Below are 144,179 nucleotides of genomic sequence, written 5' to 3' on the forward strand. Positions count from 1 at the left end.
CCATCCGTACCTCCTCATAAAATAGCCAGTGTTAAAACGGATAAAATAAGACCAGTAGTGTTCCTTAAAAACAGTATTAAGACACAGTGTAAAAAAATGGATTAAAAGAAATGCTTTTATATTTGGAAAATCTTTACCACCCATTAGCTTTGGTAACATCACTTTTTCTCTCCTGAGCTTCTCCATCCTAGAATTCCATAAAAATGTAAAACATGCCTTGGTAATCTTTTTTAATAAAATATCAGGGGGAGGGAAAACCATACTTAGATATAATAAAATTGGTAAAATCACCATTTTTGTGATTAAAATTTTTCCCTCCATTGTCAGTTTTCTAAGATTCCATAAACAAATTTTCTTATTAACTTTTTGTGCCACCAAGTCCCAACTGATAAAACCATTGTTTGACTCATTGAAGGAGACCCCTAAAATCTGTACAGACTCCGACACAGGGACTGGAATGTCCTGTAAAATCATATTGCCAATATTTAAAATATTACTTTTATTAAAATTGACTTTAAAACCGGAGGAGCAGCAAAATTGGTATATCTGTTGTAATGCTTTTTGCAGTGACGGGGCGTCCCTGCACAGGACCGCGACATCATCCATGTACCCCACTACTTTTGCCTCTAGTCCCCCCCCGCCCGGCAGGGGGACTCCACATATCTGCCTGTCATTCCTCAATCTGCAGAGTAGAGGCTCGATCGCACATATAAAAAGTAGTGGGGACAAGGGACACCCCTGCTTCACTCCGGAGTTTAAAAGGACATCCTGTGTCTTAAAACCCTTTACTAAAATCTTGCTCGTACAATTTTCATAAAAGGCCTTCAGAGACTGTAAAAAGCCTTCTGGTATACCCATCTTTTCTAAAACCTTAAAAAGATAAAAATGTGATACTCTATCAAAGGCTTTCTCGAAATCTATGGATAAAACCGCCAATCTGCCTTTTCTCTCCTTCGTATCACCAATAGCATCTTTTAAAAGGTTTAAATTGTCCCATATGCTCCTCCCAGGTATCCCACAGACTTGGTTGGAGTGGACGATTTTCTCTATAACAGCCTTTAGCCTATTCGCGCAAATCTTGGCCATTATTTTGTAGTCTGCGTTTAGTAAGGTGATAGGCCTCCAGTTTTTAATATCTGTTTTGTCCCCCTTTTTATAAAGCAGGGACACCTCACCTTTCTTCCAGGACCCCGGGAGGGCTTTTGTTCTAAAAACTTGAGTAAAAAGGGAATAGAGATCCTCTTTTAAAACTCCATAAAATGTGACATAAAACTCTATGGGTATACCATCAGGGCCAGGGACTTTACCTGTTTTAAAACTCTTGATGGTATCTAAAATCTCCTGTTCCGTAATATCCTGTAATAAAAAATCTTTGGAGACAGGATTTAAAACAGCGTCAACCTCCTTCAATGAGTCATTCATCAAATCAACATTAACAAGCTTTATATTAAAAAGATCCACATAAAATCTGTGTACCTTTTTTAAAATATTGTCAGTGTTTGTATCTCCATCAACATTGTCTAACAGGGTATGCTTATTGTTAATTTTCTTAAAAAAGTACCTGGAGCAGGTCTCATTTTCCTCGAGGTGTTTCATTTTTGAACGAAAGACAATTTCCTTACCTCTCTGCTCCAGGCACTGGGAGATCTCCTTCCTAATCTCCATAATCTCCTCCTCCACCTGCATACCCTGTTCTCTGAACTTGTATTGGGTCTGCAGACGGGTATTCAAATTAGCAAAAAAATCCTGTTTTTCTTTTGCTTTTCTCCTTCCGATTTTTATGAAAAAGTCTCTTATTTTTATTTTTATTTTCTCCCACCATGAGACTATGGACATATTTGGATGTCTTACCCGTCTGCAGCCCTTATAAAAGGTAATAAAATCAGATAAAATTTGCGGATCATCTAAAAGGGAAACGTTCATTTTCCAGGCTTTTTTGACAGTATTTTTCCCAATATCATTTTTAACTTTAAAATACAATAATTTATGATCAGATAAAACATTGGGATTAAGATCACATTTAAAAGGCAGTACTTGATAAGAGCAGAATATAAAATCGATCCTGGAGCTACAGTTCACATTGCTCCAGGTGACGCCGGCCTCTGCAGATAAATTGCTGTTACATTTCTTAAAAACATCAGTAAGTTTAAAATCAGTAACTATATCTTTTAATAATGAGGAGGTTTTGTCATAATTCCTGCTTACTGAGTTAGAGAACCGGCGTTCCCCCTTTAAAATACAATTAAAATCACCCGCTAAAACAAGTGGCTCTGAATCGTTTAAAAAAAGGGGTAAAATCTCTAGCATTCTAGCTCTTTCATTCTTGTCCGAGGACCCATAAAAATTTAAAAACTGCCATCTAATACCGTCTATAAAAGCTTTGACCAATAAAATTCTACCTGGTAAAATTTCATTAAAACTGTCAATTAAAACGTTCCCTTTAAATAAAATGGCGACACCTGCGGCTCTGGAATCGTTAGACCCGGACCACACTGAAGGTCCGAGTCTCCAGTCTTCCTTATATTTGTTGTAGTTCGTGCGATGTGGGATACAGCATTCCTGTAGGAAAAAAACGGTGGCGGAAAAAATAGAAAGATAGTCAAACAGGGCAGCTCTTCTCGTCTTAGAATGCACGCTCCTAACATTTAAGGAAATGCCACCTAACTCTGCCATGAGGAAAAGGGAAAAGAGACAGTCTTATGTAATCTTACCCGAGGTGGCCTCAGCAGTCCTCGGCGTTACCAGAGACCTCACTCGAACTCTCATCGCCCTCCGACTTCAAACCGACTGTATAAGTTGAGGAGATTGGAGAGGAACTCATGTCAGACAGCTGACCCCCCGCCATACCTGAGGCACTTATCGCAAATGGGTCCCAGATGGACTCCACGGGCAAGGTTTCTGGAGCATATTGTATGGCAGCCTCCTCCCCTACGATAGGGGCAGGAAACGCACTCGCGGCCGTTTCCGGGACTTCTGTCACCTCAGAGGTAGCTATGTTTGTCTCCCCCAACTGGCGAGAAGGGGGGAGACCTTCAGCTGGTGCTTCCGGGGGCGCGTCAACTGGTTTCCCTGCTTTCGCTCTAGCAGGTACTCCCATCGGCACCCCCGCTGCCACCTCTGAGTACGCCCTACGCCTTTTAGTCCTTGCTGCCGCTCCGCCCGGGTCCTCTGCCTCAGGTACAGGCTGACCCAGCACCTCCTGCGGCCCAGGCGGATCAGCTTCATCCGAACTACCCATCTCCTCCGTTTCCTGAGGGGGCTTTTTCGTCCGCTGATCACTGGCTCTTCTCTTAAACCGCCTTTGCTCCTTTGGGTCACCTGTTTGGGGGGGTCTGCTGGAGGTGTCCATGTCATCTGCCTCTTCACCTCTTGGTTCCTCTCCTTGTGCGGGGGCGATCTGGCCTGCTGGCTGCTCTGGACGCCTCGGCCGGACCTCGGGTTGTTCCGATCTGTGGGGACAAGTAGCATATAGATGACCAACTCGGCTGCAAAAACGACACCTTTTCCCCAGAGGGCAAGTTTTGGCCTTGTGCTCAGAGCTGCCACAGTTCCTACAGGTGCTTTCGCAGAACTCTTTGGTGTGACCGTACTTTTGACATTTTCTACAGAATGGAGGCATTCCTGTATAAAAAAGATCTCCTGCCATATCACCTAATTTAAAGCGTGCTGGCGGCAACATTATCCCCCCTGCTGTATTGGCATCTCTATAACAAGTTACTAAAAATCTCCACTTTGACGTCCAAACTCCAACTTCGTTCATTATTTTGCCAATACATTTTACACTTTTGAAATAGGGGGATAAAAAGGACATCACATCTTTTAAATCAGCAAACGGGCAGTACATTTTTATCACAATCATCTTAGTGATGTCCAACACATGTTCGTAAAATTCAATACCGTCCAGTCTCGGATCGTTTTTTACCATGTATGCCGCCAGCAGATCTTGGAACACTCCATTCTGTACAAAAGTTATGTCGTATGTTCTTCTCCTAGGATAGTCTTGTACCGCCAATATCTCCCGCTTCTGAATGTTGAAAATGCCAACAAGCACGGTCTCCACCAAGAACTTCAGGCCGCAGGTCGTCGCCTTCTCTTCTGATACAATTACACGGATTGTATTCTTTATCCGGGCATACGCCGGTATCTCACCAGGACTTTCGTCCATGGTGAGGGGTTTTCAAGGAAAGTTACGCCACCCTTTGGTGACGTAACGTCTACGCAGCTTTTCCCCTTTTCGGCCGAAGCCTAGACGGGGGATATGTGGATCGCAACTCGTTGCTCAGGACTAAGCCTCTCTCCCAAATAGCAGCACGGGGGTGAAGTCCAGGCGAACCTGGACGATCCCCCGAGGCCGAGAGAGAGGGTACCTGAGCACCTCCCAACTAAGACCAGGCAGCACTGACTACAAGTAACCAGCACTACACTTGATCTCAGCCAGAAGGCCGAGAAGCGATAACCCGAACGGGCCGCGCGTTGCCCGAGCCTGCCCGATACTGCTGTTCAGCCCTTGCAGCGATTCAGCCTACTTCTAGGCAATTCCATGGGGCCCTGCAGGCTCACACACTCACAGCTACACGGGAGGTGAATAAAGGCCGGAGAGGAAGCCAGACAGGATTTGCTTCTTTTGCTTGCACCACAATGCAGTGCTGAAAGAGGAGGAATCTACATAAAAACGCCTTCCTGGCAACGCCCAAATGCCCTGCTGCCATGCAGATAAACACTGGCAGCGGCAGCAAGTGCATGCCCACAGCCACCCCTTGTTCCTTCACACCTTGTATCAGCTGTAATCCAGTCCAGTCCAGTGCTGCCTGCTGAGCAGCACTGACCAACACTGCCTGGGCCCAGGCTTTTATCTCTGAGGCCCCATTATGATGTCAGAAAGCGGGCTCTGGCTCCTCAGGGCTCCACTATGACACGTGCAAAGTTCCGTCTGAACTTTATATAAGACGGTGCGGCTCAGTCAGTCACTCAGTGTTGCCTGAGAGGGCAACACTGCAACAGCCGGCCGCCAGGCTGTCTTTTTTTGCACAGCTAGTTGCCTCCAGGAGGCCACAAGAGGGAGACAAGGGACTGCAAAATGGAAAATAAGCATCCACCAACTTTACAGACAACTTCTCCTTGCTCCTACAACCTCCATCCTTGCACAGTTTGTTATTCTTCTAGGTAACATAGTAACAAATCCAAATTGCTGCTCTCTTTGTAGGCAAGCAAGGCTTTGTTGCAACTGCAATTCTTACTCCTTCTTGAAATGTAGGGACGACAGTACATTCCATCACATCCATCTAGTGTACACAGGTAGGTCCATTGTGGCGGGCGGGCGGGCGGGCGGGCGGCTTTAATGGCTGTTTGCTGTTCCCCTACTCCACTCCACTATTTGACTGTGGTGCTGCATCAATCAGTGGCTGGCTCAGGTGCAGCTCTTTAACTTACCTAAAAGGGAGGGCGGAGAGAAGACAAGGAAGGTGAATGAGCTGTTCCAATGTGAAATGCCGGAAACACAGACACACAGACGACACAAAACAAGAGGTGGCAATGTATTCATTAATTGCATTTAATCAATTAGCTCATTATCACTCATGCATTGTCCAACAGGTGTTGAAATAATGGGATTAAAAGGGGAGATCCCTTCAGAAAGACAGAAACAATGGCAAACACAAAAAACACTTTTGGAATCTGATTTTAGTCAACACATAAGGAAAGGGTGCACCGGTCCTGGAAATACTGCAATACCAGGTCAATGCGTGGAGTGGACAGAGCAAGCTCTATTTCCATCTCCCTGTTCTAAAAATCCATTTAATATATGGTCCCCAGATAGGGGACGTATCAGATATTAAACTGATAAGAACAGATTTTTTTTTTTTTTTTTTTTTTTAACCATTCAGTTTAACTTAAAGCAACAGTACACAAACCATTTTGCATTTTAAGGCATAAGTTGCCTTAGTCGTACATCATCATGGCTATTTTATTCCAAACAATAATAATCAAGACACAGAAAGGATCATGAAGGACAAAAATAAAACAGGAATAAATCTTATCAATTAGCTATATTTCACCAACCTTCTCCACTTCTTAAATTTCCATACCCCCTCTGCGTCTATACCACCACCGCACTGACTATCCCAACGATAAACTACGTATAGTCTTGACAAAACCATCCTCACACACTCACCAATGGGTACCCACTTATGTTTGAAAACACCTAAATTACGTACATCCCATAAGCTTTCCATTATACACGCCATAATCAACCATAAGATCCTATCACTTACTCTGTTACAAGCCCCTATAGCAAACATCGCAACCTTCCAATCCACAAACTTCACCCCAGCCAACTCCTTACAGACGCCACCCATCCTCCTCCATACCTCATACAAATAATTGCAGTCCCAAAAAAGATGCCTAACAGTCTCCCGTGAATTACACCCAACCCTTGGACACACCTCAAATCTAACTAGCATTCTCCTCCTCTGCACATCTCTAACAGGCAATATATCATGCAACGCCATCCACACTATGTCCTTTTGTCTATTGGACATACCTCTCACGCCTAACTTCTTCCAAGTATCCACGACATCCTCTCCTCGCAAACCCACAATATTACACACAACCTCATTCACACACAACCTTTTTAGCACAGCCTTCTTATCCAGAAACCCACCCATAGGCACTGCAATCAAATCATATTTCCTAATGAACCTTTCAATCACAACATACCATACCGGACATACATAAGCAACAGGCACAGTAGCATCTCTCTTAAACCAATTTAACCCATAAAGCATCCAACCGGCCATATACCTTACCATATACGCACTCTTATTTCCTTTCCCCAAGAGCCCCACCACTATTTTAATATAATTTAACCCAAGAAAGACCTCCACATTCGGAAAACCCAAACCTCCATTCTCACAAGACTTATAAACATACTCACGCTTCAACTTTTCCATTTGACTTCCCCACAGAAAAGTAAAAAACATTTTCTCTGACTTTTTGATTTTCCTACTAGCGGAGGGAAAAATACTAGCCACAAAAACCAAAATAGGCAAAATCACTGCCTTAATTATCAACACCTTCCCTGATAAAGTCAGGTCTCTAAGTCTCCAAAAATTCAATTTCTTCTCAATCCTCTTGCCACATTCATCCCAACTCTCATTCCCTCTCAAGTCCTCATTAAACTGTATCCCCAACACTTTTACTGCACCCACTTCATTCCTCACTCCCTCCATACTTACCCTCCTATCCCCAAAGCACTTAAAGACACACTTATCCCAATTCACCTTAAAAGCTGATGCCCCACAAAAAAAATCCAACCATAATTTTGCTCTATTCAACCCAACCATACAATCACTCATAACCACAACATCATCCATATAACCCAGAATTTTAACGTATTTACCTCCACTCCCTGGGATCAAAAGACCTTTCACCACTTTATCTTTTCTTACCAAACACATCAAACTTTCGATCACACAAATAAACAAAACTGGGGACATAGGACACCCCTGTCTTACCCCAGATCTCACACATACTTTTGAACTTAAATTACCGTTCACCAACACTTCACTTGACACATCCCTATACAAACACTTCACACCTTCCAAAAACCTCACTGGGAAGCCCATCCTAACAAGTACAGCAAACATAAACACATGCGACACTCTATCAAACGCCTTTTCGAAATCTAACGTAAGCATCATACACTTCTGTTTCCTACTCATACAGTCACCAATCAAATCTCTCAGCAAAACCAAATTATCAGACATACTCCTACCTGGCACAGCACAGACTTGATCTTCACCCACAACCTTTCCTACCACCTCACGCATACGGTTAGCCAAAATTTTGCTAAAACATTTATAATCCACATTCAGCAATGAAATCGGTCTCCAATTACCCAAACACTTCTTATCCCCTTTCTTATAAATCAAAACAATCACACCCTCTTTCATAGACTCACACAAAACCCCCTTATCCCATATAAACTTACATACTTCCACCAAATCCAACCCTACTATCTCCCAGGCCTTCACATAAAATTCCACAGGAATACCATCTTTACCAGGTGTTTTATTTTTCCCGGCACTCATTATCACTTTCTTCACTTCTTCAGACGTTACATCCTCATTCAACCCCACACAATCCTCCTCTCTAAGAACATTTTCCAAACCATTCAAAACCTCATCCATCAACCCGATATCAATCCACTTTTTGCCATATAGCTCTGAATAAAACGATTCCACCACTTTTAACACATCCATACCCACTATACGCTCCCCCTTCGCATTAACAATTTCATCCATATCATCTTTCTTACCACACATTTTCTTGAAAAAAAACCTTGTGCATTTTTCATTTTTATCTAAGTACTCCACTTTAGACCTGAAAATAATCTCCTTTCCCTTTCTTTCCAAAACTTGCTTTAACTCGTTCCTTGCCTGCTCTAGCAAATCACTCATATCAATTCCCTTCTCACCCATCTTCCGCAACCATTCTATCCTAATATTCAATTCCTTATACTGGTTACGTTTCCTAGCAGCCTGCTTATATCCCCATCTCACAAAAAAAATTTTAATCTGCCCTTTCATCCAATCCCACCATTTAAGCACATCCACAAAACTATCTTTTTCTCCCTTCCACAAATCATACTTTCGTTTGAACTCATCCATCACTTCAACATCCTCCAATAATCTAATATTCAACTTCCACACCCCTTTCCCAAAACAAAGTTTACTACTTACCTCCACCCATACCCGTAAACATACATGGTCTGAAAAAGGTACCTCATTCTAAACCATCTTATTACACACTAAACCCTTAGATATGCAAATACGATAAATTCTTGACTCAATACCCCCTCTATCTGATTTATATGTTGGCGGTGGTGGTTTACCCAATGACAATTCGGCTGCATCTATAAAAGAAAAATCAGATATAAGTTGGTTAAGCTTTTTCCCAGTTACATCCAGACCATCCCCATCAAAAGAACAATTAAAGTCTCCCAAAAAAAAGGTAGGAATCCTTCCAGGTAAGAACAGACTTAGCTTTTCCAACAGCGCCAGCCTTTTTGCTCTATCTATAGGACAATAAGTATTCACCACCCTAACCCTAACTCCCCTACAACATACCACTGCAATTACACATCTACCTGTTTCCACCACTGTATAACTCTCCAGATCCATACCCATATTTCCTAATAGGATCCCCACCCCATCATTCTTATTGGAAGTAGATCCTGACCAGACATACTGCCCATATGGCCAATCCCCCTCCCCCAGTGACTCAGATATACCACACTCTTGCAGGCATATGATCTCTGCCCCAAGATTCCTAATATAGTCCAGCACAACAGCACGTCTAGGCTTTGATGTAATTTGCCTGACATTCAAGGATAAGACATTAAGTGTAATTTTGGGGTCCATATTTTGATCTTTTTCCGTAGATATCCACCAATACCCCACTGTTTAATCAGCCTACACCTCCTGGTGGCTGACAACCGGACACAAAGATAGCTTTGTCCACGTCTTCTCCTAAAAAAGGAAAGTCCTCAGGAAAATGAGAAATGGGGTAGACTCCCCTATCCGGGCTCACTCCATCTTCACTCAGAGGAGACAACATGGTGCAAAGTCTCTTAGAAGATGAACCTCCTTCCTCCTCCTCAGAAGGCCTCACAAGTGCAGTTGAAAAGTCCCCTTGACCACCTTCACCTTGTTGGTCCACCAGAATTCCTTCCCAGGAAAAGACAGGTGATTTGGACAAAGAACCATCCACCTCCCCATCACCTCTTAACCCAGCCAGGTCATCAGAGGGGTGAGGCAGGTCTTTCTCAACAGGTGCTACCTCCATTTCATCAGCCAGCGTATTTCCAGACCGATTTAACTCAGGGAGAGTCCCATCAGACACCTGGGCAGGCACCGACTCCTCAGTTCCCTGGGCAGCTGGGCCCTGAATCACATTAGACCTCATACTGCCAGGTTCACCTGCAACTACTTCCGCCAGAGTCCTAACCCTTCTGTTTTTAGCACGCTCTGGACAGTCTTTAAAGGCATGACCCACAATGCTGCACATGTTACACACAATTGGGTTTTTGCAATCCTTGGCCAGGTGACCGTCCTGATTACATTTGTTACATGTAACACCTTCTTGCGTACAATCTTCGTGAACATGGCCATATCTTTTACATTTCCTGCAAAACACAGGAGGCTGGGGAAAAAATAAGTAGCCTTTGTCCCGGCCGATGGCAAAATTCCTAGGAGGGTATTTCACACCCAGAGGCCCTGAAGGATCCTCCTCAAATCTCACAAAGAATTTATGCTTCCCTGTCCAGAGGGATTCAGCATTTAACACCTGGTGAGAATAGCTGACGTAAGAGCAGTACTTCTTTAAGAAGGAAGTAATATCATCCACCATCACATAAGGATTGTACATCAAAACAACCAGTGGAACATCGTTGTTATATAAAACGGTGAAGATAAGTCCATCCAACCCAGGGTTTTGCAAGTTAGCATTAATTGCGGCATACAAGTTGTAACAAGCATTCAAACTTTTAAGAACCAAAGTGAAGCGATTACCTCTGGGATCTTGAAGACAAAGGATGTCGTTCCTACTCACGTTGAGGGTCTTGAAAATGACTTCATTCACCAGGTGTTTCAATGAAAAAAGGTCCTTCTTGTTCAAGGGTACGTCAATGCCAAATCCATTCTTGATCCGGGTTTCCCCGATCCCAGCGTATCGAAGCCTAGCTCCCATGATCGCTCGACAGTTGATCACCCAGCCTACCCCCTTATAGCAGCAGTTGGCTTAAGCCACCGAAGTGGCGATGCCAAAAGGCCAAGGGCATGACATGCTGACCTCCTCTTGACACGGGATCGTGCCAAAAGGCCGAGAAGCGATAACCCGAACGGGCCGCGCGTTGCCCGAGCCTGCCCGATACTGCTGTTCAGCCCTTGCAGCGATTCAGCCTACTTCTAGGCAATTCCATGGGGCCCTGCAGGCTCACACACTCACAGCTACACGGGAGGTGAATAAAGGCCGGAGAGGAAGCCAGACAGGATTTGCTTCTTTTGCTTGCACCACAATGCAGTGCTGAAAGAGGAGGAATCTACATAAAAACGCCTTCCTGGCAACGCCCAAATGCCCTGCTGCCATGCAGATAAACACTGGCAGCGGCAGCAAGTGCATGCCCACAGCCACCCCTTGTTCCATCACACCTTGTATCAGCTGTAATCCAGTCCAGTCCAGTGCTGCCTGCTGAGCAGCACTGACCAACACTGCCTGGGCCCAGGCTTTTATCTCTGAGGCCCCATTATGATGTCAGAAAGCTGGCTCTGGCTCCTCAGGGCTCCACTATGACACGTGCAAAGTTCCGTCTGAACTTTATATAAGACGGTGCGGCTCAGTCAGTCACTCAGTGTTGCCTGAGAGGGCAACACTGCAACAGCCGGCCGCCAGGCTGTCTTTTTTTGCACAGCTAGTTGCCTCCAGGAGGCCACAAGAGGGAGACAAGGGACTGCAAAATGGAAAATAAGCATCCACCAACTTTACAGACAACTTCTCCTTGCTCCTACAACCTCCATCCTTGCACAGTTTGTTATTCTTCTAGGTAACATAGTAACAAATCCAAATTGCTGCTCTCTTTGTAGGCAAGCAAGGCTTTGTTGCAACTGCAATTCTTACTCCTTCTTGAAATGTAGGGACGACAGTACATTCCATCACATCCATCTAGTGTACACAGGTAGGTCCATTGTGGCGGGCGGGCGGGCGGCTTTAATGGCTGTTTGCTGTTCCCCTACTCCACTCCACTATTTGACTGTGGTGCTGCATCAATCAGTGGCTGGCTCAGGTGCAGCTCTTTAACTTACCTAAAAGGGAGGGCGGAGAGAAGACAAGGAAGGTGAATGAGCTGTTCCAATGTGAAATGCCGGAAACACAGACACACAGACGACACAAAACAAGAGGTGGCAATGTATTCATTAATTGCATTTAATCAATTAGCTCATTATCACTCATGCATTGTCCAACAGGTGTTGAAATAATGGGATTAAAAGGGGAGATCCCTTCAGAAAGACAGAAACAATGGCAAACACAAAAAACACTTTTGGAATCTGATTTTAGTCAACACATAAGGAAAGGGTGCACCGGTCCTGGAAATACTGCAATACCAGGTCAATGCGTGGAGTGGACAGAGCAAGCTCTATTTCCATCTCCCTGTTCTAAAAATCCATTTAATATATGGTCCCCAGATAGGGGACGTATCAGATATTAAACTGATAAGAACAGATTTTTACATTTTTATTTTTTTAGTTCTTATTCAGCTATTTCTTATAAAATCTGCGAAACAGAAAAAAGCTTCAGTTCAAACATCTTCCAACAGGACGTTCCAACTTCTTAAATTCCACCAGCTTGAGGCTTTTGGACCCACTCTCTTCCTGTCCAACAAATAGAAGACGTAAATTTCACTTAGGGCCAGCTTTATACAGTCTTTCTCGGAAATGGTGTCTCTTCTGAACAGTAAGATGTTGCGCACCTTCCATAGGGCATTTTTTAAACAGTTCAAGATAATCCACAACACTCTCTTCTTCTCTCCCACAGGATGCTTGAAGTCTCCATACAGCACCACTTCATGGTTCAGGAACCTTAATTCACAGGTAAATTTCAGTAGAATGCCAACAGTTTTCCATACCTTCTGAGCATAGGCACAGTTCCACATTAAGTGCATGACGCTTTCTTCTCCAGGACACCCAGCTCTTGGGCATCTTGGAGTGGAGACGAGCCCTCTTCTATACTGAAATGCCCTGGTAGGGAGACTTTCGTGTAGAATCATCCAAGACAAGTCTTTAAGAACATTGGATAGGTAAGGAGCATTGGTGTTTCTCCATAGCTCCATAGACTTTGATGTAGTGAAGTTACTCACATTTGTTGTCTCTTGGTGACTGTCCAGCAACATTCTCAGCTTTCTGGCATTCTTAAGATGTTCCTGTTCCATACCTTCCAGTTGGTAGACACGGATGGTTCTTTCCAAACATACATACTGCACAGGTGGTAGCAGCAGGGTAGGCTTTGTAAGGGGCAGCTCTATCCACTTTCTCTTTCTGAACACGTGTCCAGCAGCATACCTTAGAAAATAGGCCCAGGTTTTATTCGTCTTGATGTTCTTGAAACACAAGGAGAAATACTGCAGATATAGAAAGCGTTTAAAGAAGATAATCTCCTTTCCTCCATTCTTCTTCTGCTTGTACATTATCTCTCGTCTAACTTTCTCCATTTTTGAATTCCAGATGAAATGGAAACATATCCTTTGGAGTTCCTTAAGACGATTTTCGCTTGGTAGAAAAACCTGGCTCAAGTACAACAGCAGAGGTAGTACTAGTGCCTTGATGACCAAGTTCTTCCCTTCAATTGTTAGCTGTCTGAGTTTCCAAAACTCAATCTTCTTCTTCACCTTTTCACTTATCAGCTCCCAGCTTTCTTTTCCATCATTCTGGGGCGTGAATATGACACCAAGAATTTTAATTCTGTCGCACTGGGTATTGACCTCAGGTAAGTCGAAATCCCTCCATTCCTTCAGTGTGAAGCAGTCGCACTTATTCTTATTCAATCTGAATCCTGATGCTTGACAGAAGAAGTCTGTTAGCAGTAGCGCCCTCCTCACAGATTGTTTATTGGAGCATAGAATATTGACATCGTCCATATAGGCACTTACTTTCACTGACTGCCCACCTCCTCCTGGAATCGGCACCCCTCTAATGATCTTATCTTTCCTCAACAGCGTGAGCAGGGGTTCGAGGACACAGATGAAGAGGATGGGCGACAGGGGGCATCCTTGTTTTACCCCAGACATCAGATCCACTTTTCCAGACAAGAAGCCATTAATGGTAACTTGGCTATAGGATTCTTTGTACAGTAATGCGACTTGTTTGATCACTGTCTCAGGAAAATTCATTTTCTTCAGCACAAGCCACAGGAAATCGTGCGAGACTCGGTCATAGGCCTTCTGAAAGTCCAGTGACAATACGGCCAAATCTTGCTTTCTGTCTTTGGAGTACCAGATGCAGTCCCTGATGGTATTTAGGTTATCTGCAATACTTCTACCCGGTACCCCACAAACTTGGTCTTGGTGGATGACCTTGTCGATGTGTTTCTTAATTCTATTAACCAAGATTTTGGATAACACCTTGTAATCGACATTGAGGAGGGTTATTGGCCTCCAATTTTCAAGACTGGTCTTGTCTCCTTTCTTGAACAGCAAAGTAACTATTCCTCTCCTCCATGACTCAGGTAACAGCTCGCTCTTCATTGCTGCTTTGAAGATCTCCAGCAGGTCTTCCTTCAGAGTGTTCCAGAATGTTGAAAAGAACTCCACTGATAGACCATCTGATCCTGGAGCCTTCCCTCTTGCGAAACTCTTGATTACACTCAGGAGTTCTCCCAAGGTAAGTTCCTTGCATAAGTCTTCTTTCTCAGCTTGGCCAAGCTTAAGTTCTAGCGCTTCTAGGGCGTGTGAGACAAAAGACATATCTATCTTCTTTTTGTCAAAGAGAGACTGATAGAATTTCTTGGCCTCTTGAAGCATACCTTCTTTGCTGGTTTGACCAGCGATATTGGTCATGATATTTTTCTGTTCCATACTTTTCTTGAAAAAGAAGCGTGAACATTTCTCGTTATTTTCCAACTGTTGCACTTTAGTATTAAAGATCACTTCTTGTCCTTTTTGATGGATGACCTCTTTAATTTCTTTCTTAATTTTTCCCACCAGGTCAGCGATATCAACACCAGCGTTCTTCAAACTCAGGTAAGTCTGTAATTTTGTGTTGAGTCTCTTGTACCACCTTTTCTTCTCTCGGGCTCTTTTAATCCCATAATCTAAGAAGAAGTTCTTGATCTTCTCTTTAGTATTGTCCCACCATTCTAGGATTGATGGAAATTTTCCTTTAGCAGTTGCCCATTTTTTATAGGCTACAATGAATTCCTCCTGCATCACTTTGTCTTCCAGAAAGCTGGTATTTAATCTCCATACTCCTCTTCCTCTTTCATTTGCAGGGATATGAATAGTTGCACTGAGCATTTTATGGTCAGAGAAGATATTGTCTTCAATCTTAATATCCACTGGCTTCATATTTTTGGATGTGAGTACATAATCCAGTCTGGACTTGACTGTAACGTTCTCCCAGGTATAACCTGGTTCAGACCTCTTCAGACTCCTCCATACATCAGACAATTCAAAATCGCAAATGAAATTTTTCCACTGTTGGACGGTTTTATCTTCTCTTCTTGCAGCACCTCCAGTTCGATCTTCAATTTCGAGTGCACAATTGAGATCACCTGCTACTACAAGCGATGTTGAGCCGGCAATAAATGGCTGGATATCTTCAATCAATTCTGACCTTTCATTAGTATCAGGTGAGGCATACACATTGAGGAGTTTCACTTCACTCCCATTATAGTCAACAATAACTAAAAGCGCCCTCCCGGGGATAAGTTCAACAAAGGAAATAATTCGGCAATTCTGCCCTTTCAATAAAACGCCTACTCCTGTTGACTTATTTGAATTTTCGCCTGACCAAACTGATTGTCCGTGAGGCCAACTGTCTCTCAGCTCTTTATAGTCCATACTGTGATCTATATCACATTCTTGCAGAAAAACAATATCAAAGTTCAATGTGCTCAAAAACGAAAAAAAGGCAGCCCTTCTGGCAGAGCTCCTCACACTCCTCACATTCAGCGAGAGCAACTTCAGACAGGACATCATTCAGACTTCATGATGACCCATCAGAATCAGAAAGTTCAGGAAGTATATCCCCCAGGCTTGGAGTTGCGAACTCCTGGATATCCATGGTGGGCTGGATAGGTTGGGACATTTCAATTGCCGATACTGGCTGCGGTGTCTCCATTGCCAGCACTGGCTGTACGTCTTTTAATTTTGCCTTCATAGCCTTTTTCGACTTGACACTACTAGACTCAGCCGACTCAACCTTTTTCCTTTTTCTTTTCTCCTCCAGCTCCATCACTTCACCCCAGTCATCCTCTTGGCCATCAGGAAGACTGGGAGAGCGGACATCAGTCACACGAGAACCGCTAGATGGCAGACCCTCGGCCTCGGATGGGACATCGGACTCTGTAACTGCTACAGGACCGGCCACCATTACGGAAGGACTCAGGATAATGGATAGGTTCTTTTTTCCCTCTGATACTGGGGCCACCTTCCGTATGAGGCCAGCAACAGATGGCCCAGCAGCAGGCTCCTTGGATAGAATAGTCAGTCCAGGTTGTTGTTGAGCTGACGCTGCAACCTGCGCCCAAGTCTTTACCCTATCTGGGCAATCTTTGAATGTGTGTCTCTTCCCACCACACAGATTACATGTGATCTCCTCCTGACACTCGTCTCTATTGTGGCCAAGCTTCCCACAGTGACTGCAGAAGCGTGTGTCAGCCGCCTCTGCTTTACATCCATCTGGCTTGTGCCCAAACTTCCTACATTTCCTACAATAGGAGGGCATATTGTTGTAGAACAGATAGCCTCTGTCACGGCCAATGGTGAAATTGGAAGGCGGGTGGTGAACTCCCCCAATCCCATCTGGGTCTGCTCCAAACTTCACCAAAAATTTGTATTTGCCTGTCCATAGGCCAACTTCGTCCATCACCTTCTGGCCATTTTTAATGTCCGTACAATACCGCAGCAGGAACCGAGCAATATTGTCCATGGTGACATACGGATTGTACATGAAGACAGTCACATACGCTTCACCATAGGAGTAGAGCAACGTGAATTTAAGTCCCTCCAGCTCTGGACTCCCCTCTTTCAATTTCAGAGTCTGGTAGAAGTTCTGGCAGGCAGCTGTTGTCTCCAAGACCAGGATGTAATAGTCTTTTGCCGGATGTTGTAGGCAGAGAATGTCATTCTTTTCCACCAGAAGAAGTCCAAACAGGATCTCTGTAGCCAGATGTTTCAATCCGAACTCCTCCCGATAATTTTCTCCAATATCAATTCGGATGCCGTTCTTCACAAAATTTTGTCCACGCTCCAGGAATCGGATTCGGCCATAAGAAGCCATATTATCTGTATCCCTGTCTGGGAACTCAGTCGATCGCCTTCTTGTTCTCCGTGGTCTTCCCCTTATAGCAGCATAGAGCTTCAGACAGTAAACTGCCAATGCTCTAAGGCCAAGGGTATGACAGGCTAGGAGACCCTCTGACAAGCCACTTGAGCTTAGCCAAAAGGCCGAGAAGCGATAACCCGAACGGGCTGCGCGTTGCCCGAGCCTGCCCGATACTGCTGTTCAGCCCTTGCAGCGATTCAGCCTACTTCTAGGCAATTCCATGGGGCCCTGCAGGCTCACACACTCACAGCTACACGGGAGGTGAATAAAGGCCGGAGAGGAAGCCAGACAGGATTTGCTTCTTTTGCTTGCACCACAATGCAGTGCTGAAAGAGGAGGAATCTACATAAAAACGCCTTCCTGGCAACGCCCAAATGCCCTGCTGCCATGCAGATAAACACTGGCAGCGGCAGCAAGTGCATGCCCACAGCCACCCCTTGTTCCTTCACACCTTGTATCAGCTGTAATCCAGTCCAGTCCAGTGCTGCCTGCTGAGCAGCACTGACCAACACTGCCTGGGCCCAGGCTTTTATCTCTGAGGCCCCATTATGATGTCAGAAAGCTGGCTCTGGCTCCTCAGGGCTCCACTATGACACGTGCAAAGTTCCGTCTGAACTTTATATAAGACGGTGCGGCTCAGTCAGTCACTCAGTGTTGCCTGAGAGGGCAACACTGCAACAGCCGGCCACCAGGCTGTCTTTTTTTGCACAGCTAGTTGCCTCCAGGAGGCCACAAGAGGGAGACAAGGGACTGCAAAATGGAAAATAAGCATCCACCAACTTTACAGACAACTTCTCCTTGCTCCTACAACCTCCATCCTTGCACAGTTTGTTATTCTTCTAGGTAACATAGTAACAAATCCAAATTGCTGCTCTCTTTGTAGGCAAGCAAGGCTTTGTTGCAACTGCAATTCTTACTCCTTCTTGAAATGTAGGGACGACAGTACATTCCATCACATCCATCTAGTGTACACAGGTAGGTCCATTGTGGCGGGCGGGCGGGCGGGCGGCTTTAATGGCTGTTTGCTGTTCCCCTACTCCACTCCACTATTTGACTGTGGTGCTGCATCAATCAGTGGCTGGCTCAGGTGCAGCTCTTTAACTTACCTAAAAGGGAGGGCGGAGAGAAGACAAGGAAGGTGAATGAGCTGTTCCAATGTGAAATGCCGGAAACACAGACACACAGACGACACAAAACAAGAGGTGGCAATGTATTCATTAATTGCATTTAATCAATTAGCTCATTATCACTCATGCATTGTCCAACAGGTGTTGAAATAATGGGATTAAAAGGGGAGATCCCTTCAGAAAGACAGAAACAATGGCAAACACAAAAAACACTTTTGGAATCTGATTTTAGTCAACACATAAGGAAAGGGTGCACCGGTCCTGGAAATACTGCAATACCAGGTCAATGCGTGGAGTGGACAGAGCAAGCTCTATTTCCATCTCCCTGTTCTAAAAATCCATTTAATATATGGTCCCCAGATAGGGGACGTATCAGATATTAAACTGATAAGAACAGATAAGGTTTCAACAAAGATTTTATTGATTCACAAGTTCGTCATACAATAAAATACAATATGTACATTAATATAAAACTGTTTTCCATAATTGTACATTCCAAGCACTATTTGCATCTCTTGTTCCATAGTTTTTCCTGTCCCTTAAAAAATATATGTACATTTCACTAAAAGCAAGTTTAATACATTCGTCCACAGAAATAAAATCACGTTTAAAAAGTAAAATATTTCTGACTTTCCAAATGGCGTTTTTAAGACAATTTATCATACTCCAACAAACCATGTACTGTTTAAAAGTTGGGCAATTAAATAGTCCGTAAATTATATATTCTTATGTTAGATCTTTTAATCCACAAGTCCATTTTAAAAGCACGCCGACTTTCCTCCAAACTTCTTGTGCGTAAGGACAGTTCCAAAATAAATGTAGCACAGATTCATCATTCGCACAAGAGTCTCTTGGGCATTTTGCCCTTGCCACCAGGCCTCTCCTGTGCTGAAAGTCTCTTGTTGGGAGGCACTGGTGGACCATCATCCAGGCAAGGTCTATATGTCCATTTGCGAGAAATTTCCCAAAGACGTTCCGCCATACTTGTCTAGACCTCGTCTGGGAATAGTTTGCCATAGGGATAACCTCCTCATTCCCCCTTAGAATTGCAGACAGTTTCCTCTGGTCCTTTAAAACGTCGCTTTCTTGGTCCTTTAAATGAAATGTTCGTATAGTCTTTTCTAAAATCACATAATGCTTTGGGGGGCATAAAAGAACAGGGGAATTCAACGGAGGCATACACCATTTTTTAAAAACCATACCGGCAGCGTACTTTAAAAAACAACTAAAAACGCCATTGGAATTAAAACATTTAAAACAGAAGCAGAAAAATTTGACATAAAAGAAAATATGCAAATTAGGGACATCTTTTCCACCATTCAACTTGCTTTTGTACATATGATCTCTTTTTAATCTTTCCATCTTTGAACCCCATAAAAACATAAATATAATTCTGGTTAGTTTTTTAATCAAAACATCCGATGGAGGGAAAACCATTCCCACATATAACATTAGCGGCAGTAAGATCATTTTTATTATTAATACCTTGCCCTCCATCGTCAATTCTCTAAGGTTCCAGAAAGAGATATTTTTTTCCATTTTGCATAAAATCTCATCTCAATTGTCAATCCCATCATTTGTTTCTTTGAAAATGATACCAAGAATTTTTATTTTATCTTGTTTTATGCTAATTTCCGGAGTCTGGGAGGCGTCCCAAGCTCCAACGCTCAGACATTCACTTTTTGCAACGTTTAATTTAAAACCTGAAGCCTGGCTAAAAAACTCTGTGCACCTTAAGGTTCTTTTGAGCGAAGCAGGGTCTGTACATGCTACTGTCACATCATCCTTATAGCTCAACACTTTTACCTGGTTGCCACCTCCTCCAGGGATAGGAACCCCTCTGATGACTTTGTCCTTGCGTATCTGACACAATAGGGGCTCCATTGCACATATAAATAAAATCGGGGAGAGCGGACACCCCTGCTTCACTCCAGATTTTAAAACCACATTTTCGGTTAAAAACCCATTAATAGAAATTTGGCTAAAACAAGACTTATATAGAACCTTAATACGACTTAAAATCATCTCAGGGATTGACATTTTCTTTAAAACATTAAAAAGGTACAAATGTGAAACTCTGTCAAAAGCCTTCTCAAAATCTAGCGCTAGGAGGGCTAAACCTTGACTCCGGTCTCTTGAATACCATATGACATCACGGATTATATTTAAAGTCTCAGTAATACTGCTCCCAGGAACCCCACAAACCTGGTCCGGATGTATAATTTTGCTGATCACTATTTTTAACCGGTTTGCAATTATCTTGGCCATTACTTTGTATTCCATATTTAGGAGGGTGATAGGTCTCCAGTTCCCCAGCAGAGTCCGATCTCCTTTTTTAAAAATCAAAGACACTACCCCCTTCCTCCATGAAACCGGCAACATATTTACAGTAAAAGCATCTTTAAATAACACAAAAAGGTCGTCCTTTAAAATGTCCCAAAACGTTAGATAAAATTCGATGGGAAGTCCATCTGAACCAGGAGCTTTCCCATAAGAAAAACTTTTAAAAACAGTAAAAAGTTCTTCTAAGTTGATATCACGTGATAAAACCTCCTGGTCTAAAACATCTAACTTAAGATCAAGGACATTAAGAGCATCTGTTAAAAAGGACATATCAATACACTTTTCATTAAAAAGGAGCTGGTAAAAATCATGAGCAGACTTTAAAATACCTTCCCTAGAGGTTTGACCCTCCAAGTTTAAAATCACATCTCTTTTATCCATAACTTTTTTGAAGAAAAATCGGGAACATTTTTCTCCTTCCTCCAGATGTTGAACTCGGGATCTGAAAATAATTTGTTTACCTCTTTGTTCTAAACATTTCTTAATTTCTGCTTTCATACTTTCTATATCTTCTTTCACATCTATCCCCAGCTCCTTGAATTTAAAAAGTGTTTGCAACCTTGTGTTAAAATTATAAAACCATTGTTTCTTTTCTTTTGCTTTCCTCTTACCTGCTTTAATAAAAAATAACTTAATTTTTGTTTTTATTTCTTCCCACCAGGTCAGCATTGGTATGTCGGGGTTTTTCTGCTGCTGCCAACACTGGTAGGATTGGCCAAATTCCAGCTGAGTCAGAGGATCCTCCAGCAGGTGCGTACTCAACCTCCAGAGGCCCTTGTTTACCTTCAGTTCACCACTAAACTCTATCTTAGCCTGCAAGAGTTTGTGGTCAGAAAATATATTAGATATTAAAACAAATTTCACTGGGTTAAAATCCTCTGATAAAAATATAAAATCGATCCTAGAAGCCACTCTCCCATTGGACCATGTGTGGCCTAGGTCTGCCGGCAAGAGCAACTTCCAGGCATCCCTCAGCTTAAAATCGCATAAAAAATTCTTAAGCAGGTAAGAGGTCTTATCTAGTTTGCGGAGAGGGTCACCCCCCTGCCGGCATTCTCCTTCACATATACAATTGAAATCTCCTCCTACTAATAAGGGGGATGACCCAACACAAAACAATGGTAAAATTTGCATTAACTCCGCCCTCTCCTGCTTATCAGGAGAGGCATATACATTTAAAATACGAAGCCATTAAAATTCAGGTGGACTACTATTGCTCTGCCAGGTAAAATCTCAGTCACAGAATGTATAATAGTAGAAAAGCCACGGCAGAGCAGTCCTACCCCAGCAGATCTATTTTCATTGGAGCCGGACCACACGGAAGGACCCAGCTTCCAATCTTTTTTAATGTCCGAATAGTCTATTGCGTGTTGAAATCCACACTCCTGTAACAAGCAGAAATCAAAGTCCTCAGTCTCTAGGAAGGAAAACAAAGCAGCCCTACGAGCGGGGCTCTTTAATAGTCTCACGTTCAGTGAGACGACATTGACGAGAGGCATTACACATATTATGGTGGCGGATCGTCCATGCTCGAGCCACAACTAAACTCCTGGATGTCTAGCCCACCAAAGATCTCCTGCTCAGGAGACCCAGGCGACTGGATGTTCTGGGGGTTGGAAGCAGACAACTGATAGGTCATCGGCCAAGCAGATATCCGGGGAGTCAAGTTCCACTCCCCTCCGCCACTTCCTTACTGGTTCATTCTCCCTCTCATCGCTGTCATCTCCTCCCCGCTCACTGGAGGCTGCTCTCTTCTCACCCTCTGGAATGCTTGACTCCATCTCCTCCACGATGTTTTGGTGGTCCTCAGAGCGGTCGTCAAGGGTCTTCAGCGAAGTCTCCTTCCTAGGCTGGCTCTTCTCACGTTGGGACTTTGAGGTCATTTGCATAGATCCTCCCTCTGGTGTTGAAAGGGATTTCTGCTCGGACTTGCGGCTGGTATTTGGGGTCGTCATTGCAGGGCTCTCCACTGAAGTTATGGAGACCCTCTGCTCTGACCCACTGATGGCAACACCACGGGACTTACAAGCAGAGGCCTGACCAGGAACTGTGTCAGGCTCCCGCTCTGTCCCAACCGCACTCCTGCTACAGGAGGCGCCCTTGACCTTCATCGCCTTGTCCACTGATAGAGATTCAGCAGACATTGGCTCCGGTCTTGAAATCACAGTCTCTTGTCTGGCGCCCTGGGTCATCATCACCCGATCCTCAGCAGACGTTACTGAAGATCGCTTTGGCTCTGACCCAGGTGTGGATTTCACAAAACTCTTCACCGTGTCAGCGTAGGTACGATTCCTGGCTCTGCTGGGGCAATCCCTGAACATGTGGCCCTTGCCCCCACATAAATTGCACAGTCTCTCTTTGGGGCAACTCTTCATTTGATGTCCGTATTGGCCACAATTATTGCACCTATCCAACTTCTCATCTTTGCAGGAAACCTGGGTATGTCCAAAGCGTCCACACTGCCGGCAATATGTGGGCATACCCGGGTAAAATATATAACCTCTGCTTTTCCCAATAACTACGGTAGAGGGTGGGTGCTGCATGCCTCCGATTCCCTCTGGGTCTTTTTTTAAGCGGACCAAAAATTTTTGCTTGCCTCCCCAAAATCCAACAGCATTATTAATTTTGTTCATAAATTTTACGTCATCACAATATCTCTGAAGGTAAGTGGTTATATCATCAGTCTCTACATGGGGATTGTAGAGATAGACTACCAGAGGGATCTCATCATAGGCAAAAAGTAATACGAACTCTAGTCCATCAAACTTTTCATCATACATTAGTTCGTTTACCTTCTTTACGACGTTCTGGCAGCACCCGAGATCCTGGAAGGTGATGGTGTGGGTTCCTTTGGCTTCGTTGTCCTGGAAGCAAAAAATATCCCTGTGATGTAGTCCAAGCGAACCCAAAAGCACTTCTCTGGCGATAAATTCCAAGTTCTTCTTTGGTCTGTGTCTTTCCTCCACTTCAATACGAATAGTATTCTTCATCCGGGCCTCACCCGATGCGTACGAAATCCTGGCTGGCATCTCTCCCGTCTGGCAGGAAACAGGCCGATTGCCTGGGGATCCCTTCCCGTTGCTCCCGGACTAGGCCTTTCTCCCAATAGCGACAGGGGGGTGAAGTCTGGGCTATGAACCCAGACGATCCCCCCAGGCCGAGAGAAAGGGTACCGGAAGCACCTCCTGACAAGTCTCCTGGATAAATCCAATTGATCTTAGCCAGAAGGCCGAGAAGCGATAACCCGAACGGGCCGCGCGTTGCCCGAGCCTGCCCGATACTGCTGTTCAGCCCTTGCAGCGATTCAGCCTACTTCTAGGCAATTCCATGGGGCCCTGCAGGCTCACACACTCACAGCTACACGGGAGGTGAATAAAGGCCGGAGAGGAAGCCAGACAGGATTTGCTTCTTTTGCTTGCACCACAATGCAGTGCTGAAAGAGGAGGAATCTACATAAAAACGCCTTCCTGGCAACGCCCAAATGCCCTGCTGCCATGCAGATAAACACTGGCAGCGGCAGCAAGTGCATGCCCACAGCCACCCCTTGTTCCTTCACACCTTGTATCAGCTGTAATCCAGTCCAGTCCAGTGCTGCCTGCTGAGCAGCACTGACCAACACTGCCTGGGCCCAGGCTTTTATCTCTGAGGCCCCATTATGATGTCAGAAAGCTGGCTCTGGCTCCTCAGGGCTCCACTATGACACGTGCAAAGTTCCGTCTGAACTTTATATAAGACGGTGCGGCTCAGTCAGTCACTCAGTGTTGCCTGAGAGGGCAACACTGCAACAGCCGGCCGCCAGGCTGTCTTTTTTTGCACAGCTAGTTGCCTCCAGGAGGCCACAAGAGGGAGACAAGGGACTGCAAAATGGAAAATAAGCATCCACCAACTTTACAGACAACGTCTCCTTGCTCCTACAACCTCCATCCTTGCACAGTTTGTTATTCTTCTAGGTAACATAGTAACAAATCCAAATTGCTGCTCTCTTTGTAGGCAAGCAAGGCTTTGTTGCAACTGCAATTCTTACTCCTTCTTGAAATGTAGGGACAACAGTACATTCCATCACATCCATCTAGTGTACACAGGTAGGTCCATTGTGGCGGGCGGGCGGGCGGCTTTAATGGCTGTTTGCTGTTCCCCTACTCCACTCCACTATTTGACTGTGGTGCTGCATCAATCAGTGGCTGGCTCAGGTGCAGCTCTTTAACTTACCTAAAAGGGAGGGCGGAGAGAAGACAAGGAAGGTGAATGAGCTGTTCCAATGTGAAATGCCGGAAACACAGACACACAGACGACACAAAACAAGAGGTGGCAATGTATTCATTAATTGCATTTAATCAATTAGCTCATTATCACTCATGCATTGTCCAACATGTGTTGAAATAATGGGATTAAAAGGGGAGATCCCTTCAGAAAGACAGAAACAATGGCAAACACAAAAAACACTTTTGGAATCTGATTTTAGTCAACACATAAGGAAATACTGCAATACCAGGTCAATGCGTGGAGTGGACAGAGCAAGCTCTATTTCCATCTCCCTGTTCTAAAAATCCATTTAATATATGGTCCCCAGATAGGGGACGTATCAGATATTAAACTGATAAGAACAGATTTTTTTTTTTTTTTTTTTTTTTTTAAACCCTCAGATAGGGTTGAGAGTACATACATCTATACTCTCTGTGATACTGGTACTCGTATACCTCATCACCCTGTCATCACCAGGCTTTATTACATATTCATTAATTACATAACATTTATAACATACATAATACAGGCATGAAAAAATCAATACAGGTCAACAACATCTAGCCATTTTTTGACCTTCCAGATTCCCTCCGCATCCATCCCACCCTTTTTTTTATCCCACAAAAAACAAACATAAAGTTTACCTAACACCATCCTAACACTGTCATTCACACTCAATTCCTTTCTCCTATACACATAGACATTCCTCACATCCCACAAAACTTCTTTAATACACGCCAAGAACAGCCACAGTACTCTCTCCTTCACACCACCACATACACTCAACCCAAACATCAAACACTCGAATGTCATGAAATTAACCCCTGTTAGTTCTTTACATAAAGGCCCCAACCTCTTAATAACATCTCTCGCAAACTTACAGTTCCAAAACAAATGGACAATATTTTCACACCCATTACAACTCTCTCTTGGACATCTTTCTTCTCTCACAAGACCCCTATTTCTCTGAAATTCACGCACAGGCAACACACCATGCAAACTCTGCCATACTATTTCTCTCTGTTTGTTTGACATACCATCCATTCTAATTTTCTTCCACACCCTTTGCACATCACCACCTCTCACAGTATTTATCCCGCTCACTACTTCCTTACTCTCAATCATTCTCAAAACCACCCGTTTATTTTTCAACACATTCTTTTCAACTTCTCGCAACTCAAACTTCTCCAAGAACTTCACTACCCACTCATACCACTTGGGAATTTCACCCGACACAGGTTTATTCAAACCAGGCTGATACCATTTCAGCCTAACAAAAATTCTTCCGCCCAAATATTTAGACATACAAGACACCTTCCGATCCCTATCAATTATTACCAATAAAAATACCAACATATTAACTCCAAAATATACTTCTAAATTTGGAAAACTCATCCCACCATTTTTCCAACTTTTCACCACTACCTCTCTTCTCAACCGTTCCATTTTGGAACCCCAGAAAAAAATAAATAAAACCCTATTTACTCTCCTCAAGCACATATTATCTGGTGGAAAAATCATTGCAATGTACAAAAAAATAGGCAATACCACACTTTTGATCACCACAATTTTCCCTATGAAAGAAAGGCTTCTCAACTTCCAAAAATTTAGCCTGACCTCTACTTTCTTTTTTGCATCCTCCCAACTTTCCCTCCCATCTAATTTATCATCAAATTTAACCCCCAAGATCTTAATAGGACCAGTCACTTTATTTACTCCCACATCATCTGACATCTCCCTGCTACCAAAACATTTACATTCACTCTTCAACCAATTGACCTTAAAGGCAGATGCTCCACAAAAAATAGACACTAACAACTTAACTCTCTTCACCGAACATTCAGAATCACACACCACACACACATCATCCATATAACCACTCACCTTTACTTGTCTTCCATCACTACCGGGCAAAAAAACTCCCCTTACTACTTTGTCACGCCTAATAAGACAAAGCAACGGCTCTATTGCGCAAATAAAGACAACAGGTGACAGTGGACATCCCTGTCTAACACCAGAACAAACATTCACTCTCCTTCCTAATCTTCCATTTACAAGCACACTACTATATATTCCCTGATACAAACTTCTCACTCTTCCAACAAAATCACTCGGAAACCCCATACGTAACAATACTCTGAACAAAAAATTATGTGCCAACCTATCGTATGCCTTCTCAAAATCTAGAGACAGCACAAACACATCCTTCTTTCTACTCTTACAATCCCACAGACAATCTCTCAACAAACACAGACACTCTTGGATACGACGCCCAGGCACAGCACAGAACTGATCATCCCCCACTACACTCTCAACAACACTCTTCATCCTATTTGCAATCATTTTTGCATATATTTTATAGTCACAATTAAGTAGACTTATTGGACGCCAATTTTTCAAGTTTCTTATATCCCCTTTCTTTGGGATCAAGACCACCACACCACTCTTCATACCCTTTGCAATTTCCATATGCTCCCACATATATTCACACACTCTCACAACATCCTTCCCTATGACCTTCCACATCACACGATAAAATTCTATTGGCAAACCATCCTCTCCAGGCGTCTTATTTGCTGCCATTCTCTCCACCACTTCCCATACTTCCTCACTAGACACCTTACGCATAATCATCTCTTTCTCACTCTCCCCAAGCTTATTTTCTAACACACTCAAAACTTCACTCTCCAAATTCTCATCCCTCCATTTCACCGCATACAAATCTTCATAAAACTTTGCAATCTCCTCACTCACCTCATCACCGCACACTTCACTTCCATCTTCTTTCAAAACAACCTCAATTGCTGGTTTCTTTGAAAAAACTTTCTTAAAGAAGAAACGCGAACACTTCTCATCCTGTTCCATTTTATCCAACTTTGCTCTGAAAATAATGTTCCTCCCCTTTTCAGACAAAAAATTTTTAATTTCCCTTCTCACACCCACAATTTCATCCTCAACATCCATTCCTTCCTCTCTCAATCTATACAAAAACCTCAATCTTGAATTCAGTCTGACATAATTTCTCCTTCTAATTGTACCTGCTTTATATCCAACAGTTTTGAAAAAGGACTTTGTTTTACATTTCACCCACTCCCACCACAAAAGTATATCTCCAAATTCACTTTGTTTTTCACTCCACACTGCATACAACCGTTCATACTGCTCCCTCACATCCACACTATCTAGATGACTTATGTTGAGCTTCCACAATCCTCTCCCATACGTACCACTCATCCCAACATCAACCCCACAGAACAATGCATCATGGTCCGAATACATTACAGGCTTCTGTCTATAACTTACTGACTTCACATTTTCGGACAGTAAACAATAATCTAATTTGGAGTGGATACCCCCTCTATCAGAATGGTATGTTTTTAATTCTGGGTCAATTTTACACAGATTCTGAATATCCCCCAACCTAAAATCACAAATTAAATCAGACAAAATTTTCCCAGACACATCAAAAGAACGTTTAGACAGATCACAATTCATATCCCCAATAATGATAACAGGCATTCTACCCTGAACATAAAATTTCATTTTTTCAAATAATGCTGCCCTTTCATTTTTATTTGCGGACGCGTAAACATTAATTAATTTAAAATTCACATTATTATATTTTAATATTGCGGATACACACCTCCCCTCCTCTACTACAATGTAACTATCTAGAGTAATTTCTTTAGATTTTATCAAAATTCCCACCCCATCATTTTTATTACTCACACTTCCAGACCACACCGCACTCCCACACTGCCATTCGTCAGGACTTATCGCACATTCAATGCCACACTCCTGCAAACAAAAAATAGACGCATTTTCCTGCCTAAGAAAACTTAAAATTGCAGTTCTCCTAGCCTTGTTCTTAAAGACCCTCACATTCTGTGAACAAATAATAAAACCCATTGCACCAAAAAGTCAGCAGTTCCCAGTTATTGCCTTACCATACCCAGGCTCTGACATTCCTCACTTCCTGCAAGACTCTGAGGAAAAATAAACTTTACAGGCATATTAAACACCAAAACTTAAACATAACAAAAAGCTTATACAGTTGCATAACTTTTAGCCACTTTAATCAGAATCTGGGTCCTGTGCCTGTAACGCATCAAACGGGTTTTTGTCAGTTTCAGAGACCGTCTCCGAACTCGTCTCACCACCATTTTTTTTGGCGGATCTTTTTCTTCTTTTGGTCTCCACTTGTACAAACTCATCACTGTCTTCGTTCTCATTTTTTTGTTTCCCACCACCCTCCCTGTGACACAAACTAGTCTCATTGCTTGATGAGAACATCTCAATGTTTGCCGGATCCGAGGGGTGAACTGGACTCACAACTCCGTCAATTACCTCCTCCAGTTGGCGGATAACGTCCTCCATTTGTGTTTCCTCCACAATATTGGGCACTACAGGTTCTACTGCTGCTGCTGCAACATCCTGGGCTGCATTTTCCTCTCTGGACACTTCCCTCTGGACTCTCTCCATTTCTCTTTCCACTTCAGCCTCACTCTGTCTGGAGGCCGCCTCCCTTCCAATTTGCATACTTCTGCTCCACGCCTCCTCCCTCCTTTGTATGACAGCTGGGCAATCTCTGTACAGGTGGGTGTCGGCTCCACACAAATCACACACTCTGCCTTGGGTGCAACTTCCAGCATGGTGTCCAACTTTCTTGCAGTTTCTGCACACCTGGCCCTTCTCACAACTATCTTTTGTGTGGCCAAACTGAAAGCAATTGCGGCAAAAGGTTGGCTGTCCAGCATAGGTGATATAGCCCCTGAACCCTGCAACAGAGAAATTTGCAGGAGGGTGCTTGAAGCCTCCCACACAGGTAGAGTCCATTTTGACGCGGACAAAATATCTGAGCTTGCAATTATAAATGCCCAACACATTGGTGAGTTTGTCCCCACCACGCACATGTTCACAATACTGCTTTAAAAAGTTCTCTATCAGGTCCACACTTGTGTAGGGGTTGTACACATGGACAACAACCATTTTCTCTTGTAGCCCAAACAACGGTGTTACTTTGATTCCTTCCAGCAGTGAGTCATTTGCATATGTTCTCATCCACTCAAAGACATGCAGACACCTTCCCCCATTCTCAAAAGTAACTTCATAGATACCTCTGCGTGGGAACTCGTTCACACTAAAGATTTCCTCCTTCTGGACTCCGATTTTCCTCATCATAATGTCCCGAACCAGGAACACAACATTATTCTTTAGCATGTCCGTGGGACTCACCTCCAAACGAATGGTATTTTTTCCAGCCATGACGCACCTGTCAGTCCTTGGACCACAGAAATAGAGATTCCTCCTGCTCCGGAAGTCGCCCAAGTACTCGCACCCTCAGCTACGTCAGGACGAACCTTGATCGTAGCCAAAAGGCCGAGAAGCGATAGCCCGAACGGGACGCGCGTTGCCCGAGCCTGCCCGATACTGCTGTTCAGCCCTTGCAGCGATTCAGCCTACTTCTAGGCAATTCCATGGGGCCCTGCAGGCTCACACACTCACAGCTACACGGGAGGTGAATAAAGGCCGGAGAGGAAGCCAGACAGGATTTGCTTCTTTTGCTTGCACCACAATGCAGTGCTGAATGAGGAGGAATCTACATAAAAACGCCTTCCTGGCAACGCCCAAATGCCCTGCTGCCATGCAGATAAACACTGGCAGCGGCAGCAAGTGCATGCCCACAGCCACCCCTTGTTCCTTCACACCTTGTATCAGCTGTAATCCAGTCCAGTCCAGTGCTGCCTGCTGAGCAGCACTGACCAACACTGCCTGGGCCCAGGCTTTTATCTCTGAGGCCCCATTATGATGTCAGAAAGCTGGCTCTGGCTCCTCAGGGCTCCACTATGACACGTGCAAAGTTCCGTCTGAACTTTATATAAGACGGTGCGGCTCAGTCAGTCACTCAGTGTTGCCTGAGAGGGCAACACTGCAACAGCCGGCCGCCAGGCTGTCTTTTTTTGCACAGCTAGTTGCCTCCAGGAGGCCACAAGAGGGAGACAAGGGACTGCAAAATGGAAAATAAGCATCCACCAACTTTACAGACAACTTCTCCTTGCTCCTACAACCTCCATCCTTGCACAGTTTGTTATTCTTCTAGGTAACATAGTAACAAATCCAAATTGCTGCTCTCTTTGTAGGCAAGCAAGGCTTTGTTGCAACTGCAATTCTTACTCCTTCTTGAAATGTAGGGACGACAGTACATTCCATCACATCCATCTAGTGTACACAGGTAGGTCCATTGTGGCGGGCGGGCGGCTTTAATGGCTGTTTGCTGTTCCCCTACTCCACTCCACTATTTGACTGTGGTGCTGCATCAATCAGTGGCTGGCTCAGGTGCAGCTCTTTAACTTACCTAAAAGGGAGGGCGGAGAGAAGACAAGGAAGGTGAATGAGCTGTTCCAATGTGAAATGCCGGAAACACAGACACACAGACGACACAAAACAAGAGGTGGCAATGTATTCATTAATTGCATTTAATCAATTAGCTCATTATCACTCATGCATTGTCCAACAGGTGTTGAAATAATGGGATTAAAAGGGGAGATCCCTTCAGAAAGACAGAAACAATGGCAAACACAAAAAACACTTTTGGAATCTGATTTTAGTCAACACATAAGGAAAGGGTGCACCGGTCCTGGAAATACTGCAATACCAGGTCAATGCGTGGAGTGGACAGAGCAAGCTCTATTTCCATCTCCCTGTTCTAAAAATCCATTTAATATATGGTCCCCAGATAGGGGACGTATCAGATATTAAACAGATAAGGACAGATTTTTTTTTTTTTTTTTTTTTTTTTAACCCTCAGAGGTAAAAATATAAGTTCATTATATTTTTTGCACCTCAAACACTTTCACCAAACTTACACTCTGTATTTAGTGCGTTTCTTTAAGCTCATCATCGGGTCAATGATTTTTCTTTTTTTAAACATATTTATTTACATTTACAATTAAACAAAAAAGGCATACAATTCACTCCAACCCTTCACTCCACCCACCATTTATACTTTAACTACATACCTCCACTTCAAAAATTTCCAAATACCCTCTGCATCTGCTTCCCCAAACCTTTTCTTGTCCGACAAATATACCACATACATTCTATCCAAAATCATCCTCAAACACCCTTCTACCGTCACTTCCTTTCTTCTAAAGACATACAAATTCCTTACATCCCACAAAACTTCTTTAATGATTGCTAACATAATACACCACACCCTCTGTTTTTTCCTATCTAACATTCCCAACCCAAACATTATTACCTCAAACGTCAGTTTTTTAACCCCAACCACCTCTTTACACAAAGGACTCACACCCTTCAACACTTCCTGAGCCACATCACAATTCCAGAATAAATGTAAAATACTTTCACACCCTCCACACCCCACTCTTGGACATGCTTCACTCCTCCCAATCCCACGATTTCTTTGAAACTCTCTCACAGGCAACGCTCCATGCATACTTTGCCATACAATCTCTTTCTGTCTATTTGTTATCCCATCCGTTTCCAAACTCTTCCATACTCTCCCTACATTCACCCTTCTCACCATATTTATAGGACACTGCACTTCTTTTCCTTCAATACATCTCAACATCTCTTTTTTATTTCTCAACACATCACCCTTCCCCAACAACTCATAGCTTTTCAAAAACTTTTCCACATACAGATACCACTTTGGACATATAAGTGCATACGGCACTCTTAAATCTCTCCCTATCCATCCTAATCTGCATAACACACTCCCACTCAGATATCTTACCATACATGCAAATTTCCAATCACCTCCCATCATCCTTCTTACTGCAAACACACTATTCACTCCCAAATATACCTCAATATTAGGAAACCCCATTCCCCCATTCTTTACACTTTTCCTCACAGTCTCTCTCTTCACTCTCTCCATCTTAGAACCCCAAAAAAATACCATCAACACTCTATTCAATCTTCTCAGCATCATAGACCCTGGCGGAAAGACAAAAGCAACATACAACAAAATTGGTAAAATCACACTTTTAATCACAAGAATCTTCCCAGCAAAAGACAATTCTCTCAAACGCCAGAAATTCATTTTCTTAATAATCTTTTTACCAACATCCTCCCAACTTTCATTCCCATCCAATTTTTCATCAAATTTCACCCCCAAAATCTGAATCGCTCCTTCCACACATTTTACACCTAAATCTTCTCTCCTCCCAATGTTCCCAAACCTCTTACATTCACTCTTATCCCAATTTACTCTAAATGCAGATGCCCCACAGAACAAAGCAACTAACAATTTTGCACGCCTTACCGCAGCATCGGATTCACAAATCACACACACATCATCCATGTATGCTAATACTTTTACTTCTTTCCCACCACAACCAGGAATCTTCACACCTCTCATACATTTACCCTTCCGAAACATCTGTAATAAAGGCTCAATCGCACAAATAAAGGCAATCGGAGACAGGGGACACCCCTGCCTCACACCGGAACCCACACTTATCTCACCACCAACCCATCCATTAATGAGAATCTTACTATACACATTTTTATACAACACTCTTACAACATTCACAAAGTCACTAGGAAAACCCATTCTTACCAAAACTCTAAATAAAAAATCATGCGCCAAACGATCAAAAGCCTTTTCAAAATCAATTGACAGAACATTCAATACTTGTTTCCTCTCCATGCTATCCCATATCACATCTCTCAGCAAACACAAATTCTCACTAATCCTCCTCCCCGGCACTCCACACACTTGCTCCTCCCCAACCACCTGACCAATCACATCTCTCATCCTATTTGCAATCAGCTTAGCAAACACCTTATAGTCCACATTCAACAAAGTAATCGGCCTCCAATTTTTAACATCATTCACATCCCCTTTCTTATAAATCAAAACCACCACCCCACTTTTCATACTTTCAACCATCCTACCATTCTCCCACATAAATTTATAAACTTGCACCATATCATCCTTAATCACATCCCACATTTTTATGTAAAATTCCATCGGTAACCCATCATCCCCTGGGGTCTTATTCACAGCCATACTATCCAACACTCTCTTTACTTCATCCTCCTCAATGTTTCTCATCAAATTTGCATATTCAATTACTTCCACCCTATTTTCAATCATACTCACCACTTCAGCCTCCAAGTCCCTATCAATCTCTTTCACTGCATACAATTCTTTATAAAAACTTTCAACCACAGAAAACACTGCTTTTCCTTTCACCACCCTTCCATTTTTATCATACACTCTCACCAAATCCTCCTTTTTCCCCACTACTTTTTTGAAAAAATACCTAGAACATTTTTCCCCCTTTTCCAATTTATCTAATTTTGACTGATACATAATCTTTCTACCTTTTTCTAACAACCATTCCCTCATCTCATTTTTCACACAATCAATCTCCTCATCCACACTCCAACCTCTCTTTTTAACCTTCTGGAGAAAATTCAACCTTATATTATAACATTCATACCTCTTCCTCCTCTCCACAGCTTTCCTATAACCAACCTTTCTAAAAAACACACGTGTTCTTTCTTTAACCCAATCCCACCATGTTATTATATCCACAAAATCACCTTTTTTCTCACACCAAAACCTATATGTATCCACATATTTTCCACAAACACTCTCATCATCCAACAAACTCACATTCAATTTCCATAAACCCCTCCCACTCCCACAATCCTCATCCCAGACCAACTCACACTTAATGCACTCGTGATCAGAATATCCTACCTTCATTTGCATATATCCCTTACCCATCACCCCCTTAGAAACAAAAATCATATCAATTCTACTGCTGTGTCTCCCACTATCCGCATAATAAGTATCTACTATAGGGTTAACACCACACAGGTGCACTACATCCCTCAATCCAAAATCAGTGAGTACAGACTTTAGCACATTCCCAGACACATCCAAATCCCCTCTAGTATCACAGTTAAAATCCCCCACCCACACAATATGTTCCCTACCTGGCAAAAACAGTTTAATTCTCTCAAACAACTCCACTCTCTCTTCCTTTTTTGCAGACGCATACACATTAATTACACGCACATTCACACCACATACTTTTATAACCACTAACAGGCACCGCCCCTCCTCAATCACTGTGTAGCTACAAACCTCCACCCTGCTACTCCTAACCAACACCCCAACACCATCATTTCTATTGTGACTAGAACATGACCATATTGCTGCACCAAAACCCCACTCCTCCTGCTTAACTATATACTCTATCCCACACTCCTGCACACAAATTAAATCTGCTCCACTGAAAGACAATTCCTCCAAAATGGCTGCTCTCCTGGCCCGGTTTTTAAACACCCGGACATTGGAAGACAAAATTTTAAACGACATTTTATAACTGCCCTAGGCAGAAAAAGGTGAAAAAACACAAAGCAGAACCCTCAAACTTTCCGGGTTAAAGGCCCGGGAGAGTTTTCTTCACTAGTCTCATACTCCATGTTCGGCTCAAACAATGCCTGAAAGGCGTTCGCCGTCTCCACACTTTGCGTCTCCACCACTTCAATTCTCTGTTTTTTTGGAAAGTTCCCCACTCTCTGTGGGCGAAAAGACATCTCCACTTCTCTCACTGGACTCAACACTCCAGAGGAAGACCATTCTGATATCCTCTGAGATTCTTCTACCACAGGGCTTGGCATGTCCTCAATGAAAGTTTCCTCAATTGCCTGCACCTGCGTGCTATCTCGCTCAGCCTCAGCCAATATTGCATCAAGGATTTCTTTCTGCCTTTGCTCCTCCACCTCCCTTTCTATCCTTAACCTCTCATTGGCTTCCTCTTGCTTCTGGATATTCTTCTGTCTCTGTGCCTCTCTTTCCTTTTCCTCTTTCTCCTTTCTCTTCTTGCCCACTGGGCAATCTCTATACAGGTGCCCCACTTCACCACACAAATCACACGATCGGGGTTCCGTACATGCACCTGCCTCATGTCCATCCATCTTACAATTCCTGCACACCTTCACCCCAGGGCAGCACTCCTTAGTGTGACCAAACTGGTGACAGAACCGGCAAAATTTTGGCATATTTTGATAATACAAATATCCTCTATAGCCAGCAATGGAAAAGGACAATGGAGGGCTCTTAACTCCACCAATACAATCCGGGTCCAGCTTAAACTGGACGAAAAATTTATAAGTTCCATTGAACACTTTCAATGAGCTGGTCATTTTGGTTCCCCCTTTCACACTGGTGCAATATAAACTCAAAAAGTTCTTGATTAAGTCCAGCTGGGTAAATGGGTTGAAGACATGTACAAATAGTACCCTCTCTCCCATAGCAAATAGAGGCACAAAAGAGACATTTTTCAAAACCTCACAGTTAGCATTCACTTTTAAGGCTTCATAGAAATTTAAACAGTCATTTTCTTCTTGAAAGGACACATCATACAATCCTTGCTTTCTGTTTTCTTGCACGCAGAATAATTTATAAAGAGGGATACCTGCCATGTCGACCACCAGCTTCCTTCCAACAAATTCAACGGTGTTCTTACCAGAATCACTTGGGTCTACCTTAATTCGAATGGTTCTCTCCACCGGTGTTGTCCTTGCTGCATCCATGCTGACTATACCTGCCGATCCACGATCACAGAACGATCACCACTCTGGTTCCTCCCAAGGGAAAACCCGCACCCCCTGACCAAGACCAGAGCAATAAACTCTGATCTTAGCCAAAAGGCCGAGAAGCGATAACCCGAACGGGCCGCGCGTTGCCCGAGCCTGCCCGATACTGCTGTTCAGCCCTTGCAGCGATTCAGCCTACTTCTAGGCAATTCCATGGGGCCCTGCAGGCTCACACACTCACAGCTACACGGGAGGTGAATAAAGGCCGGAGAGGAAACCAGACAGGATTTGCTTCTTTTGCTTGCACCACAATGCAGTGCTGAAAGAGGAGGAATCTACATAAAAACGCCTTCCTGGCAACGCCCAAATGCCCTGCTGCCATGCAGATAAACACTGGCAGCGGCAGCAAGTGCATGCCCACAGCCACCCCTTGTTCCTTCACACCTTGTATCAGCTGTAATCCAGTCCAGTCCAGTGCTGCCTGCTGAGCAGCACTGACCAACACTGCCTGGGCCCAGGCTTTTATCTCTGAGGCCCCATTATGATGTCAGAAAGCTGGCTCTGGCTCCTCAGGGCTCCACTATGACACGTGCAAAGTTCCGTCTGAACTTTATATAAGACGGTGCGGCTCAGTCAGTCACTCAGTGTTGCCTGAGAGGGCAACACTGCAACAGCCGGCCGCCAGGCTGTCTTTTTTTTGCACAGCTAGTTGCCTCCAGGAGGCCACAAGAGGGAGACAAGGGACTGCAAAATGGAAAATAAGCATCCACCAACTTTACAGACAACTTCTCCTTGCTCCTACAACCTCCATCCTTGCACAGTTTGTTATTCTTCTAGGTAACATAGTAACAAATCCAAATTGCTGCTCTCTTTGTAGGCAAGCAAGGCTTTGTTGCAACTGCAATTCTTACTCCTTCTTGAAATGTAGGGACGACAGTACATTCCATCACATCCATCTAGTGTACACAGGTAGGTCCATTGTGGCGGGCGGGCGGGCGGGCGGGCGGCTTTAATGGCTGTTTGCTGTTCCCCTACTCCACTCCACTATTTGACTGTGGTGCTGCATCAATCAGTGGCTGGCTCAGGTGCAGCTCTTTAACTTACCTAAAAGGGAGGGCGGAGAGAAGACAAGGAAGGTGAATGAGCTGTTCCAATGTGAAATGCCGGAAACACAGACACACAGACGACACAAAACAAGAGGTGGCAATGTATTCATTAATTGCATTTAATCAATTAGCTCATTATCACTCATGCATTGTCCAACAGGTGTTGAAATAATGGGATTAAAAGGGGAGATCCCTTCAGAAAGACAGAAACAATGGCAAACACAAAAAACACTTTTGGAATCTGATTTTAGTCAACACATAAGGAAAGGGTGCACCGGTCCTGGAAATACTTCAATACCAGGTCAATGCGTGGAGTGGACAGAGCAAGCTCTATTTCCATCTCCCTGTTCTAAAAATCCATTTAATATATGGTCCCCAGATAGGGGACGTATCAGATATTAAACTGATAAGAACAGATTTTTTTTTTTTTTTTTATTAAACCATTCAGGTTTTTTTGAATAAAACCGAGAACTGTAGTTGTTCAAACCACCTCTCTATTTTTCAAAAAATCTCATCACTCTGGTTCATTATTTTATTTTTCCATCAAATACAAGATAAATCAAACAAAATTCCTCAAACTAAATACCTCCATTTTAACATTCGCCATATCCCTTCCGCATCCATACCTCTTTCTAGATCCCATTTATAATAAAAATACAATTTAGCCAATACCATACTAACCACATCCTCCATCTCAAATACTTCTCTTTTATACACATTCAAATTCCTCGTATTCCACAATACCTCTTTCACGCAAGTCAGAAAAATCCACAACACTCTATCCTTTTCACTACCCAAACTACACAAACCAAACAAGACAATTTCATACGTCAAACTCTTCAAACCAGTCAATTCTTCACACAACCCACTCAACTTTTTCCAAACATCCTTTGCATGCTTACACGACCAAAACACATGACTCACATCCTCATCATCCCCACAACCTTCTCTCGGACACCTTTCAGATGCAACCAAACCTCTTCTTTTCTGCACACTCCTTACAGGCAACACTCCATGTACCGACATCCATAACAAATCTTTCTGCTTATTTGACACATCATACGTAACAATCTTCTTCCACACAGACTTAGACTCCATCGAATTCAAACCATTTACAGAACACATCACCTTATTCATACACATACTTCTCACAAAATTCTTTTCACTCAAAAATCTCTCCATTCTTACATCCTCTAGCTGGAACTTTTTGATAAATTTTTCTACATACAAATACCACCCTGAGCACTGAAAAGCAATTGGTTTACATAAATTTCGTTTTTCCCACCTTAGACGCTGAATCACCGTTCCAGCTAGGTACTTAGACATTCTGGAAGCCTTGGATTCCTTAAATAAAAGCTCTACAAAAAAACGTACACAATTAATTCCAATGAAAATCTCCAAATTTGGGAAATCAAGGCCTCCATTACGTCTGCTTTTCATTAGAATTTCTCTCCTTGCCTTCTCAATCCCGCTCCCCCATAAAAAAAGGAACAAAACTCTATTCACTTTTTTTAACATAGCAACAGCAGGAGGAAAAACCAGAGCAACATATAAAATCATAGGTAGAATAATACTTTTGACTATTAAAACCTTCCCCGAAAAAGAAAGATCCCTCATTCTCCACATTTCCAACTTTCGCACAATCCTACCACCTAACTCATCCCAACTTTCTCTCCCTTTCAGCTCATCATCAAACACAATACCCAAAATTTTCACACCATTCACCTGTTCCATATCAGAATCACTCACTCGCTCATTACTGAAAAATATTTTAAATTTGCTCTTACCCCAATTTATTTTAAAAGCAGACGCAATACAAAACATATTTACAATCAACTTCACTCTGGACATATCATACACTGAATCGCACAATACACAAATATCATCCATATATCCCAAAGCTTTCACACGCTTTCCATCACACCCGGGCACCACCAAACCTTTCACAACCTTATCATTTCTAATCATTTGCAACAATGGTTCAATCGCACAAATAAATAGGATGGGAGACAACGGACAACCCTGTCGCACACCAGACATAATACTAAATGATTCTGAAAAAAAACCATTCACCTGCACACAACTCTTTGCATTCGCATATAAATTCTTCAACAAACTCACAAACTGAACCGGAAAACCCATTCTCTCTAACACTTTAAACAAAAACACATGCGCCACACGATCAAACGCTTTCTCAAAATCTAACGCACACACAATCACCTTCTTATTCCGACCCTTACAATCCTCAAGCATGTCCCGCACCAACGCCACATTCTCATGCAATTTCCTTTTCGGTACCGCACATACCTGATCCTCATCAATCACACACCCAATCACGTCTCTCATACGATTCGCAATCAGCTTAGCAAAAATTTTATAATCCGTATTCAACAAAGTAATTGGTCGCCAGTTTTCTAACCGTCTCTTATCTCCTTTTTTATGCAACAGAACTACCATACCCTTCTTCATCACATCACACATATTCGTCCCAGAAAACAACACTCTCATAACATCAATAACATCCTTCCCAATTATATCCCAATATTTCCCATAGAAATCAGCTGGTATTCCATCGATCCCTGGAGACTTATTTTTAGCCATACTTCCCACCACATCCTTTACTTCACCATCCATAATCTCACCAAGCAAAGGCAAACATTCACTTTCAGGAACAAAATTACACACAATATCCAAAAACTCATCATCATCACCCAGATCACACTTCTTCACATCATACAGTTGTTTATAAAAATCAGACACCACATCAATCACATCCTTACCAAACACCTCTTTATCATCCTTATCCAATAATACATTCATTCCACTTTTCCCACCACACATTTTTTTAAAGAAAAATCTAGTGCACTTCTCGTGATTATCTCTAACCTCCACCTTAGACCTAAATATTATTTCTTTCCCTTTCTCTCGGAACCACTCCTTAATATCTTTTTTTGTTTTTTCCAAATCGTGTCTTACATCCATACCCAAATTTTTACATTGTTGAAGGAACGTCATCCGCATATTAAAGCGTGAATATTGCAATCTTTTCCTTCTCGCTCTTCTATACCCTATCTGTCTAAAAAACCCACCAATCTTTTTTTTCACCCATACCCACCATTCACACACATTAGAGAAAGAACTTTTCTTCCTAACCCAAAACCCATATTTTTTCCCAAAACTAGTTTTTACCCTTTCATCACTCAGAAAACTGACATTCATCTTCCATACCCCTCTACCATAAAATAAATTATTTATAACAAAAACCCCCAACAAACACTCGTGATCTGAAAACCACACTCTCTCCTGCGCATAATCTACACATTTCATTGCTGAAGTAGAAAAAAAGAAAAAGTCCAGACGAGAATCCGTTCTTCCGTCATCGGCATGGTAAGTAAATGGACCTGGTTTCCTGGTGACAGCGTCCTGCAAAGCAAAGTCCTGCAAAATTTTATTCCACAAACTTCCGGTAGCGTCCACATTAGACTCTGTGGATCCAGCTCGGGCCTGCTTCTCCAGGATGCAGTTAATATCACCAACAATAATAACAGGAACTTTACCATGTAGAAAAAATTTTAAACTATCAAAAAGTGCCAACCTATCAGTTTTCACAGCATGGCCATAGATATTAATTAGCCTAAACTGCCACCCCTTATAGGCTAGTAACACGCAGACACATCTTCCTTCCTGTATAATTTGAGTCTGTTTGATGACAAACTCATTATTTTTAAAGAGAATACCAATTCCATCATTCCTATTTGTGGAAGAAAAAGACCAGATTGCTTCCCCAAACTTCCATTCTTCTTTCCTTGGCATTTTTGACAAACCACATTCTTGTACGCAAACAATGTCACTGCCCTTAGAGGCCAAAAAGTCCAGGACTGCAGCACGCTTGTGAGCAGAGGAGAACACCCGTACATTTTGAGAGACAATCTTTAATCTCAAAGACATGCGGGCATAGTATGGTTAGTGCAAAGGAAAGCCATGAGATAACCAGAACATATCACGTCCCAGGGAAATACATAGCTCTTTCCAGATTTGCCACATTGACTTCACTGAGGAAACCTTCCCCAGGAGAGCTGGGTACTTCTGAGGCCACCTCAGATGACTTAGGGCTAGAACTAGAGTCACTGTCCAGCAATGAGAAGGGATTTGCATGAGCAGAATCTTCCAATAAGCCTATCTTCAGTCTCTTCACCGCCTTTCCAGACTTCCCCCTTTTTGAGACCACTTTATGAAAAATTTCAGCACTAGTGGCACTAGGCATCCTGGCCTCCTTCTCGTCCTCCTCCGATATTGACCACTCCACTTTAGCTGAGTCTTCCATTTTTGATTCTGGGCTAGAAAAAGACAAAATTTGCATACTTGCACCATCATCAGGGGAAGCACACCCAATAGGTGGCGCTGTGTCTTCACCTTCCATAGGCATAACCCCAGGTGTTTCATCAACACTTTGCTCTGCAGGAGGGACCACACCCAACTCCATGCTGCTAGTATGTGAGGTTAGAACCTCTCCTAATCCAGCTTTCCCAGGGTCCTGAGAAGCAGCCACAGAAACACTGCCAGCTGGCTCTGAAATTACCTCAGAAGAGGCAGCAAGGGAACTTGTTGTTCTCACCTGTCTGCCCCATGTTCTTCTCTCTTGTCCTAAGAAAGGAAACACCTTTGGACATTTCCTACAGGTATGACCAGGCAAACCACAAATATCACACCTGGATGGGGAAATACATGCACTAGCCTCATGTCCTGTTTCTTTGCAATTTCTGCAAACTTTGCCTTTGCATGCATCTTTGGTATGCCCGTAGGAAAAACATGATCTACAAAAGCATGGCATATCTTGGTAGTACAGATATCCCTTATTCCCACCAATGGAAAAGTTAGCAGGAGGATTCATCACTCCTCCAATACAGCTGGAGTCAGGTTTCAGCCTGACCCAGTACTTGATATCACCATTAAAGACTCCCCATAGGTTCTTCTGCTCCACACCTCCTCTAACATGGGTACAGTAATGAGCTAAAAAAGCCCTGACCAGCCTTCTATCCAAAAATGGGTTATACATATGAATTGTTATACATTTCTCCACTGTAGAAAAAAGAGGTTGCACTTCAATGGATGTTAATGCCTCATGCATGTGTTTTTCCTTTAGCAACTGAAAAACGTTTAAACAGTAGGCGGCCTCAAAAAAGGATACATCATATGTAGCAATATTGCTGAAAGCTTGGATACAGAATACCTCTACCAACTTAACTCCAGCCAGGTCCAGAAGGATGTTCTCAATGATATGTCCAGTATCAACTTCGTCTCTCCTCTGCTCATTCACCACGAAACGGATAGTGTTACGCACAGCTGCCATCTTGAAATGGAATGCCCAACGGCACGATGATCGCTCCCAAGAACGTCGGATAGGACTCCACGAAAGACCGAACCCCCGGCCCAGACCAGGCAATAAACCTGATCTGAGCCAAAAGGCCGAGAAGCGATAACCCGAACGGGCCGCGCGTTGCCCGAGCCTGCCCGATACTGCTGTTCAGCCCTTGCAGCGATTCAGCCTACTTCTAGGCAATTCCATGGGGCCCTGCAGGCTCACACACTCACAGCTACACGGGAGGTGAATAAAGGCCGGAGAGGAAGCCAGACAGGATTTGCTTCTTTTGCTTGCACCACAATGCAGTGCTGAAAGAGGAGGAATCTACATAAAAACGCCTTCCTGGCAACGCCCAAATGCCCTGCTGCCATGCAGATAAACACTGGCAGCGGCAGCAAGTGCATGCCCACAGCCACCCCTTGTTCCTTCACACCTTGTATCAGCTGTAATCCAGTCCAGTCCAGTGCTGCCTGCTGAGCAGCACTGACCAACACTGCCTGGGCCCAGGCTTTTATCTCTGAGGCCCCATTATGATGTCAGAAAGCTGGCTCTGGCTCCTCAGGGCTCCACTATGACACGTGCAAAGTTCCGTCTGAACTTTATATAAGACGGTGCGGCTCAGTCAGTCACTCAGTGTTGCCTGAGAGGGCAACACTGCAACAGCCGGCCGCCAGGCTGTCTTTTTTTGCACAGCTAGTTGCCTCCAGGAGGCCACAAGAGGGAGACAAGGGACTGCAAAATGGAAAATAAGCATCCACCAACTTTACAGACAACTTCTCCTTGCTCCTACAACCTCCATCCTTGCACAGTTTGTTATTCTTCTAGGTAACATAGTAACAAATCCAAATTGCTTCTCTCTTTGTAGTCAAGCAAGGCTTTGTTGCAACTGCAATTCTTACTCCTTCTTGAAATGTAGGGACGACAGTACATTCCATCACATCCATCTAGTGTACACAGGTAGGTCCATTGTGGCGGGCGGGCGGGCGGGCGGCTTTAATGGCTGTTTGCTGTTCCCCTACTCCACTCCACTATTTGACTGTGGTGCTGCATCAATCAGTGGCTGGCTCAGGTGCAGCTCTTTAACTTACCTAAAAGGGAGGGCGGAGAGAAGACAAGGAAGGTGAATGAGCTGTTCCAATGTGAAATGCCGGAAACACAGACACACAGACGACACAAAACAAGAGGTGGCAATGTATTCATTAATTGCATTTAATCAATTAGCTCATTATCACTCATGCATTGTCCAACAGGTGTTGAAATAATGGGATTAAAAGGGGAGATCCCTTCAGAAAGACAGAAACAATGGCAAACACAAAAAACACTTTTGGAATCTGATTTTAGTCAACACATAAGGAAAGGGTGCACCGGTCCTGGAAATACTGCAATACCAGGTCAATGCGTGGAGTGGACAGAGCAAGCTCTATTTCCATCTCCCTGTTCTAAAAATCCATTTAATATATGGTCCCCAGATAGGGGACGTATCAGATATTAAACTGATAAGAACAGATTTTTTTTTTAAGTTGGCTACCCCCTCGCGGGGGTGTCAATGATTTATTACTTAAAATTCAAAAAATATTTACAATGAATTACAGCTTTTTACAATGAATTACAGTAATAAAATCAATTTACATAAAAACACATAAAAGGGGACATGGTGGCAAATTCTTATATATTGGAGTTCCATTCTTTTACAAACCATTTATTTGAAAGGGTGGCATTTCTTTTTTTATCTAATAAATAATAAATGTACATCTCGCTAAAACAAAGACCTAAAACATCGTCAACAGATAAAACATCGTGCTTAAAAATCAGGATGTTCCTGGCCTTCCACAGAGCTTCTTTTACGCAGTTCATCGTCTTCCATGCAATAGTCTTTTGGTTCGCGGTTGGGCATCCAAAGAGTCCATATAAAATCATTTCGTAAGTCAAGTCCTTTAGGTCTGCCATCTTCTTCATTAGAGGGAATATCTTTATCCAAATATGTTTAGTAAAATCGCAAGTCCAAAAAATATGACGCACGGTCTCCTCAGCCTGGCAGCCTTCCCTCGGACAGATGGCAGACCTCGCGAATCCTCTCCTGAATTGGAATGCCCGGCATGGAAGACATTGATGAACGCAGCTCCAGGCCAGGTCCATCTGTGTATTAAAAAGATAAAACACATTAACCATTTTGAAGATAAAAGCACAGCGTTCATTATTAAAATTTTCAATATTAGTGACGACTTCATTTCCTCTTATGTCTTTTATAAGTTTCTTACTGTTTATCATGTCATTAAAATTTTTCCCTTTAAAATTAAACAAGGCCACTATTTTCTCTAAAATCACGTAATTTGCTGGTAGATTAAAAGCATAAGGTGAGGTTAAAACAATTTCAAACCACCCCATCCTTCGCATAAAAAACCCAGTATTAAAACGTAGAAAATAAGACCAATGATGTTGTTTAAAAAGAGAATTAAGACAGAAACAAAAGTACTTGATTAAAAGAAACCTATTAAAATCTGGAAAGTCTTTGCCACCCTTTGGTTTGATTTTCATTACCGTCTCACGTTTAAGTTTCTCCATTCTGGAACTCCAAAAGAAGGTAAAACAAGCTTTAGTAATTTTTCTTAATAAAACCGTGGGAGGAGGGAGAACCATGCTTAAGTATAAAAGCAAAGGTAAAATTATCGTTTTAATTATTAAAATTTTTCCCTCCATGGTAAGCTTCCTCATGTTCCACATGCATATTTTTTGATTTACCTTCTGCGCCACCATGTCCCAACTGATAAAACCATTGTCGTACCCACTGAAGGAGACACCTAAAATTTTAATATTATCAGACACAGGAACCGGTATATCTCTAAGAGCCATGCTTCCTATGTTTAAAATATGACTCTTGCTGAAGTTTACTTTAAAACCGGAAGCACAGCAATAAAACTCGATTTGCCTAAGGGTTCTCTGAAGCGACAGGGCGTCCCTACATAAAACCACCACATCATCCATGTACCCCACTGCTTTGGCCTCTACGCCGCCTCCCCCGGGCAGGGGGACTCCACGGATACACTTATCGCGGCGAATTGCGCATAACAGAGGCTCCAATGCACATATAAAAAGCAGTGGGGACAAGGGACACCCCTGCTTCACCCCAGAGTTTAAAAATACGTCCTGTGTCTTAAAACCATTCACTAAAATTTTGCTGGTGCATTCTCTGTAAAAGGCTTTAATAGATAATAAAAATCCTTCAGGTATACCCATACGTTCTAAAACCTTAAAAAGATAAAAATGAGAGACACGGTCGAACGCCTTCTCAAAGTCTATAGATAAAATGGCTAATTTAACTTTTCTAGACCTCGTGTCCTCAATCACGTCTTTTATTAGGTTTAAATTATCCCAGATGCTGCGGCCTGGCACCCCACACACCTGGTCAGAGTGTATAATGTGGGGTATTATGGCTTTTAATCTATTTGCACATATTTTAGCCATAATTTTATAGTCGCTATTTAGAAGGGTTATTGGTCTCCAATTCTTTAAAACTGCGATGTCACCCGTCTTATACAGCAGGGAGACCTCACCCTTCCGCCAGGACTTAGGCAGCATCTTGGAATTAAAAACATCAGAAAAAAGGTTAAAAAGATCCTCTTTTAAAATGTCATAAAATTTTACATAAAACTCACTGGGTATACCGTCCGGTCCGGGAACTTTCCCTGTTTTAAAACTCTTAACAGTTTCTAAAACCTCCTGCTCCGTCAGCTCCTGTAATAAAAAATTCTGGGAGACAGGGTCTAAAACAGTAGTAATCTCCTTCAGTGAGTCACGCATAAAATTATGATCCACAGTCTTAACATTAAAAAGGTCAGTGTAAAACTCATGAACTTTACTTAAAAGACCCTGTACATCTGACACCCCTTCTATATTTTTGATAATTGCCTTTTTGTTATTTATTTTCTTAAAAAAGTACCTGGAGCAGGTCTCGTTCTCCTCCACATGTTGTATTTTTGAACGGAATATAATCTCTTTACCTTTCTGCTCCAGGCACTGGGCTATCTCCTTTTTCAAATTGGTGATGTCATCTTTAACGTCTATGTCATGATCTTGCATTTTGTACAGGGTCTGCAGACGGGTATTGAGAATTTTAAAAAAAGCGTATTTCTCTTTGGCTTTCGCCACGCTTTTCTTAATAAAAAAATCTTTTATTTTCTTTTTCATTTTCTCCCACCATGCACTGATGGGAGTACGTGTGTCTCTTACCCGCCTGCTTTCTTGGTAAAATTCAATAAAATCTGCTAAAACCTGTGGATCGTCTAAAAGGGAAACATTCATCTTCCAGGACTTTTTACATACAATATTATTAAGATCATGCTTTACTTTAAAAGATAAAAGCCTGTGATCTGAAAACACATTGGTTAAAACTTCACAATTAAAAGGCAGTAAATTTTCAGAACAAAAGATAAAATCAATCCTGGAGCTACAGGTGGCGTTGCTCCAGGTAACGCCGGCTTCCTCTGGACTGCTCCTGTTACATTCTTTGTATATGTCTTTTAATTTAAAATCAGTCACGATATCCTTGAGCAGTCCAGAGGTCTTGTCATAGTTCCTACTCGTACTGTTGGTAAGCCGGCGTTCTCCTCTCAGGATACAATTAAAATCACCTGCGAGGAAAAAGGGCTCAGATGTGTTGATAAAAAGCGGTAAAATCTCCAGCATCCTCGCTCTTTCGTTCTTTTCTGGTGATCCGGAAAAATTTAAAAACTGCCACTTTACACCATCAATAAAAGCTTTAACCATTAAAATACGTCCTGGTAAGATTTCTTGAATAAAATCAATTAAAACGTTTCCCTTAAAAAGAATGGCGACCCCTGCTGATCTGGACTCGTTGGATCCAGACCAGACGGATGGACCATACTTCCAATCCTTTTTGTAATTTTCATATCTCATTGTATGGGGAATGCCGCACTCCTGCAGGAAAAATACAGAGGCTGCCAGGCAAGATAAAAAATTGAAGAGAGCAACCCTTCTCACTTTTGACTTGGCGCCCCTCACGTTGAGGGAGATTCCCATGAGCTCAGACATCGTGGAGAGTTAAAGCAAAATTCTGATTTTAAAATAATAAATAATAGGCGTACTTAAAATCAGATTGCTCCTCCACCAGCAATACCCGAAACCTCACTTGAACTCATGGCCCCGCCCTCATCCGACTCAACTGAAAAGAGGGACGAGGCAGGAGAAGAACTACTGTCGCTGAGAGCTGAGCCAGCAACACTCACCTCGTACACGGGGAGCCCAGACTCGCACAGCCTCACCTGGGTCTCTCTCGGTTGACCGACTGGGTCCATGTCTGGTGGGTCCCCCAAGGGCCCCGCCTCTCCCCCCTGGGCCCGTGAAGGCCGGTCTAGAGGGGGAGGTTGTGCGCATGGCGGGGTGTCCGATAATACGGAGGGAGCAGTGCCCGTCCTCCTCACCAGTGCAGGCGAGGAGGGGGTCCCAGGAGGAGCCACATCTTTCCGCACGGACGTATCCATCTGCTCCTCCCCTGTCTCCCTCCTACTGGCACGTTCTTGCTTCCCCTTTTTACGGGGACCCACCTGTACCCAGTTTTCTCCTTCCGAGTCGGTCTCTAGAGACCCAGGATTAGGAGCAGGCCCGGCACCGCCTGAGCAACCAGCCGTCTGGGATGCCACAGATTCATCGATGGCCTGCTTCCTCTTGGCCTGCCGTTTTTCCTTGGCGCTGGGCTCCATTTTATCCCCTGAGGTTACTGGCTGAGAGGCACCTGTTTTCGCTTCGGCTGGCCGTACCCTTGAAGCCCAGGTACCTCTCTGCTCTTTCGCCGCAACAGCTTGTTCTCCTCCTTGAGGACGGGACTGCTCTGCTGGTGGAGCACGTGGGGGCACCTCGGGTTGCTCATCTTCTTCGCCTCGGTACCTATGTGGACAAGCATAATAAAGATGAGCAGTTTTTTGACAAAAATTGCATTTTTTCTCTCCTGTACATTCTCTCATTGTGTGTTGTTTACTTCCACAGTTCCTGCAGGTGACATCGCAGTTAAAACTGGTATGTCCATAGGTACCGCAGGCCCTGCAGAAGTTTGGCATTCCTGAGAAATAGAGGTCGCCATTCACATTCCCAAGTTTAAAACGAGCAGGTGGTAGCTTCGTTTCTTGGGTGGAGGGGTCCTTTATTAGCGTAACAATAAATTTCCATTTGACGGTCCACACACCGCACTCGTTCATAACTCTCCCCAGCAGCTTAACGTTCTTAAAGTATGCAGCAAGAAACGCTGCCACTTCCTGATCTTTCACGTATGGGGAATACATTTTAATCACTACGAGTTTGGTTACTTCAAAAGCGTGTTCAATTACCTGGACTCCCAAGGCCATGAGTTCACCTTGTTGCCTCTCAGCTTTTCCCATGGCATCACGGAGGATTCCTTCTCCCATAAAGGTTACATCGTACACTCCACGCCTTGGGTAGTCCTGGATCGCCAAAATCTCGTTCTTGTGGACCGCCAACCGCTTTTCCAAAATATCGTGGACAAGGAACTTGAGACCACGAGGACCGCCTCCACCCTCTGCCAAGATAAATCTTGCAGTATTCCGCAACCGGGCGTATACCGGCACCGCATCAGGTCCGCCTGCCATTTGCGTGGCCAGGTCGGTACCGCACAGCTTGCGCTGCGCCCTTTGGGTTCAAGGAGACACACCAAAGGGCTGGGGGGGGATCGCAACTCGTTGCTCAGGACTAAGCCTCTCTCCCAAATAGCAGCACGGGGGTGAAGTCCAGGCGAACCTGGACGATCCCCCGAGGCCGAGAGAGAGGGTACCTGAGCACCTTCTGACTAAAAACCTCCTGTATAAATACACTTGGTCTTAGCCAAAAGGCCGAGAAGCGATAACCCGAACGGGCCGCGCGTTGCCCGAGCCTGCCCGATACTGCTGTTCAGCCCTTGCAGCGATTCAGCCTACTTCTAGGCAATTCCATGGGGCCCTGCAGGCTCACACACTCACAGCTACACGGGAGGTGAATAAAGGCCGGAGAGGAAGCCAGACAGGATTTGCTTCTTTTGCTTGCACCACAATGCAGTGCTGAAAGAGGAGGAATCTACATAAAAACGCCTTCCTGGCAACGCCCAAATGCCCTGCTGCCATGCAGATAAACACTGGCAGCGGCAGCAAGTGCATGCCCACAGCCACCCCTTGTTCCTTCACACCTTGTATCAGCTGTAATCCAGTCCAGTCCAGTGCTGCCTGCTGAGCAGCACTGACCAACACTGCCTGGGCCCAGGCTTTTATCTCTGAGGCCCCATTATGATGTCAGAAAGCTGGCTCTGGCTCCTCAGGGCTCCACTATGACACGTGCAAAGTTCCGTCTGAACTTTATATAAGACGGTGCGGCTCAGTCAGTCACTCAGTGTTGCCTGAGAGGGCAACACTGCAACAGCCGGCCGCCAGGCTGTCTTTTTTTGCACAGCTAGTTGCCTCCAGGAGGCCACAAGAGGGAGACAAGGGACTGCAAAATGGAAAATAAGCATCCACCAACTTTACAGACAACGTCTCCTTGCTCCTACAACCTCCATCCTTGCACAGTTTGTTATTCTTCTAGGTAACATAGTAACAAATCCAAATTGCTGCTCTCTTTGTAGGCAAGCAAGGCTTTGTTGCAACTGCAATTCTTACTCCTTCTTGAAATGTAGGGACGACAGTACATTCCATCACATCCATCTAGTGTACACAGGTAGGTCCATTGTGGCGGGCGGGCGGGCGGCTTTAATGGCTGTTTGCTGTTCCCCTACTCCACTCCACTATTTGACTGTGGTGCTGCATCAATCAGTGGCTGGCTCAGGTGCAGCTCTTTAACTTACCTAAAAGGGAGGGCGGAGAGAAGACAAGGAAGGTGAATGAGCTGTTCCAATGTGAAATGCCGGAAACACAGACACACAGACGACACAAAACAAGAGGTGGCAATGTATTCATTAATTGCATTTAATCAATTAGCTCATTATCACTCATGCATTGTCCAACAGGTGTTGAAATAATGGGATTAAAAGGGGAGATCCCTTCAGAAAGACAGAAACAATGGCAAACACAAAAAACACTTTTGGAATCTGATTTTAGTCAACACATAAGGAAAGGGTGCACCGGTCCTGGAAATACTGCAATACCAGGTCAATGCGTGGAGTGGACAGAGCAAGCTCTATTTCCATCTCCCTGTTCTAAAAATCCATTTAATATATGGTCCCCAGATAGGGGACGTATCAGATATTAAACTGATAAGAACAGATAAGGTTTCAACAAAATTTTATTGACAAATATTCACATACATAGAATGCAATTTTTACAAAATAAAATTCCGTAATAAAATGCTGTTAAATAAAATTCCGTAATAATAAATTTGTTTATACATTCAATTGTCCAATAAGATTAGTAATAAAACGTTTTTAATACATTTCATTAAAAAACCTTTTTATAGCATAAAATTCGGTACTAAAAATGTTTATTTTTAATACATTTCATTAAAACGATAAAGGCAATATATTTTCAACGAGAAGAAGGTTTCTTTAAAAGTATGACAATGGCAGGATAAAACATCATAAAACAAGCAATAAAATCACAATTATAAATACATGGATAATTTACATAATAATTGTGTTCCATAGAGACAGACACCACATGGATGCCGCCTCTTTTGCTCCGAGATGTTTTTTGTCTCTTAGATAATATACATATAATTCACTCAACGCGATTTTAACACAATCTTTAATATCAATAAAATCACGTTTAAAAAGAAGAATGTTCCTAACCTTCCAGATGGCATTTTTAAAACAATTAATAATCATCCAGCAGATCATCTGCTGTCTGAATGATGGGCAGGTAAAAAGGCCATAAAAAACGTACTCGTATTTAAAATCGTTAAGACCGCAAATCCATTTTAATAAAAGGCCAGCCTTCCTCCAAATCTCCTGTGCATAGTGGCAGTTCCAGAATAAGTGCATTACCGTCTCATCATTTCTGCACATATCTCTCGGGCACTTGGCTCTCGCCACCAGTCCTCGCCTGTGTTGGAACTCACGTGTAGGGAGGCACTGGTGCACGATCGCCCAGGCAAGGTCCTTATGCACATTTGCAAGGTATTTCCCAAAAACATTCCGCCACACTTGCTTGGACCTTGCCTGTGAGAGATTGGAAACTGCCACCATTTCTTCTCTGTGTCTACACGCCACTGACACCTTCCTCTGGTCCCCCAATATATCAGGCTCCAACTCATGGAGGCTCAGGAGCCTGACAGTCTTCTCCAGCACCACGTAGTGTTCTGGGGGACACAGGAGCACAGGAGAATTTAGGGAGATACGAGACCAACGCTTAAAAACCATGCCCGCTGCATATTTTAAAAAGCAGCTAAAAATGCCATCGGATTTAAACATTTTAAAACAGAAGCAGAAATATTTGATATAAAAAAATGTAAAAAGGTTAGGAACATCTCTCCCGCCATTGTCCTTACATTTATACATAAAATCACGTTTTAATTTTTCCATCTTGGAGCCCCACAGAAACATAAAACAAATGCGTGTTAGCTTTTTAATATATAAAATGGACGGAGGGAAAACCATGGCCACATAGAGCATTATTGGGATTAAAACCATTTTTATAATTAAAATTTTCCCCTCCATCGTGAGGCTCCTAAGATTCCACATTAAAACCTTCTTCTCTATTTTTGCTATCACTGAGTCCCAGTTAGAGGTCCCATTGTTCGCCTGATTAAAAACAATGCCTAAAATTTTAATCTGGTCCTTCTGCATTCTGACTCCTGGGGTCAGGGAGGAATCCCAGCCTCCTATATTAAAACAATCACATTTATCAATGTTTAGTTTAAAACCAGAAGCCTCGCAGAAAAAGGTGGTGTTCCTCAGCGCCCTCCTCATGGATGTTGAATCAGGGCATAAAATTGTTACGTCATCCATGTAGCCCAATACCTTTATTTGGTTACCCCTCCCACCAGGTATCGGGGCGCCTCTGACTACTTTGTCACTTCTGAGCATAGCTAACAGGGGCTCCATTGCGCATATAAATAGTAGGGGAGACAATGGGCACCCTTGCTTGACTCCAGATAAAAGAGGAACACCTTTAGTTAAAAATCCATTTACAGAAATTTCACTAAAACAGGACCGATATAAAAGCATAACACGACTTATCATAAAATCAGGCACCGCCATCTTTTTAAGAACCATAAAAAGGAACTCATGGGACACTCTATCAAAGGCCTTTTCAAAGTCTAGTGATAAAATAGCAAGATTTTGGCCTCGATCTTTAAAATACCAAATAACATCTCTTAAAATATTAAGGGACTCAGTGATAGATCTACCAGGTACCCCACAGACCTGGTTTGGGTGGATTAGCTTACTGATAAAAGGTTTAAAACGGACCGCTATCAATTTGGCTAAAATCTTGTAGTCTACATTTAAAAGTGTAATGGGACGCCAATTTTTCAGTTGGTCCTTTTCACCTTTTTTAAAAATTAAAGACACGATCCCCCTTCTCCAGGAAGGGGGCAGCTCTTCAGTGATAAAAACCTCTTTGTACAGTAAAATCATATCCTCTTTTAAAACATCCCAAAAAGTTAGATAAAATTCAATAGGCAACCCATCCTCCCCAGGGGCCTTTCCCGCTGAAAAACTTTTAAAAACAGATAAAAGTTCCTCTAAATTAAGATCTCGGGATAAAACCTCCTGGTCTAAAATATCTAACTTAAAATCAAGGGAGTTAAGAGCATGATTTAAAAAGGATTTATCAATAGCTTTTTTACTAAAAAGGAGTTGGTAAAAGTTAAAAGCTGCATTCAACATTCCTCCCATAGAAGTCTCCCCTTCTAGGTTTAAAATAGCATCTCGCCTACCATTTACCTTTTTAAAAAAGAATCGGGAGCACTTCTCATCTTCTTCAAGGTGTTTTACATGGGAGTTAAAAATGATTTGTTTGCCTTTATCATCTAAAAATTTTTTTATTTCAGCTTTTAAATTTAAAATATCCGAATCCACCTCAAACCCAACATCCTTTAGTTTAAAAAGCACATGCAAACGCTTATTAAGAACATAAAACCACTGTTTCTTTTCTCTAGCTTTCTTCCTACCTGCTCGGATAAAAAATAATTTAATTCTGGGTTTAATGCCCTCCCACCAGTGCAGCATGGTCTCGTGGGGCTTTTTCTGTGATTGCCAGCACTGGTAGGTCCGCACAAACTCACTTTTGTTTTCAGGGTCCTCTAGGAGCGTGGTGTTTAACCTCCAGAGGCCCTTACTCACTTTTTGCTCTCCCTCCAGCTCCAGGGACACACTAAGGAGCTTATGGTCTGAAAATATATTTGTTAAAATCATACATTTTTGAGAGATAAAATCATGGGAAGCAAAAATAAAATCGATTCTGGAGCTCACTCTTCCATTAGACCATGTGGCACCTGCGTCTCCTGGCAAGAGTTCCCTCCAGCAATCGCGCAATTTAAAATCTTCAATAAAATTTTTGAGCAGGTAGGTAGTGCGGTCTTTTCTATTTGCATCCCCACCCTGCCGGCCTTCTCCTTCTCTTGTGCAGTTAAAATCACCTCCTACCAGCAGGGGGGTAGACCCAACACAAAACAGTGGTAAAATATTAAAAAGCTCTGCCCGCTCCTGTTTATCAGGAGGGGCATAGACATTTAAAATACGTATTAAAAGTCCATTAATGTGCAGGTGGGTTAAAATAGCTCTGCCAGGCATAATCTCAGTGACGGTTTGTATCGAAATAGAATGGCCACGGCAGAGCAATCCCACACCTGAAGAACGACAGTCATTAGCACCCGACCACACCGAAGGGCCCAGCTTCCAGTCTTTTTTCAAGTCCATATAGTCCATGCTGTTAGGGATTCCACACTCCTGCAGTAGGCAAAAATCAAAGTCCATAGTCTGTAGAAAAGAGAATAAAGCAGCCCTGCGAACAGGGCTCTTTAGGGACCTCACATTTAGCGAGGCAACTTTCAGAGGAATACAAGGCATAGTTATTGTTAGGCGTCAGTGTCCACCTCCGAGGAATCCGACTCCGATATAAATTGGGAGCCAGACTCCCCTGTATCAGGGGATGCAAACTCCAGGATTTTCCCAGGGTCAGAGCCAGATATATGAATCGACCCGACTCTTCCCCTGAACTCACTCTCATCCGAGCTGCGGCATATTGTCTTCCTCTTTATGGTGGGCACATCTTCTTCTCTTAGCCTTTTCCCCGTACTCGTCAGGTCCATCCTTGATTCCTCCTCCCCATCACTGGATGTCACCTCCGACTCCTGGCTGTTGTCATCACCATCGCGAACTCCGGCCGCTGCTACCTCCGGTACGGCTGCAGGTATCTCCGGGTCACTCATCTGCTCAGGGCGCTCAGGAGCCTGTGAGGTCCCCTCCTTCTCTCTCGTCATCTTGCCTACTGCACCTGAAGCCGTCAATGCCCGACCCCCTGTTGGCGTAATAAGAGGGTCAGACTCGGGCTTCTCAGTCGGTCGGAGGCAGCTGGTGGCAGGGAGGTCCAGCGTGGAGCCCCTCCTTCTAGATCCCTTAATTGGATCATCACCAGCCACCACCTCTGCCCAGTCCTCCTTTGACGGCACCGAGGACCGGCGAGATTTCCTACCAACCGACTCAGGTATGGAGCTCGGGGCCTTCATCGCAGAACCAGAACAGCCCTGCTCCGGCCCTTTGGAATCCCCAGGACCACCCTCCACTCGTGACTTGGAGGGTCTTGGTCCTGGCCCTTCGGCGGGTGCCGTTTCCGGGGCATTACCAGCAGAGTCCGCACCTGTTGTGGACTGCTGCCCTGGCCCTGGACGGGATGGACCAGGCCTAGGCCCACCCCTCAATGACTGCGTTCTTTTAGGACAGTCTTTATACATGTGACCTGCCTCCCCGCACAGATTACATGTTGCTCTGGAACTGCACTTGGCGGCCACGTGCCCCAGGCCTCCACATTTGTTACAGCGAACAACACGGTTTTCACTGCATGACTCTTTTGTGTGCCCATATTTTTGGCAGTTCCAGCAAAACCGGGGCATCTGGGGGTAAAACAGGTATCCCCGGTTCTTCCCAATGGCAAAATTCGCTGGAGGGTGCACAAAGCCACGTATGCCATTGGGGTCTTGAAAGAACTTGACAAAGTACTTTCTCTTTCCGTTCCAAAATCCCTCAGCATTTTTTACTTCATGCGAGAAGTGAATTTCCTTGCAATAGCGCCCTAGGAATGTGTCAATGTCCTTGGCGGGGACAAAGGGGCTATGCATTACCACGACCAGTGGAATAGACTCTTCTCCGTAGAGGAGAGAAAAATGAAGCCCATCTAGGCGCTCATCTGTCTGGTCGGAACCAGACAGGGCTGCACAGATCGTATCGCAGCAGGCCGCGGTGCAGAAGGAGATGGTATACCGACCGCGGCCTTCCTGGTCATTCAGACACAGGATATTTTCCCGTCTGAGGCCGAAGGAGCCAAGCAGGATTTCCCCTACTATGAATTTCAGGTTCTTCCGCTGGCGATGTTCCTCTCCGACCTCGATCCGGATGGTTTGGCGTAACTGGGTCTCCCCAGTTACAAACCCATAGGTGAACGGCATTCCTGCTTGTCCCAACAAGTTTTTCCGCCCTTCTAGGCCGTCCAGCGCAAGCTGTCCGCCTAGCGATCCCTTCCCGTTGTCTGAGGACTAGTCCGACTACCCAATAGCTGCAGGGGGGTGAAGTCAAGGCGATAAACCAGTGACGATCCCCCCAGGCCAAGTAGCCGGGTACCCCAGGCACCTTCTGACTGAAACCTCCTGTACGAATACACTTGGTCGCAGCCAAAAGGCCGAGAAGCGATAACCCGAACGGGCCGCGCGTTGCCCGAGCCTGCCCGATACTGCTGTTCAGCCCTTGCAGCGATTCAGCCTACTTCTAGGCAATTCCATGGGGCCCTGCAGGCTCACACACTCACAGCTACACGGGAGGTGAATAAAGGCCGGAGAGGAAGCCAGACAGGATTTGCTTCTTTTGCTTGCACCACAATGCAGTGCTGAAAGAGGAGGAATCTACATAAAAACGGCTTCCTGGCAACGCCCAAATGCCCTGCTGCCATGCAGATAAACACTGGCAGCGGCAGCAAGTGCATGCCCACAGCCACCCCTTGTTCCTTCACACCTTGTATCAGCTGTAATCCAGTCCAGTGCTGCCTGCTGAGCAGCACTGACCAACACTGCCTGGGCCCAGGCTTTTATCTCTGAGGCCCCATTATGATGTCAGAAAGCTGGCTCTGGCTCCTCAGGGCTCCACTATGACACGTGCAAAGTTCCGTCTGAACTTTATATAAGACGGTGCGGCTCAGTCAGTCACTCAGTGTTGCCTGAGAGGGCAACACTGCAACAGCCGGCCGCCAGGCTGTCTTTTTTTGCACAGCTAGTTGCCTCCAGGAGGCCACAAGAGGGAGACAAGGGACTGCAAAATGGAAAATAAGCATCCACCAACTTTACAGACAACTTCTCCTTGCTCCTACAACCTCCATCCTTGCACAGTTTGTTATTCTTTTAGGTAACATAGTAACAAATCCAAATTGCTGCTCTCTTTGTAGGCAAGCAAGGCTTTGTTGCAACTGCAATTCTTACTCCTTCTTGAAATGTAGGGACGACAGTACATTCCATCACATCCATCTAGTGTACACAGGTAGGTCCATTGTGGCGGGCGGGCGGGCGGGCGGCTTTAATGGCTGTTTGCTGTTCCCCTACTCCACTCCACTATTTGACTGTGGTGCTGCATCAATCAGTGGCTGGCTCAGGTGCAGCTCTTTAACTTACCTAAAAGGGAGGGCGGAGAGAAGACAAGGAAGGTGAATGAGCTGTTCCAATGTGAAATGCCGGAAACACAGACACACAGACGACACAAAACAAGAGGTGGCAATGTATTCATTAATTGCATTTAATCAATTAGCTCATTATCACTCATGCATTGTCCAACAGGTGTTGAAATAATGTGATTAAAAGGGGAGATCCCTTCAGAAAGACAGAAACAATGGCAAACACAAAAAACACTTTTGGAATCTGATTTTAGTCAACACATAAGGAAAGGGTGCACCGGTCCTGGAAATACTGCAATACCAGGTCAATGCGTGGAGTGGACAGAGCAAGCTCTATTTCCATCTCCCTGTTCTAAAAATCCATTTAATATATGGTCCCCAGATAGGGGACGTATCAGATATTAAACTGATAAGAACAGATTTTTTTTTTTTTCAGTTGGCTACCCCCTCGCGGGGGTGTCAATGATTTATTACTTAAAATTCAAAAAACATTTACAATGAATTACAGCTTTTTACAATGAATTACAGTAATAAAATCAATTTACATAAAAACACATAAAAGGGGACATGGTGGCAAATTCTTATATATTGGAGTTCCATTCTTTTACAAACCATTTATTTGAAAGGGTGGCATTTCTTTTTTTATCTAATAAATAATAAATGTACATCTCGCTAAAACAAAGACCTAAAACATCGTCAACAGATAAAACATCGTGCTTAAAAATCAGGATGTTCCTGGCCTTCCACAGAGCTTCTTTTACGCAGTTCATCGTCTTCCATGCAATAGTCTTTTGGTTCGCGGTTGGGCATCCAAAGAGTCCATATAAAATCATTTCGTAAGTCAAGTCCTTTAGGTCTGCCATCTTCTTCATTAGAGGGAATATCTTTATCCAAATATGTTTAGTAAAATCGCAAGTCCAAAAAATATGACGCACGGTCTCCTCAGCCTGGCAGCCTTCCCTCGGACAGATGGCAGACCTCGCGAATCCTTTCCTGAATTGGAATGCCCGGCATGGAAGACATTGATGAACGCAGCTCCAGGCCAGGTCCATCTGTGTATTAAAAAGATAAAACACATTAACCATTTTGAAGATAAAAGCACAGCGTTCATTATTAAAATTTTCAATATTAGTGACGACTTCATTTCCTCTTATGTCTTTTATAAGTTTCTTACTGTTTATCATGTCATTAAAATTTTTCCCTTTAAAATTAAACAAGGCCACTATTTTCTCTAAAATCACGTAATTTGCTGGTAGATTAAAAGCATAAGGTGAGGTTAAAACAATTTCAAACCACCCCATCCTTCGCATAAAAAACCCAGTATTAAAACGTAGAAAATAAGACCAATGATGTTGTTTAAAAAGAGAATTAAGACAGAAACAAAAGTACTTGATTAAAAGAAACCTATTAAAATCTGGAAAGTCTTTGCCACCCTTTGGTTTGATTTTCATTACCGTCTCACGTTTAAGTTTCTCCATTCTGGAACTCCAAAAGAAGGTAAAACAAGCTTTAGTAATTTTTCTTAATAAAACCGTGGGAGGAGGGAAAACCATGCTTAAGTATAAAAGCAAAGGTAAAATTATAATTTTAATTATTAAAATTTTTCCCTCCATGGTAAGCTTCCTCATGTTCCACATGCATATTTTTTGATTTACCTTCTGCGCCACCATGTCCCAACTGATAAAACCATTGTCGTACCCACTGAAGGAGACACCTAAAATTTTAATATTATCAGACACAGGAACCGGTATATCTCTAAGAGCCATGCTTCCTATGTTTAAAATATGACTCTTGCTGAAGTTTACTTTAAAACCGGAAGCACAGCAATAAAACTCGATTTGCCTAAGGGTTCTCTGAAGCGACAGGGCGTCCCTACATAAAACCGCCACATCATCCATGTACCCCACTGCTTTGGCCTCTACGCCGCCTCCCCAGGGCAGGGGGACTCCACGGATACACTTATCGCGGCGAATTGCGCATAACAGAGGCTCCAATGCACATATAAAAAGCAGTGGGGACAAGGGACACCCCTGCTTCACCCCAGAGTTTAAAAATACGTCCTGTGTCTTAAAACCATTCACTAAAATTTTGCTGGTGCATTCTCTGTAAAAGGCTTTAATAGATAATAAAAATCCTTCAGGTATACCCATACGTTCTAAAACCTTAAAAAAATAAAAATGAGAGACATGGTCGAACGCCTTCTCAAAGTCTATAGATAAAATGGCTAATTTACCTTTTCTAGACCTCGTGTCCTCAATCACGTCTTTTATTAGGTTTAAATTATCCCAGATGCTGCGGCCTGGCACCCCACACACCTGGTCAGAGTGTATAATGTGGGGTATTATGGCTTTTAATCTATTTGCACATATTTTAGCCATAATTTTATAGTCGCTATTTAGAAGGGTTATTGGTCTCCAATTCTTTAAAACTGCGATGTCACCCGTCTTATACAGCAGGGAGACCTCACCCTTCCGCCAGGACTTAGGCAGCATCTTGGAATTAAAAACATCAGAAAAAAAGGTTAAAAAGATCCTCTTTTAAAATGTCATAAAATTTTACATAAAACTCACTGGGTATACCGTCCGGTCCGGGAACTTTCCCTGTTTTAAAACTCTTAACAGTTTCTAAAACCTCCTGCTCCGTCAGCTCCTGTAATAAAAAATTCTGGGAGACAGGGTCTAAAACAGTAGTAATCTCCTTCAGTGAGTCACGCATAAAATTATGATCCACAGTCTTAACATTAAAAAGGTCAGTGTAAAACTCATGAACTTTACTTAAAAGACCCTGTACATCTGACACCCCTTCTATATTTTTGATAATTGCCTTTTTGTTATTTATTTTCTTAAAAAAGTACCTGGAGCAGGTCTCGTTCTCCTCCACATGTTGTATTTTTGAACGGAATATAATCTCTTTACCTTTCTGCTCCAGGCACTGGGCTATCTCCTTTTTCAAATTGGTGATGTCATCTTTAACGTCTATGTCATGATCTTGCATTTTGTACAGGGTCTGCAGACGGGTATTGAGAATTTTAAAAAAAGCGTATTTCTCTTTGGCTTTCGCCACGCTTTTCTTAATAAAAAAATCTTTTATTTTCTTTTTCATTTTCTCCCACCATGCACTGATGGGAGTACGTGTGTCTCTTACCCGCCTGCTTTCTTGGTAAAATTCAATAAAATCTGCTAAAACCTGTGGATCGTCTAAAAGGGAAACATTCATCTTCCAGGACTTTTTACATACAATATTATTAAGATCATGCTTTACTTTAAAAGATAAAAGCCTGTGATCTGAAAACACATTGGTTAAAACTTCACAATTAAAAGGCAGTAAATTTTCAGAACAAAAGATAAAATCAATCCTGGAGCTACAGGTGGCGTTGCTCCAGGTAACGCCGGCTTCCTCTGGACTGCTCCTGTTACATTCTTTGTATATGTCTTTTAATTTAAAATCAGTCACGATATCCTTGAGCAGTCCAGAGGTCTTGTCATAGTTCCTACTCGTACTGTTGGTAAGCCGGCGTTCTCCTCTCAGGATACAATTAAAATCACCTGCGAGGATAAAAGGCTCAGATGTGTTGATAAAAAGCGGTAAAATCTCCAGCATCCTCGCTCTTTCGTTCTTTTCTGGTGATCCGTAAAAATTTAAAAACTGCCACTTTACACCATCAATAAAAGCTTTAACCATTAAAATACGTCCTGGTAAGATTTCTTGAATAAAATCAATTAAAACGTTTCCCTTAAAAAGAATGGCGACCCCTGCTGATCTGGACTCGTTGGATCCAGACCAGACGGATGGACCATACTTCCAATCCTTTTTGTAATTTTCATATCTCATTGTATGGGGAATGCCGCACTCCTGCAGGAAAAATACAGAGGCTGCCAGGCAAGATAAAAAATTGAAGAGAGCAACCCTTCTCACTTTTGACTTGGCGCCCCTCACGTTGAGGGAGATTCCCATGAGCTCAGACATCGTGGAGAGTTAAAGCAAAATTCTGATTTTAAAATAATAAATAATAGGCGTACTTAAAATCAGATTGCTCCTCCACCAGCAATACCCGAAACCTCACTTGAACTCATGGCCCCGCCCTCATCCGACTCAACTGAAAAGAGGGACGAGGCAGGAGAAGAACTACTGTCGCTGAGAGCTGAGCCAGCAACACTCACCTCGTACACGGGGAGCCCAGACTCGCACAGCCTCACCTGGGTCTCTCTCGGTTGACCGACTGGGTCCATGTCTGGTGGGTCCCCCAAGGGCCCCGCCTCTCCCCCTGGGCCCGTGAAGGCCGGTCTAGAGGGGGAGGTTGTGCGCATGGCGGGGTGTCCGATAATACGGAGGGAGCAGTGCCCGTCCTCCTCACCAGTGCAGGCGAGGAGGGGGTCCCAGGAGGAGCCACATCTTTCCGCACGGACGTATCCATCTGCTCCTCCCCTGTCTCCCTCCTACTGGCACGTTCTTGCTTCCCCTTTTTACGGGGACCCACCTGTACCCAGTTTTCTCCTTCCGAGTCGGTCTCTAGAGACCCAGGATTAGGAGCCGTCTGGGATGCCACAGGTTCATCGATGGCCTGCTCCTTTTCTGCCTTCCTCTTGGCCTGCCGTTTTTCCTTGGCGCTGGGCTCATTTTTATCCCCTGAGGTCGCTGGCTGAGAGGCACCTGTTTTGGCTTCGGCTAGCCGTACTCTTGAAGCCCAGGTACCTCTCTGCTCTTTCTCCGCAACAGCTTGTTCTCCTCCTTGAGGACGGGACTGCTCTGCTGGTGGAGCACGTGGGGGCACCTCGGGTTGCTCATCTTCTTCGCCTCGGTACCTATGTGGACAAGCATAATAAAGATGACCAGTTTTTTGACAAAAATTGCATTTTTTCTCTTCTGTACATTCTCTCATTGTGTGTTGTTTACTTCCACAGTTCCTGCAGGTGACATCGCAGTTAAAACTGGTATGTCCATAGGTACCGCAGGCCCTGCAGAAGTTTGGCATTCCTGAGAAATAGAGGTCGCCATTCACATTCCCAAGTTTAAAACGAGCAGGTGGTAGCTTCGTTTCTTGGGTGGAGGGGTCCTTTATTAGCGTAACAATAAATTTCCATTTGACGGTCCACACACCGCACTCGTTCATAACTCTCCCCAGCAGCTTAACGTTCTTAAAGTATGCAGCAAGAAACGCCGCCACTTCCTGATCTTTCACGTATGGGGAATACATTTTAATCACTACGAGTTTGGTTACTTCAAAAGCGTGTTCAATTACCTGGACTCCCAAGGCCATGAGTTCACCTTGTTGCCTCTCAGCTTTTCCCATGGCATCACGGAGGATTCCTTCTCCCATAAAAGTCACGTCGTACACTCCACGCCTTGGGTAGTCCTGGATCGCCAAAATCTCGTTCTTGTGGACCGCCAACCGCTTTTCCAAAATATCGTGGACAAGGAACTTGAGACCACGAGGACCGCCTCCACCCTCTGCCAAGATAAATCTTGCAGTATTCCTCAACCGGGCGTATACCGGCACCGCATCAGGTCCGCCTGCCATTTGCGTGGCCAGGTCGGTACCGCACAGCTTGCGCTGCGCCCTTTGGCTTTAAGGAGACACACCAAAGGGCTGGGGGGGGGGATCGCAACTCGTTGCTCAGGACTAAGCCTCTCTCCCAAATAGCAGCACGGGGGTGAAGTCCAGGCGAACCTGGACGATCCCCCGAGGCCGAGAGAGAGGGTACCTGAGCACCTTCTGACCAAAAACCTCCTGTATAAATACACTTGATCTTAGCCAAAAGGCCGAGAAGCGATAACCCGAACGGGCCGCGCGTTGCCCGAGCCTGCCCGATACTGCTGTTCAGCCCTTGCAGCGATTCAGCCTACTTCTAGGCAATTCCATGGGGCCCTGCAGGCTCACACACTCACAGCTACACGGGAGGTGAATAAAGGCCGGAGAGGAAGCCAGACAGGATTTGCTTCTTTTGCTTGCACCACAATGCAGTGCTGAAAGAGGAGGAATCTACATAAAAACGCCTTCCTGGCAACGCCCAAATGCCCTGCTGCCATGCAGATAAACACTGGCAGCGGCAGCCAGTGCATGCCCACAGCCACCCCTTGTTCCTTCACACCTTGTATCAGCTGTAATCCAGTCCAGTCCAGTGCTGCCTGCTGAGCAGCACTGACCAACACTGCCTGGGCCCAGGCTTTTATCTCTGAGGCCCCATTATGATGTCAGAAAGCTGGCTCTGGCTCCTCAGGGCTCCACTATGACACGTGCAAAGTTCCGTCTGAACTTTATATAAGACGGTGCGGCTCAGTCAGTCACTCAGTGTTGCCTGAGAGGGCAACACTGCAACAGCCGGCCGCCAGGCTGTCTTTTTTTGCACAGCTAGTTGCCTCCAGGAGGCCACAAGAGGGAGACAAGGGACTGCAAAATGGAAAATAAGCATCCACCAACTTTACAGACAACTTCTCCTTGCTCCTACAACCTCCATCCTTGCACAGTTTGTTATTCTTCTAGGTAACATAGTAACAAATCCAAATTGCTGCTCTCTTTGTAGGCAAGCAAGGCTTTGTTGCAACTGCAATTCTTACTCCTTCTTGAAATGTAGGGACGACAGTACATTCCATCACATCCATCTAGTGTACACAGGTAGGTCCATTGTGGCAGGCGGGCGGCTTTAATGGCTGTTTGCTGTTCCCCTACTCCACTCCACTATTTGACTGTGGTGCTGCATCAATCAGTGGCTGGCTCAGGTGCAGCTCTTTAACTTACCTAAAAGGGAGGGCGGAGAGAAGACAAGGAAGGTGAATGAGCTGTTCCAATGTGAAATGCCGGAAACACAGACACACAGACGACACAAAACAAGAGGTGGCAATGTATTCATTAATTGCATTTAATCAATTAGCTCATTATCACTCATGCATTGTCCAACAGGTGTTGAAATAATGGGATTAAAAGGGGAGATCCCTTCAGAAAGACAGAAACAATGGCAAACACAAAAAACACTTTTGGAATCTGATTTTAGTCAACACATAAGGAAAGGGTGCACCGGTCCTGGAAATACTGCAATACCAGGTCAATGCGTGGAGTGGACAGAGCAAGCTCTATTTCCATCTCCCTGTTCTAAAAATCCATTTAATATATGGTCCCCAGATAGGGGACGTATCAGATATTAAACTGATAAGAACAGATAAGGTTTCCACTCAGATCCGTCTCGAGTTAAATTTTAAACTTCAAATTTAAAGACTTGATCATCATTATGAAAAACCAAATATAATTTTAATTTCTCTCTCTTTTTTTTTTTTAAAGTAAAATTAATAAAACAAACCGTTTCTTAAAGCGATTACACCAAGCATATCCACAAGATGTTCTCGAAGATCTTGACCGTCCCATTCCAAATTTACAATACATGCCAACCAGGTTGGCACTTCATATCTCTCCAGAAAATCCGGTACACTCCCTCTCAAACAGGTTCGTACCCGCCTCCGAACCTTCTCAAAATTAATTTTATCTCTTAATCCCTCCACGTCTTTTACTAGTTTGTCTCTTTCTGCTCTATCTTCATCTGAAACTACATTTTGTTCCACAATTTTTCTCCTTTTTGTTTCATCACTTTTTTTAACTTCAACACTTTTCCCCGCTCCTCCCTTTTTCTGTGGCTTATCCTCTTTTTGTGGGGTAACTTTCTCTTCCTTTCTGTTAACTATCACTTCCTTTCTTTTAACGGTCTTCTTACTCTCCTCCTTTGCTTCACTTTTACTTTTTTTTGGACAATTTTTAAACACATGCCCTTCTTCTCTACACATGTTACACACTTTGCCCTTCTCACAATCATTATACTTATGACCTTCCTTAAAACATTTGGTACAAATTATTTTTCCACAATTCTCCTTCTCATGCCCATACTCTTTACAATTGTGGCAAAAAATCCCCATTCCAAAAAAGTAGAGATTCCCACTTGCACTGCCAATTTTAAAGCGTGCTGGAGGAAGCAATAAGTTTCCAGCCTCTCCAACTGCCTTAAATTTACACAGGAATTTCCATTTACCTGTCCAGAATCCAAAGGGATTAAAGACCTTACCCTTCTCCACCACCTCCTCACAGAACTTAGTGAGAAAGCATATAATATCGTCTTTACACACATAGGGGGAAAACATTTTAACAATGACCAACTTTTTGCTAGGAGCAAAGTGCGGTGTTACAATCACACCAACCAGTCTTGGATCCTGCTTCTTCTTCTTTAAAGTGTCCAGAAAATCCAGATAAATGTCCTCTGTACAAAAAGTGACATCGAAACATCCTCTTCTTGGATAGTCCATTACAGACAATATCCATTGTCTCTCCAACTGGAAAAGATCAAGCAAGAGTACCTTCGTTAGGAATTCCAAGTCTCTGCTTTGTCCTCCAGATTCCTCCATCGTAAAACGAACAGCATTCCGAGTACGCATATAGTCAGGGACTTCCTCCATCCTGCCGCAACAAAAGCCAACGATATCCAAAGAAATCCAAAGATAGTACCTTCAGCACCTAGATGCCAGGCAAGTGATCGCTCCCCGTTGCCCTGGACTAATCCTCCTCCCCAATAGCAGCAGAGGGGTGAAGTCTCTCCTAAGAGAAACGATCCCCCCAGGCCAAGGAAAAGGGTACCAGGGCACCTCCTGACCAAGAAACAAGGCAATACCCTAAAGTACTACACTTGATCTTAGCCAAAAGGCCGAGAAGCGATAACCCGAACGGGCCGCGCGTTGCCCGAGCCTGCCCGATACTGCTGTTCAGCCCTAGCAGCGATTCAGCCTACTTCTAGGCAATTCCATGGGGCCCTGCAGGCTCACACACTCACAGCTACACGGGAGGTGAATAAAGGCCGGAGAGGAAGCCAGACAGGATTTGCTTCTTTTGCTTGCACCACAATGCAGTGCTGAAAGAGGAGGAATCTACATAAAAACGCCTTCCTGGCAACGCCCAAATGCCCTGCTGCCATGCAGATAAACACTGGCAGCGGCAGCAAGTGCATGCCCACAGCCACCCCTTGTTCCTTCACACCTTGTATCAGCTGTAATCCAGTCCAGTCCAGTGCTGCCTGCTGAGCAGCACTGACCAACACTGCCTGGGCCCAGGCTTTTATCTCTGAGGCCCCATTATGATGTCAGAAAGCTGGCTCTGGCTCCTCAGGGCTCCAATATGACACGTGCAAAGTTCCGTCTGAACTTTATATAAGACGGTGCGGCTCAGTCAGTCACTCAGTGTTGCCTGAGAGGGCAACACTGCAACAGCCGGCCGCCAGGCTGTCTTTTTTTGCACAGCTAGTTGCCTCCAGGAGGCCACAAGAGGGAGACAAGGGACTTCAAAATGGAAAATAAGCATCCACCAACTTTACAGACAACTTCTCCTTGCTCCTACAACCTCCATCCTTGCACAGTTTGTTATTCTTCTAGGTAACATAGTAACAAATCCAAATTGCTGCTCTCTTTGTAGGCAAGCAAGGCTTTGTTGCAACTGCAATTCTTACTCCTTCTTGAAATGTAGGGACGACAGTACATTCCATCACATCCATCTAGTGTACACAGGTAGGTCCATTGTGGCGGGCGGGCAGGCGGGCGGGCGGCTTTAATGGCTGTTTGCTGTTCCCCTACTCCACTCCACTATTTGACTGTGGTGCTGCATCAATCAGTGGCTGGCTCAGGTGCAGCTCTTTAACTTACCTAAAAGGGAGGGCGGAGAGAAGACAAGGAAGGTGAATGAGCTGTTCCAATGTGAAATGCCGGAAACACAGACACACAGACGACACAAAACAAGAGGTGGCAATGTATTCATTAATTGCATTTAATCAATTAGCTCATTATCACTCATGCATTGTCCAACAGGTGTTGAAATAATGGGATTAAAAGGGGAGATCCCTTCAGAAAGACAGAAACAATGGCAAACACAAAAAACACTTTTGGAATCTGATTTTAGTCAACACATAAGGAAAGGGTGCACCGGTCCTGGAAATACTGCAATACCAGGTCAATGCGTGGAGTGGACAGAGCAAGCTCTATTTCCATCTCCCTGTTCTAAAAATCCATTTAATATATGGTCCCCAGATAGGGGACGTATCAGATATTAAACTGATAAGAACAGATTTTTTCTTTTGAATTTAGCTAAGTCTAATCAAACTAATTTCTTAAGAACAAGGTCTAGTATAACATCTTCCAACAACTAAAGTGCCATGTGCTCTGTGCTCTTCTTTTCCCTAAACGTTTCTTGTCTAGCAGGTAATATAAATACAGTTCACTGATTGCTAATTTTATACACTCTTTTTCGCTAATATAATCTCTCTTGAACAATAAAATATTTCTGGTTTTCCATAGTGCGTTTTTTATGCAGTTTATAGTGCACCATAAAACTCTTTCTTTTTCTTTTGGCAGTGTCTCATGAATACCATAAAAAATCACTTCAAAGTTTAAAAAGCTAAGACCAGTTAAGAATTTTAAAAGTTCTCCACATTCTTTCCAAACAGTCTGTGCAAATGGACAATTCCAGAATATGTGCAAGGTCGTCTCATCATAGCAGCATTGTTGTCTAGGGCAGACACTGAAATTGCTCAATCCCCTTCTGTGCTGGAAAAATCTGGTGGGCAGACAGTCATGAACCATCATCCAGGCAATGTCTTTGTGGCTGTTTGTAAGGTAGGGTGCATTAACTTTTTCCCATATAGCAGCGCTTCTGTTGAAAGAAAAGTTAGAAATGGGTGTCATTGTATCTTTTTTCTTTATTTCTAGGGACAATTTCCTCGGATTTTTCAAAGTCTCCACCTCAAAGGACTCAAGGTTATGTTGTTTTATTACCTTTTCTAAAATAATATATTGCTTGGGTGGAAATATTAGAACTGGACTAGATAATGGCATAGAAATCCACTTGCGTCGCCTAAAAATATGTCCTGCAGCATATCGTAAAAAATAGGACCAATTATTACATAAAGACACACTTTTAAAACAGAGGCTAAAAAACTTAGAATATAGAAAAAGTTTTACATTTGGCACATCTTTACCACCTTTACTAAGTGATTTAAACATTGTCTGTCTATTTAGCTTTTCGAATTTCGAACTCCATACGAATTGGAATAGCATTCTTTGAAGTCTTTTAACAGTTAACTCATTCGGTGGAAACACAAAACTCAAGTACAGCATAATCGGAAGCAGAATGGCTTTTATGACAAGAATTTTCCCACTCAAGGTAAGTTTTCTCAACATCCATAAATCTATTTTCTTTTGTAACTTGTTTTTTACGTCTTCCCAGCTTTGCGCACCATTATTTTGTTGATCGAAGATTACGCCTAAAACTTTAATTTGGTCAGTTTGCATTTTTAAGCTAGGCATAAAAAAATCAGTCCAATCTCCAATCGTAAAACAACTACTTTTGTCAATATTAAGTTTAAACGCAGAGGCTAGGCAAAAAAATTCTGTAATTCTTATCGCTCGTCTAAGGGCAACCTGTGATGAACAGAAGATAGAGATATCGTCCATATAGCCCATGACTTTAACTTCGTTCCCACCACCTCCGGGTAGGGGAACACCTCTGACAACCTTGTCTTTTCTGATCATTGACAGAAGCGGTTCAATGGCACATATAAATAGTATGGGCGACAAGGGGCACCCCTGTTTAACTCCTGAGTGCAGTTTAACTTCGTCTGTTAGCGAGCCGTTGACTAATATTCTGCTAAAAGAGTTTTTGTATAAAAGCGCAATTTGTCGTATAAAAGCATCTGGAAAACACATCTTTTTTAAAACTAACCATAAAAACCTATGAGACACACGATCAAATGCCTTCTGAAAATCTAATGACAAGATGGCTAAATTCTGCTGTCTATCTTGCTGGTACCAAATTACATCTCTGATGGTGTTTAGATGTTCTGTCACACTTCTCCCTGGTACTGCACAAACTTGGTCCATATTTATAACTTGGCTTAAAACCCCTTTAAAACGGTTAACTAAAATTTTGGACATAATTTTGTAATCCACGTTGAGAAGCGTAATTGGTCTCCAGTTTTCTAACCGAGATTTTTCTCCTTTTTTATGAATTAGAGAAACGAGTCCACTTCTCCAGGATAGTGGTAGCAGATCACTTTTAAAGGCTTCCTTAATAACAAGATAAAAGTCCACACTTAAAATGTCCCAAAATTCCCTATAAAATTCTACGGGAAGACCGTCAGATCCAGGGGTTTTTCCATATAAAAAGCTTTTGACAGCAGCATGAAGTTCTTCAGAAGTAATGTCCTTACATAACAGTTCTTGGTCGGTTTTGGATAAAGTGCAATCTAGAGTGTTAATAGCATCCTCAGTAAAAGACAAGTCTATAGGTTTGTCGTTAAAAAGTTCTTGATAAAAGCTTTGAGCTTTGGCAAGCATACCGTCTGCTGTTGTTTCGCCTTCCAGCTCCTTAATCATCTCTTTGGTGCTGACGGTTTTTTTGAAGAAATATCTAGAGCATTTTTCATTTTTCTCAAGAATTTCAATTTTTGAGCTGAAGATGATTTCTTTCCCTTTGTTCTCAATTTCTTTTGCGATTTGTTCCTTTACATTTATAATTAAGTCTTCCATGTCTATACCAGCACTTCTAAGTTTGTAGTACGTTTGTAGCTTGGTGTTGAGTGTGTTGTGCCACTTCGTCTTCTCTCTTGCTCTCGCAATGCTTTTTTTGACAAAGAATTCTTTGATTTTATTTTTGGCGTATTCCCACCACTCTAGCATGGAAGCGTAATTTTTCTGTTTACTTTTTAAATGGTTATAATGGTTTAAAAAATCTGTCTTTATTGCAGTTTCTTGAAGTAGCGTTGTATTGAGTCTCCAGACTCCTCTGCCTTTGACAAGTCTGGGGACTTCTAATTGTGTCTGAATCATTTTGTGGTCTGAAAAAATATTGGAAATTAACAAAGATGATTTTGGAATAATTTGCTCTGTAACAAAAGTAAAGTCAATTCTGGACTTCGTAACAGCATTTTCCCAGGTGTAACCCGGGTCAGATTTTTGCAGGTCTCTCCAGGTGTCTTTTAGTTTAAAGTCTATGAGCAGGTCTTTTAACTGTTTCTCTGTTTTGTCTTTTTTTGGCTCTCCAGTGCTACCTTCTCTCTTCTCACCAGATAAGATACAATTAAAGTCGCCAGCTATTATTAGCGGGGATGAACCAGGTAAGTAGCATTGTATATCCTCCAACAACTGCGACCTTTCTTCTTTTACAGGCGAGGCATAAACACAGAGAAGTCTTAAGTCCACCCCATGATGGGTTATATTAGCAAACAGAGCTCTTCCGGGCATAACTTCCTTGAATGCATTGACTTTGAACTCCTTAGACTTAAACAATATTCCAACACCGGTTGATCTGGTTTCATTATCTCCTGACCATATGGAATTGCCCAAAGTCCAATCTTGTCTTAGAGTTGCATAGTTCATGTCAAAATCTATTCCGCATTCCTGTACGAAAAAAATGTCTGAGTCCACTGTAGATAAATACGAAAATAAAGCGGCCCGCCTTGTCGGACCCTTTAGACTCCTCACATTGAGTGAGGAAATTTTAATGCTGTTTGCCATAGATCATTCGGATTAGTGGGCACTACTATCCGAATCTGACATGAAGCCCACTGGGGTGCAGGGGCTAGACACGTCTTCTGAATCCGAAAATTCAATATTGGCAGGATCGGATGGTGGGGGTTTTGCCGGAGGCGGTTTTGCTGGAGGTTGCTTTGCCGGAGGTGTCAGTTTAGCCGGTGTCACTAGGGGCTTATATTGAGGCGTGCTGGACCTTTTAGAGCCAACACTTGATCCCTCTTCCTCAGGTTTTCTTTTCCTCTGCACTTCTAGATCCATGGCTTCTTCCAGACTGTGACCCTTGGCCTCTGTAGAAGATCTCTCCCCCACTTTGGCTTCGGGTTTCACCTGTCTCATGATCTTAGCCTTCTCTAGATCTTCAGAGTTTTTTGGACCAAGACCTTTGGCTGCCACAGACAATCTCTCCCCTGCTTTAGCCTCAGGTCTCACAGGATCAGCATTCTCCAATCCATCAGGGCAATCCGACCAGACAGCCGGAGCACCCACGTCAGGTAAGCCTTCTCCTTGCGGAGATTTCGCCGCTGGCCTCTGCGCTGAAGATGTCCCAGCAGCCCATGGCTGCCCTCTGACTGCATCTGCATAAGAGCCAGTTTTCTTCAAAGGGCAGTCCCGAAAGGCATGCCCTGGTACACGGCAAATGTTGCAGACCATCACATTTGGACAACTGAAAGTTGCGTGGCCCTTCTGGTAACACTTTTTACAAACTGCCACCTCTTCTGGGCAGTTCTCATACGTATGCCCAAAGTCCATACATTTCCGGCAAAACAAAGGCATGTTAGGATAAAACAGACGTCCTCTGTCTCTGCCAATTAGGAATCCTGAAGGGGGGTGATGGTATCCCCCAATTCCTTCTGAGTCTTCCTTCAGCTTGACAAAAAACTTATATTTTCCTGTCCACAGCTTCTCAGAGTTCAGGACTTTGTGGGAAAAGCGTACTGAGGCGCAATGTCTCTGAAGAAAGAAGCTGATGTCATCCAGGAGCACATGGGGATTACTCATATGAACCACCAGAGGCTTTTCTTCAGTGGTAAACAGAATAACAAAGACTAGACCTTTAAGGTCTTCCTCACCCAACTTCAACCTGATGGTCCTGTACAAGCTTTGACAAGCAGCTTCCGACACCAGGGTAAGGGTATAGCGACCTGGAGCATCTTGGAGAGCTAGGATGTCTTCTCTCTTTATCCCAAGGATCTCCAGCAAAACTCGCCTCACGAAGAAACCCAGCTGGAACTTGTCTCTGGCATCATCTCCAACCTCGATCTTGAAGGAATCCTTTATCTTCAGTTCATCGGATCTTGAAAAACGCATAGTAGCCTCCATCCTCGCTTTGTGGGGATCGCCTTCTCCTCGAATTATCCTCGCAGGTCCTCTCCTTATAGCAGCATAGGGCTTAAGATGGCGAACCACCGATGCCCTATGGCCAAGAGCTCGACAAGCTTTGGAAAGACCTTTCAGTCAGACACGAGATCTGAGCCAAAAGGCCGAGAAGCGATAACCCGAACGGGCCGCGCGTTGCCCGAGCCTGCCCGATACTGCTGTTCAGCCCTTGCAGCGATTCAGCCTACTTCTAGGCAATTCCATGGGGCCCTGCAGGCTCACACACTCACAGCTACACGGGAGGTGAATAAAGGCCGGAGAGGAAGCCAGACAGGATTTGCTTCTTTTGCTTGCACCACAATGCAGTGCTGAAAGAGGAGGAATCTACATAAAAACGCCTTCCTGGCAACGCCCAAATGCCCTGCTGCCATGCAGATAAACACTGGCAGCGGCAGCAAGTGCATGCCCACAGCCACCCCTTGTTCCTTCACACCTTGTATCAGCTGTAATCCAGTCCAGTCCAGTGCTGCCTGCTGAGCAGCACTGACCAACACTGCCTGGGCCCAGGCTTTTATCTCTGAGGCCCCATTATGATGTCAGAAAGCTGGCTCTGGCTCCTCAGGGCTCCAATATGACACGTGCAAAGTTCCGTCTGAACTTTATATAAGACGGTGCGGCTCAGTCAGTCACTCAGTGTTGCCTGAGAGGGCAACACTGCAACAGCCGGCCGCCAGGCTGTCTTTTTTTGCACAGCTAGTTGCCTCCAGGAGGCCACAAGAGGGAGACAAGGGACTGCAAAATGGAAAATAAGCATCCACCAACTTTACAGACAACTTCTCCTTGCTCCTACAACCTCCATCCTTGCACAGTTTGTTATTCTTCTAGGTAACATAGTAACAAATCCAAATTGCTGCTCTCTTTGTAGGCAAGCAAGGCTTTGTTGCAACTGCAATTCTTACTCCTTCTTGAAATGTAGGGACGACAGTACATTCCATCACATCCATCTAGTGTACACAGGTAGGTCCATTGTGGCGGGCGGGCGGGCGGGCGGGCGGCTTTAATGGCTGTTTGCTGTTCCCCTACTCCACTCCACTATTTGACTGTGGTGCTGCATCAATCAGTGGCTGGCTCAGGTGCAGCTCTTTAACTTACCTAAAAGGGAGGGCGGAGAGAAGACAAGGAAGGTGAATGAGCTGTTCCAATGTGAAATGCCGGAAACACAGACACACAGACGACACAAAACAAGAGGTGGCAATGTATTCATTAATTGCATTTAATCAATTAGCTCATTATCACTCATGCATTGTCCAACAGGTGTTGAAATAATGGGATTAAAAGGGGAGATCCCTTCAGAAAGACAGAAACAATGGCAAACACAAAAAACACTTTTGGAATCTGATTTTAGTCAACACATAAGGAAAGGGTGCACCGGTCCTGGAAATACTGCAATACCAGGTCAATGCGTGGAGTGGACAGAGCAAGCTCTATTTCCATCTCCCTGTTCTAAAAATCTATTTAATATATGGTCCCCAGATAGGGGACGTATCAGATATTAAACTGATAAGAACAGATACTACACTTGATCTTAGCCAAAAGGCCGAGAAGCGATAACCCGAACGGGCCGCGCGTTGCCCGAGCCTGCCCGATACTGCTGTTCAGCCCTTGCAGCGATTCAGCCTACTTCTAGGCAATTCCATGGGGCCCTGCAGGCTCACACACTCACAGCTACACGGGAGGTGAATAAAGGCCGGAGAGGAAGCCAGACAGGATTTGCTTCTTTTGCTTGCACCACAATGCAGTGCTGAAAGAGGAGGAATCTACATAAAAACGCCTTCCTGGCAACGCCCAAATGCCCTGCTGCCATGCAGATAAACACTGGCAGCGGCAGCAAGTGCATGCCCACAGCCACCCCTTGTTCCTTCACACCTTGTATCAGCTGTAATCCAGTCCAGTCCAGTGCTGCCTGCTGAGCAGCACTGACCAACACTGCCTGGGCCCAGGCTTTTATCTCTGAGGCCCCATTATGATGTCAGAAAGCTGGCTCTGGCTCCTCAGGGCTCCACTATGACACGTGCAAAGTTCCGTCTGAACTTTATATAAGACGGTGCGGCTCAGTCAGTCACTCAGTGTTGCCTGAGAGGGCAACACTGCAACAGCCGGCCGCCAGGCTGTCTTTTTTTGCACAGCTAGTTGCCTCCAGGAGGCCACAAGAGGGAGACAAGGGACTGCAAAATGGAAAATAAGCATCCACCAACTTTACAGACAACTTCTCCTTGCTCCTACAACCTCCATCCTTGCACAGTTTGTTATTCTTCTAGGTAACATAGTAACAAATCCAAATTGCTGCTCTCTTTGTAGGCAAGCAAGGCTTTGTTGCAACTGCAATTCTTACTCCTTCTTGAAATGTAGGGACGACAGTACATTCCATCACATCCATCTAGTGTACACAGGTAGGTCCATTGTGGCGGGCGGGCGGGCGGGCGGGCGGCTTTAATGGCTGTTTGCTGTTCCCCTACTCCACTCCACTATTTGACTGTGGTGCTGCATCAATCAGTGGCTGGCTCAGGTGCAGCTCTTTAACTTACCTAAAAGGGAGGGCGGAGAGAAGACAAGGAAGGTGAATGAGCTGTTCCAATGTGAAATGCCGGAAACACAGACACACAGACGACACAAAACAAGAGGTGGCAATGTATTCATTAATTGCATTTAATCAATTAGCTCATTATCACTCATGCATTGTCCAACAGGTGTTGAAATAATGGGATTAAAAGGGGAGATCCCTTCAGAAAGACAGAAACAATGGCAAACACAAAAAACACTTTTGGAATCTGATTTTAGTCAACACATAAGGAAAGGGTGCACCGGTCCTGGAAATACTGCAATACCAGGTCAATGCGTGGAGTGGACAGAGCAAGCTCTATTTCCATCTCCCTGTTCTAAAAATCCATTTAATATATGGTCCCCAGATAGGGGACGTATCAGATATTAAACTGATAAGAACAGATTTTTTGATTGAAAATTGCTTTATTGACAATCAATCGTCATCATACAAACATTACTGCGACGCAGCGCAAGCCATGAAGCAGTAAATAATAAATAATAACAGTCGTCAAACATAACATGACAGTATAATACACAGTACAGGCTAGCCTATGCTATACATTACACCACATGCTACACTAACATTCTTGCATTCACTAAAGCCAAACAACAAAGCATTACAGACAAGTGATGGGATAGGGGAGTGGGTAGGAGGGGATAGGGAAGGGGGAGATCACAGGCCCGAAGCTTTATTGAAAGACAACACACAAGAAGGGAGAGTGGGGGGAAGGGGAGTATCAGTCCTCTTCCTCATCGACGTCCGGGCTGTCCCAGGTGGAATAGTCTCTGAGCAGGCTGTGGATCAGTCTGCGGCAGTCCTGGACGGACACACTCTCTCTCCGCAAAATCAGACGGTTCCTGGCAAACCATATAGCGTCCTTAAAGCAGTTCATAAGGCGCCAGGCTTCCTGGATTGCTCCATCCGTGGTATTCCCAGGAAATAGTCCATAAAGTACCGAGCGGTACGACAGTCTGTTCCTGGGTACTGAGTCCTTGAGTTCATGTTCCAAGGCTTTCAACAGACCCTGTGCAAAGGGGCACTGCCAGAAAATGTGCAAAGATGTTTCCTCCGTGAAGGGGCACCTGGGGCAGTACCGGGTCTTGCACAGGTTGCGGGCATGCATGAATGACCTAAGAGGCAGTCCTCCCTGGATGGCCATCCATGAAATGTCCTTGTGCCCGTTGGTCAACCTGCCAGATGACACGTTAGTCCAAACAGTCTCCAACGTGTCGGCATGAAGCCCTGGAACAGACTCCAGTGAGTCCTTTGCTCTGATGTGCTTGTGGATCGTCTTAGGTTTCCACAAGTCGGGCTTAAGACCCTCCAGTTGATGCTCCCTCACAAACCGGACGACATCTCCGTAGAACCAGGGAGCGTGCCAGTTGTAAGGGAAGGAGCTGTCCCACTTGTCCCAGCCAAAACCTCGCCAGAGGGGAAGGAGGAAGTAGCGGGACATGGCCTTGCCCGCAGAGCCGTTTGCTGTCCTCAGAGTCCTACGAACACAGTCACATACAAAAGCGATCCGCAACAGAGTGGGAATGTCGGGTATACCCTTCCCACCTTTGCGGGGCTCCTTGTACATAACAGTCCGCTTTACTCTGTCCATTTTCGAGCCCCAGATGAAGCGAAACACAGTCCTGGTAATGGCCCTCGAGACGGTGGCAAGAGGGGGCCATGCCTGTGCAGTGTATTGTAGCACAGGCAAGACTTCGTTACGCAGGACCATTGCTTTGCCCTCAATAGTGAGTTGTCTGAGGCTCCACAGTCCGATCCTTTGGTTGACTTTGGCCAAGCGTTCTTCCCACGACTTTAGGGCTGCACCTTCCTTACCGAACCAGACTCCCAGAATTTTGATGAAGTCCGGCTTGATAGTAAACGGGAAGGAGGCAGGAGAAGGCAGGTACCACTTTCCGAAGAGCATGGCTTCCGACTTCCCGCAGTTGACTTTTGCCCCTGAAGCGCGTCCGAACTCCTCGCAGGTCTGGACGAGTGCAGTCACCGAACTCTGGTCAGCGCAGAAGACGGTCACGTCGTCCATGTACAGCGAGCATTTGACCTCGAAGTGTCCTGGACCTGGTGCGGTGATCCCTCTGATCTCTCCATTCTGCCGGATAGCCTCTGCGAAGAGCTCTATAACACAAACAAAAAGGAGAGGTGAAAGAGGACAGCCTTGTCTAACCCCCGACGATACAGGAAAGGGGTCAGTCTTCCAGCCGTTCACCAGCACCGAGCTGTAAATGTCGCAATACATCAGGTTAACATACAAACAGAACAACCTGCCAAGCCGCAGCCTACGCAGAGCCTTACCCATGAATTCGTGAGAGACCCGGTCAAAAGCCTTCTCCTGATCCAGACTGACCAGGGCCGCGTGTGTACGGCGGCTTTGCATGTAATGCACCGTGTCCCTCACCAGGGCAAGACTGTCGGCCACCCTACGGCCAGGAATGCCGCAGGTTTGGTCCGATCCGATGATCCGTCCGATGACAACCTTCAGTCTGTTGGCCAATACTTTGGCGAGGATCTTGTAGTCCACGTTCAGGAGAGAGATGGGACGCCAGTTTTTCAGGTCACATCTCTCCCCCTTCCGCTTATACAAGATCGTGATCATGCCTTCTCTCAAGGACGGTGGCATTCTACCCTCCACCACCATCTCCTCATAGAGCTCCAGCAGGTCCGGACAGATCAAGTCCCCCAGCGCTACATAGAGCTCTGCTGGGAGACCATCACTGCCCGGGGTCCTGCCGGGTCTGAAGGATTTAGCGGCAGAGAGCAGTTCCTCCACCGTCAGGGGTACATCCATAGCCTCCGTACCTGCAGGATCAAGATGATTAGTGATACCTGACAGGAATTTATCGGCGGCTTCGGGGTCAGTGGTTTTCCGGGAGTAGAGGCTTCGGTAGTAGTCTGTGACGACTCCCATCACCTCCTTCTTCCCAGAATGCATGTTTCCGGTCTCATCTCGAAGTTCCTTCAGGGGCGTGTGGCCGGCATGGAGTTTCCTGAAAAAGAACGAGTTACATTTCTCACCCTTCTCCAGGTTCTCCACCTTGGAACGAAAGACAATTCGCTTGGATTCCTCCTCAAAGTGCCTTTTCAGGCCCTTTTTGGCTTCCTCCAGCTCCTTCCTGACGTCCCAGCCGCATTGAAGGAGGTCTTGCAGGGATCGCAGCTGACGCTGCATCTCTCTGAAGTCTCTCTTCCTCTCACACGCCTGTTGACGACTTTTTGCCTGAAAGAAACAACGAAATTCAACTTTAACATATTCCCACCAGTCACAGGTTTTGTCAAAGAAAACTTTATCATTCCTCCAAACAATATAGGCGTCTCTAAGTTCCGCCAGTACCTCCTCTCTTTCCAGCAGGGCACAATTCAGCTTCCAGGAGCCAGGGCCGGGAGGAAAACCGTGGCCGATGGCACCCTGGAAGAGAATGGCCCTGTGGTCAGAGAAGAAGCAGGGGACCATGGAGTGCCCATGCTGCTTGACTGCCCGGGAGGTGAACACAAAGTCAATCCGAGAACGAAGTGAGCCATCGGGTCGGCTCCATGAATAGTTCACAGAGCCGATCCCCATGGAGCCCACAACGTCCTGCAAGGATGCTTCGGTTACCATCTCGATAAGCAGTTTGGAACTGACATCCAGTTTGATTGAAGTGCCGGAACTTCGTCCATCCTCTTCGATGGGGCAGTTGAAGTCCCCGGCCATCACCACTGCCCTAGTGGTGGCGAGCTGGGTCCGCAGGGTCTGGAATAGTTCCAGGCGCTCAGCCTTCATAGGGGGAGCGTACACGTTGATGAGCCTAATCGGCTCTCCTGCCCAGGAACCGTCTACGACCAACAAGCGGCCGCAGGCGAGCTCCTGGACAGAGTCAACAGTAAATACGCTTCCCCTAATCAGGATGGCAACCCCTGCAGACTTACAGTCGCCCCCACCAGACCAGTAGGACGGGCCATGGGTCCACTGCCTGGCCAGATGATGGTATGACCTGGAAGAGGGGAGAGTACATTCCTGCAGCATAAATACATCACTCGACTGCTTGGAAAGAAAAGTTAGCACCATCTGACATCTAGTCCTATCTCTAACACTCCTCACATTGAGGCCAAAGATGTTAAGTTTAGCAGCCATGGGGGAGAATAAGGAAGGTTAGTGCAAACGATACACCTTAGTTACCAGTCCGGTCGGGCGGATCCTCCTCTCCAGGCGGGTCCGAAAGATCCAGCAGGCCCTCTGACAAAAATTGTTCCAGGATTGTAGCCACCTGGATGTCTGTTGTGAAGTCGATGACCTCAGGTTCAGACACGAGTTCCTCCACCATCTGCTCCATTTCCTCCTGCTGCGCAAGGGAATCTTCGCAGATTTCTACGACTTGTCGCTTTGAGGACTCAGCAGCTGGGCTGTCCCTCACCTTTCTCTTCCTCTGGATGGCACCTGAGGAGACAAGAGGGGGAAAATCCTCCAGGGAGAGGACTCCAGCAGCTGGAGGGGAAGATGTTAGTGCTGCTGGAGCTGGGGAGAAGGGAGGCTGGGTTGGGAGAGGTGCAGGTGACAGGACCACTGAGATGGGTGGGTAGGAGAAGGTGAGAGCCTCAGTGGGGGTGACAGGGGTTGGGGACGGGGGGGTGGGGAGGGCCGGGCGAGGGAGGGTGGGAAGGGTAGGGCGAGGGAGGGCCGGGAGACGGGGGGGAGGGACTGTCGTCTTCTTACCATCCTTCTTATTCCCGGTCTTCTGCGCCGCTGGAGCTCTGGTTGGGGCGGGGTTCCCTCTGGCCGGAGCTTTCGCCGCTACAGTTGCCCAGGATCGATCCCTCTTCGGGCAGTCCTTGTAGGAGTGGGCTGCTTGTCCGCAGAGGTTGCACATTGTCCGTTTCGGGCAGTCTTTGGTCTCGTGTCCTGTTACCCGGCAGTTCTTGCAGGCGTCCTCCTTGCAGTCCTTCACCGAATGACCCTTCTTGCTGCATCTCCTGCAGATCTGCGGCATGTCCGGGTAGTAGATGAGGCCGTAGGAGTTGCCCAGCGAGAATGACTGGGGCAGGTGCTGGAGGCCGTCTTCCGCGCTCGAATCCTTGTTCAGTCGGACGATTACCGACCACTTGCCAGTCCAGAAGCCGAGTCCGTTCAGGATGTGGGTGGGTTCCCTCACCACTGTGCAGAACCGCTTCAGGAGCGTGGTGATGTCTTTGCCGGGGGTGTGTGGGTTCCGCATTGAGACCGTCACCCGCCTTTCCTCTCTTTGGACAGGGCAGTTGCCCACAAAGCGAGAGAAAGGGGATTCAGGCCTCGCCGCTTTCACCATCTCCCAGTACCTTCTGCAGATGTTGATCGAAGCGAAGGTCACGAAGAACATCCCGGTCATGAAGGCCTGGATGCTGATGGTCTCCGGCTTAGCGAAGCCCTGGTCCAGGAGCATCTTCTGGCAGAACACTTCTTCCGTCATGTCCGGCACTCTCCCGTCCACCTCCTTCAGCTTCAGGGCCACCGTCTGCTTCATCCAGGGCTCCAGGGTTGGAGCAGCCTGGTTCGGCTTCCTGGTGGCCTGTTGGCTTGAGGAGGCTTCAGGAGGAGATGTCCTGGCCTGGGTCGGCTCACCTGGTCCATCAGCCTTCTCCTTCTGGGTGGCAGGGTTGCTGGTTGAGGCCATGGCTTCTTCCAGCTGTTCCTGTCGCTTGGGGAGGATCTTCGATAGCTCTTTCCCGAAGGGGGCGGAGCTATGCAAATCTTCTCCTTGCTGGCCGAGGTTCTTCCACGAAATTTCTTCCGCAGCGGTTCCTCGTCGAGCTTCTTCTTCTGCGGCCGAGCTTCTTCGAAGATCCCCTTCAGCAGCGGCTCTTCTCCGAAGTTCTCCTTTTTCTTCCCGGCAGCGATCTCCCGGAGCTTCTTCCCCGATGGCGGCTTCTCCCTTCTGGATCGTCGTCTTCGGTGGTTCTTCTCCGCAGTTCGTCGCCGGCTTCGTCTGGAACGCTCTTGGATCGCTAAGCTAGTGTTTATAGCCCCCAGTGGTTCTCCGAGCTATCTATCCTTACAAGGACTGATAAGAACAGATTTTTTTTTTTCAGTTGGCTACCCCCTCACGGGGGTGTCAATGATTTATTACTTAAAATTCAAAAAACATTTACAATAAATTACAGCTTTTTACAATGAATTACAGTAATAAAATCAATTTACATAAAAACACATAAAAGGGGACATGGTGGCAAATTCTTATATATTGGAGTTCCATTCTTTTACAAACCATTTATTTGAAAGGGTGGCATTTCTTTTTTTATCTAATAAATAATAAATGTACATCTCGCTAAAACAAAGACCTAAAACATCGTCAACAGATAAAACATCGTGCTTAAAAATCAGGATGTTCCTGGCCTTCCACAGAGCTTCTTTTACGCAGTTCATCGTCTTCCATGCAATAGTCTTTTGGTTCGCGGTTGGGCATCCAAAGAGTCCATATAAAATCATTTCATAACTCAAGTCCTTTAGGTCTGCCATCTTCTTCATTAGAGGGAATATCTTTATCCAAATTTGTTTTGTAAAATCGCAAGTCCAAAAAATATGACGCACGGTCTCCTCAGCCTGGCAGCCTTCCCTCGGACAGATGGCAGACCTCGCGAATCCTCTCCTGAATTGGAATGCCCGGCATGGAAGACATTGATGAACGCAGCTCCAGGCCAGGTCCATCTGTGTATTAAAAAGATAAAACACATTAACCATTTTGAAGATAAAAGCACAGCGTTCATTATTAAAATTTTCAATATTAGTGACGACTTCATTTCCTCTTATGTCTTTTATAAGTTTCTTACTGTTTTTCATGTCATTAAAATTTTTCCCTTTAAAATTAAACAAGGCCACTATTTTCTCTAAAATCACGTAATTTGCTGGTAGATTAAAAGCATAAGGTGAGGTTAAAACAATTTCAAACCACCCCATCCTTCGCATAAAAAACCCAGTATTAAAACGTAGAAAATAAGACCAATGATGTTGTTTAAAAAGAGAATTAAGACAGAAACAAAAGTACTTGATTAAAAGAAACCTATTAAAATCTGGAAAGTCTTTGCCACCCTTTGGTTTGATTTTCATTACCGTCTCACGTTTAAGTTTCTCCATTCTGGAACTCCAAAAGAAGGTAAAACAAGCTTTAGTAATTTTTCTTAATAAAACCGTGGGAGGAGGGAAAACCATGCTTAAGTATAAAAGCAAAGGTAAAATTATCATTTTAATTATTAAAATTTTTCCCTCCATGGTAAGCTTCCTCATGTTCCACATGCAGATTTTTTGGTTTACCTTCTGCGCCACCATGTCCCAACTGATAAAACCATTGTCGTACTCACTGAAGGAGACACCTAAAATTTTAATATTATCAGACACAGGAACCGGTATATCTCTAAGAGCCATGCTTCCTATGTTTAAAATATGACTCTTGCTGAAGTTTACCTTAAAACCGGAAGCACAGCAATAAAACTCGATTTGCCTAAGGGTTCTCTGAAGCGACAGGGCGTCCCTACATAAAACCGCCACATCATCCATGTACCCCACTGCTTTGGCCTCTACGCCGCCTCCCCCGGGCAGGGGGACTCCACGGATACACTTATCGCGGCGAATTGCGCATAACAGAGGCTCCAATGCACATATAAAAAGCAGTGGGGACAAGGGACACCCCTGCTTCACCCCAGAGTTTAAAAATATGTCCTGTGTCTTAAAACCATTCACTAAAATTTTGCTGGTGCATTCTCTGTAAAAGGCTTTAATAGATAATAAAAATCCTTCAGGTATACCCATACGTTCTAAAACCTTAAAAAGATAAAAATGAGAGACACGGTCGAACGCCTTCTCAAAGTCTATAGATAAAATGGCTAATTTACCTTTTCTAGACCTCGTGTCCTCAATCACGTCTTTTATCAGGTTAAGATTATCCCAGATGCTGCGGCCTGGCACCCCACACACCTGGTCAGAGTGTATAATGTGGGGTATTATGGCTTTTAATCTATTTGCACATATTTTAGCCATAATTTTATAGTCGCTATTTAGAAGGGTTATTGGTCTCCAATTCTTTAAAACTGCGATGTCACCCGTCTTATACAGCAGGGAGACCTCACCCTTCCGCCAGGACTTAGGCAGCATCTTGGAATTAAAAACATCAGAAAAAAGGTTAAAAAGATCCTCTTTTAAAATGTCATAAAATTTTACATAAAACTCACTGGGTATACCGTCCGGTCCGGGAACTTTCCCTGTTTTAAAACTCTTAACAGTTTCTAAAACCTCCTGCTCCGTCAGCTCCTGTAATAAAAAATTCTGGGAGACAGGGTCTAAAACAGTGGTAATCTCCTTCAGTGAGTCACGCATAAAATTATGATCCACAGTCTTAACATTAAAAAGGTCAGTGTAAAACTCATGAACTTTACTTAAAAGACCCTGTACATCTGACACCCCTTCTATATTTTTGATAATTGCCTTTTTGCTATTTATTTTCTTAAAAAAGTACCTGGAGCAGGTCTCGTTCTCCTCCACATGTTGTATTTTTGAACGGAATATAATCTCTTTACCTTTCTGCTCCAGGCACTGGGCTATCTCCTTTTTCAAATTGGTGATGTCATCTTTAACGTCTATGTCATGATCTTGCATTTTGTACAGGGTCTGCAGACGGGTATTGAGAATTTTAAAAAAAGCGTATTTCTCTTTGGCTTTCGCCACGCTTTTCTTAATAAAAAAATCTTTAATTTTCTTTTTCATTTTCTCCCACCATGCACTGATGGGAGTACGTGTGTCTCTTACCCGCCTGCTTTCTTGGTAAAATTCAATAAAATCTGCTAAAACCTGTGGATCGTCTAAAAGGGAAACATTCATCTTCCAGGACTTTTTACATACAATATTATTAAGATCATGCTTTACTTTAAAAGATAAAAGCCTGTGATCTGAAAACACATTGGTTAAAACTTCACAATTAAAAGGCAGTAAATTTTCAGAACAAAAGATAAAATCAATCCTGGAGCTACAGGTGACGTTGCTCCAGGTAACGCCGGCTTCCTCTGGACTGCTCCTGTTACATTCTTTGTATATGTCTTTTAATTTAAAATCAGTCACGATATCCTTGAGCAGTCCAGAGGTCTTGTCATAGTTCCTACTCGTACTGTTGGTAAGCCGGCGTTCTCCTCTCAGGATACAATTAAAATCACCTGCGAGGATAAAAGGCTCAGATGTGTTGATAAAAAGCGGTAAAATCTCCAGCATCCTCGCTCTTTCGTTCTTTTCTGGTGATCCGTAAAAATTTAAAAACTGCCACTTTACACCATCAATAAAAGCTTTAACCATTAAAATACGTCCTGGTAAGATTTCTTGAATAAAATCAATTAAAACGTTTCCCTTAAAAAGAATGGCGACCCCTGCTGATCTGGACTCGTTGGATCCAGACCAGACGGATGGACCATACTTCCAATCCTTTTTGTAATTTTCATATCTCATTGTATGGGGAATGCCGCACTCCTGCAGGAAAAATACAGAGGCTGCCAGGCAAGATAAAAAATTGAAGAGAGCAACCCTTCTCACTTTTGACTTGGCGCCCCTCACGTTGAGGGAGATTCCCATGAGCTCAGACATCGTGGAGAGTAAAAGCAAAATTCTGATTTTAAAATAATAAATAATAGGCGTACTTAAAATCAGATTTCTCCTCCACCAGCAATACCCGAAACCTCACTTGAACTCATGGCCCCGCCCTCATCCGACTCAACTGAAAAGAGGGACGAGGCAGGAGAAGAACTACTGTCGCTGAGAGCTGAGCCAGCAACACTCACCTCGTACACGGGGAGCCCAGACTCGCACAGCCTCACCTGGGTCTCTCTCGGTTGACCGACTGGGTCCACGTCTGGTGGGTCCCCCAAGGGCCCCGCCTCTCCCCCCTGGGCCCGTGAAGGCCGGTCTAGAGGGGGAGGTTGTGCGCATGGCGGGGTGTCCGATAATACGGAGGGAGCAGTGCCCGTCCTCCTCACCAGTCCAGGCGAGGAGGGGGTCCCAGGAGGAGCCACATCTTTCCGCACGGACGTATCCATCTGCTCCTCCCCTGTCTCCCTCCTACTGGCACGCTCTTGCTTCCCCTTTTTACGGGGACCCACCTGTACCCAGTTTTCTCCTTCCGAGTCGGTCTCTAGAGACCCAGGATTAGGAGCAGGCCCGGCACCGCCTGAGCAACCAGCCGTCTGGGATGCCACAGGTTCATCGATGGCCTGCTCCTTTTCTGCCTTCCTCTTGGCCTGCCGTTTTTCCTTGGCGCTGGGCTCATTTTTATCCCCTGAGGTCGCTGGCTGAGAGGCACCTGTTTTGGCTTCGGCTAGCCGTACTCTTGAAGCCCAGGTACCTCTCTGCTCTTTCGCCGCAACAGCTTGTTCTCCTCCTTGAGGACGGGACTGCTCTGCTGGTGGAGCACGTGGGGGCACCTCGGGTTGCTCATCTTCTTCGCCTCGGTACCTATGTGGACAAGCATAATAAAGATGACCAGTTTTTTGACAAAAATTGCATTTTTTCTCTTCTGTACATTCTCTCATTGTGTGTTGTTTACTTCCACAGTTCCTGCAGGTGACATCGCAGTTAAAACTGGTATGTCCATAGGTACCGCAGGCCCTGCAGAAGTTTGGCATTCCTGAGAAATAGAGGTCGCCATTCACATTCCCAAGTTTAAAACGAGCAGGTGGTAGCTTCGTTTCTTGGGTGGAGGGGTCCTTTATTAGCGTAACAATAAATTTCCATTTGACGGTCCACACACCGCACTCGTTCATAACTCTCCCCAGCAGCTTAACGTTCTTAAAGTATGCAGCAAGAAACGCAGCCACTTCCTGATCTTTCACGTATGGGGAATACATTTTAATCACTACGAGTTTGGTTACTTCAAAAGCGTGTTCAATTACCTGGACTCCCAAGGCCATGAGTTCACCTTGTTGCCTCTCAGCTTTTCCCATGGCATCACGGAGGATTCCTTCTCCCATAAAGGTCACATCGTACACTCCACGCCTTGGGTAGTCCTGGATCGCCAAAATCTCGTTCTTGTGGACCGCCAACCGCTTTTCCAAAATATCGTGGACAAGGAACTTGAGACCACGAGGACCGCCTCCACCCTCTGCCAAGATAAATCTTGCAGTATTCTTCAACCGGGCGTATACCGGCACCGCATCAGGTCCGCCTGCCATTTGCGTGGCCAGGTCGGTACCGCACAGCTTGCGCTGCGCCCTTTGGCTTTAAGGAGACACACCAAAGGGCTGGGGGGGGGATCGCAACTCGTTGCTCAGGACTAAGCCTCTCTCCCAAATAGCAGCACGGGGGTGAAGTCCAGGCGAACCTGGACGATCCCCCGAGGCCGAGAGAGAGGGTACCTGAGCACCTTCTGACCAAAAACCTCCTGTATAAATACACTTGGTCTTAGCCAAAAGGCCGAGAAGCGATAACCCGAACGGGCCGCGCGTTGCCCGAGCCTGCCCGATACTGCTGTTCAGCCCTTGCAGCGATTCAGCCTACTTCTAGGCAATTCCATGGGGCCCTGCAGGCTCACACACTCACAGCTACACGGGAGGTGAATAAAGGCCGGAGAGGAAGCCAGACAGGATTTGCTTCTTTTGCTTGCACCACAATGCAGTGCTGAAAGAGGAGGAATCTACATAAAAACGCCTTCCTGGCAACGCCCAAATGCCCTGCTGCCATGCAGATAAACACTGGCAGCGGCAGCAAGTGCATGCCCACAGCCACCCCTTGTTCCTTCACACCTTGTATCAGCTGTAATCCAGTCCAGTCCAGTGCTGCCTGCTGAGCAGCACTGACCAACACTGCCTGGGCCCAGGCTTTTATCTCTGAGGCCCCATTATGATGTCAGAAAGCTGGCTCTGGCTCCTCAGGGCTCCACTATGACACGTGCAAAGTTCCGTCTGAACTTTATATAAGACGGTGCGGCTCAGTCAGTCACTCAGTGTTGCCTGAGAGGGCAACACTGCAACAGCCGGCCGCCAGGCTGTCTTTTTTTGCACAGCTAGTTGCCTCCAGGAGGCCACAAGAGGGAGACAAGGGACTGCAAAATGGAAAATAAGCATCCACCAACTTTACAGACAACTTCTCCTTGCTCCTACAACCTCCATCCTTGCACAGTTTGTTATTCTTCTAGGTAACATAGTAACAAATCCAAATTGCTGCTCTCTTTGTAGGCAAGCAAGGCTTTGTTGCAACTGCAATTCTTACTCCTTCTTGAAATGTAGGGACGACAGTACATTCCATCACATCCATCTAGTGTACACAGGTAGGTCCATTGTGGCGGGCGGGCGGCTTTAATGGCTGTTTGCTGTTCCCCTACTCCACTCCACTATTTGACTGTGGTGCTGCATCAATCAGTGGCTGGCTCAGGTGCAGCTCTTTAACTTACCTAAAAGGGAGGGCGGAGAGAAGACAAGGAAGGTGAATGAGCTGTTCCAATGTGAAATGCCGGAAACACAGACACACAGACGACACAAAACAAGAGGTGGCAATGTATTCATTAATTGCATTTAATCAATTAGCTCATTATCACTCATGCATTGTCCAACAGGTGTTGAAATAATGGGATTAAAAGGGGAGATCCCTTCAGAAAGACAGAAACAATGGCAAACACAAAAAACACTTTTGGAATCTGATTTTAGTCAACACATAAGGAAAGGGTGCACCGGTCCTGGAAATACTGCAATACCAGGTCAATGCGTGGAGTGGACAGAGCAAGCTCTATTTCCATCTCCCTGTTCTAAAAATCCATTTAATATATGGTCCCCAGATAGGGGACGTATCAGATATTAAACTGATAAGAACAGATAAGGTTTCAACAAAGTTTTTTATTGGCAAAAATAATATATTTTACAGACTTTTTTTTAAAATTGAAACCACAAGATAAAATCAACAGCATAATACATGAATATTCATACATTTAAATGAATACAAAAGTAATAATAATAAGACCAGTAATACAGATGTTATAATAAAAGCACAGAACAATAGCAGGATAAAATTTATACAGGGCATAAAAGACATAAAAGAATAAAACCATTTTTATTTACAATGTTATGGTATTCCACATTTGCAAACACCACATGGATGTTGCTTCTTTTACCCCTAGCTGCTTTTTGTCCCTAAGATAATAAATATACATTTCACTTAGGGCATATTTCACACAATTTTTAACGTCAATAAAATCATGTTTAAATAGCAGAATGTTCCTAACCTTCCAGATGGCATTCTTAAAACAGTTTAAAATGGTCCAACAGACCATTTGCTGTTTAAAACTTGGGCAGTTAAAAAGACCATAAAACACGTATTCAAATTTAAGATCTTTAAGACCGCAGGCCCATTTCAGCAATGGGCCTACCTTCCTCCAAACCTCCTGTGCATATGGGCAGTTCCAAAACAGGTGCATTACCGTCTCGTCGTCACCACACCTGTCTCTCGGGCACTTGGCTCTCGCCACCAGTCCTCGCCTATGCTGGAATTCACGAGTAGGGAGGCACTGGTGAACGATTGCCCAGGCAAGGTCCTTGTGCACATTTGCCATAAATTTTCCGCCACACCACCTTGGACCTTGCCTGTGAGAAATTTGAAACTGCCAGTGTATCCTCCTGCCGCCTACAGGAGAGTGACACTTTTTTCTGGTCCCCCAATATGTCAGGCTCCAATTCTTGGAGACCTAGGAGCCTGACAGTTTTTTCGAGCACCGCATATTGTTTTGGGGGACACAGAAGCACAGGAGAATTCAAAGGGACACGAAACCATCGTTTAAAAATCATGCCCGTAGCGTACTTTAAAAAGTAGCTAAAAATACCATCAGAATTATACATTTTAAAACAGAAGCAAAAGTATTTAATGTAAAAGAAGTTAAAAAGGTTAGGAACATCTCTCCCGCCATTGTCCTTACATCTGTACATAAAATCACGTTTTAGTTTTTCCATTTTGGAACCCCATAAAAACATAAAACAGATCCTGGTCACTTTTTTAATATATAAAATTGTTGGAGGGAAAACCATAGCTACATAAAGCATTATGGGTAATAAAACAGATTTAATTATTAAAACTTTTCCCTCCATGGTGAGATTTCTCAAATTCCACATTAAAACCTTTTTTTCCATTTTGGCAATTACTGAATCCCAATTGGGTCTCCCATCGTTTTCTTGATTAAAAACAATTCCTAAAATTTTTATCTGATCCTGCTGCATGTTAACTCCTGGTGTCACAGAGGAATCCCATACACCAGTATAAAAACAGTCACACTTATCAACGTTTAATTTAAAACCAGAGGCTTCACAAAAAAAGCCGGTGTTCCTCAATGCCCGTCTCATAGAAGCGGCGTCTGGGCATAGGACGGTGGCGTCATCCATATAGCCTAGGATTTTTACCTGGTTCCCCCTTCCTCCAGGTATGGGCACGCCTCTGATGACTTTATCATCTCTTATTAGGGTGAACAGAGGTTCTATGGCACAAATAAAAAGGAGCGGAGACAACGGGCACCCCTGTTTCACCCCTGATAAAAGAGGAACACCTTTAGTTAAAAATCCGTTGATAGAAATTTGGCTAAAACAGGATCGATATAAAAGCTTAATACGTGTTAAAATAATTTCAGGAACAGCCATCTTTTTAAGAACCATAAAAAGATATTCATGGGAGACCCGGTCAAAAGCCTTCTCGAAATCTAAGGATAAAATAGCAAGGCTTTGACCCCTTTCTTTAAAATACCAAATGATGTCACGTAAAATATTCAGGGACTCAGTAATTGACCTCCCAGGTACCCCACATACCTGGTTTGGATGGATTAATTTATGAATAAAAGGTTTAAAACGGATTGTTATTAGTTTAGCTAAAATTTTACAATCAACGTTTAAAAGAGTAATAGGACGCCAGTTTTTTAACTGGTCCCTCTCACCTTTTTTAAAAATTAAGGACACAATCCCCCTCCTCCAGGAAGGGGGCAGCTCTTCAGTAATAAAAACTTCCTTATACAATAAAAACATGTCATTCTTTAAAATTTCCCAAAAAGCATGATAAAATTCGATGGGCAGACCATCTTCCCCAGGAGCTTTCCCATTAGAAAAACTTTTAAAAGCAAATAAAAGTTCCTCCAAGGTAATATTACGGGATAAAACTTCCTGGTCTAAAATATCTAGCTTGGCATCAAGGGAATTAAGAACATGTTCTAAAAAGGAAGGATCAATATTTTTCTTGTTAAAAAGAGATTGGTAGAAATTAAAAGCAGAATTTAAAATGCCGACCATAGTGGTTTCTCCTTCAAGGTTTAAAATGACATCTCGTTTATCCATTACCTTTTTGAAGAAGAACCGGGAACACTTCTCGCCATCCTCGAGGTGCTTTACATGTGAATTAAAAATTATTTGTTTCCCTTTCTCTTCTATGGCATGTTTTATTTCAGCTTTAAGATTTAAGATATCATCATCAACATCCATACCAATCTCCTTCAATTTAAAAAGTACATGTAAACGTTTATTGAGAACATAAAACCATTGTTTTTTCTCTTTTGCTTTCTTCTTACCTGCTCGAATAAAAAAAGCTCTGATTTTGGGTTTAATGCCCTCCCACCAGTGTAGCATAGGCTGACTGGGCGCTCTATGGGACTGCCAACACTGGTAGGTCCGCACAAACTCCTCTTTAATGATGGGGTCCTCCAGGAGTGTGGTGTTTAGTCTCCAGGGACCCCTACAAGCTTTTTGCTCTCCCTCTAGCTCCAGGTGCACTGAAAGGAGCTTGTGATCAGATAAAATATTTGTTAAAAGCAAACATTTTTTGGGAATAAAACTATTAGAAGTGAAAATAAAATCAATTCTGGAGCTCACTCTTCCATTGGACCAGGTGGGGCCTGGGTCCGCAGGCAAGAGTTCCCTCCAGCAATCTTTCAATTTAAAATCACCAATAAAATTCTTGAGCAGGTAAGAAGTACGGTCAATTTTTCGATTAAAATCCCCACCCTGCCGGTGTTCTCCATCTCGCACACAGTTAAAATCACCACCCACCAGCAGGGGGGTAGACCCAACACAAAACAATGGTAAAATCTCTAATAGTTCTGCCCTCTCCTGTTTGGTAGGAGGGGCATAAACGTTTAAAACACAAATTAAAATTCCATTAAAAAGCAAATGTATTAAAATAGCTCTGCCGGGCATGATTTCAGTCACTGTTTGGATGGAGATAAAACGACCTCGGCAGAGCAATCCAACCCCCGCAGAGCGACAGTCATTTCCACCAGACCAGACTGAGGGGCCTAGTTTCCAGTCCATCTTTAAATCTTGATATTCCAAGTCATTAGGGATTCCACATTCTTGAAGCAGGCAAAGGTCAAAGTCCACAGTCTCTAAAAATGAAAATAAAGCAGTCCTGCGGACAGGGCTCTTTAGGGACCTCACATTTAGTGAGGCGACTTTGATAGGAACCAACATAGTCTTAGTTGAGGTCAGGGTCCGAACCAGAAGAGTCGTACTCGGAGATCAGCTGCGAGTCTGGACCCCCTTTTTGAGGGGTCAATAAATCTTGGATGTTGGTAGGGTCAGAGCCAGATACGTGGGCGGCTCCAACCCCCACACTGCTCTCATCCGAACTCCGATAGGCAGCTTTCCTCCGAACTCCGGACTCCTCTTCCTCTCGCTGTCTCTTTGCAGAATGGCTCCTATCCATCTCCTCGAAGTCGCTCTCACCCATCTCTGGCCCCTGGCTGAAGATATCGCTGATGTCCTTCCTAGGCAGCTGCACAGGGGCCTGTGTGGTCCCATCACTCTTGGCAACCTTTGCCTGCTTACGGGGAGCCTTCATCGCAAGCCCCTCCACAACCGCAGTGGAGGAACTTTGCTCCGACCCCCCCGTTGACCGGAAATGGTCAAAACGAGGCTCCAATCCAGCATATTTTAGGGTTTTCTTAATGGAGCCCTCGTCTGACACAGAGTGTCTCCGCTCCATGCCCACACTCTTGGGACAGGCGTCAGGTCCTACTGCAGAACCTACGGAGCCACGACGCCTGTCGCTAACCACTGCCTCAACAGGGTCCACTGCAGGCGGAGCAGAGGACCTGTTTGCAGAGGTGCCGGTCAACTTATGTCCAGCAGAGTCAGAATTCCTCCTGCTCTGCCTGGACCCGGTGGAATCCCTATGGCCGTCCCTCGAGGCTGACATCGGTGGGCCCCCCGATGGAGCTGTGAAGGACTTTGGCCTGGACCCCTCAGTCGTCAATGCTCGTTTTGGGGCATTACCAGCAGCGTCTGCACATGTTGCAAACTGCCGCTCTGGCCCTGGTCTGGGTGGCCCAGATTTCGCTCTGCGGGGGCAGTCTTTAAAAGCATGCCCAGTCATGCCGCACAGATTGCACAACACCTCGGAACTGCATTTTGCCGCCACGTGTCCAACCTGGCCACACCTATTACACTGCACCACATGGGGCCGGTCACAATGTTCTCTGGTGTGGCCATATCTCAAGCAGTTCCGGCAGGCTATTGGCATCTGGGGGTAAAATAAGAATCCTCGATTCTTCCCAATGGCAAAGTTCTGGGGTGGGTGATGTAAGCCTCCAATGCCATTGGGATCCTGGCGGAACTTCACCCAATATTTCCTTTTGCCATTCCAGAAGCTCTGGGTGTTCAAGATTTTGTGTGAGAAGCGGACCTCCCTGCAGTAACGACTGAGGAAGGTTTCAATGTCACACTCTGAGACAAATGGACTGAACATGCACATCACGAGCGGGACTTCTTCCTCCCCGTAGAGGAATAAAAAGTTCAGTCCATTTAGCCGCTCCTCACTCTGGTCCGCATCAGATAGTCTCTTGTGCATATTCTCGCAGCATGCCGCGGCCGTAAAGGAGATGGTGTACCGACCGCGGCTTTCCTGGTCATTGAGACACAGGATGTCCGCCCGCTTGAGCCCCAGGAAGTCCAGCAGAATCACCTCCACAATGAAGCGAAGGTTCTTCCGCTGACGATGGCCTTCTTCCACCTCAATGCGGACGGACTGGCGCAACCGGGTGTCCCCGGATGCGAAACCAAATGTGAATGGCATTTTCAGTGCCTGGGGGCTAAGCCTGTCCCTTATAGCAGCAAGGGCTCAGATTCCACAATTAAGTGGAACCCTCCCCCAAGGCCAAGGATTAGGGTACCCCAGACACCTACGAAGCCCGATAAACGCCCTCGGAACGCTCTTAGGAAAACGCCTCAAGGTCGGTTGACCTTTTGGGTAAGGCGCGATCGCAACTCGTTGTCCGGGGGCTAAGCCCACTCCCCAAATAGCAGCAAGGGGGTGAAGTCTCTCTGTGAAAAGAGACGATCCCCCAAGGCCAAGGAGCAGGGTACCCCGGACACCTCCCAACAAAACCAGATGCAGAAATACTACACCTGATCTTGCCAAAAGGCCGAGAAGCGATAACCCGAACGGGCCGCGCGTTGCCCGAGCCTGCCCGATACTGCTGTTCAGCCCTTGCAGCGATTCAGCCTACTTCTAGGCAATTTTATGGGGCCCTGCAGGCTCACACACTCACAGCTACACGGGAGGTGAATAAAGGCCGGAGAGGAAGCCAGACAGGATTTGCTTCTTTTGCTTGCACCACAATGCAGTGCTGAAAGAGGAGGAATCTACATAAAAACGCCTTCCTGGCAATGCCCAAATGCCCTGCTGCCATGCAGATAAACACTGGCAGCGGCAGCCAGTGCATGCCCACAGCCACCCCTTGTTCCTTCACACCTTGTATCAGCTGTAATCCAGTCCAGTCCAGTGCTGCCTGCTGAGCAGCACTGACCAACACTGCCTGGGCCCAGGCTTTTATCTCTGAGGCCCCATTATGATGTCAGAAAGCTGGCTCTGGCTCCTCAGGGCTCCACTATGACACGTGCAAAGTTCCGTCTGAACTTTATATAAGACGGTGCGGCTCAGTCACTCACTCAGTGTTGCCTGAGAGGGCAACACTGCAACAGCCGGCCGCCAGGCTGTCTTTTTTTGCACAGCTAGTTGCCTCCAGGAGGCCACAAGAGGGAGACAAGGGACTGCAAAATGGAAAATAAGCATCCACCAACTTTACAGACAACTTCTCCTTGCTCCTACAACCTCCATCCTTGCACAGTTTGTTATTCTTCTAGGTAACATAGTAACAAATCCAAATTGCTGCTCTCTTTGTAGGCAAGCAAGGCTTTGTTGCAACTGCAATTCTTACTCCTTCTTGAAATGTAGGGACGACAGTACATTCCATCACATCCATCTAGTGTACACAGGTAGGTCCATTGTGGCGGGCGGGCGGGCGGCTTTAATGGCTGTTTGCTGTTCCCCTACTCCACTCCACTATTTGACTGTGGTGCTGCATCAATCAGTGGCTGGCTCAGGTGCAGCTCTTTAACTTACCTAAAAGGGAGGGCGGAGAGAAGACAAGGAAGGTGAATGAGCTGTTCCAATGTGAAATGCCGGAAACACAGACACACAGACGACACAAAACAAGAGGTGGCAATGTATTCATTAATTGCATTTAATCAATTAGCTCATTATCACTCATGCATTGTCCAACAGGTGTTGAAATAATGGGATTAAAAGGGGAGATCCCTTCAGAAAGACAGAAACAATGGCAAACACAAAAAACACTTTTGGAATCTGATTTTAGTCAACACATAAGGAAAGGGTGCACCGGTCCTGGAAATACTGCAATACCAGGTCAATGCGTGGAGTGGACAGAGCAAGCTCTATTTCCATCTCCCTGTTCTTAAAATCCATTTAATATATGGTCCCCAGATAGGGGACGTATCAGATATTAAACTGATAAGAACAGATTTTTTTTTTTTTTTTTTTTTTTTAAAACCATTTCAGTTAGTTATAAGCAACTTATAATGTTTCTCAAAACTTGAAAATCAAAACCACGTTGCTTCAAACTTAGCATCATTCTGGTTTGTTCTTTATTCATAATCAATTCACATAAACAATCACAAAAAAAAACAGAACAATATTACCTACATCGTATCAGGAATTTCCATTTTTTGAACTTCCATATCCCCTCTGAATCTAAGCCACCACCATGCTGTCTATCCCACAAATACATGACGTAAAGTCTAGACAAAATCATCCTAATACACTCATTTTCAGGCACTAATTTCCTTTTAAACACTAACAAGTTTCTCACATCCCACAAACTTTCCATCACACATGCCATAATTAACCACATAATTCTATCTTTCATACGACTACTTGCACCCATTCCAAACATCGCTACTTTCCAATTAACGAATTTTACCCCCGCCAGTTCTTTACACAAACCACCCACCCCTTTCCATACTTCATACGAATAGTCACAATCCCACAACATATGTCTCACACTCTCACTTGCTCCACATCCATCCCTCGGGCAAACCTCAGACCTAATAAGATCCCTTCTTTTCTGCACTTGCCTAACAGGTAGGATATTATGCAGCGACATCCATACAATATCACGCTGTCTGTTTGACATACCACTCACCTTCAATTTACTCCATACACTCTGCACTTCATTAGACCTCAAACCTGCAATTTCACATGGAATTTCCTTCGCACGTATTCTCTTCATCACCGCATTCTTATTTTTAAACTCACTCATTGGCACAGCAAGCAAGTCATTTTTCCTCACAAAAACCTCAATCCTCATATACCACACTGGACACTTGAAAGCCACAGGCACACTTGCATCTCTCTGTACCCAATTCAGACCATACAACATCCAACCAGCCAAGTATCTAATCATGAAACCAGTCTTGTTATTCCTCTGCACTAACACAGACACCACTTTGATATAATTCAAACCCAAAAATAGCTCAACATTTGGGAAATCTAAACCACCATTCACACACATCTTATACACATACTCTCTCTTCAATTTTTCCATTCTACTCCCCCAAAAAAGGTAAAAATCATCTTTTCCGTCTTCTTAATTTTATGGGTAGCAAAAGGGAAAACAACTGCACAAAAAAGTAAAATTGGTAATATAACAGCTTTAACTATCAGAATTTTTCCCGTCAGTGTCAAACTTCTCAGGCTCCAAAAGTTCAGCTTTCGTTCTATTCTCATACCACATTCATCCCAACTTTCAGTCCCTCTCAGATCCTCATTAAATTGCACACCCAATATTTTAATAGCACCCATCTCACAATTAACCCCATCCATTCTCACACACCTGTCACCAAAACACTTAAAGCTACATTTACCCCAATTCACTTTAAACGCAGACGCACTACAAAACAAACTCAACAACAATCTCGCTCTATTTATCTCCGCCTCTCTTTCACTAACAATCACCACATCGTCCATATAACCCAACACTTTCACAAATTTCCCATTACTCCCAGGGATTAATAACCCCCTCTTAAATTTTTCCCTTCTAACCATACACAACAATACTTCAATCGCACTAATGAACAGGACAGGGGACATAGGGCAACCCTGCCTGACACCTGACCTTATCCCCACTTTTCCACTCAGAAACCCATTTACGAGAAACTCACTTGTTACGTTCCTATACAAACCTTTCACTGCATACACAAACTTTCTTGGAAAACCCATTTTACACAGCACACTAAACATAAACTCATGCGACACCCTATCAAATGCCTTTTCAAAATCCACAGATAGGACCATACATTTCTGCTTTCTATCCATACAGTCCCCAATCATATCCCTTAGTAACAACAAATTATCAGTCATACTTCTACCAGGCACTGCACACACTTGATCTTCATTCACCACTTCACCAACAACCTCACGCATCCTATTGGCCAATACTTTACTAAAACACTTATAATCAGAAGCCAACAAAGTAATTGGCCTCCAGTTTGCCAAATTTTTCTTCTCACCTTTTTTATATATCAGCACAACCACACCTTCTTTCATAGATTCGCTCAGCACACCATGCTTCCACATATACTGACATACCTCAAGCAAATCCCCACCCATTATATCCCACATCCTCACATATAATTCAATTGGGATCCCATCCTTCCCAGGTGTTTTATTTTTATTTGCACTCATCACCACATTTCTCACTTCATCCATGGTAATATCACCACACAAAGACTCACGATCTTCCTCTCCAAGTTTATTTTCCAACCCATTCAAAACCTCATTCATCAAATCCTTATCATACCACTTCTCTCCATACAACTGGGTATAAAAACCTTCAACTTCACTCATCACATCCTTTCCAGAAACACACTCACCCCTATCATTCAATAATTCATCCATATCATCCTTTTTACCACATATTTTTTTGAAAAAGAATCGTGTGCATTTTTCGTCTTTGTCTAAGTTTTCCACTTTTGATGTATATATAATTTTTTTCCCTTTTTCCTCTAGTAAACGTCTACTTTCACTCCTTGCGTCCCTCATCAAATCACTCACATCCACCCCTAGCTCGCTAAGTTTTCTTAACCATTCTATTCTAACATTCAACTCATTATATTGGTTTCTTAGCATAGCTGCTTTTTTATAGCCCCATTTTTTAAAAAATTTTTTACATTCATTCTTCATCCTGTCCCACCACTCCAACACATTCCCAAAAAATTCCTGCCGCAATTTCCATCCTTTATAAGCATATATAAAAGCCTTCACAATTCTTTCATCCTCTAACAAACTTACATTTAGCTTCCATACGCCTGCACCACGCACTAAACGAGCATCCCCTTCAAAGGTTGCACACATACACACATGGTCAGAAAAGGTCACATCACGCTGCTGCAAACTTATACACCCCACATTTTTTGAGAAGAGCACCCGATCTATCCTTGATGTTACCCCTCCTCTATCAGATCTATAAGTGTCGGGTGGTGGCTTTCCCAAATGAACCTCAGCAGCATCTATAAAAGAAAAATCTTTGATTATTTGGTACAACTTTTTACCAGATACATCCATTTTTCCCCCCTCCGTCACACAGTTAAAGTCCCCAACCCAAATCGTGGGAATTCTCCCTGGCAAAAAAAAAGAAAATTTCTCTAGGAGCTCTAACCTTTCTTCTTTTTTTGTTGCTCCATATATATTAATTACCCGTACCCTCCATCCTCTGACATTAATCTCTGCCAAAATACACCTCCCCACCTCCACCACAGTATAGCTCTCTAACTTTAAATTCCTATTCCCTAGCAAAATTCCTACACCATCATTTTTATTCATAGAGGAACCAGACCATATACATTGGCCATGTGGCCACTCCTGCTCAGGCACAGGTTCTGCTATTCCACATTCCTGCAAAGCATAAATATCAGCTCCTATATTTTTTAAAAAATCAAGGACTGCAGCCCTCCTGGGCTTAGATTTAATTTGTCGCACATTTAAGGATACGACATTACATAGAGTTTTGGTGGCCATACTTTGATTTTAGCAACCAAATATCCACAAACTGTCCATTTATATCTCAGCCTTTGCCTTCTGGAGGCGGGCAATTTAAGGTGAAGAGATGAGTCCCTTGACCTTCTTCCAGAAAAGGCTGATCCAAAGATATCATGGATGAAGGATATTCAGCATCTCTTCCAGGGGTAACCGGAGGTGACGCAGTCAACCTGGCCCTCTTGGCTCCCATGTCCAGAATCTCATCAGCAGGTCTGGTAACTGTAGTGAAGTCCCCTTGCTCTCCAAATTCCTCTGGGAACACCTCATCCAGACACCAAGAGACATCGGGATTCACAGGCACATCATCCTCAATTTCACCCTCACCCTGCAGCCCAGTCTGGACATCAGTTGGGTGAGGGAGATCTTCCTCGACAGGGGCTGCCTCCATACCTGCCCCTTCCTCCACTTGTACTTCTGCTAAAGTTGCAACTCCAGAGGCATGATGGACAATAGTTGCCTCATTTGCATATCCCATCAGCCCCGCCATCCCAGGCATCTCAGACACTCTGATTCTGGCTGCATCTGCATATGATTTTTTTCGCAGAGGGCAGTCTTTGAAGGCGTGACCTTCCACCTCACACAGGTTACAGACAATGCGATTAACACATTCCTTTGCTGCATGCCCCTCCTGATTGCACTTGGAGCACCTGCCCGTTTTCTGACACCCTTCTTTTGTATGGCCAAAAACCTTGCAGTTTCTACAAAATGGTGGACACCTGGGAAAGAACAAATATCCCCTATCTCTTCCAATGGAGAAATTTGAAGGAGGGAAATGAAAACCTCCTGGTTCCTCAATGCTTTGGCGAAAACGGACACGAAATTTGTATTTCCCGGTCCATAGCAGTTCAGAATTCAAGATTTTGTTTTCATACTTGACATATGCACAATGCCTGGACAAAAAGGCCACAATATCCTGCAGTGGTACATGTGCATTATACAAAAAAACCACCAAGAAGACTTCTCCTTCATCATAGAGTAAAACAAAAGAGAGTCCAGCAAGCTCAGGGTTATTAACATTTTCCATCAAGTTGAAATGCAGATTATGGCAAGCAGGTAAATCCGTCAAGATCAAAGTATAATGACCAACCTTGTGCTCCTGCAGACAGAGAATCTTCGTCCGTTCCACCTTCAAAATTCCGAAAATGACATTGCGTACCAAATATCGCATATCCAGGGTTTTCTCCAATCCAGCATCCACTTCAATACGAACTCCATATTTGACCCGGGTTTCCCCGGCCTTAGCATGGCGCACAATTACGCCCATTGTCGATCGCCTTCCTGCCACTGGCTGTCTCCCTATAGCAACAAGCAGCTTAAGCCCCAAAGGGCGATGCTGCAGGGCCGAGAGTTCAGCACTGGACGCCTCTGGTTAGCCACTTGAGCTTAGCCAAAAGGCCGAGAAGCGATAACCCGAACGGGCCGCGCGTTGCCCGAGCCTGCCCGATACTGCTGTTCAGCCCTTGCAGCGATTCAGCCTACTTCTAGGCAATTCCATGGGGCCCTGCAGGCTCACACACTCACAGCTACACGGGAGGTGAATAGAGGCCGGAGAGGAAGCCAGACAGGATTTGCTTCTTTTGCTTGCACCACAATGCAGTGCTGAAAGAGGAGGAATCTACATAAAAACGCCTTCCTGGCAACGCCCAAATGCCCTGCTGCCATGCAGATAAACACTGGCAGCGGCAGCAAGTGCATGCCCACAGCCACCCCTTGTTCCTTCACACCTTGTATCAGCTGTAATCCAGTCCAGTCCAGTGCTGCCTGCTGAGCAGCACTGACCAACACTGCCTGGGCCCAGGCTTTTATCTCTGAGGCCCCATTATGATGTCAGAAAGCTGGCTCTGGCTCCTCAGGGCTCCACTATAACACGTGCAAAGTTCCGTCTGAACTTTATATAAGACGGTGCGGCTCAGTCAGTCACTCAGTGTTGCCTGAGAGGGCAACACTGCAACAGCCGGCCGCCAGGCTGTCTTTTTTTGCACAGCTAGTTGCCTCCAGGAGGCCACAAGAGGGAGACAAGGGACTGCAAAATGGAAAATAAGCATCCACCAACTTTACAGACAACTTCTCCTTGCTCCTACAACCTCCATCCTTGCACAGTTTGTTATTCTTCTAGGTAACATAGTAACAAATCCAAATTGCTGCTCTCTTTGTAGGCAAGCAAGGCTTTGTTGCAACTGCAATTCTTACTCCTTCTTGAAATGTAGGGACGACAGTACATTCCATCACATCCATCTAGTGTACACAGGTAGGTCCATTGTGGCGGGCGGGCGGGCGGGCGGGCGGCTTTAATGGCTGTTTGCTGTTCCCCTACTCCACTTCACTATTTGACTGTGGTGCTGCATCAATCAGTGGCTGGCTCAGGTGCAGCTCTTTAACTTACCTAAAAGGGAGGGCGGAGAGAAGACAAGGAAGGTGAATGAGCTGTTCCAATGTGAAATGCCGGAAACACAGACAAACAGACGACACAAAACAAGAGGTGGCAATGTATTCATTAATTGCATTTAATCAATTAGCTCATTATCACTCATGCATTGTCCAACAGGTGTTGAAATAATGGGATTAAAAGGGGAGATCCCTTCAGAAAGACAGAAACAATGGCAAACACAAAAAACACTTTTGGAATCTGATTTTAGTCAACACATAAGGAAAGGGTGCACCGGTCCTGGAAATACTGCAATACCAGGTCAATGCGTGGAGTGGACAGAGCAAGCTCTATTTCCATCTCCCTGTTCTAAAAATCCATTTAATATATGGTCCCCAGATAGGGGACGTATCAGATATTAAACTGATAAGAACAGATAAGGTTTCAACAAAGTTTTTTATTGGCAAAAATAATATATTTTACAGACTTTTTTTTTTAAATTGAAACCACAAGATAAAATCAATAGCATAATACATGAATATTCATACATTTAAATGAATACAAAAGCAATAATAATAAGACCAGTAATACAGATGTTATAATAAAAGTACAGAACAATAGCAGGATAAAATTTATACAGGGCATAAAAGACATAAAAGAATAAAACCATTTTTATTTACAATGTTATGGTATTCCACATTTGCAAACACCACATGGATGTTGCTTCTTTTACCCCTAGCTGCTTTTTGTCCCTAAGATAATAAATATACATTTCACTTAGGGCATATTTCACACAATTTTTAACGTCAATAAAATCGTGTTTAAAAAGCAGAATGTTCCTAACCTTCCAGATGGCATTCTTAAAACAGTTTAAAATGATCCAACAGACCATTTGCTGTTTAAAACTTGGGCAGTTAAAAAGACCATAAAACACGTATTCAAATTTAAGATCTTTAAGACCGCAGGCCCATTTCAGCAATGGGCCTACCTTCCTCCAAACCTCCTGTGCATATGGGCAGTTCCAAAACAGGTGCATTACCGTCTCGTCGTCACCACACCTGTCTCTCGGGCACTTGGCTCTCGCCACCAGTCCTCGCCTATGCTGGAATTCACGGGTAGGGAGGCACTGGTGAACGATTGCCCAGGCAAGGTCCTTGTGCACATTTGCCATAAATTTCCCGAAAACGTTTCGCCACACCACCTTGGACCTTGCCTGTGAGAAATTTGAAACTGCCAGTGTATCCTCCTGCCGCCTACAGGAGAGTGACACTTTTTTCTGGTCCCCCAATATGTCAGGCTCCAATTCTTGGAGACCTAGGAGCCTGACAGTTTTTTCGAGCACCGCATATTGTTTTGGGGGACACAGAAGCACAGGAGAATTCAAAGGGACACGAAACCATCGTTTAAAAATCATGCCCGTAGCGTACTTTAAAAAGTAGCTAAAAATACCATCAGAATTATACATTTTAAAACAAAAGCAAAAGTATTTAATGTAAAAGAAGTAAAAAAGGTTAGGAACATCTCTCCCGCCATTGTCCTTACATCTGTACATAAAATCACGTTTTAGTTTTTCCATTTTGGAACCCCATAAAAACATAAAACAGATCCTGGTCACTTTTTTAATATATAAAATTGTTGGAGGGAAAACCATAGCTACATAGAGCATTATGGGTAATAAAACAGATTTAATTATTAAAACTTTTCCCTCCATGGTGAGATTTCTCAAATTCCACATTAAAACCTTTTTTTCCATTTTGGCAATTACTGAATCCCAATTGGGTCTCCCATCGTTTTCTTGATTAAAAACAATTCCTAAAATTTTTATCTGATCCTGCTGCATGTTAACTCCTGGTGTCACAGAGGAATCCCATACACCAGTATAAAAACAGTCACACTTATCAACGTTTAATTTAAAACCAGAGGCTTCACAAAAAAAGCCGGTGTTCCTCAATGCCCTTCTCATAGAAGCGGCGTCTGGGCATAGGACGGTGGCGTCATCCATATAGCCTAGGATTTTTACCTGGTTCCCCCTTCCTCCAGGTATGGGCACGCCTCTGATGACTTTATCATCTCTTATTATGGTGAACAGAGGTTCTATGGCACAAATAAAAAGGAGCGGAGACAACGGGCACCCCTGTTTCACCCCTGATAAAAGAGGAACACCTTTAGTTAAAAATCCGTTGATAGAAATTTGGCTAAAACAGGATCGATATAAAAGCTTAATACGTGTTAAAATAATTTCAGGAACAGCCATCTTTTTAAGAACCATAAAAAGATATTCATGGGAGACCCGGTCAAAAGCCTTCTCGAAATCTAAGGATAAAATAGCAAGGCTTTGACCCCTTTCTTTAAAATACCAAATGATGTCACGTAAAATATTCAGGGACTCAGTAATTGACCTCCCAGGTACCCCACATACCTGGTTTGGATGGATTAATTTATGAATAAAAGGTTTAAAACGGATTGCTATTAGTTTAGCTAAAATTTTACAATCAACGTTTAAAAGAGTAATAGGACGCCAGTTTTTTAACTGGTCCTTCTCACCTTTTTTAAAAATTAAGGACACAATCCCCCTCCTCCAGGAAGGGGGCAGCTCTTCAGTAATAAAAACTTCCTTATACAATAAAAACATGTCATTCTTTAAAATTTCCCAAAAAGCATGATAAAATTCGATGGGCAGACCATCTTCCCCAGGAGCTTTCCCATTAGAAAAACTTTTAAAAGCAAATAAAAGTTCCTCCAAGGTAATATTACGGGATAAAACTTCCTGGTCTAAAATATCTAGCTTGGCATCAAGGGAATTAAGAACATGTTCTAAAAAGGAAGGATCAATATTTTTCTTGTTAAAAAGAGATTGGTAGAAATTAAAAGCAGAATTTAAAATGCCGACCATAGTGGTTTCTCCTTCAAGGTTTAAAATGACATCTCGTTTATCCATTACCTTTTTGAAGAAGAACCGGGAACACTTCTCGCCATCCTCGAGGTGCTTTACATGTGAATTAAAAATTATTTGTTTCCCTTTCTCTTCTATGGCATGTTTTATTTCAGCTTTAAGATTTAAGATATCATCATCAACATCCATACCAATCTCCTTCAATTTAAAAAGTACATGTAAACGTTTATTAAGAACATAAAACCATTGTTTTTTCTCTTTTGCTTTCTTCTTACCTGCTCGAATAAAAAAAGCTCTGATTTTGGGTTTAATGCCCTCCCACCAGTGTAGCATAGGCTGACTGGGCGCTCTATGGGACTGCCAACACTGGTAGGTCCGCACAAACTCCTCTTTAATGATGGGGTCCTCCAGGAGTGTAGTGTTTAGTCTCCAGGGACCCCTACAAGCTTTTTGCTCTCCCTCTAGCTCCAGGTGCACCGAAAGAAGCTTGTGATCAGATAAAATATTTGTTAAAAGCAAACATTTTTTGGGAATAAAACTATTAGAAGTGAAAATAAAATCAATTCTGGAGCTCACTCTTCCATTGGACCAGGTGGGGCCTGGGTCCGCAGGCAAGAGTTCCCTCCAGCAATCTTTCAATTTAAAATCACCAATAAAATTCTTGAGCAGGTAAGAAGTACGGTCAATTTTTCGATTAAAATCCCCACCCTGCCGGTGTTCTCCATCTCGTACACAGTTAAAATCACCACCCACCAGCAGGGGGGTAGACCCAACACAAAACAATGGTAAAATCTCTAATAGTTCTGCCCTCTCCTGTTTGGTAGGAGGGGCATAAACGTTTAAAACACGAATTAAAATTCCATTAAAAAGCAAATGTATTAAAATAGCTCTGCCGGGCATGATTTCAGTCACAGTTTGGATGGAGATAAAACGACCTCGGCAGAGCAATCCAACCCCCGCAGAGCGACAGTCATTTCCACCAGACCAGACTGAGGGGCCTAGTTTCCAGTCCATCTTTAGATCTTGATATTCCAAGTCATTAGGGATTCCACATTCTTGAAGCAGGCAAAGGTCAAAGTCCACAGTCTCTAAAAATGAAAATAAAGCAGTCCTGCGAACAGGGCCCTTTAGGGACCTCACATTTAGTGAGGCGACTTTGATAGGAACCAACATAGTCTCAGTTGAGGTCAGAGTCCGAACCAGAAGAGTCGTACTCGGAGATCAGCTGCGAATCTGGACCCCCTTTTTGAGGGGTCAATAAATCTTGAATGTTGGTAGGGTCAGAGCCAGATACGTGGGCGGCTCCAACCCCCACACTGCTCTCATCCGAACTCCGATAGGCAGCTTTCCTCCGAACTCCGGACTCCTCTTCCTCTCGCTGTCTCTTTGCAGAATGGCTCCTATCCATCTCCTCGAAGTCGCTCTCACCCATCTCTGGCCCCTGGCTGAAGATATTGCTGATGTCTTTACTTGGCAGCTGCACAGGGGCCTGTGAGGTCCCATCACTTTTGGCAACCTTTGCCTGCTTACGGGGAGCCTTCATCGCAAGCCCCTCCACAACCGCAGTGGAGGAACTTTGCTCCGACCCCCCCGTTGACCGGAAATGGTCAAAACGAGGCTCCAATCCAGCATGTTTTGGGGTTTTCTTAATGGAGCCCTCGTTTGACACAGAGTGTCTCCGCTCCATGCCCACACTCTTGGGACAGGCGTCGGGTCCTACTGCAGAACCTACGGAGGCACGACGCCTGTCGCTAACCACTGCCTCAACAGGGTCCACTGCAGGCGGAGCAGAGGACCTGTTTGCAGAGGTGCCGGTCAACTTATGTCCAGCAGAGTCAGAATTCCTCCTGCTCTGCCTGGACCCGGTGGAATCCCTATGGCCGTCCCTCGAGGCTGACATCGGTGGGCCCCCCGATGGAGCTGTGAAGGACTTTGGCCTGGACCCCTCAGTCGTCAATGCTCGTTTTGGGGCATTACCAGCAGCGTCTGCACATGTTGCAAACTGCCGCTCTGGCCCTGGTCTGGGTGGCCCAGATTTCGCTCTGCGGGGGCAGTCTTTAAAAGCATGCCCAGTCATGCCGCACAGATTGCACAACACCTCGGAACTGCATTTTGCCGCCACGTGTCCAACCTGGCCACACCTATTACACTGCACCACATGGGGCCGGTCACAATGTTCTCTGGTGTGGCCATATCTCAAGCAGTTCCGGCAGGCTATTGGCATCTGGGGGTAAAATAAGAATCCTCGATTCTTCCCAATGGCAAAGTTCTGGGGTGGGTGATGTAAGCCTCCAATGCCATTGGGATCCTGGCGGAACTTCACCCAATATTTCCTTTTGCCATTCCAGAAGCTCTGGGTGTTCAAGATTTTGTGTGAGAAGCGGACCTCCCTGCAGTAACGACTGAGGAAGGTTTCAATGTCACACTCTGAGACAAATGGACTGAACATGCACATCACGAGCGGGACTTCTTCCTCCCCGTAGAGGAATAAAAAGTTCAGTCCATTTAGCCGCTCCTCACTCTGGTCCGCATCAGATAGTCTCTTGTGCATATTCTCGCAGCATGCCGCGGCCGTAAAGGAGATGGTGTACCGACCGCGGCTTTCCTGGTCATTGAGACACAGGATGTCCGCCCGCTTGAGCCCCAGGAAGTCCAGCAGAATCACCTCCACAATGAAGCGAAGGTTCTTCCGCTGACGATGGCCTTCTTCCACCTCAATGCGGACGGACTGGCGCAACCGGGTGTCCCCGGATGCGAAACCAAATGTGAATGGCATTTTCAGTGCCTGGGGGCTAAGCCTGTCCCTTATAGCAGCAAGGGCTCAGATTCCACAATTAAGTGGAACCCTCCCCCAAGGCCAAGGATTAGGGTACCCCAGACACCTACGAAGCCCGATAAACGCCCTCGGAACGCTCTTAGGAAAACGCCTCAAGGTCGGTTGACCTTTTGGGTAAGGCGCGATCGCAACTCGTTGTCCGGGGGCTAAGCCCACTCCCCAAATAGCAGCAAGGGGGTGAAGTCTCTCTGTGAAAAGAGACGATCCCCCAAGGCCAAGGAGCAGGGTACCCCGGACACCTCCCAACAAAACCAGATGCAGAAATACTACACCTGATCTTGCCAAAAGGCCGAGAAGCGATAACCCGAACGGACCGCGCGTTGCCCGAGCCTGCCCGATACTGCTGTTCAGCCCTTGCAGCGATTCAGCCTACTTCTAGGCAATTCCATGGGGCCCTGCAGGCTCACACACTCACAGCTACACGGGAGGTGAATAAAGGCCGGAGAGGAAGCCAGACAGGATTTGCTTCTTTTGCTTGCACCACAATGCAGTGCTGAAAGAGGAGGAATCTACATAAAAACGCCTTCCTGGCAACGCCCAAATGCCCTGCTGCCATGCAGATAAACACTGGCAGCGGCAGCAAGTGCATGCCCACAGCCACCCCTTGTTCCTTCACACCTTGTATCAGTTGTAATCCAGTCCAGTCCAGTGCTGCCTGCTGAGCAGCACTGACCAACACTGCCTGGGCCCAGGCTTTTATCTCTGAGGCCCCATTATGATGTCAGAAAGCTGGCTCTGGCTCCTCAGGGCTCCACTATGACACGTGCAAAGTTCCGTCTGAACTTTATATAAGACGGTGCGGCTCAGTCAGTCACTCAGTGTTGCCTGAGAGGGCAACACTGCAACAGCCGGCCGCCAGGCTGTCTTTTTTTGCACAGCTAGTTGCCTCCAGGAGGCCACAAGAGGGAGACAAGGGACTGCAAAATGGAAAATAAGCATCCACCAACTTTACAGACAACTTCTCCTTGCTCCTACAACCTCCATCCTTGCACAGTTTGTTATTCTTCTAGGTAACATAGTAACAAATCCAAATTGCTGCTCTCTTTGTAGGCAAGCAAGGCTTTGTTGCAACTGCAATTCTTACTCCTTCTTGAAATGTAGGGACGACAGTACATTCCATCACATCCATCTAGTGTACACAGGTAGGTCCATTGTGGCGGGCGGGCGGGCGGGCGGCTTTAATGGCTGTTTGCTGTTCCCCTACTCCACTCCACTATTTGACTGTGGTGCTGCATCAATCAGTGGCTGGCTCAGGTGCAGCTCTTTAACTTACCTAAAAGGGAGGGCGGAGAGAAGACAAGGAAGGTGAATGAGCTGTTCCAATGTGAAATGCCGGAAACACAGACACACAGACGACACAAAACAAGAGGTGGCAATGTATTCATTAATTGCATTTAATCAATTAGCTCATTATCACTCATGCATTGTCCAACAGGTGTTGAAATAATGGGATTAAAAGGGGAGATCCCTTCAGAAAGACAGAAACAATGGCAAACACAAAAAACACTTTTGGAATCTGATTTTAGTCAACACATAAGGAAAGGGTGCACCGGTCCTGGAAATACTGCAATACCAGGTCAATGCTTGGAGTGGACAGAGCAAGCTCTATTTCCATCTCCCTGTTCTAAAAATCCATTTAATATATGGTCCCCAGATAGGGGACGTATCAGATATTAAACTGATAAGAACAGATTTTTTTTTTTTTTTTTTTTTTTTTTTTTTTTTTAAAACCTTCAGGTTTGGATTAATTTTGTTTAAAAGCACTCGTTCATATCCTGTCGATACTTACTATCAGTATCCTAGATATTCTGAACGGTTCCATCCAATCATCATCAGGCTTTTTCATTTAGGTTTTTTAAATTTTCATATAACAAAAAGCAAATACAGAAATCATATCAAAAAAATTCCACCCCTCCACTACACTCTCACCATATACCTCCACTTCAAGACCTTCCAAATCCCTTCTGCATCCACCTCCCCCAACCTTTCCTTATCTACCAAATACACTGTATACATCCTATCCAATACCATTCTCAAACATCCTTCCACAGTTACATCTTTTTTTCTAAACACATACAGGTTCCTAACATCCCACAAAACCTCTTTTATAATTGCTAGCATGACAAATAATACCCTTTGATTTTTCTCACTTACACTCGCAAGCCCAAACAAAACTATTTCCATACATAACCTATTGATCCCAACCAACTCCTTAAGTAACGGACCCATACCCCTCCAAACTCCCTGTGCCACCCCACAATTCCAAAACAGATGCACTATACTTTCGCTCCCACCACAATTCTCTCTTGGACACAAATCACTCCTCACAACTCCACGATTTTTCTGAAACTCTCTAACTGACAACCCACCATGCAAACTCTGCCATACAATCTCTCTCTGTCTATTTGTAATACCATCTGTCCTCAACCCCTTCCACACCTTACCAACACACTGACCTCTCACCATATTTATATTACATTGGACTTCCATATCTTTTATACACTTAAACACACTCTTCTTATCTTTCAAACATTCTTTCTTCACCGTGGTCAATCCAAACTTCCTCATAAAATTCTCAATAAACTCATACCATTTAGGACTCACAAACGCATACGGCTTCCTTAAATCTCTTTTTATCCATCCTATTTTTCCTAACACCTTCCCACCCAGAAATCTCACCATGCATGCAAATTTCCAATCACCTCCCAGCATCCTCTTCACTGCAAACATCACATTCACCCCTAAATACACTTCAATATTAGGAAAATTCATACCCCCATTCACCCAGTCCTTCAGCACAGTCTCCCTTCTCACTCTCTCCATTGTCGTTCCCCAGAAAAACACAAACACAATTCTATTCAATTTCCTTACAACCATATACCCCGGAGGAAACACCACAGCAAGATACAGAAAAATCGGCAAAATCACACTTTTTATCACCATTATCTTTCCTTCAAACGTCAACTCTCTCAAACTCCAAAATCTCAACTTCCTACTCACTCTTTTCTCCACATCTACCCAACTCTCACTTCCATCCAATTTTTCATCCATTTTAACCCCCAAAATTTGAATCGCACCGTCCACTCTTTTCACACCCAAGTCCTCATTCATACCTGAACTTCCAAACCTCTTATACTCACTTTTCTTCCAATTTACCCTAAAAGCAGACGCACCACAAAACAAGGACACCAATAGTTTTGCCCTCCTCAAAACTGCAATAGAATCACACAGCACACACACATCGTCCATATACGCCAACACTTTCAGCTCTTTCCCACCACTCCCTGGAATCTGTATTCCTCTCATACACTTATCCTTCCTAATCATCTCTAATAATGGTTCTAAAGCACACACAAAGACTATAGGGGACAAAGGGCATCCCTGCCTAACACCCGAACACACCTTCACTTCTTCACTCACCCATCCGTTTATCAAAATCTTACTGCCAACACCCCTATACAACATCCTCACCATATTCACAAACTCTCCAGGAAACCCCATCCTCACCAACACTTTAAACAGAAAATCATGCGACAACCTATCAAATGCTTTTTCAAAATCAATAGACAACACACTAACCTCTTGCTTTCTCTCCCTTGCATCCCACAACACATCTCTCAACAAACAAAGATTCTCCCCAATCCTTCTCCCAGGAATTCCACACACTTGATCCTCCCCAATCACCTGATCGATCACATCTCTCATTCTATTGGCAATCATTTTAGCAAAAATCTTATAATCCACATTCAACAAAGTTATAGGTCTCCAATTCCTTACATCCTTCTCATCCCCTTTCTTATAAATCAGCACAACCACTCCACTCTTCATACTCTCCGCCAATCTACACTTTTCCCGCATAAAAACATATATCTCAATCATATCTAGCTTAATCACATCCCACATTCTCTTATAAAACTCCACTGGCAACCCATCCTCTCCCGGTGTTCTATTCACTGACATGCTTTCAATAGCTGATTTAACCTCTTCCTCCCCAACTCCTCTCATCAGCCTATCATACTCCATTCTCTCCACCTGCTTCTCAATCACAGCCACCACCTCAGACTCCAAATCTCTATCACACTCCTTTACTGCATACAATTCTCTGTAAAACTCTTCAACCACTCCTAACACCACTTTCCCTTTTACCACATTCCCATCCTTATCATACACACATACCAAATCCTCTTTCTTCCCAATCACTTTTTTAAAAAAATATCTCGAACATTTCTCATTCTTTTCTAACTTATCCAATCTTGCTTGATACATAATTTCCTTACCCTTCTTCACCATCCATTCTTTCATATTCTTCTTAACTTCCTCAATCTTCTCATCCACCGCCCAACCATTCTTCTTCAAACTTCTCAAAAACCCCAATCTTTTATACAAGCACTCATACTTTCTCCTTCTACCAGCCGCTCTTCTATAACCAGCTTTCTTAAAATATACTTTTGTCTTTTCCTTCACCCAATCCCACCACTCCAACACATCTACAAACTCTTTCTTCCTTCTACACCAACTCCCATACAAATTAACATATTTCCCATACACCTCCTCATCTTCTAACAAATTAACATTTAATTTCCATAAACCCCTCCCACTTATACATTCCACATCCAAAACCAGTTCACACATCACACACTCATGATCTGAATATATTACCCTCATTTGCATATAATTTTTACCCATCACACCTTTCGACACAAAACACATATCTAGTCTCGAACTATAAATACCCCTGTCTGAAAAATATGTATCTTGGGGGTCTACCCCACATAATTTTATCACATCCTTCAACTGAAAATCAAACAAAATATTTTTAACCACATTACCAGACACATCCACATTTTTTCCATCAATCTCACAATTAAAGTCCCCTATCCACACAACCGGATCCTTCCCAGGCAAAAACATTTTCACTTTTTCAAACAATTCCACTCTTTCATTCTTATTAACTGGAGCATATATATTAATTATACGAACATTCACTCTATTAAATCTCACCACCACCATCACGCACCTTCCCTCCTCAATAACAGTATGACTGCAAATTTCTATTTTTTTGTTTTTGAATAAAATCCCCACACCATCATTTCTATTTTTGTTTGACACTGACCATATTGCAGGCCCGTGCACCCACTCCTCCTGCCCCACCACAAAATCCAATCCACACTCTTGAACACAAATGACATCAACATTTTGATTTGCTAATATATCTAGTATAAGAGCTCTTCTGGCTCTACTCCTAAACACACGCACATTGGATGACAAAAACTTCAAAGACATAATCTAAAACAACCCAAAGGAAGAAAATTTAGCAACGCCATTATTTTAAGATTTTCCTCTGGAGTACTTTGGAAGAACCTTCTCCGCCAGAGCCTGTATCCATATGGGCCTCAAATAAAGATTCGAATGGGTTCTCCAACGAAATCGCCTCTTCTTCCACCTTCTCAAAACGTGGCTTTTTTGCCGTTTTCCTGGGGGGACGAAAACATTCTGCACCTGTGACAGTCACTTCCCCCCCAGGAGGTTCATCTTCCTCAGAGAGAGACCAGTCTATTCTTGCTGACTCATCCATCAGAATGCTCATGGGAGATTCCACAGCTGGGCTAATCAACCCCTCCCCCATCTCCTGCTGGTCTTGCACAGCTTCATTTTGTCTTTTTTCAGCCTCCTCAGACATCCTCAAGATTCTTGCTCCTTCCTCCCTCTTCCTATCAAGATCCATTTGGTTCCTTTGCTTTCTAGCTTCCTCCTGCTTCTTTCTTTCTTCCCTCCTCTTGACAACCTCAGGACAGTCTCTGTACATATGCCCAGTCAATCCACATAAATCACAGGCTCTAGGCTGTGGACACGCCCCAGCCTCATGTCCAGGATTTTTACAGTTCCTGCACAGTTTAACCCCTGGGCAATCCTCCTTTAAATGGCCAAATTTAAAGCAGTTCCTGCAAAAGGATGGCTGTCCTTGATAATACAGGTAGCCTCTGTTTCCAGCCACAGAAAAATTGGCAGGTGGGTGTCTCACTCCCCCAATACAGCTTTCATCAGGTCTTAATTTCACCCAGAATTTATATGTTCCATTAAAGATGTTAAGGATACTTTTCTGCCTTACCCCTCCTTTCACACTTAAACAGTACTGTCCAAGAAAGTTCTTTAGGATATTAACATCCGTGAAAGGGTTAAATACATGGATAAAGACAGTTTTTTCCTCTAGTTCAAACAGTGGAACAAATGTGACATTCCTCAGTACCTGGTTAGATGCATTAGTCTTCAGGCATTCATAAAAGAGCAGGCAGGTCCCATCCACATAAAAGGAAATGTCATAGATACCTTGTTTTTTTGATTCTTGAATACAAAATACATCATTTTCCAGGGAAATACCCTCCATCTTCTCCACAATTTCGTGTCCAACATATGAGATGCTGTTCTTCACGCTGTCAGAGATCTCCACCTTCAGCCGGACTGTCTTCTGGATACCTGAGGAAAATTCCATACCTGCCATCTTTTCAGCCTATCGGTCCAGGACCATAGGAGGATCGCCACTCAAAAGGTCTCCTGCTACCACAGGAACACTCGCACCCCCGACCCAGACCAGAGCAATAAACTCTGATCTGAGCCAAAAGGCCGAGAAGCGATAACCCGAACGGGCCGCGCGTTGCCCGAGCCTGCCCGATACTGCTGTTCAGCCCTTGCAGCGATTCAGCCTACTTCTAGGCAATTCCATGGGGCCCTGCAGGCTCACACACTCACAGCTACACGGGAGGTGAATAAAGGCCGGAGAGGAAGCCAGACAGGATTTGCTTCTTTTGCTTGCACCACAATGCAGTGCTGAAAGAGGAGGAATCTACATAAAAACGCCTTCCTGGCAGCGCCCAAATGCCCTGCTGCCATGCAGATAAACACTGGCAGCGGCAGCAAGTGCATGCCCACAGCCACCCCTTGTTCCTTCACACCTTGTATCAGCTGTAATCCAGTCCAGTCCAGTGCTGCCTGCTGAGCAGCACTGACCAACACTGCCTGGGCCCAGGCTTTTATCTCTGAGGCCCCATTATGATGTCAGAAAGCTGGCTCTGGCTCCTCAGGGCTCCACTATGACACGTGCAAAGTTCCGTCTGAACTTTATATAAGACGGTGCGGCTCAGTCAGTCACTCAGTGTTGCCTGAGAGGGCAACACTGCAACAGCCGGCCGCCAGGCTGTCTTTTTTTGCACAGCTAGTTGCCTCCAGGAGGCCACAAGAGGGAGACAAGGGACTGCAAAATGGAAAATAAGCATCCACCAACTTTACAGACAACTTCTCCTTGCTCCTACAACCTCCATCCTTGCACAGTTTGTTATTCTTCTAGGTAACATAGTAACAAATCCAAATTGCTGCTCTCTTTGTAGGCAAGCAAGGCTTTGTTGCAACTGCAATTCTTACTCCTTCTTGAAATGTAGGGACGACAGTACATTCCATCACATCCATCTAGTGTACACAGGTAGGTCCATTGTGGCGGGCGGGCGGGCGGGCGGCTTTAATGGCTGTTTGCTGTTCCCCTACTCCACTTCACTATTTGACTGTGGTGCTGCATCAATCAGTGGCTGGCTCAGGTGCAGCTCTTTAACTTACCTAAAAGGGAGGGCGGAGAGAAGACAAGGAAGGTGAATGAGCTGTTCCAATGTGAAATGCCGGAAACACAGACAAACAGACGACACAAAACAAGAGGTGGCAATGTATTCATTAATTGCATTTAATCAATTAGCTCATTATCACTCATGCATTGTCCAACAGGTGTTGAAATAATGGGATTAAAAGGGGAGATCCCTTCAGAAAGACAGAAACAATGGCAAACACAAAAAACACTTTTGGAATCTGATTTTAGTCAACACATAAGGAAAGGGTGCACCGGTCCTGGAAATACTGCAATACCAGGTCAATGCGTGGAGTGGACAGAGCAAGCTCTATTTCCATCTCCCTGTTCTAAAAATCCATTTAATATATGGTCCCCAGATAGGGGACGTATCAGATATTAAACTGATAAGAACAGATTTTTTTTTTTTTTTTTTTTTTTTTTTTGCTATCCCTCAGATGGGAATTAATACGATCAAAAACCAACCATATTCAATCCAAGACAATTTCCATCAATTGTCCCCATCATCATCTAGACAGCGCTCATTACTCTTTTCTTTTAATATGTACAAGGAAAACAAACAATGTCTTCACATAAAAAATACAGAAAACAATATCATGATGAATAATCAACAATATCTATCCACTTCATCACCTTCCACACCCCCTCCGAATCCATTTCCCCTTTTCTTTTTTTATCCCACAAAAAACAAACATACAATTTTCCCAATACCATTCGCACACTATCTCTAACAGCTAATTCTTTTCTCTTAAACACATATACATTCCGAACATCCCATAGTACTTCTTTTATACATGCAAGCAACAACCACAACACTCTCTCTTTTTCTCCACTACACGCACACAACCCAAACATAAACATTTCAAAAGACAACAAACTCACCCCAGTCAACTCCTTACATAACGGTCCCATTCTCTTTATCACTTCTCTTGCATACTTACAATTCCAGAACAAATGAGTAACACTCTCCCTTCCATTACAGTCAGACCTTGGACACATATCACTCCTGACTAGCCCACGATTCCTCTGGAATTCTCTTACTGGCAACACTCCATGCAAACTTTGCCACACCAATTCACTCTGCTTGTTAGTCAAACCATCCATTCTTACTTTCTTCCATACTTTCCCCACATCTCTTCCTCTCACCATATTTATACCGCACTCAGTCTCCGCACACTCAATCATCCTATACACCAAACTCTTATTGCGCAACATCCTAACATCCACACCATGCAACTTATATTTCACAAGGAACTTATACATCCACTCATACCACACAGGCACAACAAACGCGACTGGCCTACGTAAATCTCTCGCACACCACTTCATCCGAATCAGGTAAGTCCCAAACAAATATCTACACATAACAGAATATTTTAAATCTGCCCTGACTACTCTTAGAAGAAAGATACACATATTTACCCCAAAGAATACTTCTAAATTAGGAAAACCCAATCCACCATTCCTCACAGATTTAATTACCACCTCCCTCCTCGCTCGCTCCATTTTCGAGCCCCACAAAAAAACAAACAGAATCCTATTTAAGCTCCTCAAAGACATATAATTTGGCGGAAACACTAAAGCAATATACAAGTATATTGGCAAGACAACACTCTTAATAATCAAAATCTTCCCAATAAACGATAAACTTCTCATCCTCCAAAAACATAATTTACTTTCCACTTTCTTCTTCACATCATCCCAACATTCTTTCCCATCTAATTTTTCCGTAAATTTCACTCCCAAGACTTTGATAGGTCCATCCACCACATTTACACCTATATCACCCCTCAATCTACCATTCCCAAAGCTTTTACATTCACTCTTATTCCAATTAACACGGAAAGCAGACGCGCCACAAAAAAACGACACTAGCAATTTCACACGTTTTATAGTACATTCAGAATCACATAGAACACACACATCATCCATATAGCCACTTACCTTCCACTCTCTCCCCCCACTCCCTGGAACCTGAACACCACGTACAACCTTATCCTTCCTTAACAAACACAATAATGGCTCAATCGCACAAATGAAAGCAACCGGTGACAACGGACATCCTTGACGCACACCAGAAGACACAATCACTCTCCTACCCACACAACCATTCAATAACACACGACTATATATCCCACCATACAAACTCCTGATTCTACATACAAACTCAGCTGGAAACCCCATTTTCAGCAACACCTTATACAAAAACTTATGAGACAACCTATCGTAGGCTTTTTCAAAATCCAAACTTAACAAATGCACATCCTTCTTCCTTCCCATACAATCCCACAAGCAATCTCTTAACATACACAAATTCTCATGTATTCTTCTCCCAGGCACCGCACAACATTGCTCATCCCCAACCACACACTCAATCACATCACGCATCCTATTGGCTATCACCTTCGCATAAATCTTGTAATCACAATTAAGTAACGTAATCGGACGCCAATTCTTCAATTCCTTCAGATCTCCCTTTTTCGGAATCAACACAATCACACCCGCACGCATACTTTCAGTAATTGCTTCATTCACCCACATATACTTACACAATTCTATCACATCTTTTCCAATCACATCCCACATTAGCCTATAGAACTCTATAGGGAGTCCATCTTCCCCTGGTGTCTTATTCACAGCCATACTATTTATTACCTTCCATACTTCATCCATAGTCACATCCTTCATAACACCTTCTTTCTCAGCCTCACTCAAATTTTTGTCCATCCCATTCAACACCTCACTCTCCAATGTATCATCCCTCCATTTTTCTGCGTACAATTCTTCATAGAACTTTGCAACTTCCTCACTCACATCATCACCACTCACCTCACTACCATCCAATCCAATTAACACATTCATACTTTGCTTTTTACCAAAAACCTTCTTGAAAAAGAAACGAGTACATTTCTCATCAAACTCCATTCTTTCCAACTTAGCCCTATAGATAATACTTCTACCTCTTTCAGACAAAAACTCATTAATTTCTCTTTTAACAATTATTATATCTTCACTCACCTCCGCACCTCCATCCCTTAACTTATACAACAAACTTAACTGAGCATTCAACCTCACATACTTCTCCCTCTTTATTGCGGCAACTTTATACCCAATAGTCTTAAAAAAGGATCTTGTTTTCATCTTCACCCAATCCCACCACCTACAGATATCAGTAAACTCACTTTTCTTCCTTACCCAACATTCATACCGATTTGCATATTCCCGCCTCACATCCTCACTTTCTAACAGACTCACATTCAGTTTCCATAAACCCCGCCCATACACACCCTTTACATCCAGATCCAAATCACACATTACACACTCATGATCAGAAAATAAAACACCTTTTTGTTTATAATTTACAGGTACAACATTCTGGGACACAAAACAATAATCTAAACGACTGTGAATTTTCCCTCTGTCTGCATGATATGTGTCTAACATCGGATCTACTTTACATAATTTCTGCATATCTCCCAAATTAAAGTCGCTAACAATCTCCAAAAAAGTTTTCCCAGACACATCCACATGACTTTTTGTGATATCACAATTCAAATCCCCCACTACAATTAAGGGCATTCTCCCTGGGATAAATAACTTAATTTTTTCAAATAATAACTTCCTCTCTAATTTATCTGTTGAGGCATAAACATTTATAACACAAAACTTAATATTTCTATATTCAAAAATTGCAGATATACACCTACCCTCCTCTATTACTGTATAGTTAACTAAAGACACTTCCCTCCCCTTTACTAAAATACCCACCCCATCATTTTTATTCAATGTACTACCTGACCATACTGTACTACCATACGCCCATTCATCACTTCCAATACATTCACACAGTCCACACTCCTGTAAACAATATATTGAAGCATTTTCTTGTGCTAAAAATTCCAAAATTGCACTCCTACGAACCTTGCTCTTAAACACTCTAACATTCTGAGAGCAAATAGAAAAAACCATCCTAAAAAGAAGCAAATGCACAAAAACAAAATATCACACTCTGGTGTAAACCCACAAACCTAAGGGGAACATAAAATTTGCATAATTTGCATACTTCCCAGCATTCCAGCAGTAACCACTTTCTTTTCCCTTTGATTAGGAAGCCTAAGACAGACAAAAAAAAATACAGGTGGAGCATTTTCCAACCCCCAGCCCTTTCTTCATTGCTGGAACACCTGCAAACACAAATGAGGCAAGGCAAAGCAGTACATAGACACAAGCACATGTTACAACTTTTAAAGCACATGTTACTCCACTTTTTCACAGCTAAAAAAGGAAACAGGCCTTCATTTTACATGAAGCCAGAAAGTAAGGCCATACAACCAGCACATGGCTATCTATACTGTAGAGCCACCTCCACCAGAGTCCATACTGTTCTCCTCCAGCGCTTGATAGACATTGCTGGTTTTTGTAGTGCTTGTTTCACTCCTCTCACATCTTCTCTTTTTGAAGGCCTTCTTCCCTTCAACCTGCACAAAGTCCTCCTCCTCCTCTGAAACAGCATTCCCTCCACCCTCCCTGGGACACTTTCCACCTCCAGGTTCACCAGATGGAAACACCTCAATATTAACCGGATCAGAGAGGTGAACTGGGCTTATGGTCTCCTCAATTAATTCCTCCAGGTTTCTCATAGGAGGCAACTCTGGAGCAACCAACACTCTCACTCCTGGCCTCTGAACTGGTACACGCAGCTCTTTCTCCAGTCTGGCCACTTCCTTAGCCATTTCAGCATAGGATTTGCGACTTCTTTCTGCTTCCTGCTGCTTTTCCTCCCTCTCTGCTTTTTCTTTATGCACATTAGGGCAGTCTCTATACATGTGAGTTGTCTGTCCACACATATCACACGCTTTGGGACTTGGGCAATTTCCCGCCAAATGACCCTCCTGTTTGCAATTCCTGCAACACTGCTTTTTTGCACAGTCAGCCTTGGTATGCCCAAACATAAAGCAATTTCTACAATACTGGGGCTGACCTGGGTAAGTCAGGAACCCTCTATGCCCAGCCACAGTAAAATTTGCTGGGGGATGTCTGCATCCTCCAATACACCCAGCATCCAGTCTGAACTTGACCCTAAATTTATACTTGCAATTAAAAATTCCCAACACATTTGTCTGTGGTACTCCCGCATGCACATACTCGCAGTACTGGCGCAGAAAGTTCATCAGGACTTCCACCTCAGTGAAGGGGTTATACACATGTACAGTGATTACCTTCTCCTGAAGACCAAACAGCGGTTGGAAACGGATCCCGGTCATTACCTGATCCTCAGCATGTCCCCGCATCCACTCATAAATAGTCAGGCACATACCTTCATCCACAAAGGTTACGTCATACAGACCCTGCCTTGGGAACTCCTGGACACTGAAAATATCCTTCCGGGATGCTCCAGCCCTTGTCTCCACGATATCCCGGATCAAGTACACCACGTTGTTCCTTCTTCCATCGTTTGGATCCACCTGCAGACGAATGGTGTTCCTGATTCCAGCCATCTTCAAATCTGTCGGTTTCCCACAGAAACAAAATGTATCCCTCCTCAAGGAACGCTTCTGGACAAGCCAGAAGCCACGCACCTCTGACTACGTCAGTACTGCACTTGATCGTAGCCAAAAGGCCGAGAAGCGATAACCCGAACGGGCCGCGCGTTGCCCGAGCCTGCCCGATACTGCTGTTCAGCCCTTGCAGCGATTCAGCCTACTTCTAGGCAATTCCATGGGGCCCTGCAGGCTCACACACTCACAGCTACACGGGAGGTGAATAAAGGCCGGAGAGGAAGCCAGACAGGATTTGCTTTTTTTGCTTGCACCACAATGCAGTGCTGAAAGAGGAGGAATCTACATAAAAACGCCTTCCTGGCAACGCCCAAATGCCCTGCTGCCATGCAGATAAACACTGGCAGCGGCAGCAAGTGCATGCCCACAGCCACCCCTTGTTCCTTCACACCTTGTATCAGCTGTAATCCAGTCCAGTCCAGTGCTGCCTGCTGAGCAGCACTGACCAACACTGCCTGGGCCCAGGCTTTTATCTCTGAGGCCCCATTATGATGTCAGAAAGCTGGCTCTGGCTCCTCAGGGCTCCACTATGACACGTGCAAAGTTCCGTCTGAACTTTATATAAGACGGTGCGGCTCAGTCAGTCACTCAGTGTTGCCTGAGAGGGCAACACTGCAACAGCCGGCCGCCAGGCTGTCTTTTTTTGCACAGCTAGTTGCCTCCAGGAGGCCACAAGAGGGAGACAAGGGACTGCAAAATGGAAAATAAGCATCCACCAACTTTACAGACAACTTCTCCTTGCTCCTACAACCTCCATCCTTGCACAGTTTGTTATTCTTCTAGGTAACATAGTAACAAATCCAAATTGCTGCTCTCTTTGTAGGCAAGCAAGGCTTTGTTGCAACTGCAATTCTTACTCCTTCTTGAAATGTAGGGACGACAGTACATTCCATCACATCCATCTAGTGTACACAGGTAGGTCCATTGTGGCGGGCGGGCGGGCGGCTTTAATGGCTGTTTGCTGTTCCCCTACTCCACTCCACTATTTGACTGTGGTGCTGCATCAATCAGTGGCTGGCTCAGGTGCAGCTCTTTAACTTACCTAAAAGGGAGGGCGGAGAGAAGACAAGGAAGGTGAATGAGCTGTTCCAATGTGAAATGCCGGAAACACAGACACACAGACAACACAAAACAAGAGGTGGCAATGTATTCATTAATTGCATTTAATCAATTAGCTCATTATCACTCATGCATTGTCCAACAGGTGTTGAAATAATGGGATTAAAAGGGGAGATCCCTTCAGAAAGACAGAAACAATGGCAAACACAAAAAACACTTTTGGAATCTGATTTTAGTCAACACATAAGGAAAGGGTGCACCGGTCCTGGAAATACTGCAATACCAGGTCAATGCGTGGAGTGGACAGAGCAAGCTCTATTTCCATCTCCCTATTCTAAAAATCCATTTAATATATGGTCCCCAGATAGGGGACGTATCAGATATTAAACTGATAAGAACAGATTTTTTTTTTTTTTTTTTTTTTTTTTTTTTTTTTTTTTTTTTTTTTTTACCATTCAGTTCAACTTAAAGCAACAGTACAACGCAAGAACCATTTTGCATCTTTAAGGCATAAGTTGCCTTAGTCATACATCATCATGGTAATACTTTATTCCGATCAAAAAAGGAACATAATAATACAAGGGACAACATTTGAAACAGAGATAGAAAACAACAATTAACTGTATTTCACTAACCTTCTCCATTTCTTAAATTTCCAAACTCCCTCTGCGTCTATGCCACCACCACACTGACTATCCCAGCGATAAACCACATATAATCTCGACAATATCATCCTCACACAATCATTAATTGGTACCCACTTGTGCTTGAAAATACCTAAATTGCGCACATCCCACAAGCTCTCCATTATACACACCATAATCAACCATAATACCCTATCACTTGCCCTATTACATGCACCTATAGCAAACATTGCAACCTTCCAATCCATAAAACTTACCCCAGCCAATTCCTTACACAAACCACCCATTCTTCTCCAAACCTCATAAGCATAATCACAGTCCCAAAAGAGATGTCTTACAGTCTCACAAGAACCACACCCAACCCTCGGACAAACCTCAAATCTAACTAACATCCTCCTCCTCTGCACATCTCTAACAGGCAAAATATCATGCATCGCCATCCACACTATGTCTTTTTGCCTATTTGACATACCTGTCACACTTAACTTCTTCCAAACATTCACAACATCCTGTCCTCTCAAACCCACAATATTACACACAACCTCATTCACACACAACCTTTTTAACACAGCCTTCTTATTCTTAAACTCACCCATTGGAACTGCAATCAAATCATGCTTCCTAATAAATTTTTCAATCAGAATATACCATACAGGACATACATAAGCAACAGGCACAGTGGCATCTCTCTTAACCCAATCTAACCCATAAAGCATCCAACCAGCCATATACCTAACCATATACGCGCTCTTACTGCCTTTCCCCAAAAGAACCACCACCATTTTAATATAATTAAGCCCAAGAAAAACCTCAACATGTGGAAAACCCAAACCCCCATTCTCACAAGACTTATAAACAAATTCACGCTTCAGTTTCTCCATTCGGCTTCCCCAAAAAAAGGTAAAAACCATTTTTTCTAACTTCTTAATCTTCCTACTAGCGGTTGGAAAAACACAAGCCACAAAGACCAAAATTGGCAGAATAACCGATTTTATTATCAATACCTTCCCCGATAGAGTCAGGTCCCTAAGCCTCCAAAAATTTAACTTCCTCTCAATTCTCAAGCCACATTCATCCCAACTCTCATTCCCTCTTAGATCATCATTAAACTGAATCCCTAACACTTTCACTGCACCCACTTCATTTCTCACCCCTCCCATTCTTACTCCCCTGTCTCCAAAACACTTGAATACACACTTACCCCAATTCACTTTAAAAGCAGATGCACCACAGAAGAAATCTAACCATAATTTAACTCTATTCAGCCCAGCCATACAATCACTCACAACCACCACATCATCCATATAACCCAAAATTTTAACACATTTACCCCCGCTCCCTGGAATCAGAAAACCTCTCATTACCTTATCTCTTCTTACTAAACACATCAAAACTTCAATTACACAAATAAACAAAACAGGGGACATAGGGCACCCCTGTCTAACCCCAGATTCTACACTTACTTTTGAACTTAAATTACCATTCACCAAAACTTCACTTGACACATCCCTGTACAAACACTTCACACCGTCCAAAAACCTAGTGGAAAAACCCATCCTAGCAAGTACAGCAAACATAAACCCGTGCGACACCCTATCGAAAGCCTTTTCAAAATCCAATGCAAGCATCATACACTTCTGTTTCCTACTCATACAGTCACCAATCAAATCTCTCAACAAAACCAAATTATCAGTCATACTTCTACCTGGCACAGCACACACTTGCTCCTCCCCTACAATTTTACCTACCACCTCACGCATACGATTAGCCAAGATTTTACTAAAACATTTATAATCTGCATTCAATAATGAAATTGGCCTCCAATTACCCAAACACTTCTTGTCTCCTTTCTTGTAGATCAAAACAATCACACCTTCTTTCATAGACTCACACAAAACCCCCTTATCCCATATATTCTTACACACTTCCAGCAAGTCTACCCCAATTACCTCCCACATCTTTACGTAGAATTCCACCGGAATTCCATCTTTACCAGGAGTTTTATTTTTCCCCGCACTCATTATCACATTCTTCACTTCTTCAAGAGTTATCTCTTCATTCAACCCCACGCAGTCATCCTCACCAAGGACACTTTCCAAACCACCCAGAACCTCATTCATCAAACCATTATCAATCCATTTTTTCCCATACAACTCTGAATAGTATGATTCCACCACTTTTACCACATCTACACCCTCCATACACTCACCTTTCTCATTAATAACTTCATTCATATCTTCTTTCTTACCACACATTTTTTTGAAAAAAAATCTTGTACATTTTTCATTTTTATCTAGATATTCCACTTTTGATCTAAAAATGATTTCTTTACCTTTTCTTTCCAAAACCTGCTTTAACTCCTTTCTGGCTTCTTCCAACAAATCACTCATATCGATCCCATTTTCACCCATCTTACGTAACCATTCTATCCTAACATTCAGATCTTTATACTGGTTACGTAGTCTAGTAGCTTGTTTATGTCCCCATTTTACAAAAAAAATTTTAATCTGCACTTTCACCCAATCCCACCACTTAAGCACATCTTTAAAACTATTTTTCTCCCTTTTCCACACAGCATACTTACACTTAAACTCATCCATCACTTCCACATCCTCTAATAATCTACTATTCAACTTCCATACACCCCTCCCAAAACTAAATTTACAATTACCTTCCATCCATACTTGCAAACATACATGATCCGAAAATGGTACCTCACTTTGAACAAAAGTCTTACAAACTAGATTCTTGGATACACATATACGGTCAATCCTAGACTCAACCCCTCCTCTGTCTGATTTATACGTTGGTGGTGGTGGCTTACCCAAATGCATTTCTGCCGTATCTAGAAAAGAAAAGTCAGACATTAATTGATTTAACTTTTTCCCGGTCACATCCAGGCCCTCTCCATCAAAGGAGCAATTGAAATCTCCTACAAAAATTGTAGGTATCCTCCCAGGTAGGAAAAGGCTCAGCTTTTCTAACAAAGCCAGCCTACTCGCCCTGTCTGTAGGGCAATACGTATTTATCACCCTGACCCTAAATCCCCTACAACACACTACTGCAATCAAACATCGACCTATTTCAACCACTGTGTAACTCTCCAAGTTTATACCCTTATTCCCCAGTAGTATCCCTACACCATCATTTTTATTAAACGAAGACCCTGACCAAACACATTGCCCATGGGGCCAATCCCCCTCCCCCGGTGGTTCAGATATGCCACATTCCTGCAGGCAAGAAATTTCTGCTCCAAGATTCCTGACATGATCCAAAACTAAAGCACGTCTAGACTTAGATGCTATTTGTCTGACATTTATGGATATGACATTAAATGTAGTTTTGGAGCCCATATCTTGATCTTTTTACGAACGTAACCACCGATACCCCACTGTCTGATCAGCCTACGCCTCCTGGAGGCTGGCAACCGGACACAAAGACAGCTTTTTCTGCGTCCTCCCCTAAAAAAGGAAAATCCTCAGAGAAATGAGAGATAGGGTAAATTCCCCTGTCTGGGCTGGCTCCATCCTCACTCAAGGGTGACAGCATAGTACGTAGTCTTTTGGAAGACGACCCTTCTCCCTCCTCCTCAGCAGATCTCACAAGAGAAGATGGAAAGTCTCCTTGGCCACCTCCGCCATCTTGTTCTATGTAAATTCCTTCCCAGGACAAGACCGGAGTCCTGGAGAGAGAAGCATCTATCTCACCATCCCCCCTCAAACCAGTCAAGTCATCAGAGGGGTGAGGCAGGTCTCCTTCCAACAAAGCCACTTCCATTTCTTCAGCCACCGTTTTGCTAGCATGAGTTAGCTCAGTGAGAGCTTCAGCAGGCTCCCCAGGAGGTGATGGCCCAGCAGGCCCTCTGGGAGGCGTCGGCTCAGCAGGCTCCTTAGGCGTCGGCTCCTGAATTTCCTGTACAACAGAGCTTAGAAGCACATTAGATGTACTGCCACTGGCTTCACCTGCTACTACCTCCGCCATAGTCCTCACCCTCTTATTTTTTGCACGCATTGGGCAGTTTTTAAATGCATGTCCCACTGTACTACACATATTGCACACAATAGGATTCTTACAGTCTTTAGCCAGATGACCATCCTGGTTGCATTTGTTGCATGTAACCCCTTCCTGTGTGCAGTCTTCATAAGTATGCCCATACGTTTTACACTTCCTGCAAAACACAGGAGGCTGGGGAAAAAATAAATAACCTTTATCACGGCCAATTGCAAAATTTCTGGGAGGGTATTTAACCCCCAATGGTCCTGCAGGGTCTTCTTCAAAGCGCACAAAAAACTTATGTTTTCCAGTCCATATAGACTCAGTGTTTAGAACCTGGTGGGAATAACTTGCATAGGAGCAGTACTTCCTTAGAAAAGAAAGAATGTCCTCCACCAACACATGAGGATTGTACATAAGCACAACCAATGGCACATCATTGTTATACAGCACAGTGAAGACAAGTCCATCCAGATCAGTATTTTGCAGGTTTGCCTTGATTGTCGCATACAAATTGTAACAAGCATTGAGACTGTTGAGAACAAGAGTAAAACGGTTACCTCTAGGGTCCTGAAGGCATAGAATGTCGCTCCTGCTGACATTGAGGGTCTTGAAGAGGATGTCTTGCACCAGATGCTTCAATGAAAACAGATCTCTTTTATCCAAGGGTACGTCAATACCAAAAGCGTTCTTGATCCGGGTTTCCCCGATCCCAGCGTAGCGGAGCCTAGCTCCCATGATCGCTCTACTAATGATCACCCAGCCTACCCCCTAATAGCAGCAGATGGCTTAAGCCACCGAGGTGGCGATGCCAAAAGGCCAAGGGCATGACATGCTGATCACCTAATGACACGAGATCGTGCCAAAAGGCCGAGAAGCGATAACCCGAACGGGCCGCGCGTTGCCCGAGCCTGCCCGATACTGCTGTTCAGCCCTTGCAGCGATTCAGCCTACTTCTAGGCAATTCCATGGGGCCCTGCAGGCTCACACACTCACAGCTACACGGGAGGTGAATAAAGGCCGGAGAGGAAGCCAGACAGGATTTGCTTCTTTTGCTTGCACCACAATGCAGTGCTGAAAGAGGAGGAATCTACATAAAAACGCCTTCCTGGCAATGCCCAAATGCCCTGCTGCCATGCAGATAAACACTGGCAGCGGCAGCAAGTGCATGCCCACAGCCACCCCTTGTTCCTTCACACCTTGTATCAGCTGTAATCCAGTCCAGTCCAGTGCTGCCTGCTGAGCAGCTCTGACCAACACTGCCTGGGCCCAGGCTTTTATCTCTGAGGCCCCATTATGATGTCAGAAAGCTGGCTCTGGCTCCTCAGGGCTCCACTATGACACATGCAAAGTTCCGTCTGAACTTTATATAAGACGGTGCGGCTCAGTCAGTCACTCAGTGTTGCCTGAGAGGGCAACACTGCAACAGCCGGCCGCCAGGCTGTCTTTTTTTGCACAGCTAGTTGCCTCCAGGAGGCCACAAGAGGGAGACAAGGGACTGCAAAATGGAAAATAAGCATCCACCAACTTTACAGACAACTTCTCCTTGCTCCTACAACCTCCATCCTTGCACAGTTTGTTATTCTTCTAGGTAACATAGTAACAAATCCAAATTGCTGCTCTCTTTGTAGGCAAGCAAGGCTTTGTTGCAACTGCAATTCTTACTCCTTCTTGAAATGTAGGGACGACAGTACATTCCATCACATCCATCTAGTGTACACAGGTAGGTCCATTGTGGCGGGCGGGCGGCTTTAATGGCTGTTTGCTGTTCCCCTACTCCACTCCACTATTTGACTGTGGTGCTGCATCAATCAGTGGCTGGCTCAGGTGCAGCTCTTTAACTTACCTAAAAGGGAGGGCGGAGAGAAGACAAGGAAGGTGAATGAGCTGTTCCAATGTGAAATGCCGGAAACACAGACACACAGACGACACAAAACAAGAGGTGGCAATGTATTCATTAATTGCATTTAATCAATTAGCTCATTATCACTCATGCATTGTCCAACAGGTGTTGAAATAATGGGATTAAAAGGGGAGATCCCTTCAGAAAGACAGAAACAATGGCAAACACAAGAAACACTTTTGGAATCTGATTTTAGTCAACCCATAAGGAAAGGGTGCACCGGTCCTGGAAATACTGCAATACCAGGTCAATGCGTGGAGTGGACAGAGCAAGCTCTATTTCCATCTCCCTGTTCTAAAAATCCATTTAATATATGGTCCCCAGATAGGGGACGTATCAGATATTAAACTGATAAGAACAGATTTTTTTTTTTTTTTTTTTTTTTTAATTCATTCAGATCACGTCTTAAAAATCATAAAATTCAAAATAAAAAAGACTTAGATCATCACAATGAAAACTGAAAACGTACAATTAATTTTTGTTTTCCTCTTTCCTTTTTTTTTCTTAAGAAATCAAAAAAACATTCCTTTTTTAACAGCAATAGTTCCTAACATATCCACTAGATGTTCCTGCAAATCATTACCATCCCACTCACAGTTTACAATGCACGTTAACCACGTTGGCACACCATACCTTTCAAGAAACCCTGGTAAATTTTCTCTTACACAGAGCCGCACCCTCCTCCGCATTTTTTCAAAATTAATTTTACTACGTAACTGCTCTACTTCTTCCAATAACCAGTCTCTTTCTGCTCTTTCCTCTTCTGAAATGACACTTTTTTTCTTTCTCTCTGCTTTTTTCCTTTTTTTCTCATCACTTTGCCCACTTCCTTCCAATTTGTGAAGCTTGCCTTCTTCCAAACTAACTTCCGCTTCCTTTCTTTTGACTATCTTCTTATTTTCCTCTTGTACCTCACGTTTGCTTTTCTTTGGGCACGATTTGAATATGTGCCCCTCCTCTCCACACATATTACATACTTTCCCTTTCTGACATTCATTATACTTATGTCCCTCTTGCAGACATTTTGTACACATTACTTTCTCACAGGCTTCTCTCTCATGACCATACTCTTTACAATTCAAACAAAACATATCCATTCCAAGAAAAAATAAATTTCCACACGCACTTCCAATCTTGAACCGCGCTGGAGGAAACAATAGGTTTCTAGATTCACCAATTCTCACAAATTTACAAAGAAATTTCCACTTCCCAGTCCAAAATCCAAAAGGGTTAAACACTTTCCCCTTTCCCACCACCTCCTCACAAAACTTATTGAGAAATAACTTAATGTCCTCTTCATCCACGTAAGGCGAAAATATTTTTACAACCACCAACTTTTTGTTTGGCACAAAATGTGGTGTTACCTTCACACCCACAAGTCTTGGGTCCCTTTTACCTTCCTTCAAGCGTTCTAAAAAGACAGCATAAATTTCTTCTGTGGCGAAGGTAACGTCAAAGCACCCTCTCCTCGGATAGTCCATCACCGCCAAAATGCATGATCTCTCCAGCTGAAAGAAATCCAACAAAAGAACCTTTGTGATGAACTCCAGATCCTTCCTTTGTCGCTCAGATTCCTCCACGAAAAACCGGACAGCATTCCTGGTACGCATATATTCGGGAATTTCCTCCATCCTGCTCCAAACGAATTCCAGCAATCTCCAAAGAATAACTTCAGTACCGAAGTACCAGGCAGGTGATCGCTCCCCGTTGCCCTGGACTAATCCTCCTCCCCAATAGCAGCAGAGGGGTGAAGTCTCTCCTAAGAGAAACGATCCCCCCAGGCCAAGGAAAAGGGTACCAGGGCACCTCCTGACCAAGAAACAAGGCAATACCCTAAAGTACTACACTTGATCTTAGCCAAAAGGCCGAGAAGCGATAACCCAAACGGGCCGCGCGTTGCCCGAGCCTGCCCGATACTGCTGTTCAGCCCTTGCAGCGATTCAGCCTACTTCTAGGCAATTTCATGGGGCCCTGCAGGCTCACACACTCACAGCTACACGGGAGGTGAATAAAGGCCGGAGAGGAAGCCAGACAGGATTTGCTTCTTTTGCTTGCACCACAATGCAGTGCTGAAAGAGGAGGAATCTACATAAAAACGCCTTCCTGGCAACGCCCAAATGCCCTGCTGCCATGCAGATAAACACTGGCAGCGGCAGCAAGTGCATGCCCACAGCCACCCCTTGTTCCTTCACACCTTGTATCAGCTGTAATCCAGTCCAGTCCAGTGCTGCCTGCTGAGCAGCACTGACCAACACTGCCTGGGCCCAGGCTTTTATCTCTGAGGCCCCATTATGATGTCAGAAAGCTGGCTCTGCCTCCTCAGGGCTCCACTATGACACGTGCAAAGTTCCGTCTGAACTTTATATAAGACGGTGCGGCTCAGTCAGTCACTCAGTGTTGCCTGAGAGGGCAACACTGCAACAGCCGGCCGCCAGGCTGTCTTTTTTTGCACAGCTAGTTGCCTCCAGGAGGCCACAAGAGGGAGACAAGGGACTGCAAAATGGAAAATAAGCATCCACCAACTTTACAGACAACTTCTCCTTGCTCCTACAACCTCCATCCTTGCACAGTTTGTTATTCTTCTAGGTAACATAGTAACAAATCCAAATTGCTGCTCTCTTTGTAGGCAAGCAAGGCTTTGTTGCAACTGCAATTCTTACTCCTTCTTGAAATGTAGGGACGACAGTACATTCCATCACATCCATCTAGTGTACACAGGTAGGTCCATTGTGGCGGGCGGGCGGGCGGGCGGCTTTAATGGCTGTTTGCTGTTCCCCTACTCCACTCCACTATTTGACTGTGGTGCTGCATCAATCAGTGGCTGGCTCAGGTGCAGCTCTTTAACTTACCTAAAAGGGAGGGCGGAGAGAAGACAAGGAAGGTGAATGAGCTGTTCCAATGTGAAATGCCGGAAACACAGACACACAGACGACACAAAACAAGAGGTGGCAATGTATTCATTAATTGCATTTAATCAATTAGCTCATTATCACTCATGCATTGTCTAACAGGTGTTGAAATAATGGGATTAAAAGGGGAGATCCCTTCAGAAAGACAGAAACAATGGCAAACACAAAAAACACTTTTGGAATCTGATTTTAGTCAACACATAAGGAAAGGGTGCACCGGTCCTGGAAATACTGCAATACCAGGTCAATGCGTGGAGTGGACAGAGCAAGCTCTATTTCCATCTCCCTGTTCTAAAAATCCATTTAATATATGGTCCCCAGATAGGGGACGTATCAGATATTAAACTGATAAGAACAGATTTTTTTTTAAGTTGGCTACCCCTTTTCAGGGGTGTCAATGATTTATTTCATGATAAAAAATACAGTTTACAATAAAACCAACTTTTGTACAAATGAATAACAATAAAATCAATATTTCATTGCATTACATTACATAAAAGGGACATGGTGGCAAATCTTTATATATTGGAGTTCCATTCTTTCACAAACCATTTATTAAGAAGGGTGGCATTTCTTTTTTTGTCTAATAAATAATAAATGTACATTTCGCTAAAACAAAGACCTAAAACATCATCAGTAGATAAAACATCGTGCTTAAAAATCAGGATGTTCCTGGCCTTCCATAGAGCTTCTTTGGCGCAATTCATCGTCTTCCACGCTATTATCTTTTGGCTCGCGGTTGGGCATCCAAATAGTCCATATAAAATCTCTTCATAATTCAAGTCTTTCAGGTCTGCCATCTTTTCCAAAAGAGGGAATATTTTTTTCCAAAATTCCTTCGCAAAATCACACGTCCAAAAAATGTGTCGAACTGTTTCCTCGGCCTGGCAGCCTTCCCTCGGGCAGACGGCAGACCTCGCGAACCTCCTTCTGTACTGGAATGCCCGGCATGGAAGACATTGATGAATGCAGCTCCAGGCCAGGTCCATCTGTGTATTAAAAAGATAAAACACATTAATAATTTTGAAGATAAAAGCACTTCGTTCCTCATTAAAATTCTCAATCCTGCTGACCGTCTCACTTTCTCTTAGGTCTTTAATTAATTTTTTACTGTTTTTCAGCTCATTTACATTTTTTCCCTTCAGGTTGAATAAGGTCACTATCTTTTCTAAAATCACATAGTTTATTGAGAGTTTAAAAGCGTAAGGTGAGGATAAAACAATGTTGAACCACCCAAACCTTCGCATTAAAAACCCTGTATTAAAACGTAAAAAATAGGACCAATAATGTTCTTTAAAAAGGGAATTAAAACAGAAACTGAAGAACTTGATTAAAAGAAACCTGTTAAAATTCGGAAAATCTTTGCCACCCTTCGGTTTGGATTTCATCACAATCTCTCTTTTTAGTTTCTCCATTCTGGAACTCCAAAAGAAGGTAAAACATGCTTTAGTAATTTTTTGCAATAAAACCGTGGGGGGAGGGAAAACCATACTCAGATATAAAAGCAGGGGTAAAATGACCATTTTAATAATTAAAACTTTTCCCTCCATGGTAAGTTTTCTCATGTTCCACATACATATTTTTTGATTTACCTTCTGCGCCACCATGTCCCAACTGATAAAACCATTGTCGCACTCACTGAAGGAGACACCTAAAATTGTAATATTATCTGACACAGGGACGGGTATGTCTCTAAAAGCCATGCTTCCTATATTTAAAATATTACTTTTGTCGAAGTTCACTTTAAAACCGGAAGCACAGCAATAAAACTCAATTTGTCTGAGGGTTCTCTGAAGCGACAGGGTGTCCCTGCAAAAAACCGCTACATCGTCCATGTACCCCACTGCTTTAGCCTCTACGCCGCCACCCCCGGGCAGGGGGACTCCACGTATTAACTTATCGCGGCGAATTGTACACAGTAGAGGCTCTAATGCGCAAATAAAAAGCAGTGGGGACAAGGGACACCCCTGCTTCACCCCTGAGTTTAAAATCACGTCCTGTGTCTTAAAACCATTCACTAAAATTTTGCTTGTGCAATCTTTATAAAAGGCTTTAAGTGATAATAAAAATCCTTCAGGTATACCCATACGCTCTAAAACCTTAAAAAGATAAAAATGAGAGACACGGTCGAACGCCTTCTCGAAGTCTATAGATAAAATGGCTAATTTACCTCTTCTAGACCTCGTGTCCTCAATTACGTCTTTTATCAGGTTAAGATTATCCCAGATGCTGCGGCCTGGCACCCCACACACCTGGTTAGAGTGTACAATGTGGGGTATTATGGCTTTTAATCTATTTGCGCACACTTTTGCCATTATTTTATAGTCGCTATTCAGAAGGGTTATTGGTCTCCAGTTCTTCAAAACTGCGATGTCACCTTTCTTATGTAGCAGGGAGACCTCACCCTTCCGCCAGGACTTAGGCAGCATCTTGGAATTAAAAACTTCATAAAAAAGGCTAAAAAGATCCTCTTTTAAAATGTCATAAAATTTGACATAAAACTCACTGGGTATACCGTCCGGTCCGGGAACTTTTCCGGCTTTAAAACTCTTTACCGTTTCTAAAACCTCCTGCTCCAAAACTCTTTACCGTTTCTAAAACCTCCTGCTCCGTCAGCTCCTGTAATAAAAAATTCTGGGAGACAGGGTCTAAAACAGTTGTAATCTCCTTCAGTGAGTCACGCATAAAATTATGATCCACAGTTTTAACACTAAAAAGGTCAGCATAAAACTCATGAACTTTACTTAAAATACCCTGTACATCTGACACACCTTCAATATTTTTAATAATAGCCTTTTTATTGTTAATTTTTTTAAAAAAGTACCTGGAGCAGGTCTCATTCTCCTCCACATGCTGAATTTTGGAACGGAAAATGATCTCTTTGCCTTTCTGCTCCAGGCACTGGGCTATTTCTTTTTTTAAGTTAGTGATGTCAGTTTTAACGTCAATTTCATTATCTCTCATCTTGTACAGGGTCTGCAGACGGGTGCTGAGAATTTTAAAAAAAGCATGTTTTTCCCTGGCTTTCGCCACGCTCTTTTTAATAAAAAATTCCTTTATTCTTTTTTTCATTTTCTCCCACCATGCACTGATGGGAGTACGCATGTCTCTCCCCCGCCTGCATTTTTGGTAAAATTCAATAAAATCAGTAAAAACCTGTGGATCATCTAAAAGGGAAACATTTAACTTCCAGGACTTCTTACACACCGGTTTATTAAAATCACGCTTTACATAAAATGATAAAAGCTTGTGATCTGAAAAAACATTAGTTAAAACTTCACAATTAAAAGGCAGTACATTCTCATTACAAAAAATAAAATCTATCCTGGAGCTACAGGTGGCGTTGCTCCAGGTAACGCCGGCTTCCTCTGGGCTGCTCCTATTACATTCTTTGTACACATCAGTTAATTTAAAATCATTTACAATATCTTTGAGCAGTCCAGAGGTCTTATCGTAATTCCTACTTGTAGTACTGGTAAGCCGGCGTTCCCCCCTCAGGATACAGTTAAAATCACCTGCGAGGATAAAAGGCTCAGTTGTATTAATAAAAAGAGGTAACATTTCTAGCATCTCTGCTCTCTCGTTTTTGTCAGGTGAGCCGTAAAAATTTAAAAACTGCCATTTTATGCCGTCAATAAAAGCTTTAACCAATAAAATACGTCCTGGAAGAATCTCTTGAATAAAATCAATAAAAACGTTTCCCTTAAAAAGAATGGCGACCCCTGCTGATCTGGACTTGTTAGATCCAGACCAGACTGATGGACCATACTTCCAATCCTCTTTGTATTTATGGTACTTCATTGCATGGGGAATGCCGCACTCCTGCAGGAAAAAAACAGAGGCTGCCAGGCCAGATAAAAAACTGAAGAGAGCAACCCTTCTGACTTTGGACTTGGCGCCCCTCACGTTGAGGGAGATCCCCTTTATTTCAGACATCGTGGAGTTTTAATTGTGTTAGTCTTGATTTAAAAAAAAAAAATAATCGTGTTACTTAATATCAGACTTGGCCTCCACCAGCAATACCAGAAATCTCGCTTGAACTCATCTCCCCGCCCTCGTCTGATTCTAGCGAGAAAGGGGATGATTCAGGAGAGGAACTACCTTCCGTGAGCGTCGAGCCAACAGCCCTCATCTCGTATACAGGGAGCCCAGATTCACACAGCCTTACCTGGGTCTCTAACGGCTGACCATATAGGTCTGTATCGGGTGGGTCCCCCAAGGGCCCCAAGGGCCCCGCCGCTCCCCCCTGAGGCCGTGCAGGCCGTTCTAGAGGGGGAGGTTGCGCACATGGCGGGGTGTCGGTTGGCTCGGGGGGAACAGTGCCCACCCTCCTCACCAGTAACGACGAGGGGGTGGTCCTAGGAGGAGCCTCACTTTGCTTTACAGACGTATCCATTTGCTCCTCCCCTGTCACCCCCCTACCGGCACGCTCCTGTTTACCCTTTTTACGGGGACCCACTTTCAGCCAACCTTCCTCTTCAGACTCCGTATCTAGAGACCCAGGATTGGGAGCAGGCCCGGCATCCACTGAGCAACCAGCACTCTGGGATGCCTCAGTTATCTCACTGGCCTGCCCCTTCTCAGCCTTACATTTGGCTTGGCGTTTTTCTTTCGCACTGGACTCCCTTCTCTCCTCTGAGGCTGTTGGCTGTGAGGTACCTGCTTTGGCTCCAACAGACCGTACCCTTGAAGCCCAGGTACCCCGCTGCTCCTTTGCAGCACTGGCTTGTTCCTCTCCCTGAGGGCGGGGCTGGTCCACTGGTGGAGCACGTGGGGGCGCCCCGGGTTGCTCTTCTTCTCCGCTTCGGTACCTATGAGGACAAGAAAAATACAAGTGACCAGTTTTTTGACAAAAGTTGCATTTTTTTTCCTCTGTTCACTCCCTTATATTGTGCTCTTTGCTTCCACAGTTTCTGCAGGTGACATCGCAGTTAAAACTGGTATGTCCATAGGTACCGCAAGCCCTGCAGAAGTTTGGCATCCCTGAGAAGTAGAGGTCGCCATTCACATTTCCAATTTTAAAACGAGCCGGTGGTAATCTCGTTTCTTGGGTGGAGGGGTCCTTAATCAGCGTAACTAAAAACTTCCATTTGGCGGTCCACACTCCACACTCGTTCATCACTTTCCCCAGGAGTTTGACATTTTTGAAGTAGGCAGCTAGAAATGCTGCCACTTCCATATCTCTCACATATGGGGAATACATTTTAATCACCACGAGTTTTGTTACTTCAAATTCATGCTCTACTACCTTGACTCCCGCTGCTACGAGTTCACCTTGTTTCCTCTCAGCTCGGTCCATAGCATCACGGAGTATTCCTTCTCCCATGAAGGTGACATCGTAGATTCCTCGCTTCGGGTAGTCCTGGATAGCCAAGAGCTCGTTCTTGTGGACCGCCAGCAGATCTTCCAAAATGGCGTGGACTAAAAATTTAATACCACGGGGACCGCCTCCACCCTCTGCCACGATAAATCGTGCAGAATTCTTAAGCCGGGCGTACACCGGCACCGCATCGGGTTCGCCTGCCATTAGCGTGGCCAGGTCGAACCGCACAGCTTTCGCTGCGCCCCTTGTCTTACGGAGACCAAGGGGCTGGGGGGGATCGCAACTCGTTGCTCAGGACTAAGCCTCTCTCCCAAATAGCAGCACGGGGGTGAAGTCCAGGCGAACCTGGACGATCCCCCGAGGCCGAGAGAGAGGGTACCTGAGCACCTTCTGACCAAAAACCTCCTGTATAAATACACTTGGTCTTAGCCAAAAGGCCGAGAAGTGATAACCCGAACGGGCCGCGCGTTGCCCGAGCCTGCCCGATACTGCTGTTCAGCCCTTGCAGCGATTCAGCCTACTTCTAGGCAATTCCATGGGGCCCTGCAGGCTCACACACTCACAGCTACACGGGAGGTGAATAAAGGCCGGAGAGGAAGCCAGACAGGATTTGCTTCTTTTGCTTGCACCACAATGCAGTGCTGAAAGAGGAGGAATCTACATAAAAACGCCTTCCTGGCAACGCCCAAATGCCCTGCTGCCATGCAGATAAACACTGGCAGCGGCAGCCAGTGCATGCCCACAGCCACCCCTTGTTCCTTCACACCTTGTATCAGCTGTAATCCAGTCCAGTCCAGTGCTGCCTGCTGAGCAGCACTGACCAACACTGCCTGGGCCCAGGCTTTTATCTCTGAGGCCCCATTATGATGTCAGAAAGCTGGCTCTGGCTCCTCAGGGCTCCACTATGACACGTGCAAAGTTCCGTCTGAACTTTATATAAGACGGTGCGGCTCAGTCAGTCACTCAGTGTTGCCTGAGAGGGCAACACTGCAACAGCCGGCCGCCAGGCTGTCTTTTTTTGCACAGCTAGTTGCCTCCAGGAGGCCACAAGAGGGAGACAAGGGACTGCAAAATGGAAAATAAGCATCCACCAACTTTACAGACAACTTCTCCTTGCTCCTACAACCTCCATCCTTGCACAGTTTGTTATTCTTCTAGGTAACATAGTAACAAATCCAAATTGCTGCTCTCTTTGTAGGCAAGCAAGGCTTTGTTGCAACTGCAATTCTTACTCCTTCTTGAAATGTAGGGACGACAGTACATTCCATCACATCCATCTAGTGTACACAGGTAGGTCCATTGTGGCGGGCGGGCGGCTTTAATGGCTGTTTGCTGTTCCCCTACTCCACTCCACTATTTGACTGTGGTGCTGCATCAATCAGTGGCTGGCTCAGGTGCAGCTCTTTAACTTACCTAAAAGGGAGGGCGGACAGTAGACAAGGAAGGTGAATGAGCTGTTCCAATGTGAAATGCCGGAAACACAGACACACAGACGACACAAAACAAGAGGTGGCAATGTATTCAATAATTGCATGACTCAAATAAGTCGAGTCGCTTCTCCCCTTATGTAAATCTACCCTCCCAAAGCAGACACTGAAACAGAGTTGGATTTTAATGGCCACAGCAGCCGTTTATTATTTAAATAACAATAACTTTAAATACCATAATTTTTGAATCCCCAAAAAAGGGGATACATCATAACAACAAATAACCCACTGCGACCCTATCAGGGTCATAACATTATAAACCAACCAGAATGACAGGGGCAAGTCCTTGAAGCCACCGATACTTAATTTTGGCCATCTGCCCACAAATACCTTACCCCCAGCCGTAACCCGGCCCAGGAGAACCAAATTACCTTTTTGCAGATGACCACCATATATATATAAATATATATAACCCAGCTTTCAAAAGGGGTAAAACCCTAAGAAGCCGACAAATTGGGGGTGCATCCCGTGATGCATTCCCCCCCACCACTTTTTACGACCTACTTCAAGGACTCCCCCCCGCAGCTGCAATGACAAAATTTAACCTCCCCCAAAGACAAATGTCAATAAGCAAATAAACTTTGACGAGAAGAACCACCATCCGCAGCAACCTTTTGCCGCGGTCAACCGATCCACATCAGGGCGGGCGGGCGGGAACATGTTCCTGCTTCTGTGTCCTGGCGAAGAGAGGGAGAGCACAAACAGGAAACAGGTACATCCCCTTCAATCCCCACCCCTTCTCACTCAAGCCCTCCTGCTGTCCCCCCCCCCTTTCCTCTCATAGGCCAGCCAACTCTGTGTCCCTCCCATCTATTTTAGTCATGGAGGCCTTCCCTTATTCCTTTTTCCTTCTTTCAGTACGGCCTCTTCTTGACTCAAATAAGTCGAGTCGCTTCTCCCCTTATGTAAATCTACCCTCCCAAAGCAGACACTGAAACAGAGTTGGATTTTAATGGCCACAGCAGCCGTTTATTATTTAAATAACAATAACTTTAAATACCATAATTTTTGAATCCCCAAAAAAGGGGATACATCATAACAACAAATAACCCACTGCGACCCTATCAGGGTCATAACATCATAAACCAACCAGAAACACAGGGGCAAGTCCTTGAAGCCACCGATACTTAATTTTGGCCATCTGCCCACAAATACCTTACCCCCAGCCGTAACCCGGCCCAGGAGCACCAAATTACCTTTTTGCAGATGACCACCATATATATATAAATATATATAACCCAGCTTTCAAAAGGGGTAACACCCTAAGAAGCCGACAAATTGGGGGTGCATCCCGTGATGCATTCCCCCCCACCACTTTTTACGACCTACTTCAAGGACTCCCCCCCGCCAAAGCGAAACAGGCCTTGACCACCTCACGCCTGCGAGCTCCTCCACACTCCCACCGCTCGCTCAATTCCATCGGTCAAAGCCAGACTCCACATATCCATCCCCACCTCATTGAGGTGCACACCGTCCTCTCTCCAGTAGCTGCCTGTCCCAGCCTCCAGATCCCAGTGGCGCACCGCAACCCCACCATTACGCGTCACGAAGCTCGATATGGCCCTATTAGCCTTAATGCGAGCCTTGTTAATTTTTCCCACAGAACGGGCCATCCGCCAGTTCTTCCTAGGGACCATCTCAGACCACACCGTCACCAATTTAGGATAAGTTGCCCATAAGCAGAGCAAATCATGCTTGACGTCCCGTACCAACTCCCGGAAAGGGCGTATACCCAAATCGTTGCCTCCCACATGCAACACCAGTACCTCCGGCGCCCTGTCAAGCAGTACAAAATTGTGAAACTCGGGCAATACCCTGTTCCATGTCATTCCCCGTATACCCATCCACCTCACAACCGCCGCGTCCCGCGGAATCCTGAGCTGTCGACCGTCCGGCCGTACATCCGCGCGAAGGGCACCCCAGTACACAAAAGAATGTCCCATAATCCACACCATGCATGAGTCACGGCCTGCAAAACAAATGAAGAACATACACGCACCACCTCTTGCTGCCGCGTACCATTAATACTCAGGCGGAAACGCACGCACCCGGAACATGCTATACATCAATATATCGCAACATGTTCAAGCGCACATAAGAACGGAAACGCGCCGACTCCCAACGCCCTATCCGCTGCACGCCTGCATCATCTAAACCCCATCTCACCGCCTCCGTCGCTGCCCCTATACGGAAAGAATGAGACGAGTATTGCTCTGCCTGCACCCCGCTAGCCACCAGACACTTTCTGAAAACCGAAATAAACTGATACCGCGACAGAAACGAGCCATCCTCGTGCCGCAGCAACGGCCCGTCTGAGAGATCTAAACCCGCCAAGTACTCCTTGACACACAACACTGGACAAACCGGATTCTTTGGGACCGCCAGCAAAACCACTCGACGTCCTGCCCCTCCTTGGTCCGTTTTGGACCTTCGCAACACTATCTCCACCCTGTCTTCATACAAATCGACATTATCCTGCAACAAGCCCCCCGCTCTCACCGAACTGGGGGAAACCAATTCCCCTACCCGAAAAGCTCCAAAAAAAGGTAACGCAAAAGCCAACCGGAAAAGCTTGCTCTCATACTCTGAACGACACACCTGCCGCACCACCACCTCCAGGGAACACAACAATTGAAATGACACGGGACGCCTCTTATCCCTCACGACTACACCCCGTCTCAGCCCTTTCAATGCCTGGCCCACCAAAAACCGCTTCGTGATATCTGCCAACCCCCGTAACTTACAACCGAAAGCAATGGCCGCCACGAAGCGATTAACCTTAGCGACCGTGCAACCCCGGGCGAACGCATCCCCCAACCAAAACAGCAAGGCCACCATCCTATCATCATCCGAGCACACATCCCCCAAAGATCTCACCCACTCCTCCCATTGCCTCCATCCAGCCGCATACGACGACCACGTCGCACTGGCCAGTGAACGTTTAATCAATGCACCTGCCGCCTGGATACCAGCTCCCACAGATGACTGGGACAGTCCACCCCTGTTAACTCCGCGTCCGGGACCAGCTGCCGGAAACGATCCCACTGCGAGCGAGAAAGCGCGTCAGCAATACAATTCTCTACCCCGGGAACATGCACCGCCACCACCCATGCATTTAAACTCAAACAGGAAAGCACCAACTGACGCAACAAGCGAACCACTGGAGGGGACGACGCCGAAGTATTATTTATAGCCATCACCACCCCCAAATTGTCGCAATGAAAACGCACTTTTTTGTCCCGGAACCTGTCTCCCCAAATGGTGACCGCCACCACGATGGGAAACAGTTCGAGTAGGGCCAAGTTACGCGTCAGCCCCGCCTCCACCCATGCAACCGGCCATTTTTCCGCGCACCATTGACCTTTAAAGAACGCCCCGAACCCCACCGCCCCAGACGCGTCAGTGAACAATTCCAAATCGAAGCTATCTAACGCCCGGGACATCCAAAGAGAGCGCCCATTATACTGTGCCAGAAAATGGAGCCAGACCTGTAAATCTTCCCTGTGCTCTGCAGCCAGACGAATGAAATGATGGGGTTCCCGAACCCCCGCCGTCGCCGCTGCCAACCGCCGACAAAAAACCCTGCCCATCGGCATGATGCGGCAGGCAAAATTCAACTTCCCCAATAAGGACTGCAATTCACGTAGCGTAATTTTCCTAATCCGACACGCTCGCTCCACTACCAACCGCAAATCCCCCAACTTATCCTCCGGCAATCTGCACTCCATTGCTACGGAGTCGATAGTAATTCCCAAAAAACAAATGGTCGTCACCGGACCCTCAGTTTTTTCCACAGCCAAGGGTACACCGAACTCCCTTGACACCCAATTGACCGTCTCCAACAAATTTGCGCAAACCCCCGAACACGACGGGCCAACGCACAAGAAATCGTCGAGATAGTGAATAACTGATTCCATCCCCGCGACCTCCCTGACTACCCATTCCAAAAAAGAACTAAACACCTCAAAGTACGCGCACGACAACGAACAACCCATGGGAAGGCATCGATCAATGTAATAATCCCCTTCCCAATAACATCCCAACAACCTCTGGCTGTCCGGATGAACCGGCAACAAACGAAACGCCGCTTGAATATCAGTTTTTGCCATCAGAGCCCCTCTTCCGTAACCACGTACCAACGCTACCGCCGCATCAAACGACGTGTAGACCACGGAACAGATATCCTGGTCAATGCCATCGTTAACCGACGCCCCCTTCGGGAAGGACAAATGCTGAATAAGCCGGAATTTGTTACCTTCTCGTTTTGGAACCACCCCTAACGGTGACACCACCAAACCTGGAACTGGGATCGTGCTAAAGGGGCCCGCCATTCTGCCCAGATCAATCTCCTTCCGGATTTTTTCCGAGACTACCCCCGCATGCTGATATGCCGACTTAAGGTTGCGCTGCGTGAAAGGGACCTCATGCAAAGGGGGCGGAATAACGAAACCGTAACCAAAACCTAAACTAATCAACCGCGCCCCCTCCTTATTGGGGTACCTACTTAGAAAGGGGGCCATCTTTATGAGTTTCACCGGAGTCTCCCCCATAACCAGACGCACCGCTGGCTCCCCCTTGTCGTTTACCCTTCTTAAAACATTTAGACGCTCCATGTGACTGCCCGCTGCAATGTGAACACGCATGCTTGAATTTACACGTCGCTCCAAATTTGCACTGCCCCTCATTGAACTGCCAACACGTCCCAAATTTTGAACCTGAGGCCTGACTACCCCCGCCGGAAGTTCCTGCTGCATTCCCGCTCCCGGGAAAGGACTGCCCCTGCTTATAAAGTGCCGTCACTTTCAACCATAAGGCTATGTCCTTATGGTCCCACCGTATATTCGGCCGCACCGCTTTCCTCTGCCGAAACTGCTCATCGTAACGAAGCCAGGCCTGGCCCCCATAAACCCGATGCGCCTCCCCCACCGCATCCAAATAACAAAACAAGCCGGAACAATTATCTGGCGCCTTTTCCCCAATAACGCTCGCCAAAATTGCAAAAGCCTGCATCCAATTGACGAACGTTTTTGGAATCAACCTGTACCGTCTCTTTTCCTCCTCATCCTTTTTTGTTTCATCCCGCTTCACCTTATCTAAATTAAACTTCTCCAGCGGAAGCAAGGAAAAAATCTCCACATACTCGTCCTTCCAAATCCTTTCCTTTACCTCCTGCTTTAAATGCGCCCCTAACGGGCCCTCATAACAAACATAAACCTCCCCGCGCGCACGATCATCAAGACGCACCCTATCAACCTCCTTTGGCGAGTCTGTTTGAACCGCCGCCGCCACTGCCACCGCTGCCCCGGCATTCAACCCCCCACCGTTTTGACGAACCGGAGCGCTTCCAACACTGCCCCCCCACACCGCGGCCGGCGCCACACCTGACGATTCTTGGGAAGGGGAACCACCTAGCCGCCCCACTAACACTTTTAAACATCCCACTAACTCCGCCAAACTATCCCCCGCACCCGCCTGTAGCGACGGGACCCCCGACTCCACCGCGACGCCCACCGCCTCGACACCCTCTACACCGATACCCGACATCAATAAAGCTGGAAATGGTAACGTAGGTGTCAACTCACCAGGCTGCCCAGGGGCTGTGAACCCGTCAGCCGGACCCCCATGTCCACGTGGAGAGGCCCGCCGCTCACCGTCCTCCAATGCTCCGGACTCCCTCTGGCGCTGTCCGCATTGGCAATGTGTGCACGGGGAATTCCGATTTTCGTCTGAGTAAAGGGGGGGTGACATCGCATCATCCAATTGGCCGAGGTCCAGTTCATGCCTCATCCGTCCCGCTGAACCAGCTCCAAGCTGTTCCGTCCCTGGCACTCCAACCACCGACCTCATCCTGCGACCTCTGGTCGTTTCCACCTCGACGACACCATGAGCCGACCCTCTGGCTGGCACATCACCATGCAGGGTCGCCGTTGCCCTTCCGCCACGTGCTGAAGAAGGAGAGGATGTGACCGGAAGTGAAGGCCGCGTCCTCCTCGCCGCTGCCGCCGGGCGCTGCCGCGTTTTGGGATTCCTCCCAGGACCAGACGAAAGAGCAGCGGCAGGCCGCCCTGGTGTCTGGCCTGCAGGGTCCACTGATGGGCTCCTCTTGCGGCGCCTCGTGCTGCGCGTCACGCCGGGAGTGCCAGCCCTGGCCTGAGTCATGGGGGAAACGGGCTCTCCTCTTCTCCTGCCCGACCCCCTGGTACGCCGGTCCTGTACCTCGGCCTGCTCCAGCAGCCCCGCGACCACCGGCATGACAGAGCGCTCCCCGCTTGCTCCAGCCGACTCTGCTCGCTCCTGGACCGGAGCGCCCGATTGTCCCTGCAGCAGCGTCGCTACTCGTGCTCCGAGCCATCCAGGACCCTGAGAGGCTGCCGCGGCCCGCAACAGCTCCATAGCCTCCTCATCAGATGCAGCAGGGGTAGCAAACATGTTCCTGCTTCTGTGTCCTGGCGAAGAGAGGGAGAGCACAAACAGGAAACAGGTACATCCCCTTCAATCCCCACCCCTTCTCACTCAAGCCCTCCTGCTGTCCCCCCCCCCTTTCCTCTCATAGGCCAGCCAACTCTGTGTCCCTCCCATCTATTTTAGTCATGGAGGCCTTCCCTTATTCCTTTTTCCTTCTTTCAGTACGGCCTCTTCTTTTAATCAATTAGCTCATTATCACTCATGCATTGTCCAACAGGTGTTGAAATAATGGGATTAAAAGGGGAGATCCCTTCAGAAAGACAGAAACAATGGCAAACACAAAAAACACTTTTGGAATCTGATTTTAGTCAACACATAAGGAAAGGGTGCACCAGTCCTGGAAATACTGCAATACCAGGTCAATGCGTGGAGTGGACAGAGCAAGCTCTATTTCCATCTCCCTGTTCTAAAAATCCATTTAATATATGGTCCCCAGATAGGGGACGTATCAGATATTACACTGATAAGAACAGATACTACACTTGATCTTAGCCAAAAGGCCGAGAAGCGATAACCCGAACGGGCCGCGCGTTGCCCGAGCCTGCCCGATACTGCTGTTCAGCCCTTGCAGCGATTCAGCCTACTTCTAGGCAATTCCATGGGGCCCTGCAGGCTCACACACTCACAGCTACACGGGAGGTGAATAAAGGCC

At 44.7% G+C, this 144,179-nt stretch overlaps 13 non-coding genes and 11 pseudogenes across 13 annotated transcripts; all 24 read right to left on the bottom strand.

Moving 5' to 3' along the window:
- Positions 1-5,696: 5,696 nt before the first annotated feature.
- LOC142716105 (U2 spliceosomal RNA) lies at positions 5,697-5,898 on the bottom strand (annotated as a pseudogene).
- A 6,226-nt stretch (positions 5,899-12,124) lies between these two features.
- LOC142716091 (U2 spliceosomal RNA) lies at positions 12,125-12,342 on the bottom strand (annotated as a pseudogene).
- A 6,123-nt stretch (positions 12,343-18,465) lies between these two features.
- Positions 18,466-18,636, bottom strand: LOC142716096 (U2 spliceosomal RNA; annotated as a pseudogene).
- Positions 18,637-25,018: 6,382 nt separating this feature from the next.
- LOC142716127 (U2 spliceosomal RNA) lies at positions 25,019-25,214 on the bottom strand. The gene has a single exon (XR_012871401.1). It is a non-coding gene; the product is annotated as a U2 spliceosomal RNA (small nuclear RNA).
- Positions 25,215-31,426: 6,212 nt separating this feature from the next.
- LOC142716123 (U2 spliceosomal RNA) lies at positions 31,427-31,625 on the bottom strand. Its single transcript, XR_012871399.1, has one exon. It is a non-coding gene; the product is annotated as a U2 spliceosomal RNA (small nuclear RNA).
- A 6,136-nt stretch (positions 31,626-37,761) lies between these two features.
- LOC142716120 (U2 spliceosomal RNA) lies at positions 37,762-37,966 on the bottom strand (annotated as a pseudogene).
- A 6,247-nt stretch (positions 37,967-44,213) lies between these two features.
- On the bottom strand, positions 44,214-44,435 carry LOC142716097 (U2 spliceosomal RNA; annotated as a pseudogene).
- A 6,527-nt stretch (positions 44,436-50,962) lies between these two features.
- On the bottom strand, positions 50,963-51,147 carry LOC142716090 (U2 spliceosomal RNA). The gene has a single exon (XR_012871383.1). It is a non-coding gene; the product is annotated as a U2 spliceosomal RNA (small nuclear RNA).
- Positions 51,148-57,927: 6,780 nt separating this feature from the next.
- LOC142716111 (U2 spliceosomal RNA) lies at positions 57,928-58,129 on the bottom strand (annotated as a pseudogene).
- Positions 58,130-64,662: 6,533 nt separating this feature from the next.
- On the bottom strand, positions 64,663-64,847 carry LOC142716109 (U2 spliceosomal RNA). Its single transcript, XR_012871392.1, has one exon. It is a non-coding gene; the product is annotated as a U2 spliceosomal RNA (small nuclear RNA).
- Positions 64,848-66,239: 1,392 nt separating this feature from the next.
- LOC142716131 (U2 spliceosomal RNA) lies at positions 66,240-66,350 on the bottom strand (annotated as a pseudogene).
- Positions 66,351-67,592: 1,242 nt separating this feature from the next.
- Positions 67,593-67,783, bottom strand: LOC142716126 (U2 spliceosomal RNA). The gene has a single exon (XR_012871400.1). It is a non-coding gene; the product is annotated as a U2 spliceosomal RNA (small nuclear RNA).
- Positions 67,784-73,943: 6,160 nt separating this feature from the next.
- Positions 73,944-74,134, bottom strand: LOC142716089 (U2 spliceosomal RNA). Its single transcript, XR_012871382.1, has one exon. It is a non-coding gene; the product is annotated as a U2 spliceosomal RNA (small nuclear RNA).
- Positions 74,135-75,376: 1,242 nt separating this feature from the next.
- LOC142716133 (U2 spliceosomal RNA) lies at positions 75,377-75,564 on the bottom strand. Its single transcript, XR_012871402.1, has one exon. It is a non-coding gene; the product is annotated as a U2 spliceosomal RNA (small nuclear RNA).
- A 12,206-nt stretch (positions 75,565-87,770) lies between these two features.
- Positions 87,771-87,962, bottom strand: LOC142716094 (U2 spliceosomal RNA). Its single transcript, XR_012871385.1, has one exon. It is a non-coding gene; the product is annotated as a U2 spliceosomal RNA (small nuclear RNA).
- Positions 87,963-94,738: 6,776 nt separating this feature from the next.
- Positions 94,739-94,923, bottom strand: LOC142716112 (U2 spliceosomal RNA). The gene has a single exon (XR_012871393.1). It is a non-coding gene; the product is annotated as a U2 spliceosomal RNA (small nuclear RNA).
- A 6,191-nt stretch (positions 94,924-101,114) lies between these two features.
- LOC142716095 (U2 spliceosomal RNA) lies at positions 101,115-101,306 on the bottom strand. The gene has a single exon (XR_012871386.1). It is a non-coding gene; the product is annotated as a U2 spliceosomal RNA (small nuclear RNA).
- A 6,792-nt stretch (positions 101,307-108,098) lies between these two features.
- On the bottom strand, positions 108,099-108,294 carry LOC142716121 (U2 spliceosomal RNA). The gene has a single exon (XR_012871398.1). It is a non-coding gene; the product is annotated as a U2 spliceosomal RNA (small nuclear RNA).
- A 6,136-nt stretch (positions 108,295-114,430) lies between these two features.
- Positions 114,431-114,630, bottom strand: LOC142716115 (U2 spliceosomal RNA). Its single transcript, XR_012871395.1, has one exon. It is a non-coding gene; the product is annotated as a U2 spliceosomal RNA (small nuclear RNA).
- Positions 114,631-121,052: 6,422 nt separating this feature from the next.
- Positions 121,053-121,223, bottom strand: LOC142716122 (U2 spliceosomal RNA; annotated as a pseudogene).
- Positions 121,224-127,552: 6,329 nt separating this feature from the next.
- On the bottom strand, positions 127,553-127,759 carry LOC142716099 (U2 spliceosomal RNA; annotated as a pseudogene).
- Positions 127,760-129,109: 1,350 nt separating this feature from the next.
- Positions 129,110-129,220, bottom strand: LOC142716132 (U2 spliceosomal RNA; annotated as a pseudogene).
- A 1,238-nt stretch (positions 129,221-130,458) lies between these two features.
- LOC142716106 (U2 spliceosomal RNA) lies at positions 130,459-130,627 on the bottom strand (annotated as a pseudogene).
- A 13,221-nt stretch (positions 130,628-143,848) lies between these two features.
- LOC142716113 (U2 spliceosomal RNA) lies at positions 143,849-144,039 on the bottom strand. The gene has a single exon (XR_012871394.1). It is a non-coding gene; the product is annotated as a U2 spliceosomal RNA (small nuclear RNA).
- Between the last annotated feature and the right edge of the window lie 140 nt (positions 144,040-144,179).

Source organism: Rhinoderma darwinii, unplaced genomic scaffold (genome assembly GCF_050947455.1).
Source record: "Rhinoderma darwinii isolate aRhiDar2 unplaced genomic scaffold, aRhiDar2.hap1 Scaffold_447, whole genome shotgun sequence".
Lineage (NCBI taxonomy): Eukaryota > Metazoa > Chordata > Amphibia > Anura > Rhinodermatidae > Rhinoderma > Rhinoderma darwinii.